A 144179-nucleotide genomic window follows, 5' to 3' on the forward strand; every position below is an offset into this window, starting at 1 on the left:
TGTGTACTACTGCAGTTTAGGCAATTATCAAAAATCTGTATCAATACACAGAAGGGGGGACCAGGAGCCAGTTGTAGTCCAGTGCCCGTGCTCCTAACGTAACATGTCTAATCAAAGGGGGGACACTGTTCCAGTAGAGGGGTGTAGCATGTCATTCACTCATTGTGAGGAGGAAGAGAAACGAGAACAAAGAAAAAAGGAAAAAAAGGGAAACAAAAAAGGAGGGGAGGTGTAGGTTCTCCTAGGTATTAGGACCCACTTGTGAGAGGGAAGAACAAGTCTTGCCACTTGTTGCCCTCACACACCCCAAAGGATGTCATGCTTCATCGTCGGGCGTTTTCTCCTCGTCGGGCCAGCGCTGCAATGCCCTACGGGTCCCTCGAAGGGTCATTTTGGCAGAGATCTTTTTTAGAGAACAGCCGTAAGATGCATGCAGCTGTGTGGGATGGGTCCTCTTGGAGGGTGATGTAGTGCATGCAACGTGAGTTAAAACTGCCTAAGGGTTACCAAAAGCAAGTTTAATGTGGCGGTACCCTTGACAGAGGTATCTGTAGGTTGAGAGTTACCACAATCGGCTCAATGTGCCCAGGTAACTAAAATATAAAAGAGGTCGACATGTTTCGCGTCTGTGTGGTCTCAAGGATCCATGGCGCTTCTTCAGGACCGAAACAAAGTAAAGTGAGGTGTTGTGCACGTGAAACTTGAAAGGGTAAATGCCCTCTGAGGGTGTTCGGGCGGGCCAGGGAATTGTGTACCCTACAGTCTGGCTACAAAACTAACTAGTTGTGACCGCTCCTGGACACCACCTCTAAATAAAAGGAGAGTTGCTCCATAGGCTAGAAGAGTAGGACGCCCGCACCTTACCAGGAATTTTCTTGGGTGCCGGCTCAATTGCACCTACCCTGTCCGTACGTCTACCTGCAGTGTTCTCGTTTCTCTTCCCCCTTTGATTAGACAATTATCAAAAATCGCCAGTCCAGCCCTTATGTAAAGAGTCACTGCCTTGTAATTACTTTCTGTGAGTAACTTTTTATCCCGAAACACTGCGAGTGCAGGGACTTGTAGTTTCCTCGTTTTCCCATCATACTGAAAGGGCATGATACAAATATCAGCATTCAAAGTACAACTGGCTTCAATAATAAAAAAAATTGACTTTCTGATCATGTGGGCTGCTTCTTCACTGCGCTACTGGAGTATGAGGAGCTCCAGGCAACACATGACCTTCCATTTCAAGTGCTTTGAAGCAGTTTCGAGATCTTTTTAGAGCCTCTCATGGCTCAAAATAGTGTTATTTCTGATGCGCATCTCTTTCCATTGACTTCATTACTTAGTTTTACTAGTGAGAAAGTGTCACTCTAAATGTCACACACTTGCCCATTGAGCATCACTCATAGGTATGAAAGAGACCATAGAAAGATTATTCATAAGCAATCTGAAAACTTGGAAGCAGTGTTAGTGGTATGCTTCATCATTAGCTTACTCACCCCACCCTGGTAAAATGATACTACGGGGAGGGTGGAGGGGGGTAGTTGGCGCGGGAGGCTATACCTCAGTATAAGGGATTTGTTTATAAAAGACACTGGATAAAAGTGGGATCCAGAAAAAAAACTAAATAAAAATACCTGGAGTTAAACCTCAAGAAGCCCCTTTAATAGCCGATACCTACGGTAAAGTTTAAAAATACAAGTGGACGATACCTTGGTCTAATGTCCAGTTCATCTGATTAAGGCCAACATGTTTCTGCCCACGCTAGTGCCAAAGAAATGGCATGGGGAATTTGTTAGTGCTGAAAGGATCCCTATCTCTCGAAGAAATAGTCAAGTCAGGAGCATTTTGCAGGGCTCAAAGGATGCCATCTATCAAGTTGTCAATCGTATACATACATGCTTTGGGAAAAAGGAATTCCTACCACCACATTAATGCAAGATGAAAAACCCTAACTTTGGGGTAATAGCTTAAAAACCTGGTTTGAGTGTGGTACCCCCTGCAGTTACAGATTCATCAAGGGGCATACACTATTTGGGAAACAGCAGTAACTTTACAACGCGGTCATTACAACGACTGCGTTGTTACCACGCATGCCATTACATCGCAAGTCGTATCAACGACATGCTCTAGGGGCGTGCAACACCAGGGAATGTGTTGGATTTAAAATCCAACACCTTCCCTGCTGTTGCACAAACTGAAGTAGGAAAAGTGATTTATTCTATTCCTAAATCCAGCGCGTCCCCTACAGCAAGTTGTTGATATAACTTGCGATGTAATGGCACATGTGGTAACAACGCAGCCGTTGTAATGACCGAGTTGTAACGACCACGCAGTAAAGGAATGCGTTGTAAACGCATGCGTTGCAACGTCACATATTCACTTTATTTCTGTATCACCAGCTGTCTTCATTTCAATTAATGGGGCGGTAGGAATTTCAATTTGTGAATGGTTATTGACATTGTGGTATTGGAAATATAATTTTATCCAAATAAAGTTCCCTAAAAGGTATTTGAGTTAGGGAGAGGATGTGGTCCGTCGGCTACGCTGCCGACTTTAGTCCTGGAAACCAGAGTTCGAGCCTCGAGGTCGCGTCCACATCCTGTGATTCTGGGCAAATCACTTAAGCCTGAATGTGTAATGTAAATACGGTGCTATGTAAAGCGCTCCAATACCTTCGGGTCGAGTTCGCGCTATATAAATATGCAACAAAGTAAAAGCACAGGCTGTTCCAGGATGGCTGCCATACCGACCAGCCCTCTTCTTCTTTGGTCGTGTTTAACTTGTAGACCTTTAACGCCTCATTTGTAGTATTCTTGCTTGTATTGGTGCTTTACCAATCCAACCAATCATGGATGGATCAGATTAATCTACTGAACAATAAACCCATCATTGTCGAGAGCGCAAAATCCCTTGGCGTCATACTCAACAAAAAACTCAATCTACTCTCCCACATCGACTCCATTGCAAAGTCTGCTCGATACCAACTGCGCCTTCTTTGGGGGATTCGTCGCTTCTTCCCAGAGCACGACCTTAAAACCCTGGTCCAATCGCTGGTTCTCTCCAGATTGGACTACTGCAATTCTCTTCTTACTGGCCTCCCCAAATCCCACCTGTCCCCCCTGAAGTCTGTTCTCCATTCAGCAGCTCGCTTCATATATGGGGCCAAAAGAAGCGACCACATCACACCCATTTTATCCACCCTCTGTTGGCTTCCCATAGAGGCAAGTTATATCTACAAGACTGCCTGTATCACCCACAAAGCCTTGCACTCATCCTCCCCTCGCTACCTGGCGGATAAACTGAAACTCTCTGGTGGCTCCAGATCATTACGGAATGCAGAAAATGTATTGCTTGAACCTCCCACTTTCAAGAAGGAAAGATCGATGGCCCAATCCTTTTCAGGCAACGTGGTGAGAATTTGGAACTCACTTCCGCCTCAGCTCCGGACCACCACCTCTTCCCAGGCCTCCAAAACTGACCTCAAATCTCTCCTCCTCCAAAGACACTTCCAAATTTAATTCACGCCCTATATTTTCTGAAGGAAGTCCTTCCATTATAGGAAATTCTGTTCTCCATGCCTATAGAAGTGCCTTCTCAGTGTGTTTTGTGTTTTGAGTGTCTGCCATATATTGCAGTATTATACTTTTACTTGTATTTTGATCGCTTTTGTAACTTGCACATATGTCACTTTCTCCTTTTGTAACGTATCGTATGCTACCTCTTGTATTTTGTTTGCTTTTGATACATGCACTATGGCCACCACTGCCTCATGTAACGTAACTTTTGTTTTAGTGTTCTGAGTGTCGGCCATTTATTGCAATTTTTTTTTTTCTTTTTACCTTTACGTGTACTTTGTATGCTCTTGTAACCTGCACACGGCACTTTTTCCGTTTGTAACGTATCGTTTGCTACCTCTTGTATTTTGTTTGCCCTTGATACTTGCCGCTGACCGCGGCCCCCGCAGGGGGCCACTCGGCGGTCGGCGCCTTAGTGGCCCCGGGGCCCCGGTCACCCCTCCCCACTCCCTCCTTCGGGGGGGGCGGGGGCAGGGATCCTGATTGTTGCCCCCCTTCGTGTCGGGGGCCGGAAGTGACGCGCAATGCGCGTCACTTCCGGGCCCAGGTGTGAGGGGAAGGCTATTTAGCCTTCCCCCACCCTCACTGGCGACCTCTTTGTCGCCCACCTCGCCTTGAACTCACCGCATCGGTCCGTCGTCCGCGCCGTCTTCGTGCGCCTCCGGCCCCCGCGGCACTGTTGTTTGTCGTCGCTCCCACGCTTCTTTCTGGTGAGTCTTGCAGCACCCACTCCGCCCCGGCCCTGTCCCTGGGCAGTACCAGGTCGACGGGGCCCTGTGGCAAGGATCGCCACGGGCAGAGGGGGCGCAAGATGGGTGCATGGGGGTTTGGAGAGGCGGGGTTGGGCTAATGAGCATGCGCAGTTGGGAATTCGCTCGGACCGTTGCGGAATTTGGGGAGTGCGGGCCACGCATTGCTGATGCCATTGAGCTGCGGCCCCGTCCCCTTGTGTCGATGGTCGTGCCCTGCAGCCTGCCTGCTCCCGGGCGTTGAAGAGCCTGGGGCGGGCCTCGGCCCGCGTCCTTTCGTTGAATCGGGGGAAACGGGGCGAGTAGTGCAGGGCTGCCCTCGCGAGGGCGGCGCCGCCCACCGGTGGGGGTTGGCGTCCAATGAGCTGCTGAGGCTCGCGATACTGACAACTGTATTGCCGGAAACGCAGGGGAAAGGGTTGTGGTCCGTCGGCTGCGCGGCCGCCTCTGGTGCAGTAATACAGAGGGGGCGAGACGCGAGGTCGCGTCCACATTCTGTGTCACTTAATCACTAATTCACTCAATTTCCCGTGCCTAATTATATGTACGTAAACATGAATTTAATTATGGTTCTATGTAGAGCGTTCGCTACGATGAGTTGGCCTAACGGCCAGGGCGCTCGACCTCGGACCTCGGGAACTAGGTTCGAGTCTCGGTAATGCCGCTGAACTTCCTGTGATTCGGGGCAAAACACTTAATCTCCCCGTGCCTTACAAAACGTGAATGTGGGTCCTCATGTAACGTAACGGGGGCTATATAAGGCGCTGTAATACTTAATTGGTTTCGGGTCAAGTTCGCGCTATATAAAACTCGGCAAATATTTTCAATGCCTTCGGGTCGAGCTCGCGCTATCTACAATATGCGTAAAGGCGTAACCTATACATGAACCGAGGCTCATGTCCTCAAGGACCGCTAGGAGCGGTGCCAGTTCACTGAGGCTCGGAGAATGGACGGGAGCGGTGGGAGCATCCCAGTCCCATGGTGTGTCCTCCTGTGCGGGACCCTAATCTCTAAAACGGTGTCTTTTTCACCAATATCAGCGTGAGAAAAGAGGTTGTGGCGTAACGGCCAGAGCTGCCGACATTGTAAATAGGAACCAGGTTCGAGCCTCGGCGTCGGCAAAACATCCCGTAATTCGGGGCAATTCACTTAATCTCCGCGTGCCCAACAAGAAACAAGCAACCTCGGAGCGGGGGACCAGGGTGCGAGAGTCGGTATTGTCTTTAATATTGAATGCGGAGACGATTCATAAAATATGCATAAAAGCATAATCTAGACATGAACCACGCCTCATGGCTTCAGGGTCCGAATCTGTTGTGTGTGTGTTTTCGCGGCTCGGGGCCGCTTTCGCATCGCGAGATAGGCCAGCCACTGATTCTACTAGGGCCTGTGTAATGTGACGCGCCTGGTTTGATCCCTGGTTCGGCAGACACCTTCATCCCCAGCGAACGGATATGGCCCAAGGGAGAGTGGGGAGCGGTGCCGGTTTCTGAGGCCGGGCGTATGGACGGGAGCGGTGGGAGCATCCCTGTCCCATGGTGTGTCCTCCTGTGCGGGACCTTGTCCGCCTGTCGTGGCATCTCCTCACCCCCGCCGCACTGACTCAGGGGGTGCGAGGTCTTAGAGCTTCGGAGCCGCGTCCGCATCGCGAGTCGATAGGCCACCCTGATTCCACTCGTAGGGAGCAAATGCGTCTGTCGGCTTTTACATCGGTGCTCGGGTACAGCGCTTTCAGACCTTCGCGATGTACAACTATAGTTGGGTTGTGATTTGAATAGCGAATGGCCCTTGGCCCTGACAACGATACAGGGTACTTAACCAGGGGCGAGCCGTGAGGTCGCGTCCACATTCTGTGATTCGGGGCAAATCACTTAATCACTCCGTGCCTCAATGTGTATGTAAATACGGTGCTACGGGATATATGCATAAAGAGCGAAACGTATACAAGGACCGAGGCTCAGGTCCTCAATCTCAATCTGGTTGGTGTTTCGAGTCTCGGGGCCGCATTCTGTGATTCGGGGCACATCACTTAATCTTAATCACCACATTAAATAGGGTAAGTGGCTACTGAGCCCCCCGTGCCGGGCGTAATACTAATACGGGCTCATGTAAACGCGCCCGAGGTCGGTTGCTTAATCTTTCTGTGCCCTGAAAGGGGTTTTAGAACTAACTTTCAGCCGTGCAAACACTTTCCTGCGACATAAAACAACATGTCACAGGATGCAAGGTGTTAGCGGCTTAAAAAGAATGACGCGCATAGTGCATAGCGACGGCAACCGGCCACTCGGCGGGGTGAAACATGTGACGGGGTGAATCGGTGTAGTTGGCCTACGGGCTCAGGCGGTCTTTATAGAATGGGGGGACCCGGTTGCAAGCCTCGGCAATGGCGCTGTACAACCCAGTGATCATGGGCAAATCACTTAATCTCCCTGTGCCGGATATAAAAGGAATGGTGTCCGCAACTGTGCTCCGCCTCGCTATGATACCCGATGTTCCTCCAAGCGCCTGAGCCCACCCCCACTCACTGCCTTATAAGATCTCATCTCACGTGGCGATAAAAGATGTAGTTAATAAATAGTGATTATTTGGCTTATATCCTTTGTAAAGACCTAACTAAAACGTCAAACCTGGTAGCTAGAGGGCGTAGTGTTCAAACACTAGTACCATCAAACATATAAGGCGCTGAAAGGGCTGTGCAAAGGGGGTGACCAAGGATTGCCTGCATAGAAGGTGACATCGCTGTAATCTTTCTTGTCAACTCGGAACCCAATACACTTTAAATCTGCATCTGCACATGCATAATATTCAACTTTTTATGATGTGATGGTTGGACGCTAAGATGTACATTTTTGGGTCGTGGGTGAAATCAACAGTCTCTACTTTGTGATTTAATGCAGACTGTTGACGAGTCAGCCTGCAAAGGGACTAGTAGAAGTAGTAGTTATAGTTTATTCGATCATTTTTGACCATTCCATAAAAGCAAATGAATCAGGGTGGTCCGCATGGGGGCCATGCCCATCCTTTTATGCCCATCTGCATTCGTGGTGCGCCCCATCCTTGGTGATTTCGGCCAGTATGACACCCCCTGCTCCGGAATGGGCGGTGTTAGTGCCCGGCGCTTTAGGGTTTTCGCGCACAGTACAGGTTTGAAGGAATTTCGGTATTCCACGCGGCTGGGGCGAGCGGGGGCAAGGGGTAGGCGTTGTAACCTGTGAGTTGGCTGTTGGTTTAGGGTAACCAGTCCGGCCCGCGGGGTTGCGTCCGCATCCGGCCATTACTATACCCCCCGCACCGCACTGGATAATCGGGTGCGGTGCTCGTGTTATCTGTTACACTCGTGTGGAAAGGACGCTACAAGTACCCCGTTACCACGATGTCCGGGCGCGGGGATCCTGTCCCCCGCGCCCGGTCGATTAACGTCCCGGTCACACAGGACACCCTCTCTTTCTCGTTCCCTGCAGGTACCGCCTCCTGGACTGGGTGAACCGGAAACACTCGCCAGTCATCCCGGACGCAGAAACTGGACGACCTCGATCGACCCGGAAGCACCCAACCCTGACCCCGGAAGGGACCCGCCAGACAACAACCCGGAAGGTAGAAAAGGCCCCGAGAACGATGGAGAGGCGTTCGGAGCAACCGACTCGTGGCAGGAGACAACGGAGAGCGACGAACCCCCGACTGAGAGCGGCATAGCCCGGCTGGTCCGAAGCAAGGAAGAGGACGTCTGGACGGAAGACTGGTGGCATCCTCAGGAGGAGGCTGGAGAGCGGCCGCAACTCGGATGAGAGTTGCGGCGGGGCACGTGAGTACACGTCACCTTTCTCCGTGGCCCTCTTGAAAATATAGAACTGTACATAGCATAGGAGACACGCGCACTAAGACACTGTATACGTACCCCCCTTTTCACGAGCACTGTATACATTCCGATCACTACCCAACACCTTGCACCTCTATCCCCTCCCCTCTCTTACTTACCTCTTCCCCCGCCCCTGTCCGTCCCGCCCTCACTACCCTCCTTCGTAAACCCTCACTCTCGGGTGTCGGTGGAAGTATTCTGACGGTGTCGCTCGGATTAAAAGCCCTTACGCTTCTCTCCCTTTTCAAGCCTCCGTGGAGCTCCAGTACCATTCCGAGGAGACCGTAGGAGAAAAAGGAGAAGCAAGAATCAACCTCGGCTCCACCACGCCGACCCGGGTCACCAGCCAAGTCAACCGTCCCTTCCTCCATTCTGACGTTGTATATCTGTTCCGCTGTTGATTAAAGCAGAGACATTGCTCACTATATTCGGCCTCCCTGCCTGTTATTCCGGTCCGCCCTACCCACAAGTCCACAACTCGATCACGTAATATTGTATTTTGAATTAAGCGCCCAGTGCCTGGATGTGTAACGTAAATAGGGCACTCATGTAAAGCGCTCCAATACCTTCAGGTCGATCTCGCGCTATATAAATATGCAACATGTAATTGCGGGCTGCCTATATAGGCAGATCCATGATACCAGTACATGCATGGCTCGCAAGATTTTGCTCCATATACTCGAGCACGTAGGAGACTAGCGTGGGTTCACGGCCCCAAAACACCAGCACTGCACGGCTGGGAGCTGCCTGGGTCCCCGCTGATCGCGGGAGGTGCAACACATGTGGCGCTCCCTGGTTAAGGTTATCGCCCCCCCCCTCCCGTCGGCTACGCTGCCGTTGAGGGTGGGGGGGCATGCAGTGGGCTGCGTGCGGCAGGCGCAATGGACCCGGCACGGGGATCGTTTAGTATGATACGAATCTTGTAAGCTCCCCGTGCTTGAATGTGGGGTGCTCAGGTAAGGCGCTCCAACACCTTCAGCTTGCGCTATATAATTATGCAACATGTATTGCTGGCTTCCTATAAGGCAGATAAATAATACAAGTGCATGCAATTTTCACATACGCGATTACTGGCATTAATAAACCCCCCCGCACCTCAATGGAGAATCTGGTGCGGGACTCGCGCGGTTCGGTCGGGGAGCGGGTAATATGGTATGAATGTCGTAAACACCCCCTGCCTGAAGAGGTAATATAAATACGGTGCTCATGTTAAAGTGCTCCAATGCCTTCCGGTCAAGTTCGCGCGATATAACTATTCATCATGTAATTGCAGGCTTCCTATAAGGCGGACACATGATACCAAGACATGCACTGTCCACATCACGCGATTACGGGTATTACTAATCCCCCCCGCTCCTCAAGGGTTAATCTGGTGCGGTGCTCGTGTGGCCGGGCACGGCGATCGTGTTATATGGTACGAATCCCCTATTCTCCCCGTGTCGGCTTGTGTAAGTACGGTGCTCATATACAGCGCTTCAATGCCTTTGGCGTCGAGTTTGCGCGACACAAATATGCAACATGTATGTGCTGGCTTCCTATAAGGCAGATACTTGATACAAGTGCAGGCATTGTTCACAAAATTTGCACCAATACCTTTCGGTCGAGCGCGCGCTAGATAAATAGGCAACATGTGGTGGCTGGCTTCCTATGATGCAGACACATGATACAGGTACATGTATTACTCACAAGAAGTTGCTCGTGCCCACATTCGCGCGCATTAGGCGATCCCGGGCATTACGACTCCTCCTGCACCGGAACGGGTTATTTGGTCGGTGCTTGTGTCCGGCGCTCTAATTATTTGGTGCGCAGTACGGTTTGAGCTAATCACTAATCGACCGTGCCCGAATAAGGTATGTAAATACGGGGCTCATGTTCTGCACTCCCAACACCTTCGGGCGGGTCACGCGGTGACTCTGGCCAGATAATTATTATCCACGTGCCTGATGATGTATGTATATACGGTGCTCATGAACGGCGCGCCATTACCTTCGGGTCGAGTTCGCGCGACATATAAGGGCTAATTACAGTAAGGGTCGCGCAGTCCGATCCTGACCACACGTGACCACGTGTCGCTCGTCTCCAACCTTTTGCTGAAAGGGGGCTTGGGTCGCTTGTCATTGTTGTTGTCTCGTTACCCACCCCCATTGCTTACGGCCTCGCCCTCCCAGGTGCATCAGTCCTTGGGCAGGGCGGACCAGTGTGGGGATAGTCCTAACGTAGAACTGTCATTGCATTGTTAGTAACAGTTAAACACGGGTCGCTGCTGACAGTCTAAAAGAGGTATGCTTAAGCCCGCAACTTGGCCCCGCCAACATGCTTATGTGGGCCGCCTTCAACGGTCACTGACATGGGGAACTCACACATATCTAACTGTAACCTAGACACCCGGGTGGGTGCCTAGTCGGGCAGGGCAACGCAACCGAGATAGGATGGTAGTTATTATCTAATGCTAAAGGAAGTCTGGATTGAGCCACTAGATGGGTTAGATATGGGTGCAGCTCAGCGCCCCAATCGCATTGAATTCGGGGACGCACTGACATAGCGGCAAAAGAATAAGTGGTCACCACATAGCGCATCACTAGGGCCTAAATCACGGCACAAGGTTACCGGCGTGATTGTCCAAGTGGTTGCGGGTGCGCCGCTCGCGAGCGGATTGCAACCCGTGGTTTACCTCTGTCTCAAATCGACCGATAGTTCATGGTTAAGCCGATTGGCCTGCAGAACACTGAGCTGGGCACCATAACCAAGAGTTAGGCCTGCAGGAGGAGTAGCTGAAGGAACCATATAGGAATAGGTCCAGATGTACTTTGGGGGGCATTCCCCTGCAACCAAAGACAGATTTCGGGTTGCTTCAATGAAGACCTTCCACCCGGCTGGTGGGTGGTATGGTTGTTATATAGCAAGTGTGCGGTCGTTCAAAGTTTGGTAAAGACCACGTAGAGCCCCAGGGCATCAGGGCATTATTGACCGTGCAGCACTCGCTACGCTCAGAATAGGGCCGGTATTTGCACCAAAGTTTCCGGTTGGTTCCCACAGACTTGTCTGCTCCCAAGGTTATCCTCTAGGGGTAGAACTTGAGACTAAGGGGGCATGGCCTGCTTCGGCGGCACAAATAAGCGATAGCTACGCCGGGATGGAGTTACCATGCAGGTCCTGCCACCACTGGGTTCCCCCCAGGTGATGGGATCAAGTTAGGTGGGACCGCCAAGTCTACGGTTCTTGGGAAACTCCCTGCAGCAGGGCATTTAGCAACAGATAAGGTATCAGCGTGTGAGTATCAGATATCTGCTTTCCAGCAGCACCGTGCCCTGGGAGCACACGCGTTGCCCTAACTCTGTGGCCCTCCCACAAGGGAGCCGGGTAGCAAAACAAGTGAATAGGCTCCTTAGGCGGGCCTCTGGCCTTCAGCTGGGTGTAATCACCATCAATTGGAGAGAGGCCCAGGTAAAAATGGGCTTTCCGTAATGCTTGGAGGACCATTGCGGTTGGTGGCACTCCCCACCGGAATCACTGGTCGCGTACGGCAGCTGCAGGAGACTGGTGCTGCTGTCCCAATATCTGGGGTGTCAGCGGGGCAAACACAAGGGGACATTATGACCGCGCGCAACGCTTAAGCCAAACAGATTCCCGTAGCTGGTATGCCTAAGGGATCATCACTGAGGGATCCGTAGTGGCATAATTCCTATAAGGTATAAGGGATGGTGGGCAGGGGCAAGAGTCGCCCCTTGCCCATGGTCACGCGCTGGCAGTGAGGTGCACTCCCGTGCCCCAGGTTAACTATCTGAGGGGACTGTACAAATGTTAAGTAACCCTTCTCGTCATAATAGTCAAAGCGGGCAGGCCCAGGATTGTGAATAGGTGTAACCTTCCCGCTGGGGGGCGAATAGTTATCGCACATCTTCACAGGCCCCTCTATTTCAACAGACCCTATCCGATTGGGATAGCGTCTAGGGATTGGGGACATAGATGGGGCCATCTACAATCCAGGAGCTATAGCTCACTGGTATGTCTTGGGCCTGTGGTTATAAGGGATCTCACAGGGTTTGAGTCCCGCGAGCACTGTCAAACTGTCTTGAGGTGGCAGAATGTCAAACCCTTCTGTCTGCAGGGATGGTTCCCTTCCAGCTAGTTGCAGGAAGCCCCTGATAGGAGAGGTGCTGGTAAGACTATAGCGGGTTGGTGGGGGGCCCTGGCTGCGACGGTTAGCCGCCTCCAGGGCTGTGGCGGAGTTACAGGGCGATCTGGAAGCAGGCCGGTACAAAGGGTACCTCTGCGCGGCACCACGTGGTGCCTGAGCCAAAACGAGGAGCCTCCAGAGAGGTCCCGGAAGCCGGTCGGCGCCCCGCTAGGCCTGCGGGCGGTTGTGGGCCTGAACAACCGGGGGCTTGCTATGCGACGCTCCGCCCCGCGAGGGGGGGTGTGAGTAGAATCTCAACGGCACGTGATCGAAAAAAGAATCACTTGGGGGGCAGCACTTGCGGGTCGTTCCCGTGCTGCCCGGCTCATCAGGCGGGGCAGGTGAAGTAGATGGCCGCCTGCCCTTGGATCGCCCGTAAGATAACCCACCTATTACATATCCTGGAATTATGTAATAAAACCTGCAGCATTTGTTACCCACTTACAACTGTTTCTTGTGTCTTCTTTGGGTAACCTAATTTGGGGGAGGGGGGAAAGCGGGGTGCACCTGGGGGTACTATGCCGCTGACCGCGGCCCCCGCAGGGGGCCACTCGGCGGTCGGCGCCTTAGTGGCCCCGGGGCCCCGGTCACCCCTCCCCACTCCCTCCTTCGGGGGGGGCGGGGGCAGGGATCCTGATTGTTGCCCCCCTTCGTGTCGGGGGCCGGAAGTGACGCGCAATGCGCGTCACTTCCGGGCCCAGGTGTGAGGGGAAGGCTATTTAGCCTTCCCCCACCCTCACTGGCGACCTCTTTGTCGCCCACCTCGCCTTTTTACCCTCCCTACCGCTTACCCGGCGTGGTGTGGTGGGGTGGGGTTTTTTGCTGAACGTTTTAATGTTTTCCTTTTCGTTGCAGGCGGAGTTACAGGGCGATCTGGAAGCAGGCCGGTACAAAGGGTACCTCTGCGCGGCACCACGTGGTGCCTGAGCCAAAACGAGGAGCCTCCAGAGAGGTCCCGGAAGCCGGTCGGCGCCCCGCTAGGCCTGCGGGCGGTTGTGGGCCTGAACAACCGGGGGCTTGCTATGCGACGCTCCGCCCCGCGAGGGGGGGTGTGAGTAGAATCTCAACGGCACGTGATCGAAAAAAGAATCACTTGGGGGGCAGCACTTGCGGGTCGTTCCCGTGCTGCCCGGCTCATCAGGCGGGGCAGGTGAAGTAGATGGCCGCCTGCCCTTGGATCGCCCGTAAGATAACCCACCTATTACATATCCTGGAATTATGTAATAAAACCTGCAGCATTTGTTACCCACTTACAACTGTTTCTTGTGTCTTCTTTGGGTAACCTAATTTGGGGGAGGGGGGAAAGCGGGGTGCCCCTGGGGGTACTATGCACAATTGTCACTATTGCCTCATGTAACGTACCATTTGATTTTGTAACATGCTCACGTGTATTTTTGCTCCGTATGTATCATTACTGCTGCTATTGTGAAGCGCTCTGACACCTTCAGGTAAAGTCCGCGCTATATAAAAACGCATTAAATAAATAAATAAATAAAACCCAGGGTGCAAGACAGTGACACTCTCTAGACCCCGAGTCACCCAGGGTGCTTTGTTGTGAGCTTTGACTCCGCCCCGAAGAGGCGGATTTTGTATCTTTCGATTCATATTATTGGCTGAATGGCTCAACGGTATGCCAATGTGTGCCACTCATTGGCGTTCCGTTCTAGAAGTAGCCAATGGAACGTGTGCCGTGGGATGAGCCGAGGTTCGTACGCTCGCCAGATCCGGATGGGGGACTATATTGCAGACTAGAACGCTGACTGTGTTCTGATTCCGATCACTGAACATGTCTGCCGAGAAGAGTGTCAAAACGGTAACTTGCACTGCCCCAGTCAACATCGCCGTTATTAAATACTGTGAGTACTCTGTAGATTGTTAATGTCAGAATTGCAGTGGCGAGATCGTCGACTTATGTAGGTTTGCCCTTTGGTACAACTGATGTGAATGCACGTGCAATACGTATGTCTGTTGTGAGTGTTACACTGCATTGACTATTCGTCTTGTGAGTATTCTGGTGTTCAGTAATACTTATACGAGTGATGTTTAGCTACGTTACTGTCCAGTACTCTCACATTATTAGTGTCGTGCACTTACGAATTCATTATGTAGGTGATATGAAAGCCTGTGTGTGTGTTAGAGGTGTGAGTATTGTCATTAACCACTTATGCGAGTACTGTTTATTGTTATTAGAAAATAATACTGTCACTGAGTATTAGTGCCGTGATTCACATTTAATGAACGAGTTCTATGGCAGAGGTTATCGCTGCTGTGGGAATTTCTGTCATTGAGCACTGTGTACTGTATGGCTTATAGTTACATGAGTAGTTGTCTTGTCATTGATCAGCTGTGGGGACACTGCCTTTCTGTTGTGCTGAGTAATCTGAGATTTAATTTTAGAATAGTAAACGCCTAACTATCTGCCATCCCGTGTTTCCCTTTTCCCGAGTGTGTGATCTTGTGCATGGTTTATGATGTCACAGAGTGGAATGCTCCTCCTCTGGTTTCCCCGTTGACTTTTGCCAGGGTACTAGACTGCGAGGCTGAGCAGGAAAGTTACTAGCCTCGTAGTGGGGCATATACATGTCTCTACATATATTTGAAGTAAAGAAACTGAAGCAGCCTGCTATCAGCGTGATGACCTGTACCACCTGGTAACCTGCATTTTAATAATTGCCTTTAAATGATTCCCATTAGTAGCAGTGTTATGAAAAGTGTTGTCATTGAGTACAGATGAGGTGTGTTTTCTGTCCTTGAGCGGTATTGATGTAGCTATCTTCTGTCTCTAACTTCTGGTGATACCTGTACTGTTGTTGGTCACTAGGGGAAGGGGGGCACGTGGCTGAGTTGTTGACCTTGAATAGGCTGATCTCCAGCACTTGACCAACAACTGCGTCCCTCTGGAGAAACCACTTTACCATTTTGAACCATGAATAGTACATTAATGTACTGTGTAAGTTATTATCCCGTTTATCACCATAACCACTATATGTAATCATATGTCGTTACTGGTAGAGATGGGTAATATATTTAATCAGTTACGCAACCGATCCTACACTGAGTATTGGAGGTTAGTGTGCTAATTTTGAGTATACGCTTGGATGGGTTAGGTGACAAAACAGTATAAGTCTGACTGTACATTGGCGAGACACTCTCAGCTGGTGCCAAATAACTCGTGTTTAGTGAGTGAGGGAAAAACCTTTAAATACAGAATAGTGAGACAGTATTATTAAATGAGACCTTTTTTTCTGCACCAACCCCCTTTGTGCCGCAGACAGACCCTGTACCAAGGTTGGGATACTCCAGAATATGTTTAAAAGGGCTGTCCTAGGCTTAACACAGAACAGACTAGGAGTAGGACTGCTAATGAGTAAACGATCTGTGCACTCGAAATCACATGTTTAAACGGTATGCCTGGATATGTAGCTGTATGTATAATGCTGTTTCTTTCTACAGCTTACATCATTCGATTGCTTGCTATCTCAAAAAGACTCCCCCGCCTCCCCCCCACTATACTCCTAAAACCCTGCATGAAAAATTGACCTTGATGTACTTCCACTTGATTCCTCTCCTTTCTTTCTTCAGTGACCCTCTTCTTACCGTCTATCCTCTGCATGCCGTCTATTTCTGAGTATAATCTCCTCTCAGTCTCATACATGCCATAAACTTTCTTATTATAATTCTGAAATTGGCTGAAATTTCATTTCATAGATCACAGCCTCTCCTCTTAAAAACCCTATCCCTGTAAACTAACAGTAACCAATCTCCACCAGCCTATCTGACCAACCATGCACCTGAAACCACATAGTCCCCGCTAATGATCACACCTAACTTGTAGTAATATAATTTATCACAAAGTAACTGGAGTAAATACTTGCCATTTTTTCGTAGGAGCACGTGACTAATCACAAACAATAGATTGACCAGTAAACTTGGGTTCCGTAGTAGTGTGCTACTCGCCGTAAAGCGTTTCAGTGTCTCGCCAGGGGTAAAAAGCGTTGTATAAATACAATTAGCATTAAGTAATGACGTAAGCATTTTTCCATGATTCTGCCATGGAGTGTAGTGTTTTGGTGATGTAGACCGTTGGTTGTCGGGTATTAGCGATGCAAGTATTATCATACTTTGAGTAAGGTTTATTAGCTTAGTCGTAATGCTGGGGTTCTTTCATAACTAATAGGACTGTGAATATTCGGCCTCTACATATTATTTCTGAGTGTTCTGTGACATTAAGCGCAGTTAATACATCAACCGTCAATGTTTTCACAAGGGATATATGTGCTAGGGGCTTTCCTTTCCCACATCTTGAGTTTACCACGGCCAAACCTTCAAACCCCTCTCAGATCCTTTCACTCTGCTGTTTGTGTAATAATAATGCATAGGTAATGTGTGGCAAAACAGAACTTATCAAATGTTATCCCAGCGTACAGGATACTATTGATCCCAGCGCTGATCACCAATGTAATAAATCGGGTTATTAGTTATGATGAATATGAGTTCTTCACAAGTAATAGGTCCACAGTGGTCTCCTTACTGGGAGCCAAGTAGCCCATTGTAGCACTTGACTCTCTCACGGTAGCGTAGCTCAGCAGTTCAAGGCCTACTCAGCGGAAGTGGTTTAGGTTAATAATCTTCATTTGCTGGCACCCAGCAATAATGTATTTGAAGAACGTTGGTTAGTAGGAAAGTGAGGCACATAGTCTAATCCCAGCTGTATGTTTTCTTATTTTGCTCATCCCTATTAATTGTGGTCAGAAAGTTCACTCGACACTAGTTACATTTAGGCCAGGTCGTTTTGCTTACTGGGCAGTCACCTCATAGGATACATCAGAGTGAATTGATCTAATGTGTAAGTAGTATTTATCCTTGTTGACCTCATGCTCGATCTTCTCTTTCAATTCGAATGGTGCTCTCCGTGAGGGGTCCGATTGAAGAGCAGCACTTCACTCAGTACAGCTTTATACCTCAAGTGAAGATAATCCCAGAAAAATGTCCCTTTTGATGTTGAACATAACCTGTGTTATGTCTTGCAGGGGGTAAAAGAGATGAAGAGCTGATTTTACCAATCAATTCATCACTCAGTGTAACACTGCACCAGGATCAGGTAGGTATCTGCCCGTGCACTTTGCAGTGTTAAAGCTCCTTTTTTTTTTTTTTTTTTGCTCGTGCACCCACATTCTAATACTGCATTCTTGTATGTTTTTAGGCATCATTCACTTATCTGATTTCTTATATTTGTTAGTAATTCCTTTGTATAAAAAACATGGCTAATCCTCGGACTGGATTTTGTTGGTATATCTAAGGGTAAACATAGCAGTGGATACTGTTACTGCATAGTTTTTATTTTATTTGCAGAGTTTTATATAGCGCTGGCTAGACCCGGAGGTATCGGAACACTTTACATGAGGATCAGCGAGTTACAGGTTAGAAAATTATATCAATTACAGGAGCCAAGAATAAACCTAGGAGAAAAACAGTGATTACACAATAACAAGAGAGATTAGCGCATAGCATAGCCAAGACACACGTCTAATGGGGAATGGAAGGTAGGGGGGAATGGTAAATAGGGTAAGGAACGCAGATGGTGTCAGGCAGACCGGCAAGGGGGAAAGTACTTCAGAGGGACAAAGCAGTCAAAGTGAGAGACCTACAAACCGGCTGGGGACCAACGATCCAAAACATCCGATGTATCGGTGAAAGTATACGATGAGAGGGGTGTGGGAGGCCTAAGGGAGGTGGGGGGGGGAGACTAGAGGAATAGGTCAGTCAGGTGAACAAGGAGTAGTCCAGCAGCAATGAGGATCGGCCGAAACCTCCAAGATAGAGGACCCATTGGAAAACTAAGGTAACAACCACATTGCCTTCAGAACAAACAATTGAAAGTTTCTATTGCATTAGAAGGGATCCTAATTGGCGTAGAATTTGAACAAGGTGGGAGGATGGACTTGGTGGTGGCCCGTAAGGTTTCATGCTGCCAAGTGAAATATCCAACGCGCTAGACACAGAAATCCTGATGAGGGGAATGGGGATGTGAGATGAGGTGAGCTCTTAAAAATATATTGGCTAGATGCAGTAACATGAGTTTGTTATAGTGTATGGCCTTACATTAAAAATGTGTCAAAGCTGTGGGGAAAAGAGTCAGAATGGGTGAGGTGGAGATATATAGCTAGAAAAAGGGAGGGTGTGTTCCTCCTGCATAGAGCAATAGGAGTGTCTATTTGGAGTATTGTCTAGTTCTGAATCTTAAAGGCCAATACATGTCGATACTAAGTAGATGGGCATTAAAAGTGGTCTATTAATGATAAGCTCCTAGGTAGTTTTTCATACTGAAGTACCTATAGTATGTGTGCATTGTAACCTACACTTTAAAAGATGAGAAAATAATTAAGAAAATAGACAAACGAGTGCACTCGCATGCAGCTGCAGTGTTGACTTACTGAATCACATCATCAGCTTGTCAGCCTTTTCTTCTAGCAGCCCTTCGTGCTTGGTTGAAAGTTTGAAATATAACTCATGGTCAGCATAAGGAGAGAATGTGGTTAGTTGTTCAAATTGTTTGCAGCATTTTCTTTATTCAATTGGGGTCAAGTGTTTTTCGGGGAGTGAACATATTTTCCTCTTCTAGTTGAAAACCACCACCACTGCTGCCATCAGCCGAGATTTTAAGGAGGACCGTATCTGGTTGAATGGTGCAGAGGACAACATTAACCACCCACGTTTGCAGTCCTGCTTGCGAGAGGGTGAGTAACGTTTGAAGGGAAGTTCCCCTTCCTGTAGTGTGTATAAAAACAATGCCCTTATTGTTAATGGAGTTACACCACGCCTGCAATATTCAGCTAACTGAAATGGAAATGTGGCCTTGTGACTGAGTTCTCAACTGTGGCACCTCATAACCCAAGTAGTCACCTGTGGCTGACATTAATTCAAGAATTCGATGCATCACTTTTTGTGCTGTCTAAACTGCAGTCATATCCCGGCTTGCGAGTTGCCCAAATTGAGTGACCATGGACAAAACCCATTATTTCCCTATGTTCCAGTTCCCTTATTTCCTAATAACTACCTGCTCTTCTCAACAATTAAGCATTAAATAGATAACCTCTGTGCTGTGCTATGCTGGCTTACTGAAGCCATTATAATATATTTTAGCAGATAGATCCTTGTTGAATGAGCCCTCAGAGCCCTATATGCAGGATGTGACCCCATGAAAGAAACAAAGGGGATAGTAAACTAGTCTGCACTAGAAAGTATTTGTATTCCATTTAACTCCTCCAATTGAAGAGGTCTTTATCAACATTGTCCTTTACATTGTTCCAGATCTATTCCACTGCAGCCAGAAACTATTTGGAAACCTTGAAAAGTTCAACCTTGTATCAAGCAGTATGTAGTATCCAGTGTGTCCCCATTCCCTGTATGTCTGAGCTAGTGTCCGTAATGCTGTGAGTGAAAGATGTAATAAAATGGAGGTGTGGAGTGGAAGCTAGGATTTGAGGATGAAGCTGTGACAGGACCTACTTGCCGTTGCTGTAACCAATGGGCCAAACGTGTAATCGTACTGCGTGGCTCCAGACTCTTTTATGAACACGCTGCCCTATAGCTAAAACATTTTGGTGTCATGCGAAGGAAGATAGCCCTGTGACCATGGAGGACTAGTTGTTCTCTATAGATGTGAAGTTGGGGAACTGTAGTACCCTCTTGTGTTGTGGCTGATATACTACAAGCTTCACTGGAGTGTGGTCTGGGCAGAGTCATCTTTTTGTACAAATAGGACAATTTGTTAGAAGTGTGGTGCAGGAGGCAGAGTATGTTTGTAATTGTTTTGTGGTGTGTTTTATTCAGTTGTATCTAATGAAGTTGGCCAATTTGAACTGTATTGTTTGATGTAGCTCTGTTGTGTTGTATGCAAGTAATTTTTCACCTGTTGACGTGCTCTGATGTTAATTGTGGTATAGCTGGACTGCTCTAGTGTTTGATCGTTGTTTTGTGTCTATTTTTCAGCATGCATCCACTGAAGCCTGCCATCATTGTATTCTCAAGACGCTCTGACTTTTTTTGGTTCAGTTTCCAGGGGGTGTGATACTTGGTGCAGATTACGTGCTTTCTTTGGCCTGGATCTTGGTCACGTTGATTTGACCAGCTAGTATGACTGGGTGTTAGGAGTGTTGCAGTGCTGTGCTACTCCTTCATGTGTGGGTGTGTCATGGAGGGTGGTGCCCTCCTAGGGTTATGTGTGTTTCTTGTGGAAGATGGAAAAAATTTGAGAATTGTCTGTTTCACCTGCGTAGTTCAGTGATGTGAGGTGGATGTCCAGGTACATTGTAAAAGAGTTGTTCATCAGAGCACTTCATGCAGACTGTACAACGTTCCCTCTGCTACTGGGAAAATCTGTTATTGATTGCTGCCCTTGCTGGAGTCCGCGTCAGCCAGTGGGAGAGACTACAAACCCCAGTATGCTCTGCCAGTAAGGAGGCGGGGTTAACTGCTTAGCACCAGTCTGACATGTGAAAAAGGCCGCTTGTCAAACGTGAGGTGTGACTGAACCAAGAGCAGGCCCTCCTTCCCCCATCATCGTCAGGAAGAGGCTGGGCTGGGCCATCCCTCTTGTCACCCCCGTCGGTTTCTTCATAGCTGCTCCTGGAAATCCTTCAGGGTAGTTAAGTTCTGTGGCATGCATGCATGGGGCTTTATGCTTTTCTTGCTCCCTCTTTACATTGTGCTGGTAGTCTTGTACTAAAAGGAGTGCCATTTGTGGGTCTTTCCCCTGACACTATTTTGCAATTGAAGAGGTGCTGTGCCTGTCTTTGTTGCTGATTTCCCCATATTATTATCCAAGTACTATGGTAAGCAGAAAGTTACCCCTGCGTCACCATCAACTCTAGTCCAGAAAGCCATGGACCGCTTTCTTTCCCGTGCCGTAGGCTTTTTCTCTAAGGAAATTGCATTAGCTGAACGCCAACTCTCACTCTCAGTTGACGCAGTTGCTCCATCTTTGTCACCCGCCCCACAAACCCTTAGTGATGGCTTGACTGGCGAACATGCTTGTCCTGGAGAGTGTTCAGTTACAGAAAGCAGTTCTAATGGAGGAGAGGGCTTTAACATTGTCGAATTGGAAACTAGCACTCCTGGCCCTGCCCTGGCAGCTAAGCAAAGGAGAAGAGCCCTGAAGCCTAAGAAGGGGTCCCAAAAAGCCAGATAATCTCCAACTCGCCTGGCAAGGCTTCAAACCCGAACCCACTGCTGCCTACAGTTTCAGATTGCTCACACCCACGAACACAAACCCCAAACACCTGATCATCCACAGGGACCCTCTCACAACTCAAGTTACTTTCTCCATCATGAACTCCGTGCACTCCGGTATACCCACGGACCCCTGCCCTTACCACATCTTCAACCTCGATAGCAAGATGATTGGCGACGAGCTCAAGAAAGTCCTGATCACCTCCAACAACATGGCCTTCTTCCCTGAGGACTGTAAACACGCTGAAGTGAGACCACCTCCTTAAGAAACCATCCTCCGACCCAGCAGAACGAAGGATTTCGAGCCAACCACAGCACAGAGACAGCCCTGATCGTAGCCACTGATGACATAAAAGCCCTCCTGGACCGTGGCGCAACAGCAGCCCTCATCCACCTGGACCTGTCGGCCGCCTTCGTCTCCCATCACATTTTGATCAACAGACTCCACCACATTGGAATCCAGGGAGATGCCCTCAAATGGATCGCCTCATACCTCATCGGGCGAACCCAGAGAATCAGCCTCCCACAATTCACATCGGAACCCAAGAAGATCATCTGCGGCGTCCCTTGAGGAACATCCCTGAGTCCCACCCTCTTCAACTCAAATGAGCAGAGATTTTCTGACTCTTCTGGCCCATCTTCCAGTTCCTGCGTCATGGGGGGTAAGTCATACGACGACTCTGCCCCAAGAGGGCAGACACCCAGTTCCTGTTAGAGTCGATACCTGTTAAGTTCCCCTTCTTTTGATTAATCTTCCTCCTGTCTCATGTCCATACATTGCCATACTGGCAAATGTGCCTAGACTGGTTCCAGGGATGATGGAATCTATGCTGAATTGAAAAATAAGGTGAGCCATCGACACAACATAAACGTGAGATCTAATTTAAACCTCCATGAGGAGATCCTCTTTGTGCGTAGAGTTGAGGGGGTGGGCCCCCTACCCAAGAACTTCGATGGAGACTGCATAATTGAAATTACCGCTGGCCTATGGTTGCTGGCAAAATTCTGGCTCAAGCTAGGGCTGGTGCAGTAAGGTCCAGCTCAATAAAGATCGTACTTTTTTGTTTTTTTCTACAAGCACCTGGCTCCTACGATCCCCGTGCAGGATGCTAAACATGCCCCATTCCATTCACTTCAATATGTGGACCAGTCTTTAATTGGGAATAGATTTATGATGTTATATGGACCAGAGGATACTGACTGACAGAGCGGAGGGGAGCACGATTGTGCTAGTGTCATGGGCTCCCCGATGTCTACGATAACAGGCAGCATGTCCTCTGGTTGCAAGATTATTCTCCACACACTGGAAACGTCGGCCAGTCTAGGCCTGCTCACCGGACATGAAAACTTGAACAGTGAGTCTCGCCACCAATCCTCCATATTAAGTCCAATGAAAGAGGAAAACCAGCCCCCTGTTTGTATTTCTCCCACCCTGCGGCCTCCAGTATGCAACAGATGATAAATCACCCTCAACACTTTAATGTAAAGTTTAGATTGTTATGCTGGAATATTGCTGGGTTGGCATCCATTGATGGATATACATGTTTCAATCTTCTAGCTTCCCATCATTCTCAGGATGGGCCGGCGGCAGGGGGGGAGCTGGCTGGCAACTTGGTTTATAACTCACACTAGAGTACGACTGGCTCAATCTCAGTGGGAGGAAAAATTAGAAGGGTGTAGGGGAACTGGTGGCTAAAGGAAAACCCGAGTGGGGAGATATCCCTCAGGACTAGAACCCTCACTCACCAGAAGGTGACATGCTTCATCAAATGGGTTCCCTCCTCACACAAAGGTGTGGGGTACGACTTCCCTGGGGGGGGAGCTGAGGTGTTTTCTCCAAGGATGAGCGTTGGTAGGGGGTGTGTAAGGGGCAGAGTGCATATAGTGGTGAAAGTGGTGATCTAAAAATGTCTGTCTGAGTCCACTGACATTTTATTGGGTGGTCACAGCAACATGGTTAAAAAGTGAGAAGGATAGGGCTTCAACAGATATACCCTCATACGCTAGGTCAACATGTTTCTGCCACCAGGCATTCGTCAGGACCTAAGTATCCAGTCACTCTGCAATGGTGAATAAAGTGAAAATGATAATGTGAATAATACAAGCCACTACTGGAGTTGCGTGGCCAGATGTTCAGTGTCCCTCTTCTTTTCAGAGGGTAACTAATGTGCAACACAGTCATGTGCACTCTCCATGCTCCGGACCATCTTGTGGTGTAAATCTCTAACTGTTCGGAAATGCCTTTCGGAGACGGCTGGCGACTTGGTTTAACATTGATTTTGGCTGCAAAATAATGAAGATACGGACAGAGGGAGAAAATATGCAGCCTTTGACTGGAGTTGGGGCTCCTCTTTTAGTATATTCCTGATTAACTTGCACAATAACGATTTTTCTCCCAGGGATAACCTGAATTTCCACACTCTTGTGGAAAAATTAGCAGTTAGGAATGTTTACCTTGGTGTACCATTTAATTTAATAATAGCAGGAGATTTTAATGCAAAATTGGGACTGTGCCTACTTCCACTTTCTCCCCAGATTAATCTGAGTTCAATTGAGAAGATAGTATGGATATCAGGGGACATGCGCTTTACACCTACCTGGTAACCTATGGTATAGAGAGAGACGCTACTAATCATGAGACATCTCTACCATCCCGACATTTATGAGAAGGAGGCTAGGCTCTTTAATTGAGTACATCTTTGTCACCAGTTGCATGCATTCTCTTGTCTTGGAAAAGGAAGTTTCACCCACTGTATATAACGATCATAACCCACTAAATGCTTTCCATCAATGTTCCTGCAAACAGGCCCAAGGGTAATTTCAGGTTTAAGCAGCCAATAGCTGCAGAAGATGCTGGGCAAAGATTAGTCTGGCATTCTGTAAATATGAAGTCCATAATGGGTAAAATTACAGAAGTGTGTTGGGTTGATTAACTCCTGTACATCAGAGGAATTTAGACCCAATTCAACACTGAGAAACTTTGCTGAACGAATCTCTTGTATAAGAGATATGCTCATGAAGCCCATTGGTAATAGTGAGAAATATAATAAGTCCTGGTATGATAAAGCTTGCAGAGTTACAAATAATAGACTTAGGAGGGAATTGCAGAAGTCGCCTAGGGTCAGGAAGCAATTAGAGTCTGTAGAAAGGATTACTTCTTGGCATTAAAGAAAAGAAAGGCTGACTTGAAGGACGAAAAGTGGTGAACTCTGGTATCAGCTTGTCAGGCCAAGGACCCTCAGGTTTTCTGTAAAGCAGTACCCTTTGGCCTTGCTCCAAGTTTGTTGCCCAACAAAAGTGAGTGGTCCTGATAGGTGAATGGACCATTTTAGTAGAATTTACTCTTCTAACACGCCTAGTTAATAGAGTGGAACGGGTGATTCTATATTTTTATTTTTTTATTTTCTTTTTTTTAGTTTTATATATTGCAAACTCGACCCAAAGATATCCAGTATCGGAGTGCTTTACATGATCACCAGTTTAGTTACTAATGGACACATTCATTTTTGTTAGGTGCGGTGAGATTAAGTGATTTGCCCAGAATCCCAGGATGTTGAGCGCGGCTGCCGAGCCTCAAACCCGGTTCCCCAGCTTCGAGGCAACCGCTCTAGACCTAAGGCTACATCCTCTCCCCAGTGTTACCTCTGAACATCAAATTCTCACCAGATGAGGTCCTCGAGGCTATTCTTAATAGACCTTCAGAAAAAGGCACCTTGACCTCATGGGATCCCTATGGACATCTTTCAAGAGAACCCAGGGTTCTGGTTACCCCCGCTCACTGATGTTATAAACTCTGCCTGTAAGGTTGGTGTCCCATCTTCCTGTCTCAAGTCTTATAATTGTGCCAGTGTTAAAAAAGGACAGTAAACATGATCCCAAATGTTATCGCCCAATTTCATTACTTGACTTTGGGACCAAGATAATTAGGAGATTCATATTGGAACCTTCACTTGTCTGGTCTAGAGAGAAGAACATTTTCTCTCCAGTTCAGTATGGTTTCAGAGAGGGCCTTGGCACGATGGAGCAATGTTTAAACCTTCACCCCCTTGTGTTCCAATTTAAGTTCGCTGAGAGTAGCTCGCTTCACTTAGCATTCATGGATTTTGTCCAGTGCCTTTGACTATGTGAATAGGTCCAAGCTCTGGGATATTTTAATCTCCCTACGACTTGAGGAGGACTTGGTGGCCCTCTCGCGATATCTTCACTGGGATTTATCTGTATCGGTTAGGAACAGTCACGGTGAAGAGTCTTCATCTTCTTTCCCAGTGAATCTGGGAGTTCAACAGGGGTGGCACCTAGTTTATGTTTGTTGTATAAAAACAACCTTGAAAGTGAGTTAGTGAATGTGGGGGCGGATGTTTCGCTGGTTAATAAAAAACCCTGCCCTTTGAATATGCATTCTCTTGTCTTGGAAAAGGAAGTTTCACCCACTGTATATAACGATCATAACCCACTAAATGCTTTCCATCAATGTTCCTGCAAACAGGCCCAAGGGTAATTTCAGGTTTAAGCAGCCAATAGCTGCAGAAGATGCTGGGCAAAGATTAGTCTGGCATTCTGTAAATATGAAGTCCATAATGGGTAAAATTACAGAAGTGTGTTGGGTTGATTAACTCCTGTACATCAGAGGAATTTAGACCCAATTCAACACTGAGAAACTTTGCTGAACGAATCTCTTGTATAAGAGATATGCTCATGAAGCCCATTGGTAATAGTGAGAAATATAATAAGTCCTGGTATGATAAAGCTTGCAGAGTTACAAATAATAGACTTAGGAGGGAATTGCAGAAGTCGCCTAGGGTCAGGAAGCAATTAGAGTCTGTAGAAAGGATTACTTCTTGGCATTAAAGAAAAGAAAGGCTGACTTGAAGGACGAAAAGTGGTGAACTCTGGTATCAGCTTGTCAGGCCAAGGACCCTCAGGTTTTCTGTAAAGCAGTACCCTTTGGCCTTGCTCCAAGTTTGTTGCCCAACAAAAGTGAGTGGTCCTGATAGGTGAATGGACCATTTTAGTAGAATTTACTCTTCTAACACGCCTAGTTAATAGAGTGGAACGGGTGATTCTATATTTTTATTTTTTTATTTTCTTTTTTTTAGTTTTATATATTGCAAACTCGACCCAAAGATATCCAGTATCGGAGTGCTTTACATGATCACCAGTTTAGTTACTAATGGACACATTCATTTTTGTTAGGTGCGGTGAGATTAAGTGATTTGCCCAGAATCCCAGGATGTTGAGCGCGGCTGCCGAGCCTCAAACCCGGTTCCCCAGCTTCGAGGCAACCGCTCTAGACCTAAGGCTACATCCTCTCCCCAGTGTTACCTCTGAACATCAAATTCTCACCAGATGAGGTCCTCGAGGCTATTCTTAATAGACCTTCAGAAAAAGGCACCTTGACCTCATGGGATCCCTATGGACATCTTTCAAGAGAACCCAGGGTTCTGGTTACCCCCGCTCACTGATGTTATAAACTCTGCCTGTAAGGTTGGTGTCCCATCTTCCTGTCTCAAGTCTTATAATTGTGCCAGTGTTAAAAAAGGACAGTAAACATGATCCCAAATGTTATCGCCCAATTTCATTACTTGACTTTGGGACCAAGATAATTAGGAGATTCATATTGGAACCTTCACTTGTCTGGTCTAGAGAGAAGAACATTTTCTCTCCAGTTCAGTATGGTTTCAGAGAGGGCCTTGGCACGATGGAGCAATGTTTAAACCTTCACCCCCTTGTGTTCCAATTTAAGTTCGCTGAGAGTAGCTCGCTTCACTTAGCATTCATGGATTTTGTCCAGTGCCTTTGACTATGTGAATAGGTCCAAGCTCTGGGATATTTTAATCTCCCTACGACTTGAGGAGGACTTGGTGGCCCTCTCGCGATATCTTCACTGGGATTTATCTGTATCGGTTAGGAACAGTCACGGTGAAGAGTCTTCATCTTCTTTCCCAGTGAATCTGGGAGTTCAACAGGGGTGGCACCTAGTTTATGTTTGTTGTATAAAAACAACCTTGAAAGTGAGTTAGTGAATGTGGGGGCGGATGTTTCGCTGGTTAATAAAAAACCCTGCCCTTTGAATATGCAGATGATATGGTGTTACTTGCAAGGACAGCCAATGGTTTAAAGACACCAATTTCCACTTTTGTTGTATTTATGAAAAAGTTAGATCTGGAAAAAAAAAATCAAAAACTTTTGTCATAGTTTGTGGCCCAAAAAAGGCGCTGTAGGGGGGCGTGGCCAAGATGGCGGGGTGAGCGGACGCTTCCTCCCGTAGCTCCTCCGGCCCGGCCGAGCTTGAGCCCTTTTCTTACGCTTTTCTCCCCCCGCTGAGGCTCAGCGTGTGAGAGGAGTGCGGCGGAGCACCTGGCGCGCACGTTGCTGTCGCTTTGGTTCGGATCGCCTCGGGGGAAGTCCCCCAAAAGTCCGATCGAGTTCGAGGAGCGACGGAGGGCCTGGGAGGCGGAGCGCATCGGAGTGCTGTCCGGGCGCCTCGGCTGGGCCTGGTGCTGAAAGCTGCGATCTGGAGGAAGTCTGGCCCGGCGCTCGACGGAGGGTGAAGGAGCTCTGCAGGCTGGGAACCGGCGGTGCGGAAGACTTAGGACGGGTGCTTTGGCACTCAGACTTGTGTCGGTGACACTTTGCACTGTGTGGGCCCCTGTCCCTTGGCCGAAGTACGGCGGACTCTCTGTTGGGGTCGGACCATCTGGGCCCTTGCGTGTGACAGACTGAAACCGGCGGTGGAACCTATCTGATTGCTGTGCGTTTAGGGGGCCCCGGTGGTGTCGCCGGGCCTGGTCGTTCTGCCCTGCCCCGCCCTGCCGCCATTTTGTCCCCGAGGGATCAGTGGTGTTGGCCTTCACCGGAGCCCTTGCTGGTGGGTGTATGTGACCGTCGCTGCTGCCGGGCTGACTCTCTGAGGGACGTGCTGATGAGGAGCCCCCCACTGTAGCTTCCATTGCTGTCTCGGATGGGCACCCGCGGCTGGCGGTGACCGGACTGGACCGCCATCTTGTCGCCTGTGACGCAGCGATTCAGCTTGCGGGGGGACCCCCACGTCGAGCGCTTGCCAGCGGCTGGGCATCCCTGGGGCGGCTGGACCTGTGCCCACCCGTCGACCGCAGTGTTTGCGATGACTGGAAGAGGCGGCTCGAAGAAGGGGGACCGCACCCTGCCGGACATGCTTGGCAGGGCCCAGCAACTGCGGGACAGAACACAGCCTTCGCCGGGGTCCTCCCGGGCCTCGGTGGATGTGACTGGGGGGGAGCCACCGGTCACGAGGGCCTTTATGGAAGAACTGTTTAGCTCCCTCAAAGAGGACTTCCAGACACTGAAGCGGGAAGTGGCCAGCGAGGTCCGGGAAGTGCGCAGGGAAGTGGAGGGCCTTGGCGAGCGCGTTGAAACGGTGGAGACGGAGGCCCAACGCCGGGATGAGGAGATAGTCCATCTTCAACAGGACGTTCTCCGCCTCCGGGAGCAGTGTGTTGAGCTCCAGGCCCACTCTGAGGACCTTGAGAACAGGTCACGGAGGAACAACATTCGAGTGCGTGGTGTGCCGTCCGCAGACGAGGGGTCCGATCTGGGGGGCTACCTGCGGGACCTGTTCCGAGAGATCCTGGGGGAAGCTGCGGACTTCCCTATTCGCATTGATAGGGCACATAGGGTTGGCCGGCAGCGCCAGTCATCGGCACCTCCACCGGATATTTTGGCTTTCCTGCCCGACTTCCCGCTGAAGGAGCGCATCATGACTGAGGCCCGCAGGAAACAGCCCCTGACTTTCCGGGAGCGGCCAGTGGCGCTTTATCAGGACCTCTCCGCCATCACGCTGCAGAAACGCAGGTCCTTCAGGATTGCCACTGACTTTTTGCGCGAACACGAGACGCCGTACTCTTGGGGACATCCCTTCCGCCTGATCTTCCGGTGGAATGGGGTGCTACATCAGCTACGCTCCTTGCAGGACATTTGTGGGGTCCTGGGGCTTACGGCGGCGGAGGAGGAAGGGGCTACACCGTTGTGGAGGCCCTCGGAGAGACGGAGCCGGCGGAGGTCGACGAGGCGACGATCGGCGGCCAGTGCAGGGCGTCCTGATTCCCCTACCATCAGGGCGGACATGGCCGACGCTTTGAGGGCGGCGGCCAGGGACTCGGCCGGCTCCACCGGCGTGGCCTTGACGGCCTAACACTCACTCCGGGGGGAGATGCCTCTAGCTTCTTTAAATGCTGGGTATGGGGCGGGGGGTTGGGGGGGAGCGGATGGAGGTGAGTGGCTGGACGTCCACTTCGTTTTTCTCTACGGACTTGCCCGTTTTGGGGCTTGACTGGGACAATGGGGTGTTTGAGTTTGCGTTTGGCTAGTTGCCGGGGTTGTGTTTTGGGTGGGTGTAGGGGTTGTTCTGGGGTTGGGGAGGTCCCGTCCGATGTCGTCCATGCACACACTTGGTCTGTTTTGGCTTGTCCCGCGCGGCTGCCCCGCGCGCCCCACCCGCTGATCCCCTGCCAATTGCACGGCGTTCCTGATCCCCGAGAGGAATGTCGGCCCTAAAGGTAGTGACCCTTAATGTTCAGGGTCTGAATAACCCTGTGAAGCGCAGAGCGATCTTATCGTTGCTGGAGGGGACGCAGGCGGACATTTGCCTCTTGCAGGAGACCCACTTATTGTCCCGGGATTGCCATAGGCTGCGCTCTGCTAAGTTCCCTACCCAGTTCTTCTCTTCGGCAGCGAACAAGACGGCGGGGGTAGCCATTCTTCTAGCGAGCTCCTTTAGGGGGGAGGTTTTGTATAAGTGTGCTGAACAGAAGGGGAGGCTTCTGGCGTATCGCATGCGCTTAGGAGGCATAGCGTTTACAGTCGGCTCCGTTTATAGCCCAAATGACCACCAAGAGCGTTTCCTGGACTCTGTGTTGGTGGATGTCACTGCTTCTCCCGACCGCCACGTCATTTTGGGGGGAGACCTTAATATTGTCTTCGATTCTGTGATGGACAGATCGGCGCAGCGCTCCCCGCAGACGGGGGAACTGTCCCAGGCTGTGAAGACCCGGATTGCGGAAATGGACTTACACGACCTCTGGCGCTCCATGCACCCCACTGATAGGGACTACTCTTACTTTTCACACGCACACCGAACCTACTTACGGCTGGACTATCTTCTGGTGAGTGGACCGATGCGCGCCGCCGCCACGGCGGCGGACATTGGGGTCCTGACCCTGTCTGACCATTCGCCGGCGTATTCAAGTGGCCGGCGGCCTCCCCCTCTAGGGGGGTGTGGCGCCTTCGGGATACCCTTTTACACAAAAAGTCTGTAGTGAAGCGCATTGGGGAGGTCATACAGGACTACCTAACTCACAATAGCAACACCGACACTTCACAGGCGACACAGTGGGCGGCATTGAAGGCAGTCCTCCGGGGGGAATTTATTTCCATTTCCTCAGCCGAAAATAGGGAGCGGCAACGGAAGAGGGACGAGCTGACCGTTCAGGTCCGGGAGCTTGAGCAGGTCCACCGCCGCACGGGGGCGCCAAGGGTGTGGAGGCAGTTGAAGGTTGCGAGGAAGCTCCTGTCGGCACTGGATCTTGATAGGGCGGAGTATGCCGCCTTGCGCTTGAAACATGCCTTCTACACTGGGGGGGACAAATGTGGCAAGCTCCTAGCACACTGGCTCCGGGTCACGCAGCAGCGTAGCGTCGTGAGGGAACTGGTGGGTACGGACGGGGTGGTCGTCTCCGGGGACGCAGAGGTAGCGGAATCTTTCCGCGGCTTCTACGAGGCGCTGTATGCTGAGGAGCCCTCCCCGCCGCGGGATGCCGAAGGCTATTTGGAGTCAGTGACCCTTCCGGTGCTGGATCCTGTTCAGGCGGACCACCTGGAGCGGGATATCCATGTTGAGGAAGTGATTTCCGCTATCGCGCGGCTGAAGCATGGTAAGGCCCCGGGCCCGGACGGGTACACGTCTCTGTTTTACAAGACTTTTTGCACGGCTGTGGCCCCTGTCCTTACTCGGCTATTTAATTCCTTCTCCGAACCGGGAGCCATCCCACCGGATCTCCTGAGGGCGACGGTCTCGGTAATCCCGAAGCCTGGGAAGGACCGGGCCTTCTGCGGTTCGTATCGACCCATCTCGCTTTTAAATGTCGACCTCAAGTTGTACACGGGGATTCTAGCGTCCAGGCTGGGTCCACACCTCCCCGGATTGGTGGAGGCGGACCAGGCTGGCTTTGTACCCGGCAGACAGACGGTTGACAATACCAAGCGGGTGACGCATGTTCTGGAGAAGGCCTCGCGGATCCCGGGGGAGCGGATGTTGCTGTCCGTTGATGCGGAGAAGGCCTTCGACAGAGTTCACTGGCCGTATCTCGAGCTGGTTCTCAAGAAATTGGGAATCGGTGATAAGTTCCGCACCATGGTATTCAACTGTTATAAGCATCCTTCAGCGTCGGTGCGGGTCAACGGGTGTAGCTCCGGTGGATTTGCTATCGAACGCGGCACGAGGCAGGGCTGCCCCCTCTCGCCGCTTCTGTTTGCCCTCTACATGGAGCCGTTTGCTCAGAGGATTCGCAACAACCCGGATGCTATTGGGGTCCAGATGGGCCAGTATGTCCACACGGTTAGTCTCTATGCGGACGATGTCCTGTTGACTTTGGACGACCCTAGGAGGTCGCTGCCTGCTTGCCTCCAGGAACTGGACGCCTTTGCACGTGTGGCCGGCTTCAAAATGAATATGAGCAAGTCGGTGGCGTTAGACGTGTCCCTGGCTGCGGACACTAGGAGGGACCTTCAGCGACTCTTCCCCATGCAGTGGTCCTCGTCCACGGTGCCATATCTGGGGATTTTGCTGGCGCCCACATTACCGGAGATGGTTACGGCTAATTATACCTCCCTCAGCAGGAAGATCAAGGAGGAGCTTGGCCGCTGGAGCAAGGGCCTACTGTCCTGGCTGGGGCGAATCGCGGCGGTTAAGATGACGGTGTTGCCCCAGATACTGTATCTTTTCCGGGCCCTACCTCTCCAGCCCCCGGTGGGCTGGATACGACAAATGCAGGCTGACATCTCCCGCTTTGTCTGGCAGGGCCGCAAGCCACGGATGAAGAGGGTCCTCTCCACGCTTGCTCCGGAGGCAGGGGGTCTCGGTATTCCGGACCTCCGTAAGTACTTTCAGGCGGCACAGCTGCGATATCTAGTGGAGTGGAGCAGGTGGTTGTCCGACAAACACTGGCTCTTTCAAGACCAGGCAGTGGCGGGCCGCACCTTACAAGAGGTTCCATTCTTGCGCCGCGCGCATCGCCCCCCTAACCTTTACGCCTCTTTTGTTACGCGGGTCCCCCTGAGGGTGTGGGATGCAGTCTGTGAGGCTCGGGGCCCGGACTTCTCCCCAGGGATGGAGCCGGGAGTTTTTTCCCATTGGGTGCAGGCGGGCTGCAGGGTGCTCTTCCAGATCTATGGACCGGAGGGCGTGATTCCTTTTCAGCAACTTCGACAGGAATTCGGCCTGACGGAGCTGGACAGATTGCGCTACATGCAGGTTCGGCATTGGGCCCTCCAGCCCCAGGTGCGGGGCACCGCTGCTCGTCCAATTACACCGTATGAGAGGTGGCTGGCTACCTGGACCTCCGACGCTAAGCTAATTACCGATCTGTACAAGTACCTACAACCCCCGCCGTTTCACTATTATAACCCGGGGAGGGAGCGCTGGCACAGAGAATTGGGTAGGACACTCAGCCACAAGGAATGGGACAAAATTGCGTATCGGGCGCGGCCCTCTGCATATCATACGGGCCTTACGGAGACCTTACGGAGACCTTTACTAAGGTGTCCACTTATTGGTACTACACCCCGGAGAGACTGTATGAAATGCATAGACACACTGACAAGGGGTGCTGGCGGGGCTGCGGGCAGGAGGGTACCCTCTCACACATTCTTTGGGATTGCCCCGTGCTGACCGCTTACTGGAAGGAAGTTTTGGACGAGGTGGATAAGCACTTTGAGATAGAGCTGCCGCGCTTTCCGGCGTATGTCTTGCTGGGCCTCCCCAATGACCTAATGTACCCACTGAAGTCCCGCAGGGGTAGGCAGATCGCGATTGCGCTGGGGTCTGCGGTCCAGAACATCCTTATCCACTGGCGCACCACCACTGTCCCCTCCATCACGGGTTGGTTGCATAGGCTTTGGCATGTGCTGGGAATGGAGAAGTTGTCGCTTACGGTGGCGGGGGAGATAGACCAATTTGAAGAGCTGTGGCAACCCTTTCTAGCGCTGCTGTCCACCGAATTCCGGGAGCTCACCTGTCCGAGGTATCTTAGGCTTCTCAGGCTGACGCCGCCGGTGATCCCGGCGGACTAGATCACATGTGAGACGGGGTCCTTGGGGGGGGGGGGAGGGGGGTGCGGGGCTTTTTGGGGCGGATAAATCTGGCGCGGGACCATAGGACGGGGGGGTTGGGGTATTGTTTTTTTTTTCCTTCTTTTCTTTCCTGGGGGGATGGGGATGGGGGGGGGGTGGATTGTGCTTCGTTGAGTTGATGCTGGCTCTCATTGCTCAGATTTGGGGTGTTGGATACGCACGCAGGGATCCCACAGAGTGCATTTCTTGCCTTTCATTTACTGTGCTTTTCCTCTGGACCACCGAGCTATCCTTCGCCAACCCTCTTGAGTTGCACCTTTTTCTTTTACTGTATTATATGTACCCTAACCTCCTATCCCCCTCCCCCATGGTTTGTTTTGTTTCAATAAAAACGTTTGAAACATAAAAAAGGCGCTGTATAAGTATTGGGGGAAGGGTAACTGAGAACGTGAACCAATTCCCATACCTTGGGTTACTGTTTGACAGTGCTTGCACCCGAGCACCTTGTGGTAGGAACAGGAAAAATCGTTTTCTGCAAGTGGTTGCCTCAGTTTTCTCTCTTGCCTCATCAACAGGGAAGAAGTTCATAGCCCCCATATTAGAGATTTGTAGGAGGAAGTGTCTCCCCATTCTGACTTATGGCTCGGGGGTATTGGGCTACAGGGATGTGGACACTATCCAAACTGAAGAAAATAGAGTCTTTTTGCGTGTACTGGGGGTCTCATGTTCCACATCTCATTTTACTGCTCACCAGGAAATGGGCTTGGAGTACATTGAAGATCTGATTAAACTCGCCCCCCTGTTTCTGTGGTGTTCGATCTGGCAGAACGAGGGAGCTGGTCTAAATCGGGCAATCATTTCTGACGGCCTTTCCTCCTCATATGGCTCTGGAATCCACTGGCTTAGATATATTAGGGAGGCAACGTGTTCTCTAGGCTGTCCACAGTTTTTCGAGAAACCATCAGCTATCTGCAAAAAGAACATGGGGTGAATTGGGGAATGTTTCTCGTCCCAGAGAAGGGCATTGAGGGAGGGTATGGAATGGATGAAAACCACTGTCTTTTGCAGACTATGCAGGGGACGGCTCCCTATCTGCACCTGGTCTCAGGCATTTACGAACGGATGTTGTTGACTCAGTTTAGGCTAGATTCTATTCGGTGGCTGCTATGCTTTCCCACAGGACAGTTCGCTCCCTCTGATATATGTATAGGCCTGTGTGACGAGACATCTTCCCATGCTTTGCTGCATCTTGTCTCATTTTGTAAATGTTATCTCCCACTCACTTATAAGGTTCTTGGTTCCTGTTAATGTTCCGGAAATGTTAAGTTCAGTAAATGTAAAGTGACACTGATTTTCTTGCAACAGTCAGACTGTCCCATTTTTTGCTACGCAGTAGGCTCCTTTTTAAAATGTGCACTGCAATTGCGTCACTCTATGACGATTTAATGATGTGGTTAAAAAAGTTTTTTAACCTTATGTTTTCAGATGTTATCATGTGTCTGTGTGTTTTTATTTATTATATCTGTTGTTGTGGTTTTAACTATTTATGGATGTATCTTTTATGATCTGTCTTTTACGAGATTGAATGAAGAAGTCTGATTGATTTAGTGTAGTTGGGAAGACAGGTGATGTTGGAGTCTTGGGTTTTGCGTTATGGTAATGCATGGTTAGGATTTCCGTTTTGGTTTTGTTTCTACCTTGAATTGGTTTTTACTTAGGGTTGATGGGGAAAGCCCTTGTCAAAGGAAGCCTGTGAGTTCTGTGCCCTTACCGTCATGTGACTGAGCACCTGTGACTGAATGTCCTGTGTGCATAAATGTTGTATGGGGTCATTGTGAGTGTGGAGACATGTGGTGGTAGGGCCTCATGTCTGAGGAGATCGCTAGAGGTGGACGTCGTCTACCTTTTTGCAATTGTAGTCATTACCTATTTGTTGTCTCGTTTTTAGGTCTCGGCCTGATGTTGGCAGTGCATGCGCTGCCTCGTCATACGAGACTTCTTGGAATCGATACGATTCCAGAAGCCTTGTCCCAGCTCCGCCTTAACTTTTGATTCGTGCGCGTTGTTTTGCGTCACGAATTATGCCAAAGGCAGTGCAATGATTCACTCCCTTATTGTTGCCACCCTGTCTCCTTTTATCTACGCCCTGTGGGATTGGATCTTTTACCCGCGGCGTTACACTAGAGCCTTTATTTACTGGGGAAGCACTATTTGTTTCCCCTTCCGACTGTCTCTCTGAGACACAGCTGCTTGTTTACAGCGACTGCCTGGCCAATCTGTTTTTCTGCCAGGGTGTGTTTGAGTGCGTGTGTGAGATAGAGAGCATGTTTGTTTTGGCGTCAATGTGTGTCTCTGGTCTGTGGTGTTCGTGTGAGAAGGGGCGCCTGTGTGTGTGTGTCAGTGTGTTCTCTCATTGAGTGTGTATGTGTGTGCTGGCGTCAATTTATGTGTCTCTGGTGTTCGTGTGAGAAGTGGCGCCTGTGTGTGTCAGTGTGTTCTCTCACTGAGTGTGTATGTGTGTGCTAGTGTGCTGGTGTGAGATGATGCCAGTGCGTGTGTGTGAGTTAGTGTCAATATCTGAGTTGTGATATCTGTGCGTGGGACAGTCACACATTGCGACCCCTGTGTCTCTTTGTCTGTAGCTGCGTGTTGCCGCCCGATGCCACAGGCCTCCTCTCTGCCATGTCAGTGCCACGGAAGATCTGAATTGGAAGGACTTGGACATTATTTAAATGCCAGGATTAACATGTCACACATGCCTTCATTTGGGCATAGTTTAAGTAAGGAATCAGTGGATTTACATGTACCGTATAGGACACAGCTGAGCCAGAGTAGGAGGTGTTAAATCAGCGCAGTTAAATAAAACCTCAGTACACACGAGAGATTGGCGTGCTCAAAAAGTCTTCTTTTATGACAAAAGTGCAGCGAGTTCCAACTTGGGATCTGACATGGCCCAGTGACTTGATTGCTCCGGTCGGACGTGGGTTTGACTATATTCCTCCCCTCACCTCACTTTTCCACATGGCGTGATCCTCTGCCGTTAACTCTACCTTTCTGGACCTCATTTCTGTCATCGATCTGAATCGGAAGGGCTTAGACATTATTTAAATGCCAGGATGATTGCCCTGATGATAAACTCCGGTTTAATTCTGCGATCAGGAGTTTGCGCAGGGATTTTAGTGCATAGCTGTGCGATGATGATCCCACTCCAGATGTTTTATCCTGGCAGATTTCAGCATGTCTAATCTGATGGGATTTAACAGGGGAAAAGGCCTTGAAAAAAATACAAAACAAATTGAATTTCGCACTTTAAACACCGATTCGGAGTGTGAAGACTCATTTCCAAATCAAAAACTTGGAATAGGAGGTATTAATCATACACAATGCATACCTCAGCCCGGGCAGTGTTTTTTTTACTGGGGAGGTAAATACGGTACGGCCCACTCTACTCTCTACTAATCACTCTCACTACTACTCACTCTGTACTACTCTCTACTACTCACTCTCTACTACTCACTCTCTACTACTCACTCTCTACTACTGTACTCATTCTCTTCTACTCTCTACTACTCACTCTCTCCTACTTTCTACTACTTACTCTTTACTCACTCTCTACTACTCACTCTCTACTACTCACTCTCTACTACTCACTCTGTACTACTCTCTACTACTCACTCTCTACTACTCACTCTCTACTCTCTACTACTCACTCTCTACTACTCTACTACTCACTCTCTACTAATCTCTACTACTCTAGTCTCTACTCACTCTCTACTACTCTACTCACTCTCTACTACTGACTCTCTACTCTCTACTACTCTACTCTCTCTACTACTCTCTACTACTTTCTTCTACTCGACTACTTTCTACTACTCACTCTCTACTACTCACTCTCTTCTACTCACTTTCTCCTACTCACTTTCTCCTACTCTCCTACTCATTCTCTACTGCTCTCTACTCACTCTCTACTACTCACTCTACTACGCTCTACAACTCTACTCATTCTCTACTACTCTCTACTACTCACTCTCTACTACTCTCTACTACTCATTCCCTGTATGTCTGACCTGGTGTCTTCAATGCTTAGAGTGAAAGACTTAATAGAAGCTTGGTGTGTGGTGTTGAGTGGAAGCTAGGGGATAGAGAGAGATGAAGTTCTAACCGTACCTACGTGCTATTGCTGTAACCCAAGGGCCTATCATGCAATAAAGAACTTTACTCCTACACAAGTGGCTCCAGACTCTTGTATGAAAACCCTGTCCACCAAGTACGACAGGGTGCTAAGACTGCAATGGCGTTATTTAGACTTGAATATCTATGTAAACGGTGAAGTATACTTTTGAGAATCCCCAAAAATGCAAAAGATCTACATATTCAGCTTAGTTACATGAATAACACTGTTCAAGACTAGACTTTGTGGTTGTGCTGCACATTGCGGGAGTACAAGTTATGTTTGTTCATTAACAACAGTGAAGCCGAAGAGGCTATGTAGTGTTGTTCTACAACACCAGTCACCATGTCCAATAATTCCTTACCCTGCAGCCTAGTACAAGCATGCGTCTTTTCCTTTTTTATGGAGGGGCCTGAGCCATTGGTCCACAGAAGTCCTTCTTCAGATAAATTGAGCGAGTTATCAAAGTTAGATTCCAACCTGTGAGACTGTTGGAGGGGCTCCCTGAGACGCTCCTGGCATGGTGAACCAAGTGCTTTATTGGTGCCTGCTACAGGCCAGCTGCAGCCCTCCTGGATAGGTAGAAATAGGAGTATACATTTTGTTTATTTTTTTTGAATCTGTGATAGTTTATTAGTTAAACCCTTGATTAGTTGGAAAAATGCTTCCTCTGCCACCTGCATTTATTCCTGATGAGTATCCTTAAGCAATATGACAGCAGAGAGGCCGAACATTTATTCAAGGCTGATCACATTATTCACATTCACATGAAGACACATTTTAAAAAGATGAGTTGATAGGAATGTAATTCACAAAGAGTAGGTCACAGCTCAACCGCTGACTGAAATACGCTTCCTTTAGGATGATATAAGAAGTTTAAACACCAGTTTTACATCCAAAGGAAAGAGATTTGTTGATAGTAAAGTTAGAACGGCGCCAGCAAGTGCGCTGAGGCTCAGGTTGTGCACATGAGTTCGTTGTTGCATTACATGGCTGCAAACTAACATAAAATGTTGTTGGTGTGGTGGAGTCCAAGAGTGTTTAGAGGGGACAAGAAATAAGGCTGGTCTCCCTTTTTGCCTTAGTGTAAATTGGCAGCTCACGCTGCTCCCCAGATCATCAAGCCAGTAGGGCCTTCCTTTTTACATCATCTCACAATGCTCTTCAACTTCTCACACTGTCAAATTTTTCTGGTTAGGGGTAGTTACGAGGGCATTGCATCTTTTTAGGGTGAGCAGAAGAAGTGGAAGAGAGAGCTATGCATACGGGGCTGAACAGACAAGGAGTCTTAGTGGTCTAATAGATAATTTGACCTTGGAACATGTAGACCTGTATTCTAATCTCATAATAGGCACTAGGCAAAACGTTATGGGATCCTGGGCAAATGACTTAATGTCTCTGAAATAGCAAGTGTATGTAACGTATGTATACGCTTCTTCTGTAGCGCAAAACTAATGTAATTGAGTAGTGCAAATAGGTAAAACCTCACTTGATTTGAAAAATCTACAATCATCTTCCAGCCCCTCCATTTATATACAGTACCTCATTACTCAAAGAGGAGGTTCATGTTGCATATAAGAACCTGTTAGAAATGGGGGTCTCTAGTTGGCAAGGGATTGCACCTTTGACCAAATAGGCACCCTTCTTCCTAGTCAGGATAAGGGAGTTAGTTACACTCCTAAAATAACCCCTGCTCACCCCCTTGGTAGCTTGGCACGAGCAGTCAGGCTTATCTTAGAGGCAGTGTGTAAAGCATTTGCACATAACCAACAGTAATACGGTGTAAGCACTACAAAAGGAAAACACACCAGTTTAGAAAAATAGCCAATATTTTTATATTCTTTAAGACAAGAGCAAATACGATAAAAATCCACAATACAGTACTTAAAAATCTACAGTTGTCAAAATACGCTTTAAAAACAGTTCCTTGATGTCGATAGCTCCGTCCGGGGCTATCACGGCATCATGAGCAAACAAATCCAAACAGTTCTGGCTGACCGCGGCGTCGCGGGCCAGCTACGGTGTCGGGAAGACCCGCAAACAGTACCTTTTAGAAATGCAGGGCGTCTGTGACCTCTCGTTGAGCTTCTGAAAACACGGCGTCCGCAGGCGTCGGTTCCGGAGGTTGGTGCAGGAGTCGTCGGGCCCTCGAAGTCACACACGTTGCGGGTCGATCTCCTCTCTGTTGGGGTCAGGAGCGCTGGCGGCGGCAGGCGTTGTGTGCTGCGGTGCAAAGTGCGGCGTGAGGTGCCCCCAGGTCGGGGTGTGAGCAGCGGCTTAGTGGCGGCCTCGGATGGCGTCGGTGAGACCAGGGTCGCGATGCGAGGGAAGGCGGTGCTCGTCACAGTGTTAGCAGGTCACGGTGCAAGCGGCGGCGTCGTTGCAGAAGCGCTGTCGGCTGACGAACTGGAGTCGATGGCGTCGGTAGGCCAATGCTACGGTGCGGGATGAGGGCGGTGCGTCGTGTAACTTTACGAGCGGTGCCCTCGAACCATAGTGCAAGCGGCGGCATCGATTTCGGCGTGGAGCGGTGTAGTCGGGGATACCAAGGCGTCGTCGTGAAGCGAGGCGGTGCGGAGTGCGGTGCCCACAGGTCGTGGTCCGAGCCACGGCTCAGTGGTGGCATCAGCCGGCGTCGTCGGTGAGAGCAGCGTTGCGGCGGTGCCCTCTGCGGTGCCAAGGTGTCGTCGCGAGGCGGTGCGGAGTGCGGTGCCCACAGGCTGCGGTGCGAGCAGCGGCTCGGTGGCGGCTTCATCAGGCATCATCGGTGAGACCAGGTGCGGCGTTGCAGCGGTGCCCTCTGCGGTGCCGTCAGGACACTGAGTCGGCAGCGGCGTCGTAGATGACGTCAAGTTGCTTTTCCTCTGTTGCAGCACAAAACACATAGTCCCCAGTGCTGTGGACAGAAGAGCTTGAAGTCTTTGCTGTTTCTGAGACTTCTTGAACAGGGGGCAAGCTCTACCTCAATCCCTTGGAGGGACTCACAAATTAGATTGCAGAAAGTTCAGTCCAGTCCTTTCACTGCCCAAGACAGAAGCAGCCACTGCAGGTCAGCCCAGCAAAGCACACAGCAAAGTGGTAGTTCCTCCTCACAGCTTCTCCAGCTCTTCTTCTTGGCAGTCTTCTTGATCCAGATGAGTTCTAAAGTTCAGGGGTCTGGGCCCCAATATTTATATCCCAAAATCCTTTGATCTCTTAGGCAGAGCGTGTCTGTGCCCAGCCAGAACCAGTTCTGCCTTCTCTGGTGTGATTTCCTGGCAGGAGGTGGGAACGGCATTGTCAGAGGCAGACCAGGCCCTTTGAGGTGCAAGGAAATATCCTCCCTCTTCCCCCATTGCAGCCCAGGTCTATTCAGCTCTTTCCTGACCCACCTAGACTATCTGGAGCCACTCCTGCTCCCCCAGCCTTCTGTCCTCCAAAACCCAGACAGGCAATCCACATTCCAGCAGAGGCACATAGGATGACTGAGCAAGAAAATGGCCACTTTCTATAAGTGGTATTGTCAAACATAGAATGTAAAAATCACCTTCACTAAAAGATGCATCTTTCGATGCTGAGTTCATGCATACTAAACTTTATTTTCCTACCTAATTCCCCGGGCCAGTTATGTTTATAAGATGTTATAAACAAACTTTCCATTCTGTCCTATGAGGAACAGGTAGCCTTGCACTAGTGAAAAACGAAATGGGCTGTAATTCACTATCCGGACATGCCACACACACCAGGGCATGTCCTTCCTTTCACATACACTGCACCCTGCCCACAGGGGTACCTTGGGCCTACCTTAGGGGTGCCTGATATGTAAGAAAAGGGAATGTTAGGGACTGGCCAGTGTGTGCACTGGCCAAGTCGACATGGCAGTTACAAACTGTGTGCAGACCCTGCAATGGCAGGTCTGAGGTACCTTTTTAGGGCTACTCACGTGAGTGGCACAATCAGTGCTGCAGGCCCACGGGTAGCATTTGATTCACTGGCCCTGGCACACGCAGTGCACTTTACTAAGGACTGACAAGCAAATCAAATATCCAATCATGGAAACACCAATCCACTTTACCACAGGAGCACTTGCACTTTTTCACTGATCAGCAGTGCGAAAAGTGCGCAGAAATGCTACGCCATCAAAAACAGAGTCAAAACCGGAGGTCAGAAAGCAAAAACTCAGGGGAAACCTGCCAAAAGATGCCAAGTCTAACAGAACCTTGAATATTAAAATACTTATAAAAGTAAAAAAGGCAGTGATTAGAAAATGGCAATGGCCTACTACTGTGTCAGGCAAATTGTGCGCCTACTAGGTGTGTGAAGAGAAGGTCTGCATTGCCCAGGGCAAACTCTGCCCTATGCAAGTTCCGAACATGGTTCCTCACTTTGTTAGGTGATGTGAAGGAGCATTCTGGACTCCAAGCACAACAAAGAAAACCATACTAAACGAGGACAACCTGCCCTTGTGTGATAGGATCAGGACAGTGACTCCTTCCTGCAGATAGCAGCCAGTACTGTGTTGACTAAAAAGACCCAGCAGGCAAATTAAGGAAAGAGTGATAGAATGGACTGAGACAGCCTAGTGGAAAATCCGGTAGACAACATCTGAGCAAAATTACAGACCGGTGACTCATGAAATACTAAGAAATACACCATGAGGGCGACCTGCAGCTAATAAGGGACCAAGAAGTAGAAGAGCGCAAAGGAAACATTTTGATGTACAGAGCACTGTTCAACTACCCGTAGGAAAGACTCACAAGTTAAGGGGGCTTCAGCACATGGTAGAAAGAAAAGGGACGGATCCATAGTAGAAAGATCCACTGGAGTTTCAAGGGCACTGGGAACTGTCAGGATAGATTTGTTGTCAGTTTGTCCCACGACAGGCAGGATAAAGGTAGTCACTCTTGTTGTTAAAAAAAAAAAAAGCATTACCTGCTGGTATTTGCAACCCTGCCTTTGTAATGGGAAAACGTACCTATAAGAACCAGCGTGCAAAGTTAAAACCTGGAAATGGATTTTAGCAACTCGGGCTTGACCTGGGCAGGATGAGAACACTGGGACACGTACCGTGACGTGAGGAGCCAGTCTGGGCAGCAGGTACACAAAGTAAGTTCTCGGGCTCTGGCTGGAACCTTCTTAAGTGCCTGGGAGCAGATTTACAAGCGCTGGACACCGGGTGCAGCACCAGTAAGAGGGGAGAGCGGGGCAGCAGTTTAGAGCAGTGGAAACCGTTAGTAAGAGCACTGGAGACAGAAACACACCTGAAAAGGCAGAGGGGCTTTGCAAGTTCAGTACAGCTTCAGGCTGTACCAGGAGAGCCACTGCTGACACCAAGCGTGTGACATTGGTAAGGGAAGCAGGGCCATCGAACAGCGTTCCAACCTTTCGACTTCTCTGGACCTCCACTAAATCCTTACTGGAAGGCTGGGACTCTCACCTAAGCATTTTCAATGGTTTGAACTGCAGAACAATACACAAAAAATACAGACCTCTAGCTTTCATCAGACGAATACAGAAATGAAATATTTTATTTAATTCACAAACAATTTAAATTTTTTTTTTTATAACCAATTTTATTGGCATTTTAAACAACAAAGTAAACATAGCACCACTTTGATATATCCGACATTTTAATACAGTTACAAGTGATTTCCCCTTTCTGTTCGTTTGAAGTGTGAGCCCACCCTTACATTTTTTAATTTTACTGTGAAAGGTGGAGATATCTAAATTTCATTGAAGCCGCTCATCGTCTATACTATATTTTGTTTGATGTGCTTGCAATGCTCCCAAGAATCAATCTGAGGGTGCTAATTACATTTTTAGCCTCCAACTAACATTTATTTCACATTTAGAGAACGTTTTAAAATATTCAATTTTGCTTTATTATATTTATACACTTTGTTAATATTATTAAATTTTCTAAGCAATCATGGACCCACAGGTGTCCCCGTACCATAGGTTAATAACCACTGTCATAGTACACACACATATATATATTTGTAAGTTTTTTTAAAAGCGTTACACGTTTTCTCAAAACACAGTACAAATGCATTCTGGGAACTGTATTCCATGTAAACCAGTACATAATTTCCATGTAAACCAGTACATAATTTCCATGTATCTGTAAGGTGTTCAGTAGCCTGCAGTTGTAAGAGGACAGTCCTGGTCTGTCAGTAGTATCACAAGTTTGGATTGTGACACTCTCAAGTGACATCAAAGAATGCTGCTAAGTTGATAGCTAAGCACTGACGCGTCACCTTACTCCAGGTACCTGTGCTTACGCTGTGTCTCGGACACAGCAGCCAGTGGTTTGCATCCCACTTGTAAAGGCACACTTCCCAAAGCTCCTGGTGCTCTGTTGCATCCCTGCCCATCCTTCTGTCATTGATGGTCCTACAAGTTCCCATCCTGTGCCATGTCCTTCTACAGAACAGCCCTTTCTAATTCCCATCCTTTGGTTTCCCATATAACATATTTTCTGACAACACGCATCTTTTCCTGTTCAGTGCTCTTCCCTTCCCTTACCCCAAGAGCACATCGCTCACAACCACTCCCCTCTGGATGGCGGTGAACTCCCTGATGATGTGAAGCGTGTTCAGACTTGCTACGTGAACTAGGTCACCTTCTGTGAATTGACGATTTGCATTTCAAGACTCCCTGAGCCAAGTAACTACTCCTACTTTGACGGCCTACATATGTCCTGCAATTCGACCTCGAGCAGCCAGGACTAGTGCAGCTGAGTACAACCGACATGCCCAAAAACACCACATCATTGGCAGGTATGGGCTAGACAAATGACTGCAACAAGGCATTTGATATACTGTGCCCAAAGTTTGACAAGGTCAGTTTAGTGAAATAAATAAATATAACAATAGACCGTTGCAGAACTGCAGTTTGGGAGAACACACTATTGTGTCACGGCTCCTGCTCATCACTGGATTTAGAATAGTATTTACCAATAACCCTTGCTGAGCTGATTTCGTCAATATAACTCAGTGTATTGAATATGAATGGTGCACTACGTAACACAGAAATTTTGTGTCAGTGAGTGCTCTATGGCAGTTTGAGCACAATACAGCGCGGGCTGTTGCGGAAAACGTGTTTATGTTCCCAAGGTGCTTCAAATAGGTCATTAATCAGTGACTCAGTTTTGTTTTTCCTCTGATATCTGAGAAGGTTTACCTTTTTGCACACATAGGAATTTCTTTCCTATGTCTGAGGTCAAAGAAACACTCAAAGGAGGATAAGTTGTCGATTCAATACATTTTTTTTATTGTAAATTCCACACAAGATGCAATGAAATCTGTTGATAAAAAAAAAGCTTGAACGAACAATAACCAAATTGAGAATAATTGGGTAGATAAAACAAAGTAATTGCTTCCATAAAATGTAACCGTGCAGGCGTGCTTTAATATTAGAAGTTCGTAACATTGCTGTGCTGTAATTTTGTCCTGTGCAAAAGAACAATTGATGGACAGAATGCAGAACAATGTCATACATTCACCCCAGTACAGAGATCTGGGCCCAAATACATCTTTTTTTGCTCACCATGCCATTCCAGTTTGGACCCAGCCATATGCAAATCAGTCTTGACCCTGTGCCCAATGGGAACAGTCCAGCCTGAACTGCCAGGCCAGGTCCTCCCTGGACTGGAAACAAGCATCCTAGGACCGGTTTCTGGCTTTCAGCCCTCATCAGCCAGGATAGCTTGACTCCAGTGGCATGGAGAGCACGTCTGGGCATACCCGTCCCACTTGGGGTGACAAATGCAAAAAGAAAAATTGATGAACAGAATGCAGAACAATGTCATACATTCACCCCAGTACAGAGATCGGGGCCTAAATCCATCTTTTTTTTGCTCACCATGCCGTTTCCAGTTTGGACTCAGCCATATGCAAATCAGTCTCGACCCTATGCCTCATGGGTACAGTCCAGCCCGAACTGCCAGGCCAGGTCCTCCCTGGACTGGAAGCAAGCATCCTAGCTCTGGCTTCGGGCTTTCAGCCCCCATCAGCTAGGATAGCTTGACTCCAGTGGCATGGAGAGCACGGGACCCATGTCTAGGCATACTCGTCCCACTCGGGGTGACAAATGCAAAAAGAATAATAGCTGAACAGAATGCAGAATAATGTCATACATTCACCCAAGTACAGAGATCTGGACCTAAATCCACAAAAGATGCAATGAAATATGTTGATGAAAAAAAGCTTGAACGCACAATAACCTAATTGGGTAGATAAAACAAAGTTATTGCTTCCAACCATGTAACAGTGCAGGCGTGTCTTTAATATTAGAAGTTTGTAACATTGGTGTGCTGTAATTTTGTCCAGGGCAGACAATAAATGCATCACATCCCGTAATGGGCAAAAAAAGAGTTTACTGTTGCTGTTTACAGGAGCCAGTAGGTTTGACCAATATTTATCTGCAGGCTGCCACTCCCTTTCTTAAAATGACGTACATATTTAGATTAGATCTAAAATAAAATTGCATTCCTTTGGTAGGAAGATAATTACATAACATCACCGCCCTTTTTATTTTAATACAATAATTATAATTCTGATCATGACTTTGTACTCTTGATGAATTTCTTTAGCCATCTTTTAAAGCGGTGTTCTTCAGTGAGTATCATAAGCATGGATGCTGTGTAATCTACACAATCAAGCTTTAGTGCCAAGCAATTGGGATCATTTTTACAGCTAAGTAAAACAATGAGTGATGCTCCAATAAAGTTCATTCCTTATTTATAATGTATTTAGTTGAATTAAGATCACTGGTTTTCAAATATTGCCATATCTGCATAATTTGCCAATAGCCATAATAACATTTCTGCCATATTCAATTCCAGCCGGAGGGCCTTTATCAAATAAATCGTCCTCATTATTAATTAATGGTTTCAAGAAGTGATTTCAACCTGCGATATGGTTTGATAGTGTTCCTGATCTAAATCCCGATTGTTCAGAAGGAGTGAAGCTGCAGAACGTTCAGCAGTTGTTTCAATTTATGTTTTGAATTCTTATTCCATTCAATTACATATTTTATTTGTAACTTTTAACTCTCCATTTAATTGTTGAAGCCTGATGGGTAGTGGAATGGACAAGCAGAAGGTTAGAACAATTGGATCATGATTGCTTACTACTTCTGATCTTACTTTATAAATAAGTCACCTTTTTGGGGGGGAATATGTTTATTGGCATTTTCTCAATTGCAATACAGAGACATTGTTCAGCAGCAAAACATATTGGCGTATTCAATTTGACGTTGGCATCATATTCAAATAGCAGTGGTGGACAATCAAATAACAGTGTTATGCACCGGCACATCATGTGAGCCCCTTCCCGTACTTCCACCCGTACACCAGGAGATCATTGTGAATCACAGCGCGAGAGTCCATAGTGTGTGAGCCATGGCTTCCATATTTTCCAGAACGTTTGTCCATGCTCTTTTTCAATTCAACCAGAGACGGACTCATCCTCATCACAGCCCCGCACGCCTTGGCCAGGTCTCGCTTCAACACCACTAATCCTAGCTGAAGTAGAGTCAACTTTGTTTTGGGGAGGTCAATTTCGGTAGATATTCCTAGCAGAACAAACCGAGGATTAAGCGGAATAGTCTCTCCCAGAATAAGTCACCTTTTTAACTCTGAAGTCACCATATCAGTAAGGCCATATGAAGCAAAACATAGTATCAGATTCTATTAGTCTGCAGCATTGTGTAGAATCTCTGAGCACATCACCCACTTCGCGACCTTTAATAATTTCCAGATTCAACGTCATCGCCTAGTCTATTAAGAACCTTCCCACCTCTCCAAATCAGTGTTGTATACTAACTGTGCACCAATCCTACTCTGAATTCAGTTGGTCACCATTACAACAATTTTTTTTTATCAACTAATACAACTAATCCACCCAAGCAAGCCGTATGGTTTATTTCTATTATATGATGTTAGCAGCAAAAGGAAAGTGACTCTGGACCCTTTCAACAAACCTATGTAGGCTAGCAATACTCCTGGATAGTAACTTTATCTCTGTTGGGCATTACACCTCTGCATGTGAGAGCTATTACTGTGGTGTAAAAAAACAGTAACCTCTTGCAAAACATCAAGATTGAGCTCAGTGTTGAACACAAGCCTTTTGCCACAGCTGGCAGATACCCGCCAGCAGGTAGCATCAGCTGTAATGGCTTGTAAGTGGGTGGTGTTACATCTGTGACTTACAGTAGTAAAGAATTGATCAATTCCATAGTTATGTATTTTTGACCACACTCTTGTAGAATTAGCACAGTTACTAGTACACTCCATAAGATTGCAGTGTTCCCATACGTGGTGAAAGGAAAGTTTAGTGGATACAGAAGTTAATGTATTAAGTCAGTAACTTCTTATTTACTACTCTGACATGAAATGAAATGACAATTGCTAATCATGTCAAAGTTAAAATAAACCAAAAGCTTTACAAATCTTATCCTGCGTGTTTTGCAACAGTCTCCTTCTGACTCAGAGGCCTGCAGCGAGATTGTATATGAATATGATTAAAGGGCACATTTGCGAGGATGAAACTCTAATATTGTCTCTGCACCACTTTTCATAATAGGGTATTGAGGGGTGTCTGTGGAGAGTCAGTTCCACAACCGGACAGACTGTGTAGCACAACATTTGTGATACCACAGGATGCAAATTGTTTATCTACACCATAGTAGCTGAATTGCAGTGACTATCAAATGTGTTACCTTGCTGTTTGAGGTAGTTTCTACTTTTCTAATCTGGTTATTTCTGCAGTTCGCCGCCTGGTGAGGAAGAGACGAGGCGGTGAAGAGGATGAAACCACGCCATGGTCCATGTCTCAGAAAGTTCACATTGCTTCCGTCAACAACTTCCCAACAGCTGCTGGGCTGGCCTCGTCTGCAGCTGGTTATGCCTGCCTTGGTGAGTGACAGCACTACCCTCTGTGGAGCTCTTTTGTAACAAACTTAGCCAAAAGTTGTATGATTTTCCACTTTGCTTATCAAGTCCTGGATTGGAGATTAGCTATGTTTTGCCAGTTAATGGCCTGCCACACCTGTTGGTATCAACATTCTTAAATTGTGTACTTGGTTTGTATAACGCATATTAAACCTCACATATGTATCCTTAGATGTCCGGCCCTGGCACAATTCAACTCAGTTGATAACCCAATTGCCTAACTATAACCTCCCTCTCCTACCTTTTCTTCTCTCATTTAATTCCTCTGGCACCTAGAAGCAAGTACATTTTATCTTGGGCACTTTATATGGAGAAAAACACAGTGCCAACATTTTGTCTTTCAGTAAGTTCAGTAGGATTGAGAGGCTCTCAACCATTATAAAATTTAGAAAATAGTGGCATCTGACGTGCAGGGTTGCTCTGCATCAAGGACTTTTAGTACTGTACCAAGCAAAGCACAAGTGTTATTGACTTTATTGACTTAGAAATGGAAACCGGTAAAGGTGTCTCCAAACAGTCAATTGCGAGGTACCAGCAGCTCACACACACATTCAGAGTAACTCACAGCCTTGCGTTCATTTTTCAGCACAGGGTCACATTTTCCTTTTAAAGTTAAGGGAGGTCTGTGTTTATTTCTCATTATTATCTTCAGGCTGCTGATAGCAGACCCAGATAATGAGCAGTGCTGAAGTCAGATTTATGACCCAGGGCACAGAGGTGAAGAACTGAGGTATTTAAATCTTACAAAAGTCTTAGTCAATTCAATATTGGAACAAAAGAAAAGAAATTATGCTTCTGAATGGTTTTAAAGCGGAGAAAATTAAAATGAAGATTTAATTTAATGATTAAGTTAACTGCAGGAAGTTAGAATCATTTTAACAAGCATTGGTATGGCAACACTATGGGTGAATCCAGCAAGTACTCCGATTCCTCCCTAAGCACTGTTGAACGAAAGGTATTGGGGTTGGGTGACTGATAACATCTACAGGAGTAGTGATTCTTCGTCACTTACAAGGCACTTTTTAGAAGTGAAGCCATCTCCAAAGCTGCAACCATACTGGGATATTATAACCAAGCCACATGATTGTAAGCTATAGTTCCAACTAAGAGTTTTCTCGTTACCAGTAAGGTTGTTCACAGCGAGATGGGATTTACTAGGTGACACCTCTTGTCCCATTTGCCATGCACAATCAGAGTCTCTGGCCCACCTGTTATTTGTCTGCCCAGCTTACATCGCCCCACGACGTATGTGGCTGTCCCCAATCTGCAGATCTCTGGGAACTAGAAGGAACGATGTTGCTCTTTGATTACTGCGCTCGGAACAATGGCACCTATTTTCATTGCCCTGGCAAATTCTTGGGATGGGCATGGACCATTAGATCTCAGGCAATTTCTGTAGGGTAGAGATCTGTAATTGCTTCAAGCTTTTTATTCACTCATATGAATTTCATACCCGTTTTCCATTTATTAACGCTAAGAGATCACATGGTAAGGGTCTGACATGATGTTGATGAATTTGTCTGTAAATGCGCAGTAAGTTCCACAAGGAATCTTAAATGTATTTTTTATGTATAGGCATTTTAAAGTCTGATGCTTTTTAACTGTTTTTATGGATTTTATAGTTTTAACGGAAAATTCCTTTTAACACTTTTTTGTTAAAGATGGGTCATGACTTTATTTTTTGTATCTCTGCTTTGATGACTAAATTGTCGAATAAAGCTAATGTGACTGACTGATGACTGATTATATTAACCCTTCGTTTTAATATTATCCCATTTCAAAGTGTTGAATTTACAAACAGCAGGCCTCTTGCTCCCAGTGGCCAGCAGACATCCCATATTTACAACTGAAAAATAATGGAATTTTTTTCGAATGGGAGAAATTTTAAGTGGATAAAAATATTTCTAGGAAACACGGAGTCAATGTTTTTCTCCACATTCAGTTACGCCAATTGCATCTTAATATTTTATGAATCATGTTTCTCCACTTTAAATTCCTCCTGTTTAAACAAATGACTGTATTTGTCTGTTGTAAATAGGGCACCATGTCTACAAGGCATTTACACACAGCAGGCATCTTCTCCCGGTGACTTGTAGATAGAGTGTCATATTTATAACTGAAAAATACAGTCATTTTTTGAAGTAGGAGAAATTTAAAGTGCGGAAATTGTTCCATATTATGAACACTTTTTTGCAGAACATTTTTCTGCACTTTAAATTTCTCCCATTAAAAAAAATGGCTGTATGTGTGCTTTATACATGTAACAGTGCCACATGTGGAGAAAGGCATGTCCTGTGCCACAAGTACATATGACATACTCTCATTCACCCATACACACACATCCCATTCACACACACACATGTTCATGCATCCCCAAAGACCACGCTCTCAAAGACACACATGGCAGCCCTGTCAGAGTGCCCCTAGTCAAAGTATTTTATTCAAACCATAGTCATTGACTCTATTGCCATTAGGCTTAATCAATTAAACTGGGCGTGGAGGTGTCTGGTAACATTGCGCGAGTGGCTTGACCTTCAGTAGCTCACAGTGATTTTCACTTTTCAGAAGTAGCTCTCACTACAGAAAATGAGACCCCCTAGCCTGGCCGCTGTAGCCAACCAGTTTTGTTACTATATGCAGAGCCTCCCGTCTGCTTAATTTCTGTATGTCAGTACTCTAATGCTCACTTCTCCTTGAATATTGAGGGCCGTCCACTCAAGATAGTTCTTCTCTTTTTAGCAAAACAATAACTGTGCTGTTTTAAAACTTGAGTTAAAAGAATAAAAAGTAATTCTCTCTAGTCCTGCTCGGGTCACAGCTAGGATGCTGTGTCGTGGTTGAAATACAGCAATCGTTAACAAAATCATGCTACGTTGTGCATTGTCATAGGTTCAGCTGTGATTGTACTTTTACAACTTGTCTTAAGGAGTTGTCCTCATAACAACAAATAGATATTATTCTCAACTCCACTCAAGTGAGCCTTGAAGGGAGACTATAGTACCGTCTGTATTATCAAGATACCAAAGATGTTTTGTCTGTCTGTCCCTTATGTTTCACCTTTTCAATGTGACCCTCCCTCACAGAAAAATCTGTTTTCCACAAAGTTTTAAGTGATACAACAGGATTAAGAAACGTTTTATAAATGCAACGAGGTGGAGATGGTGAACTACATTATGTTGATCCCTGCCTCTTCGTTTTCTGTCCCAGTATATACGCTCGCCAAACTCTATGGTGTGGAGGGCGAGCTGTCGGAGATTGCCCGCCAGGGATCGGGGAGCGCATGCAGGAGCATGTACGGTGGCTTTGTGCAGTGGGTCATGGGACAAAGAACAGATGGAAAGGATAGCCTGGCGAAGCAGGTGGAAAATGAGATGCACTGGCCGGATCTTCGAATCCTCATCCTTGTGGTGAGTGCAATGCTTATTCCATTCCTTTCTTGTCTTTGTCAGTACTTAGGCCTCCAGGACCTTTCATTCAAGCTTCTCTTGTAAAACTTGACATGCACTTGGTACAGCGCCCACATAATATTAAAACTTGAAACACATGGGTCGCTTGTTGCTTCAAAAGCCTTTTGCTTAGGTGTGTATATTAAAGCTATATCATCATCATTATCGTCACCAACCACCATCAGATCACTTTTTTCCTATAGCGCCTCCAGTAAACTGCACTCTGTCCACCGCCTAGCTCAGTGGTGTCCAGCGTATGTCCAAGAGCGCCGGAGCCAATGTTGATTTTCAGGATATCCACATGAGATCAGATAGATTTACATAAAATTAATCTAAATGCTTCGTTCAGCTCAGCTGCTCTCAAGCTACTCAAAACTCCAGTGGGTAGTTTCACAATCTAGACCAGCCTAAATCTGACCAATATTTTACCCATGGTCAAGACCCCAAAGTCACAGAGAAATCTTTACTGAGTGCTATTGCTGGCCTTATGCAATAACCCTTATTTATCAATCTGAGTAATTATGCAGGCAACCATATGTTACGCTTCACATACTTCAATCCAGAAAGTGTTTGAGTTGATGGTTTTTTTTCCCCTCTTATTTACATATAGATATTTGGGTATTTTCCTTTCAAGCATTTCATAGAAATATTCAATTAAAAATATTATAAAGAATACAACCGCAATCCATTGCACTCATGGAAAAAGATATTGCAAACGAAGGACTTCATGTAATCTGTAAAACAGAAGCATTACAGTTAATAAATACTTCCACTTCCACAACCATGCATAAACCTTATTTCCCCGGCACATCCTTTCTGCTCACTAGTGAAACAGTGCCCGACTCCTAAGCCTCTCCATGCCACCTGCAGATGCAGTCTCTCTGCCCTCCTAGCTGACATTAGGCCTCTAAGAAGGAGTGATCACCTTTAGTACTAGATTATTTACTGGTGCCAATGGTCACTGAGTGCTGCTATTGCTGGTTCTGCAGTCTTCAATGCCATTAGGTACTCTGTACTGGTAGATAGCTTTCAGACCGCTTGAAACTGAAGAAAGGCTTTTGACTTTTCTGACATGGGATTTTAATCCATCGCTAAATCGCAGAGACAGTTCTTAACTAGTGGAGATGTAAAAGAATGCTCTTTCCTCACTCATTAAATGTTTATCTTGAACCTCTGTAGAATAAATGTGTTTATTTACCCAGGTAACCTGTTTAGGCAATCCTCTTATACTGCAGAGAAGTCCAATTTCTCTGCATGTTTGTTATACAGATAGGCAGCAAAATTCTAAAAAAAATTATTTCTAAAGTATAGCTACCGTTTGTTGGAGACTGTCAATCCAAGCAATGCAGTTCAGGAACCTGCGAGCAATCATGGATACAGCTCTACCCTTTGAACCCCAGATAGGACTTTATATGTGACTTGGTACATGGGTGCCTATCAAGCATGGAGGAGAATAGAGGTATACTGGTGTCAGTACCTAGATGTTAAGGGCTTCTTGCAGGAAGGACGTGTACAGGTAGAGGTGTATTCGTGAAGTGGGCTTAGTGGTTAATTAGATGTTTTCTACAAAGAGAGACTTCGGAGTAGTCTTCCCTGGAACACAGGCTGCTTGGGTAGAGGATGAGATGCAGGTGCTGCTGGGTGTTTGTGTTCCACAGCTTGAGGAACACATCCAGTTTTCTGGAGATGAGTGCCTATTCTCTTGAGTCGAGTAATAACACTGCAAGAAGATGGTCTCCTGTGGGATCCAGGCAGAGCATCGAGCAGGTAAGCTGCTGCACTATTGTTGGTGACTTTGAATCTCCCCTGGACGGCTGGAGCTACAAGGGTTTACCCGTAATTAGTTGGTTGAAAGGAGTTCATGGACCATTTTTCCTCTTTTCTCCATTTTGACTTATCGCCAGCAAAACATATTCTAAATTTCAATTCTTAAACCAACTGTCCCACCTTTTCATCAATTAACTTTATTGATTTTTATGATTTTTATCACAACAACGTGCACGACCAAGGCTGCTTCTGAAGGTGAGCGAGTAACGACTTATTTGCAACATAGGAATGAAAATTTGACAACTGAAAACAGGTCAAGCAGCACATTAATCAAGCGGCAACTAATGTGGTTTGGTGAAGCATAAACCAAGCCCACAAATATGTATGTATGTATGTATGTATTAATGTGGTATTAGCATAGTGCATATCTGGCCAAATGGCAGTGTCAGAGTCCACAAATAATGGTAGCTGGGTTCAGGGAGCATAAGCGAACTGTTACTACATCGTCATGTAGCATTCCTTAAAGACGTGTGTCTTCATTTTTTCCTAAATTAGAGCAGGGTTGGCGTGGTCCTAATAGATACAGGGATCTTTCTCCACATCCTTTGTGACAGATTGGAGTATGCTTGCTGCCTTGTTTTGTTTCTTTTTCTGCACTTCATTGTCTGCAGTCTGATGGTATCTTGCCAGCAGGGGGGCTGATAGCCACCAGAGATGTTGGGCTTGTCAGCCAGATAGACAGGGGTGCTGCACTGGGCTGATGTGTCCTATTTCTTCAAGCAAAGAGATGTGCTGCGGAGTGTAGGATGCCAATAAGCGGATCAAAGATGGAGTCTGAGAGGCCGTTTAGCAGGGTGTTGCCATCATCTGGATGCAACAGCATGAAAGCTCGAGTCGTAGTTCTGAAGTTGCTTTCCTGGTGGAACGGTTTTGCGTTTATTATTATTTTTTTATTTAGAGAAAGCTGGTACTAGGCTATCTTTGTATTCTTGGCAGCGTGTTCCTTGAGGGTGAAGTCGATCCAGGGTGAATGCAAGTGATTTGGCACTGGGTGAAATTTGGGGGTTCAAAGGCATTCATGTTGTTGAAATAGTTGGACTAGTTCTTGCTTGTTCTTGCCAAATACCAGAATTCTGTCTTGGTGGCCAAGGAGCAAGTTACTGATGCTAAAAAAGGCAGATCATGATTTCGATCATGTGTGAACAGAAACAACATTAAATGTAAAAAATATTTTTGCCAAATCTATCAAATTGGTACTCGAGAGGTATGTGGCATGCTGATCTCGAGTTCTGTGATCATGGGATCCCATAGTTACCCTGTAGTTTGCTCAGAGCTTCTTCTTTCTGAACGTAGTCATCTTTCCAGCAGCCCAACATCTTTTCACAATTCCAAAATCATCCCACTTCAATCTTCCATTTAGGGAACAATGATAAACTACCTCCATTTACCTGCATGGTAGATATAAACTTTATGCATGATTTTAGTATGCTTTTGTTATATTAACAACTTTCAAATGAATCCACAGTGCTTCATACAGGGAAAAATACAACCCTCAAAATTAATGTAAAGAAGGGTCAGGCAGTGCAGCGCTCACGCTCTTTTATAAGTTTCATGCAGGCATTTGGGCTTAAACACATATAACGTATTTGCAAGCTCAACATCCGTTCGTGCATATCCTCCATGTTTTACATTTCCTTTCTGTCCGCTCGGGCGCCTCTTGATTATTTTGCCCATTATTCTTGAATTCATTTCTCCAGCAACATGATTTTCAGAGATTTTATTATAAATTGAAAGCTAAATAAATTCATCACACATAGTCTAAAACCTATGTACCAAAAATTCTATACCCAGACTGAACGAGTGGGTTGAATAATAAAGCAAAACAGTGGTCCCTAAAGGGGAACGTGCATAACTCTACATCCTTGGAGCAAGTAATTTTGCCCATCAAGCGATTGGTTCCATTTCTCAATCCGTCAATTTTAATTTCTTAACAAATAGAAAAAAATAATTGCAATTTTAAATTTAGATCAATTTATAAGTAGGAAAGAGATTCCAAATGACGCAACAACACAGCGCAAGTAAAAATAAGTGAATGTAAAGTGCGTTGGTGATATACAATCTATGCCCATACAATAGTAACTGGTCCAGGATGCATAAGTACTTTGTACACACTCCAACACAGAGTGAAATGCTCGAGAATCAAAATAAAAATATTATTGTGTCAAGTCAACGTTTTGACCCTAAGAATATCATTTAGACAGTGCAATCTTCAGGTCATAGGTTTGGGAAGCACCTGCCAATTGTGTAGGATGGATGTTGAGATGCATGGGATGCTTCAAAGAAAAACGGATCCATCGGCCGGGGAGTGGCTGAGATTAACGCCCAATCTATGTTGTGTGGTCCTCAATTAAAGCATGTATGCCACTAAGTGATTCTTGTTTGGAGCAGTGTTGTGTGCGGTGAATGGACCTCCGTGATAGGTGTCTTCAACAAGAGAATTGAACTCTGGCAACCTGTGCTAAACAGTTGCCTCTAGGCGCTGTGCTGCAAAGTCCTTGACTGTGGAACTTCCACAATGATTGCTAGGCTGCAAGTTGATCGTTTCAAGTGAATCAACAGCACACCAGGCTGCACGTCTGGTTTCATGTGCGATGATAGTGGGTTGCGGCTGCTTGTGTTAAGTGTAGAAGAGGTACTTACAGCAATTTGCACTGCTTTAGAAAGAGGTCAAACCTTGTTTAGATTTGATTAGTCTTCCCTGTAATGGCACACGAAAGCCCAAAAAGTGATGCAATACTGACCAGGGAAGTTTTCAGCAGTTACAAAACACTGACTTAATCATTACCGTGATCTCTTTTTGTCTACCTCTGGGATCCTCCCTTAAGCAGGAACATAGCTCGGTGTGGGTCCTGAGCTCTCTGTGTCTTATGATTCAAGCTGCAACTGATGAGCTCCAGTTGATATGTGTCTGGAGTTGCATGTGTTACTGTCCAGAAAAGCGTTCCTTTAGTCATTTGAGTTCCACAGTTTTGATTGGGCAGAACCAAAATTGGGTTGAGGCCGATTTGATCCATTCAGTAATGTACCAGTGTGTTGCAAAATAATGGAAAGATGCCCACAGAAATTCTTTGCAGTTGAGAGGTACTTGTTCAACCATGAACATACATCACTTCTTTTTTATCTTTGACTTAAACAGCGTTTGTTATGCTGTGGTGTACTGCTGGTGCTAGTTTGCATTGGGTATAAAACAAAGGGCTGTACTTCAAGAGCAGTGGTGTGCCCTGCAAGGAACGGTACTTGCATAATGCTTGTGTTGTTTACTTTCCAGGTGAGCGCAGAGCGGAAGCATATTGGTAGCACAGCGGGCATGCAGACTAGTGTGGAAACCAGCCCTCTGTTGAAGGTAACAAACCATGTTCACTGTGTTCTCATAGCTGCTCACTGTTGCTACTTTGCCACATCTCTTGGAGTGAAGAAACCAAATTGTTAGTCTTGAACAACTTTCTATCCCTCAGTCTGTCAGTCTTAGGCATGAGTTATCTTTCCAAACTTTCCACATCTTCCCTTTGGCGATGACCTCATTATTTTATACAGGGTTGCTCAGTCACTGTGGCCTTTGCCGGTATGTGTCCTCTCCAAGTGGAGACAACTTTAGAACTGAATGTAATTGAAGTATTGTTCCCTTATTTTATTTTAGCACCGTGCTGAGTGTGTGGTGCCAACACGAATGGAAGAGATGACGGAAGCCATCAGGCAGCGAGACTTTGAAAGGTTTGGTCAGCTGACGATGAAGGATAGTAACCAGTTTCATGCCACCTGTTTGGACACGTTTCCACCCATTTTCTACCTCAACAATATCTCCAAGCGAATCATCAACTTGGTTCATCGGTATAATGACTACTATGGCCAAACCAAGGTAAAATATGTCTGGTGAACTACTAGAAAACTGTGCCTTGAGTCTTTCCATTATATCAATTCCTTAGTCCAAAACTCTATGAATATATGTTTCTAGATGTTGCAATGTTAATTGGACTGTTAGACATGTGATATATGCATTACATATGAGCAAGCTAATCTACACCATGTGCATGATGAAACCAAGGAAATAATTTGAAGATACAAAGTGGGGAAATTACTATTTTCTGTCCTGCATGCACTGTGGACATACCAAATCAGTCTTTTTCGCAAGCAAAGTAATCTATGCCACACACACTCTCACTTGCTTTTTTCTCACTTTCTCTGTTTCTATCTTTCTCTTGCTTGCTCTCTCTTCTCATCTAACTTTTTCCTTCTGTTCCTAATTCTTTCTTAAAAATCACATCTGTTTTGCAAGCTTTTGGGACCAACCTAGGTCAATTCTTTTTGCCAAGGGAATCACTTTCTTATGACTTGTGGGAAAACTAAGTTAGTATATTTCATGAACCTTCTGGGACAAACTATACTGCTTTATTCAACATCTGTCCTTGTACAACACTGGCAAACTATTGTAGGGTACCTTTTGTTTGTTAACCAATGTAAAAGTTGTTCCACTGATGCATTGCTTAAATGAAGATAACATTTCCTGTACGTTGTAACACAGAGTGGTTAACTCCACACGTGCATTGGGTTCAGAAAGTTGTTCTTTTCTTTTAAGATTTGGAATTTGAAGCCCATATGTTCACGATATAACAGTGGCTGTATTTTGGCAAAATATAGGAATTGTTCATAAAGGCATGCAAGTGTAAAATTATTCTAGGGTAAATGCAAGTACCCACTCTTTATCATCTCTCCGAGAACCCTATCAGGATTTTATGTGCAGTTCACTTTTGTTTTGCAGGTGGCATACACATTTGACGCAGGTCCCAATGCTGTGATTTTCACTCTAGAACCAGTAATGAACGAGTTTGTGGAGGTGGTTAAGCGCTGCTTTCCTCCCGAGTCCAATGGAGGCCCGTAAGTACCAACTCATTTAGCAGACTTCCAATATTTGCTCTGCAGCTAGTCCAGAAAATTAATTTAGACAGCATTACTCTCTGTATTTATTCTCTGTAATTTCTTTTTGAATGTTTAAGGCATGAAAGGTACTCCACAGAGTTGGATGTGAGTGCGACATGTGTCCCCTCTTGATGGGTGGGGAGATTTTGGGGCTGGGAACTAAAAAGATTTAGGGCATAATTTAGAATTTGGTGTATGGGATACTCCATCACAAATGTGACGGATATCCTGTTCCCCATACTACAAGTGCGTTATCTTCAATACCACTTATAGTGCAGCGGACGGGATATCGGTCATATTTGTGACTGAGTATCCCAAAAACTAAATCATGCTCCCTTATTTCTGTAACTTTTGTTCTACTCCAGAATGCACTTAGAAGGGTTCTTCTCTTGCAGTTTAAAATGCAGTAGACTAAATACAGTCGCCTGAAGCAGACCCCATTCTTATGTGCAGCCTTCAAAGCTGAACATGTCAATGACATTTCTTGTCTCCCTACTGAATAATATCTCTATATCTTTACCTATGACTTTGGTTTATTAAATATACACTGGAATCAGCAAAACCCAGCATATTTCAGCATCAGCCTTCATCATGGGTTGGAGGTATCAATTTCCCAACGTGACTTAGAGGTGAAGGAAGTGTCATAAAAACAAACAAAGGGTAACCTGGTGTTTCCAACTATGTGTAACATAGCGGCCATCTTATGACATGCAGTTACAATACGAGAGGCATAGTAAATTCATAATATCAGCCACAAAATTACAAAATATAATCCAACATAACATCTGTATTAGAGATATTATATCATGTAATGCAATATTTCTGGTGTTCCAACTAGTAAATATCTCAATGTCAATTGCACCAGTTTTATAAAAATCAATAGATTCTAGAACCTGTTACTCATTTATTCTACAGTTCTAAGTGTGGGAGCAAAGAGCTAACTCTTCAAAACAAGAAACACTATTACCCTCATAATATCATAGTACGGCCCTAGAGGGAAAATACATTACATCATGTTTGTAGTTATAGTTATCTTACGTAACTATAGCTCATGCTATTAAGTAACTATGACTCGTGCCCTTGCCATGCTCTGCTTGTACCCTCACATATTACATCACTCCTGGCATGTTCAGTGACTGCATTGATAACATCCCTAACGATGTATGAAATTACATCATTGATAACATTGTGGATGGCAAAGGTTATAGCTACTCGAGAATGCCTGAATTTCAGTGGTTTTGTTAGTTTAAAGCTGTGTACTATAACTATAACTGTAACTATAATGTCCCTTTAACCGTAGTCTTTTTTCAGCGAATATATAATCCTGTAAACTAAATCTATACTATGTGAAAAACAGTACCCTTCAAAACAAGGACGTGGAGTTGGCTTACTATCAACTTGCACTGAGCAGACTGGGTGGTACAAAGCACAGAGTACAACCAATTGTAAAAAAAATATGCTCTGTTCTGTTCTGTTCTTGAAACTTAGGGAAGACTTTACCAATGAATAGCATTTCCCTCTGTGTTTCCTGCCCCATCTCCCTTTTTTCCATCTACCTTCTGCTGTAGTCATTTCTCTCCTTTAACTCTTCTGTTCACTTGTCCTGCATTCTTCTATCTTCTTTCCCTTTTCTGGTCTAGTGTCCATATTTCCATATCTTTTTGATTTTTCTCACTCACACTGTTTACCAATTTTGAGATTCATGCTGGTGTTTGGAGCCCCTTGTATTCCTGTGTAGAAGAGGTATGGTCTAATAATTTGGGCTGAACTACTCCTTTAGGAAAAGGTCACACTTTGTTTAGATATTATTCGCCTTCCCCTGTAATGGTACACGCAAGCTACAACAATGATGGAATATTGACCAACAAAACATTGACTTATGCATTTCCATAACTACTTTTTGTTTAAAACTTTTTGTTTACCGCTGTGACTCCCCATAAGTAGGAAGGTAGCCAAACTGGGCCCTAAGCTCTCTGTTCTGAAGATCGAATCTCAAACTGAAGAGGCCTGGAGTTCCATGTGTTCTTGTCTACAATAAAACGTGTGTTAGCAATTGGAAGTAGAATGTTTTGGTTGGACAGTGTACAAACTGGTTGGAGATTGTTTAGATCCATTCAGTAAAGCATCAAGAAGCTACAATATGACGGATAGCTGCTCAAAGAAATTCTCAGCAGTAAAGAGGTACTTGCTCAAACATTAGAATGCATCAGTTTTTTATTTTTTTAGATTTAAAAAGCATTTACTGATAGTACTGTGCTGCTGGTGCCTGTTTAAGTTGGTATAAAACTAATGGCAGTGGTTCAAGAGCACTGGAGTGCCCTACACGAGCTCTTCCTGCTTGTCTTTTCCTTCTACAAACTCATTACCACAGGGGCAGCTGTCTCCTCCTTTGCACCATTTGCACATTGGATACAGGGCATCACTTTTTTTAAGTGATATGTCTATAATTCTTCCTCCTATGAGACCTCCCACCATCCCAGTTATTTAAATTAGTTTTCATTAAGTTTGAGGCTTTTTAGTATTGTGACTACTATATAAGACTGTATATAAAGTTTTCTCCAGACCAGCGGTGAGATACCTCCATTTAAGGCATTTTCCACTTTGTGTAGTTTAAATTGCCATCATCCGTTATGAGATGAAGAAAAACATTTGTTTTGATTTCATAATTATGTACATCCATTTGGACAGTATGTGTTCCTTTTCCTTAGCAATGTATGGTTATGGTTATGACTCAACTGATGTATCAAACAGGGGACGGTTCAAAATTGGTATCAATCATAAGACACAGGAAAGGGACAAGGGAGACCAAAGCAAGGTGAGAAGGTTCTTATTTGCATATAGAGGCACAAATTTACAATTTAATTGCGGTAACCATAACAACCAATTGTGCACTGGAAGTGTTGCAGTGAGTAAACGGCGCAGTGACAGAAGTGATTGTGAAAACAACGTGGGGCGGCTCAGAAATTATGTACAGTGGGGGTCAACATAAAGTATTTACAATACACGGGTACAATTTCATTGTTTGTGAAGAGACCCTTTGATTGCCGCAAATGGCGTTGTGGAGTCGACGGCGTTTCAACCTGTATAACTAAAGGTCATCATCAGGACGATGGTTACATAGTTCTTGAAATGTGTGCTCATACATAGGCATAAGTAGGATGACAAAAATTATGTTGCCTTGTTAGTTATTTCCACCACTGTCCCCTTTGCACAGAATTAATTCCAACCCTGAACGCTGTGCCCCCCTGGTGACCCTTCCAAGACGAACAGAGCACACCCCTCGGATTCTCGCCCTTGACAGTGATTTCGGGTATAGACCACCCAGCCAGCGCTCACTTCCAATTCTTTGTTTCTTCTTCTCTGGGCCTTTCTTCCATTGATAAATCCCCTCTTTCTCCCCTACTCTATAGAGCACATTTCAAGAACTATGTAACCATCGTCCTATGGATGACCTTCAGTTATACAGGTTGAAACGCCGTCGACTCCACAACGCCATTTGCGGCAATCAAAGGGTCTCTTCACAAACAATGAAATTGTACCTGTGTATTGTAAATACTTTTGTTTGACCCCCACTGTACATAATTTCCGAGCCGCCCTACGTTGTTTTCACAATCACTTGTGTCACTGCGCCATTTACTCACTGCAACGCTTCCAGTGCACAATTGGTTGTTATGGTTACTGCAATTTAATTGTAAATGTGTGCCTCTATATGCAAATAACAACCTTCTCACCTTGCTTTGGTCTCCCTTGCCCCTTTCCTGTCTCTTATGATTGATACCAATTTTGAACAGTCCCCTGTTTGATACACCAGTTGAGTCATTGTTCTATAGTTGTATCACTTTCCTACAGAACAGCAACATTATAAGAGAATTACCTCATAGTCCCTGAATTCTCTCAAATGCAGACAAGTCAGTTCAGGCAAACCTTCGCTTTGTACTCTTTTGTTTCTCCTTTGGAAAGATAGATGCACTCTAAATGCCTGATGGCCTTCTCTCCACTGTAGTGTGCAGGACTGCCCAAGTCATTCTGATGTTCTCACTCCTCAACGGCACTAGAGATCCCCAATTTCTCTTTTCTCAGGAACGTTTGCAGTTTTTTAAAAATAGATTGAGAGGTTGCCAGCCTCCAAGAGACCACCCTTCCCTCTTCCTTGCTCCCTCCCTTTCTTAGTCTCTACTTTTTGTGTTCCCTATCCTTTCTTCCACTGTGGTATCCTTTCCTCCCACCTTGCTATCCTTTCTCTGTCACACGGATTTCAGTCCTTCCTCCTTTATCCATTCTTTACTTCTTAAATACTTATTTATTCCTCACCTTTTTTTCTCTTTTTTTCCCTCCTGCCTTCGTTGCTTCTCTGATCACTTAATCTCTCCTCTTCTTCTTCCCGACCTCATTCCCCTCACCTGTCCCTCCTCCCTGCAATTTCTTCTTCCCTTTGTCCTCCTTTGAATCCTCTCAAAATTCTTTCCTCTTTCAGTGCTTTTCCACTCTTCTTCCCCTCTGTTTTCCACTTGTTCTATTTCCCACCTTTTCCCCTTATTTCACCCCTCTAACCCTGCTCTGTCAGTAGTTGTTTGCAGCAAGTATTTTACTAGGAAGCACCCACAGTTTTTAGGTCTCACCTGAGACAGCGTGTGCTCTGTCACTTTTGAGACATTTTGTTTACATGCAGGGGGCTCGAAGCCCACCCATTGCTTACCATTCATTGACTTCATTGCCAATCTTATTTGCTAGCTCCTATTTGGTAGGCACATGTTGGCTTCACTTCTGATAGTATGTTTCTCCTGGCACTGGCACATGGACCAAGTGCTGTTTCCTTTTTTAGGAGTGTCCTTCTGTCCACTTTCTGTCTCAGCCTATTTTTTTCTTCTACCCACAACACTTCATAAGAGTGTATCTGTTATCTCATTTCCAGTGCTCATTCCCTTTTACTATTCATCCTCTCCCGTTCTAATTTTTAGTACAGCATAACAACACTAAGCAGGCTGCAGGTTGTTAGCGGGAAGCCATAATTTCTTTTTAAATCTATGTTAAAGCTTTCATTATTAAGTAATCACTTATTTAGTTTGTAACAAAGTGCTCTTTGGTACGTGTTTCATGATTTATAGGATGTCTTGGGCATAACTAAAAAGTTTTGTGCAAAAAATTGGGTGTGGTCTAAATTGGTTTGTGTTTGCATAAATATTGGTTAGATAGAACATTTAAGCGTGAAAATAACATTTAAATTGGAAATAGTTCTAGCTTATTGTGAAGCCTATCAATAACAGGTAAATAATTCAGATCAGGGATCTGGTCGACTTCGACCGAGATCTGAATACCTAAATATAATGCCTGTGTACTAATAGGTACCAGGGATGTTGGCTTAGCCGATGTTTGCAGGATTTGCGTTTTTTCAATGTTTAGCTTATAGCCCGAAATTGAGCCAAATTGATCTGCTAAAGTCTGCAATGCTGGAAAGGAACTAGTAATATTATCAGTTAATACCACTATGTCGTCGGCATATTCCAATGCCTTATATTCAATACCATGGGCTATAATTGGAGAGATATTTTGAGATTTTTCTATCAAGGAGAGGAAGGGATCAATAAATAAAGCAAAAAGAAGAGGGGAACAGGGGCAGCCTTGTCTGGTTCCCCTGGTAATAGAAAAATAGCTTGATTCATTCCCTGAAATACGAATTTTAGCAATTGGAGATATATACAGAGATTGTAAAGCCAAAATAAATTCGGGCGTTATACCCTTCCAATGCAAAACGGCCCATAAATATCCCCAGGAGACCCTGTCGAACGCCTTCTCGGCGTCCAACAGGATCACCCCGAGGGAAGAATTTGTCACCTGGGCCCAATCTAAAAGGGCAATGACCCGCCTAATATGATCGGTCGTATCCCTGCCGGGGATGAACCCGTGCTGACGAGTGGAAACTAAGGGAGAAATTATTTGCGCAAATCGAAACGCCAGGATCCTTGAGTAAATTTTACTATCGGTGTTTATTAATGCTATGGGCCGATATGATGCAGGATTTAATTCATCCTTACCCTTCTTTTTGAATAGTACTATTGTCGACTGCCGCCAGGAGTCGGGGATTACCCCCGTCTGGGCAAGTTGAAAGACTTCCAACATCGGCTGCTTAAATAGATGTGAGAAAGTCTTATAAAATTCAAGATGAATGAGGTCGGGTCCCGCTGCTTTACCAGTCGAAAGGGATTTTATAGCAGCCACAATTTCTTCCCAGCTGATAAGTTCAGCAAGTATTGAATTGAATAAGCTAGAACGGCTGAATCATCTTCATCTTTCTTTATTTGGGCGTTGTAACGTCCTTAAAATGTTAGTCCTCCCAAAATTTTTATATTTGTTCAGATCTATTCCGTTATTAATCCCGAACTCTACTTTAACAAAAGCACAAAGGATCTGTCAAAGGTTTTTATGGTCATACCGTAAGCCAAGACGTGCCAATAAATGGACCTGCCTTCCGCAGGAACGTGGGGGCTGGTCAGTCCCGAATTTAGTTTATTATTATTGGGCAGCAATGATCCAGCAATTTGCTTTTCCATTATTAGAGGAGACTGCGGAGTTATCGCCACATCTGGCGCCATCAACATATTCAATTGCATTAGGTGATGCCACAAAAGGTATATTAACACGCATCCTTGAGCCAAGCTACTTCAAAAAAACGAGATTCAAGGTTATATGGGCCTTATTTATGATTTGGCAAAAAGTTTGTCGTCTCTTCTCCATTCCTAAGCTCAATTATTATACACCATTGAATGCCTCTGGATTACTTCCAGTGATATTTCAAGAGGGTGTAGTATCTATTTGGGCTCTTCAAGGCCTGAGAGATATCGGGGACCTTGCTGACTCCGGCCTGATGGCCTCTTTTTCGTTTTTGAAACATAAATTTCAATTACAGTCTAATCATTTTTTTAAATATCTACAAATCAGAAGTTTTCTTGATAAAAAATTCTTATCGAATCTAACTCTTTTTGACAAAATTTTGATATTTGAATTAGTCAAAAGGAAAGCAAAAATTGGTACACTATACCAAATTCTCTTGTCTCAACTCCCAGATGACTTACTCGATTATAACAATAAATGGGCGATTAAATTCGGAGTACCTTCCATTGATCTAAAACTTCCATTGAAGCTGGCCAGGACAGTTTTGGTCTCTGGTACACTCCGTACTCAAAGTTACATGGCCATGTTTAATCTTTATTATACTCCTGCAAAACTTGTCAGATGGGGGACTGCTATCGGGGGCAAAAGTTCATCATGTGCAAGATGTAAACTTCCAGCTGCCGATTCTCTTCATATGTTTTATGATTGTCCTGAGTTGTCGCGTTTTATCAATCAAATTGAAACATTTCTTACACAGATTACTCAGTCCCCAATTAAAATTTCTGCAGAAATGGTAATCACTGGTTATCAATATTCTATGATTTCTGAGAGATCAAGACATATACATTCCTTTCTGTTTATTGCAATGGCAATTTTTAGACTCTGTATTACTTCCCTTTGGATAAATCCCGAGCCCCCTACTTTCTCTCATTGGCAGGCTAGGATATTGGCATGGTCTAAATTAGAAATTGCTGTACAAAAGTTTAAAGGAAAGAGACGACGTCTAATTGCTGCTAAGAACTGGGCCCCTTTTCAAGATTGGTTAGCAAATTAATAACTTATCTCTGTTTATCTATTGTCTCATTGTTTATACTCCTATACGATTCTGTTTTCAATCTTTTTTCTATAATGTATCCTTGTTTTGTAAATCCTCATGGAATTTGTTTGTATGAATATGTTTATTGTTAATCCCTCCCCCACCCCCACGGGGGTATGTAACTTAAAAAAACTAAATAAAAATAATTTAAAAAAATAAATAAATTGGAAATAGTTTTTTTGCTTGTTTGACCGCTCCTGTTGCACTTCCTCCCTCAGTTTAATGTGTACATTGTGACAAAGATTACCATACAAATTTATACTACACAATGACAGGCCATACCATACCATACAATGTCAAGCCAAACTATACTATATAATGGCATAGTATGCTATACAATGACAGGCAATACCATATTATATAAACAGATACCATAACATACTATACAGGGACAGGTCATACCATACTACATGACAGAGCATACAAAACGTACTATAAAATAGGCAATACTATACCTTACCGCTGCTAATGGGTTTCGCCATTTATTCCACCAGGATGTTTCGCTTTTGATCACCCTGTTTTTGGATCTTTACTGTGGGGCAGTCTCAGTACCTGAGTTGCATTCACTGGGGAAGTCTTGGTAATTGGACTGAGCGTGTGTTTACTACCAGTGCCTGCCTTTCAAGAAAATGCCACTGTTGCAAGACTGTCTGCTTCCATAGGGAAATATTAGACTACATTGTTTCATTTAATAAACACAATTTCCTTTTGGTATCAGCTAGAAAATGTATTTAAAATCCAATTCAATGGTACAATCAATTTTTGTCTAACTATTGAGCAAGAGGCACTATGGAAGCCTTTCTGTAAGAATTCGACTGTCACCTAGAAGCTGGGTGGCTCCCCTATAGAGAGGTGTGAATTGCTCCAAGGACAGGGGAAAATGGCCTTTGGTGTGGGGAGGTGTTGTCCTTCCCTTGACAGGGTAGCCTGGAGGCTGTGCTCAGTAACTTGATTAACTTCAAAAGGGCCTTCCCTGTTACAGGCAGATGTCGCCAACGCCCGGGCCTGTCTCATCTTTTGATTCTTTAGTCAGGCTGGCTCCAATCCCAGAGGGAGTGGCCATACCATAGCATACCAAACAATAGCAGGCCATCCCATACCATACAGTGACAGACTGTACCATACAATTAAGGACCATACCATTCAAAGATAGGCCATACCATACCATATAATGATAGTTCATACCATGACATACTAGACAATGACAGGCCATACTATCCCTTACCATAACATACCATACTACACAATGACAGGCCATATAGTTCCATACTATACTGTGCTTTACAATGACAGGCCATATTATACTATACAATGACAGACCATAGCATACCATGCTATATAATGAAGAGGGCATACAGTTCCAAACCATACTATACAAAAACAGGCCATACAATACCATGCTATACTATACAATAAGAGGCTGTGCCATACTGCCTATAAAAATACAAGCCATACCATACATTAATGGGCCATAACAACAATACAGTCACAAGCCATACCATACAATGACAGTCCATACCATACCATAACATACTAGATGATGACCGGCATACTGTACCTTACCATACTTTACCTTACCATACTTTACCACACAATGACAGACCATACCATACAATGACAGGCCATATAGTTCCCTACCATACTGTAATTTACAATGACAGGACATACCATACTGTACAATGACAGGCTATACTATACTATTTTACACAATGAAAGGCATAGCATACCACACTATACAATGACAGGCCATTGCATACCATACCATACTATACAATGATGAGGGCATACAGTACCATACCATACCATACTATACAATAACAGGCCATGCAATACCATGTAATACTATACAATACCAAGCCATACTGTATCATACCAAGTATACAATTATAAGCCGTATCATACTATAAAATGACAGGGCATACCATACCAACTATACAATTACAAGGCATTTTTGACAGATAACCTGCACCCGCCAAACTAAACGCACCTCGCTCTTTATTGCTTCTACTGGTACCAGGTGCACTTGCACTTTTCATATTTTCGTAACTGTCCCTAATCCTGTGCTGTAAAAAAAAGTGTTCTATGATTAATAAAGTCTCTATTTGAAGAATGCATACCTAGGATCTTGACTAGTTGTAGATCTGACGTCTCCTCCACCCCCAGACACTCAGGCACTGAAACAGGGTATTTACCTGTGAAAATAGCTTGCACCTAGTGTTTCTCTGCCAGAGAGAGTGTATCAAGTACTCCAGAATGACGGGAGGTCTCGTACCTTGAGCATTAAGATCACCCAGGCCAGGATTTGAGTGCTCTAATATGTCATGGCCTCAAAAGATACAGTGATGTCCCAGCACCACGGTCTTGGTGCATAGTCAAATTTGAAACTAATGCTGGTGGTGTAACTCCACAAACTATTGCAAGGTTTGGGAACTACTCTTTGAGATGAGAGAGCAAAGTTTTCTAAAACAAAGAATGCACTAGAGTTCTCTGGTTCCCCACTTTGGTTATGCGCTGACTGAAGATACTTTTCTCCAGGTTCTTGAAAGGCTTGCCGGTCAGCCCCACTGTCCTCTCAGACGATCTGCGATCTGCTGTTGAAACTGAGCCGACGCCGAGGGGAATTCAGTACATCATCATCACCAAGGTATGTCTACACCAAGGATAAACATGCTGGTAGTGGCAGTGTGCAAATGAGGCAGAATACTAAAAAAAGGGGCACAAAACAGACCAGGGACAAATAAAGTGACCAGGACCCAGCTTCCAGAAGGAAGTCCTGGTAAGCTGGTCTGGGGGTGTTTAGTACTAATTCACACACGGTATGCCATATATAGGTATGCTCTCTTTACATGTGTTATTTTCATCCTTTTGTTTTGTTTAGCCCAGTGACACCGTATGTTGCATCTGGATTACATGGAGGTTCAGTTAAGGTACATTGAGCGGGAAAATGACTAGGAAGATGAGTGGGAGAAAGTATTGGGGTAATTATGTCCCAATCAGGGAGACACTAAAAGTTCAGGAGACATTATTGTCTTTGTATTTTTATTACTAGCTTTTGGAACTTAAAATGCTGCATACAAAGCTATGAAAGTATCTGTTTTGGCCTTGGTGTTTTGGTTTGAGGATTCCTTTTCCATCCACCACTGCTTTGTGAGCAACAGGGAAGCCTATGATGGGAAGTTCAACATTTGTCAAAGACCTCATGTGGTCCCTGACAGGCCAAACCTCTGATACGCCTGTTTACTAGCAGGCAAGAGACACCATATTTTTTCAAAAATTGTAATATCACGCTTCCTCCTCCATGACAAATTAAAAAGAAAAGCCACAAAGCACAATGAAAACCAAAAAGCAGAAGTGGTTGGTGTGAAATTTCCCCAAAGTCAGGGGTGATATGATTTCGAAAAGCACAAGGCGGGAGTAGCAGTTTCATGTGGGACGTGTGGTACGAGGAGGACACAGACAGGAAATTCAGCTCAGAGAGAGAGCTTGCACAGGAAAGATTTTACACCGAGTATTGTTGAGTACAAATAACTGTATTTCCCCTCAGTCCTCGTTTTCTCTCCACCCCCTCTAACCATGAAGATGGCTATTTTCCACTACTTCTCAGTACATACTGACATCTCCTTTTATTTTACGTGGATCTCGCCTTACATATTGCTAGTGTTATAAAACGGGGTTTGCCCCCCTGTCTCATCTCTTGATGGTCTATCACCTTTTCATTGTATTTTTTGCCTGTAATGAAATATTAATATGCAGAACACTGTGGCCTTGTCAGCACTATGTCAAATCTCACGAATAAATAAATAAATCATTGTAAAGGAATCTTCTTCAACACCTTTGAATGAAGTGACCAGCCAATATGTAATGTAACTACAGGTAAATATGTTAATTTTTTTCTGTAACCTATAAATAGGGAACCCCATAAAAATTATTTAAAAAGTCACAACATATTAGGGATATTGCCTAACTCCACATGTTTTTCATACTTAAATAAGAGAAATAACAACTGTTGCTATTAATTTATTGGAACTCACTTTACCAGTCTTTGAAGGATGAAAGGTAGATTTGGTCCTGCAGGGATTCAAACTCAATGGACTTCGAGTCACACTAGATATCAGTGGCGAACATTGAATTCACTGAACTATTATGACAATATTTTAACATATGTGACTATTAACGAGGAAGAAAAGCCACTATTGTCATCAGAAGCAAAAAAAAGCAGTTTGGACTTATTCTGGAACAATAGAACATGTTCACACGTGACCACAAACCAACTGGGCCACTGTAAGTAACAAATGAAGCAATGGTGAGGCAAGGATGCCAAGACCTTTATAGACGAAGGGTTGTTTTCCCGTGACAAGAGCATGCTTATTGATATTTAAGGTTAGACCTTAAACATTGAGGCCAATATAAATGTGAGGACTTTATGACTAGTTGCCTTCCTTAGGTGTAATCTTAGCACTACGGGCTGCCAATGAAGCGTGTTTAGTCATATGAGGGCACCTGCCGGCTCCCACCACCAGTCCCATGTTGGAATGTACAGATTGGCTTTAAAAGGAGCAGAGCCTTGAGGGACTCCAGCCACCGCCTACCATGGATAGGCCCCTTCAACAGATTCAGAATCCATGGCAGGGCTGCACCATTTGATTCTCCTCAGCCGATCTAACTGGAATTGAGTAGAAGAAGAGATGTACCATATGTGGCCTTTGCAGACTAAGCTTAGAGCTCAGAACAAAAGCAAATGGTGTTGTGTAGTTTCTACAAATCTATATAGGATCTGCGTGTTTAGGCAACATAAACTGTGGGATTGGTGTCCAGACTGATTCCAGGCATCCACAAAGGATATGTTAATCTGTAGACCAGCTGACTCACAGTGCAACTATGAGCCCCTCTTACCAAGGAGCGAATAGTTTCTGGCAACTATAGAACTTGACAACCCTGACCCCTCAGGGATCGTGGAAACAGTACAGTACTTTTTGCTCCGTCACTCATGCTTCCTTTGTCTCAGAGAGAAACACAGAATAAACGGTGGGGACGTTTTCAATAAATATTTATTGCACCAGCGTCATTCTAGTATAAAATAGGTGTGCCTCAACAACCATGAAACAGAAACAGATATATATATATGATTGAGCCCTAGTAGAGTAAAGAAAAACTAGAATTCTACCCTAGTGCTAAAACAATGAAGATATGCAGGCATATAGATACTTAACAATAAAATGTGTACTCCAACGATGCAAACCCCATCTAGATGTACTGAAATGTACGTAGCATGTATGTATGTAGGTGTATAGCCAAGAATCCCCTTAGGATAGAGCCAACCCCATTACCTGATGTGGGAGAGCGAAGGACCGCGTCTTGGTCTTGAGATGGACACCCTGCAAGGGATGTCAGACCACTGCGTGCTGGAGTGTCAGCGTGCAGAGACCTCAGCAGCTCGCGTCAGTGTGGAAATTTTTCTTTTCTGGTTTACTCAGTGAAGATGTAGTGCTTATATACTCGAAAGGTACCCTCAGGGGTTCTACCTAAAAATTTACTGAGGGCATGTCGGGCAAGGATGACGATAGAGGTGACCCTTATACAGAGTTATTATGCAGAAGATGGTAATCCTGCAGTGATACTGAGGATCCTCATGCATAATACATGAGGCTAGTTTTCAGAGAGCACGACAGTCGTGTAGCACCTAGCTCAGTAGAAGGTCAGTGCCAAACCCCTTATGTAGAACAGTGGTAGGACAGATGTAGGTAAAAGGTCATGCATCTACCTAGGCCTACATTGCGGTACATTGGGGTTCATAACAATGGATGAGCTAGATGAGCATTCTGAAGGACAGTACATTCTAAAAGGGGCTTCATAGCCAAAGCTGCACAGAAATGGTATAGACCTGAGGGCTGAACAATAAGAAATCGATTTTCTGGTGTTTGAACTTTAGGGGTTGTTAAACTCTCAAGTCCTCAATGATCTAAAAGAGCCAGACAACAGCCTCCCTACGCCTATACAGTTGTAAGGAGTGAAGTGCCATTGACCAATTCCAGACCTAAATAAAACTATTTAAAGTAAAACAAATTTGAGCTCATCTTGTGGGCTACTTCAGTGTATAACCTGTAATTGCTTCAGTGCAGTAGATCATCTGTCTTGAACAGCTGAAAGGTAACCCTCACGTGGGGCACTCAGAGAGGGGGGCGTATGAAGTCGTTGACACCTTTTGTATTAATGAGAATTCTTGTTTCTCGTCACTTTGTAAACATTCCATTATAATGTTTGTGTTTTCTTTCCTCTTGCAGCCAGGTCCCGGCCCGCAGCAGTCTGAAGACCCAAGCATTCACCTCTTAGGACCAGACGGAGAGCCCAAGTCCAGTGCCTAAATCTTGCTTTCACAACCGAAGCATTCTGGCGATGGTATCCTCCCTTGGCTTGTCCTCCGTAGTGTTCCTCCCAGCTCTAAGTCACCTTTTTAACCAGTACCCTCTGCACAACAGGAGTTTGAGCTGCTACCTATCACAGGAAACACTTTACAGCAGAGGAAGGTCTTCATGCAGATTTCACTTGAATTCTCTGGGACAGTATTCAGTGTGGATTCAACCCATCACTCTAATACTGAACGTTTACACAGTGCTCAGCGCACACTGCACTCTCTCTTTTCTGGTAGTTGAACAAGGACCGCTGTTGTCAACCAATTCAGTGATCTTCATTTTACCAACTTTAGAAGGTTGAAAGGCATTAAGTGCTGTGGCCAGACTGTATCCTATGATCTGTAGTTTTGATTTCTACATTGGTAAAGAAGTCACTGAGTGATTATCTGCAGTCTCTGCCTGTTTACTGTGCTTGACACAAGCTTCCAGGAAGTAAGGCTGGCACTTACAGTAAGATTCAATCGTCACATGTTAAAAAGAACAGCAAACATGGACTTTAACATTAGTCAGTTGCTTAAGAGAAATGTATATCCATTGGTGTGTAAGGATCTGTGCTAATTGGAAAAAATATCACAGCAGGGCCACCTCCAAGCAGCAAAACACCCTTCACTGCTTGTTTGAAGTGCATTAACCATCTTCAGAAAGTTCGATTATGCCCACTTGGCTATGGAAATGTCAATGTATTTGTTGTATCATCACAGAGCTCAGGAAACATCCCAAGGTTTTGCAGTTAAAGTTTTTGATTCCAAAAGTTGAATCGGAAAAAGTGCCAACATCCATATGAAAGCTTATTACCATTTTTGTTTTACAGCCTGCGCTTCCCTTTAGCTTTGGGTGAATCACGAAATCTCAACGAAAGGTTTTCCTTTTTTCTTAGGTCTTCAGTTATGATGTATCGCTGGCACCACTGTGGTGTGTTCAGTGTTATTTGTCTGAGGATGTGTCTGGAAGCGGGGCCTGCTGTTTTAGTAGAGTGAGCTACCAGCTTCACTAAAACCTTCCAAAAATATAAGGCTTGTGTAGCTGTAGATAAACGTGCTGTGCATACTCATGCCATCTAGTGTTATGCTCGGACATGTGCATGTTGTTTTTCTTCAAAGAAGTTTTCAGAGTCACAAGGTATTGTGACTCCTCCCCTTAGTGGTAATGCTCATGGGTATCGACTCCATTGTTTGATTGTTTTTTCTTCGTCATCGGGTCAGACGTGTTCCTTCGAGCTCCAGTTTGACGGTGTGTGGTGTTTCGCAGGGCACGTTCGGTACCATCTTACTTGTCAGACGAATTAACACTATATTTTAGCGTATGTTCCTAGCTTCATGTTTCTTTTGCTCTGGGTCTGCGGTTGATCAACTTCGACTCCCTCTGTGAGGCCTCTAACCTTTGTGGCCTTCATTCGCCCCTCGACACCAGATAATGCACATGTAATGGAAAGAACTCCATTGCGCTACTGCCCGATGTTTCGGGCGAAGTACCTGAGAACAGACCTCCATCAGGTGCACAACCTCTGTCTGTCCCTGACCACCAGGAGGCCTCCTGTTCCATGTGTCTCACCTTTAGAAACAAGAAAACTTTACTGTACCATCTGGATCATTGCATCCCTTTCAGCCTCTGCCACACTACAATTCGGAGGATACTCTGGAACTGTTCGGAGAACAGGAGACTGAAGGGGAACTGCAACCAGAGGCTTCCAGCGCAGAGGCTCAAGAGTTGGATGGAAGAGGACTCGGGTTCCGATGTCGAAGCGGTCGAGCCTCCACCTGCACAGCGTCGGCTGACAAAAAAAGCCACAGTGAGTACTATCATCCCACCTCCCACCCCTTGACACAATCTGTAAGCCGAGCACCGCCTTTGTGAGGGTGGAGCATTGAGCTCACCTCACAGGCCACCCATAAGGCCTCCGGTCCACCACTGCCACAAGGTCATGGTCGGCACTGAGAATCCGAGTCAGACCGAACACACGCACACAAACCGGCCCATGATATCTGCAAAGAGCCATTCAAGGCAAGAGCCATCACGCCTCCGGTAGACAAAAAGTTTAAGGCTTTACCCTCAGACACTCTTTACATCAGGGGACAACTGCCACTTGACTCATGCAGATGTTTATCGTTTCTATCCTTCTTTCATATTTTCGCATGGTCGTCTTGTCTGTATCTCTGCTCAGTTTACATCCTCACCCTCTGGGTGTGAAAAAAAACTATCTAACAATGGAGCTGATGCCAAGGCACATTAACAATAATGGGTGGAGTCACTCTACCTCGCAATTCCAAAGACTTCTTCGAAGTTCTTCAAACTTGCACATGTCCGAGACCAACACTAGATGGAAGGAGTATGCACAGTATGTGAATCTGCAGCACTACATGCCACAAGCAAATGCTTACCGGATAAGTAACATTCTCCCCCTCCCATTCCATGTGACCATCCACTTTGAAGATTTAACAATCACAGTGATTCCTTTGGATTAACTTACAAGTACAATAAGATCTTTGGTGTCACTTAATGAGAATACCACAGATCATAAATGCATAGAAAAGCATAATGATTAGTGTAGAATCAAAATAATTGACCTCAGACACAGCTACATGATTGAATAAATTAGATTTATATGGCCATTCTTGAAACTTAGCATGCTAAATTTGAAAGGTGCAACTTGAAAGTGTATCAGCTCATGTGAATTGGACAAGTGAGGAAATATGAAAACTGATGACACTAGAAACCAATAGGAAACCATTTTGGCTATCATCAAAATCAATTAAAGTAGGGTGGAATTTTGATATATATTTCTACTCATGGCTTAGGATAATTATTGTTGTGTTCTAAAGCAATCTAAACTCATCTGTTCATATTAGACACCAACTAATTTTAGCTATTCCATTTTCCAAGAAACTTTCAATGTATTATTGACATATTGTACTAGGTATTTCTGTTCCCACCTAGTTTGTACAATTCACACATCTGAATCATTATTCCTCAAGTGTGTTATTCATTCACTCGCTAGTAATGTTTCTAATACTAATTTAAAGCTGTTCAACTAATTAGCGCTGCTGGTAACCTACATTTCACCAGTGGTCAAAACATGTCCACCTTTGAGCTCCAGTTGGTATTTTGTGTAAATTAAATAAGGATCTCTTGTCTGGCAGCGTAAGAAATTAGTTTTTTCTCATCTCTGATTTGCCTGCTTCTTTCAGGTGATTGAGGTTAATGTGATCATACCCGCCTGTAATCAAAGATCAGGTTCTTGATTCTATTTGAAGCTGCCCTCATCGTTTCCTGCGACAGGGAGCTTGGCATGGTTGTAAGAGGAACCGGGCTTGCCTTGCTGATTTACCACACTGTGGGCAGAAACCTGTTTCTATCTCGCAATGTTTTTCTTACTGAGCATCAACTCCACGTCCGTCTTCTTTGCCACAGTAATTAACACATGAGCTTTAGGCTCCCACAGAAACTCCAAGCAAAATAAAGTTAGCTTACTAGCCTCCCATCCCTCCAATATGGCCCCCACCTTCATCCAGCAATAGGGTAAAAAGAGGCACCACACAATCCAACGACCTGTTTTATAATTTCTGCACTACTGAGTGCTGTTTCCAGTTTTTACGGTAGGTGGGATCGAGGTCCTGCTCTAGCAGACTCATGGTGCCCCCAGGTGTCTAGGTGTGCTAAGCATACTGGGGCGACCTCTCTGTTTTTATTTTGGTGGGTTGCACACTCCCTGTGTCCTGCTTTAGCGGACTGCCTGGTGGCGCGGTTTTGGCATACTCTGCGGCCGCCTAATGTGCAATACGTAACGCGCACTAGGCTGGTTTTGTCCTGCCTGAGAGGGCTTGCCATGGTGCGTGGTCTTGTTCTTGGGTATTTCGCCGTTGACCAGACCTCCCTGTCTTTTCCCAAGTTCATTTTATTTTAAATTGATGTGCTCACCTTATTTCATTCTCCTGGGGTTTCCTCCACCAGAGGGGTCAGATCCCGTCTTTTTTTTCTTCTGATTCCTGTCGGAGGCGTGGGGGCGTGGCTTATTGCGGGCACCGGTTCCCGTTCGCGGTGGCCCTGGAAGTATTCTTTTGTTGGTTGGGTGGCGTGCACGCTTAGGACATTCTGGCAGCCTCCACGGTGCATTATGGTTGTGTTTCCCTGGCAACCACAGCGTTTTTGTTTTTAACGTCGTGTGTTTGTAGGCTCAGCGGTTGTTTCTTCCTGTGAGTACTATGGTTGTGTAGTGTGCGCTGCTATGGAGTCTGGTTGTAAGGCACTGTGGAAATCACATAATGTGGAAAAAGTTGAGCCTTCGGAACCTCTGCCTTCATTGTCAGTTATTCAGCAGATGATCCAGGCTGCTGTGGCTGCTGCCTTTCAGAAGAAGGAGGCTGTTCCTCCTTCTAAAAAGTAGAGGATGGATCCTGGTATCTCCCATGACTTTGACGGGTAGGAGGATGTGGAACTTAAGGGGCGTTACGTATAGGGTTCGGACTTAAAGGACGTCCTGCAGCACATTTCCTCCAATCTGTTGTTTCCTGAGTCCGGGGTGGCTGAGGAGGACACGGATTTCAAAAGAAAGAATCAGAATCATTACCTATTCACTCTTCGGTACCTAAGGTTTTGGAGAATGAATGGAAGGATGTTGATAAACATGGGTTTCCCTGGTTTCTGGCTAGACCTTATCCCTTGCAGGACTTTGCGGATAAGTTTTCTGCTTCTGTTAAGGTAAGTTCCTTGATGGCTGGAATGGCGTCCCAGGGCGCTATTATTTTGGAGCATGCTTCTCCGGCTGACCCTGTGGATAAGAAGGTGGATGCAGCTGTGAAACGTCTTTTTGCTGCTTCTAATTTTGCTGTTAGGACTGCAGCCTATTCCTCTTATACTATTAAGTCTTTAATGAAAGACTTCCAATCTTTGGCGGAATTGATGGACCAGGGCGAGGATATTTCTCCAACTCTAGCTCTGATGGAGCAACAGGTTTGGCTTTCTGACATTTCTTTTGATTCCTTAGGGGTGTCTGCCTCTACGGCTGGCTCTTCAGTCGCGGCTCGCCTCCAGATGTGGTTGCGTTCGTGGAGGGCGGATGCAGTTCAGAAGAGTTTGTTGATGAAGATTCCATTTTCAGGGGTAAAACTCTTTAGTCCTCTTTTGGAAGATATGGTTAAGAAGTCTGCGGAGGGTCGCAAGCTTCTGGCTCTGGATTAGTCGGCCCGTCCCTGGTTCTTTGGTGCCCGAATGGCCTTTGGGCCGGATCGGCAAAGGAGGGCTCGCCAGCCCTTTCGTGGAAGGGGGCGAGGGCGTGGTGCTCATTCCACTGACGAGTCCAGATTCCCTACATCTTCTGCCACCTCCTCAAAACCCTGACTATATGGCTGTAACCGGGGTGCAGGTGGAGGGTTGATGGTCCCTCTTTGTGAACAATCGGTGGTGTTCCATTTCGGATCAGTGGATCCTTTAGGTGGTGTCGGAGGGGTTTTGCATTGGTTTTACAGTGAAGCCCCCTCCAATTTTTGGATCACGCCTTGTCCCCAGGATGGGTTGAGAAAGGAGACTCTCCTGGTAGGTGTTCTGAGTCTTGTGGAAAAGGGTGTTGTGGTTCCAGTGTCCCCAGAACAGGTGGAGCTCGGGGTTTATTCCTTTCTTTTTCTGGTCGAGAAACATACCGGAGACCTCAGGCCTGAGTTGGAACTGAAATGGCTGAATTGGTTCATCCCTCCTGTCAAATTCAAGATGGTGTCACTACAACTGATTCTTTCATTGATCAATCAGGGGGATTTTCTTGCTTCCTTCGACCTGCAGGATGCTTAACTCCATGTCCTGGTCCATATGGTGTCCGCGAGGTTTCTACGCTTCTGTGTGTTGGGCAGTCATTATCAGTTCAAGAAATTGCCTTTTGGTCTTTGTTCCTCTCCCCAGGTTTTTACTAAAGTCCTGGCTCTTCTGATTGGCTATTGCATGGGCAGGGCATTAAGATTTTTCATTACCTGGATGATCTTTTGATTCCTGCCTCTTCTTTCCCTAAGGCGAAGTGTCATGTCCAGGAGGTTTGCCAAGTGCTGGGAGCCCATGGATTTCTGGTAAATCTGTGGAAATCTTGCCTTGTTCCGACTCAGGATCTCACATACATTAGGGCTCGATTCATGACTGTGGGGGATGGGTTTTCTTCCTCGGGTCCGAAAATTGGCACTGATGTCGGAGATTTGTGCCTTGTTGTCCATGCCCTGTCCTCCTGTGAGACATTAGTAAAGGGTACAGGGCCTGATGTCTGCTTCCTTGATGGTGGCTCTTTGGGCCCGCCTGCGTGTGTACCCTTTTGTGAACCATATTTTGCCCCACTGGCTCCCTTGTGGTCTGGAGTTCCGTCAAGGGGTGCCGGTGACTGCCCAGGCCAGGGAGGATTTGGGGTGGTGGTTGGACGAGGCAAACTTCTCCAGGGGTAGTCCGTTTCTGGTCATTCCTTCTCAAGTGGTGACGACAGATGCTAGTATGTTGAGCTGGGGTGCTACCCTGGGGGAGTCTTCGATCCAGGGCAAGTGGTCCAGGGCCCTGATGTCTTGTTCTTCAAATTACAGGGAGCTGAAGGTGGTTCACTTGTGTCTCTGCCTTTGCAGCTCTTCTGAGGGGTCACCATGTGCAGGTCAGGACGGACAACCAGGTTGTCATGCGTACTTGAATCATCAGGGGTTGCAGGGTGCGGTCCCTCAGTTGTCTTAGCCGGCATCCCTTTCTGCCATTTATCTACCGGGCAAGGAGAATGTGGTGGTGGACTGTTTGAGCAGGGTTTTTTCCTACATGGGTTCGCAGTCTCTGACCCCGGAGGCATTCCTGATGTTGCAGGGGAGGTTTGGGTCTCTGACGATGGTCTTGTTTGCCTCTCTGGACAATGCCAAGGTCTGTTATTACTGCATGATTATGCCTTGCCTGGGGGCTTGGAAGGTGGATGCAGTGTCATTCCCATGGCACCAGGGTCTGTTGTATGCGGTTCCCCTGATTTCGGCAGTTCTGCAGAAAATCAGGAGGGACGGGGCTTTGGTGCTTCTGGTGGTCCCGGGTTGTCAACGCCGCCCGTAGTTTCCTCTGTTGTTGAAGTTGGCGGTGCGTCCGGGTTGGACATTTCCGTTTCATCCGTATCCTTTGATGGGTTCTCTGGTTCCCTTCCCAGTGTTCCAGTCCATGAGTCTTCAGGCTTGGCTCTTGAACGGCAGTCTCTGATCCAGAGTGGTTGTTCCCAGGTGGTCGCTGGCCTCATTCAGCAGTTCAGGCGGCTTTCAACTTTGAGAGCTTATGCTAAATATTGGGATAATTTATCTGGTTGGTGTCTGTGCCAGGGGTGGTCTGTTGATGTGGTGGATCCGGCTTGTGTTCTAGATTTTTTGAAGGGTTTTGATCTGAGATTGGCCCTTTCTACTCTTCAGGCCCAATGGGCGACTATTCGGGCGTTCCGGGGTTCCATTTATGTTGATATTGAGCCTCTGGTGGCTCACCTGTTGAGATTACTGGCCTAAACCTAAACCAATGTTGTCTCCCCCCTCCGTGGGATCCTCCATTTGTATTGAGGGCATTACAAGGGGTTCCCTTTGAGCCCCTGGAGTCTGTAGACATGAAGTTTTTGACCTTGACGGTGGTCTTTTTGGTGGTGATTGCCTCTGCCAGACGTGTTGGTGAATTGGGGTCTATCTTGAGATTTGCCCCATTTTTGGCAATTTTTGGAGGATGGTGTGGTGTTGAGAATGCACCCTACTTTTGTGCCTAATGTGGCTACTTTCTTTCATGGGGCTGCGGAGGTGGCTCTTCCTGTTTTCTTTCCATATCCCCTGTCTTAGGCGGAGTCTCTGTTACATCTTTTGGATGTGAAATGTGCTTTGTTGGTTTCCTTGTCCTGCACTTCTTCTTGCTGTAAAGTAGACAATCTGTTTGTCACTTTCGGTTTGGCTAGACATGGCTTAAATTGCTACCTTTCTACTCTTCGTAGTTGGCTTAAGGAGGTGATCCTGTTGGCTTATGGTGTCCAAGCCGGGGTACTCACTCATCCGGTTCAGGGGCGGTCTACTCGTTCTGTGACTGTTTCTTGGGCCACTTTCAAGGGGGTGTCCGTGGAGGATATTTGCAGGGCAACCACGTGATCTTCTCCTCATACCGTTATGATGCATTACTGGCTTGAGGTTGGGGGTGGTGCTTCAGTTGCTTTTGCCACTTCTGGTCTAGTTGATTCTTGAATTTTTGTTTGAGCCCCTTGTGTGGTCAGTAAAACTGTTGTTGCTGACTTCTGTGTATGAACTGTCTCCTGTTTCACATGAAGCTGATGTTGCTTTGGTATCTGCTCATGTGTAAATTACTGTGGCGAGGAAGACGGACAAGGAGGTAATACCCTGGTTACTTACCGGTAATCTTCATTACTCCGAGTCCTAGTCTTCCTCACCACAGTATAGTTTCCCTTCCCGACCAGCCCTTAGTGGGGAGCTTCATGTTCTATGACTTTGTTTACAGGTCATTGGGGTGTATGGTGCCTCCTTTTATCCTATTGGTGGATGAAGGTGGGGACCATGTTGGAGGGATGGGAGACTAATAGGCTAACTTTATTTTGCTTGGAGTTTCTATAGGAGCCTAAAGCTCGTGTTAATTACTGTGGTGAGGAAGACTAGGACTTGGAGTAATGAAGATTACCGGTAAGTAGCCGGGGCATTACCTATGTATGCAAATCTTCAATTTCCTACCTATGTTTTCACCAATTTTCTCTTGTTAAAAATGCAGTTTGAGACACAAATGCTTCCTGTCTCATTATTTCCGGCTGACACTCGAGGAGCGCTTAGAGGTATATTCTAGCTATGCTGTAAGCAGCGATCCACATTTGTCATTAAAGCATAAATATGCAAGCGTGTATTTACGAAAAGTTCTAGCCACAGACCAGGGAGTGTTGGTTGAAGTCTACAGTTTACTCACCTGGGATCAGAGGCTTGGTTGGCACTGCCAGAAGGTGGAACACTTTGCTAAAATGATCCACTCATCGCACAGGGTGTGGGTGGTTGCAGGGACACTTTCGATATTTAAAGTCATCAGCTCTGACACAAGCGTGATTTCAGACCATTCCCTAATTTAGCTGAGTCTCAATAAAGTGCCAATTTGCAGCGAAAAGTGCTTTTGAAACACTCTGATCCTGGATTGGTGAAGTGGTAAGGTGAGGGTGTGACAGATTATCTGTGTCCTGCTCACACTTGCTGTAAACCTGTCTAGTCATAGACTGGAACGTTCGGTCTTTTGTATCTTGGTATATTGTCATTCTCTGTACAGTTGTAAATTATTAAACAGAATACCATTTAGATCTTTTCTCTTGTCTATACTGGTTTTTGTAGGGGATATTGGATGATTCATCTGTCCTGCCAGTGTTTCTGCAGACAAAGCTATGTTGGCTTCATCATTTTTTTTATTCACGTCACTCGCCCTCTCAAAATGGGAGCTACACCTTCTTGGTGTATAAATCAGGTAGAAATACTTTAAAGTAACATGACACTGAAGCTACCGGTATGCATACTGCATGTGAGACCGTGTGTAAGTGCACATGGAGCAAGCCAGGATAAAAGGAAAAAAATGACACATTTGAAATCACAAAACTAATAAACTACACACATGACTGTGAAAAGCAGAGTTTGCCAGGGAGTTTGAACTAAAAGTATCAACTCAAACTCTGGCCCACCCTTCATTAGTATTAAGTAGTCATTTGTTAGAGGGGTGTGTCCTTCACAAACACTTGTTAATTTCTCAATGTTGTATCTATCCTGCATCCCACTTGCTTACATTTCAGTTATTCTTTATGTCACAGATACATTGCTGTTCATCGCCATTGCACCAGTCTTCCACCCTATTTGTCTATCCTTCACTATTACTCTTATCTTTCACTGGGACCATCTAACCTTCTGGTACTACTGCTTGCAATCTCCAGACTCGGTCATCGCAAGGGAAACATCGTTTTTGGAAGCAAGGTACAAAGAGATCATTAGCATTACCAAATCCCTGCCTCCTAAGAGCCAGTTCTTTCACTTCTTCATCAGATAATTTAATATTGCCCCACTGTTTACTGTGTCTGATATGTTGTCAGTGTTTACAATTGTACTTCTGCTGTTTTCCTATCTCTGGGAAGGGTGTCTCCGGTTTCTTCCCAGTTATCACTCTGCCTAGGACTACTGGAGTTCAGAAATCTCACGCATGTCAGGATAATTTCTCTGAAGTTGACTGACCTAGTTATGCCTCTGCTGCCCTGAACCCATGGGCACTCCAGCCCTGAGTGAATGGTGGCTGATTACTTGTCCTTATGTTTATGGATTTATAAAGCGCATGGCTGCCCAAAGGCTTCCCAGCGCTGAGGAGAAGGTGCTGTGAGGGAAAAAGGGAGTTATCTGGACTGGGAACCAAGAGTGAAAAAGATCTTCTTCCTCATCTAGATCTCTTTATTCTTCTCGTCTTCATGAGTAGATCTGAGGAGGATCTCAGAGATCCAAGAGGAACATATGTCGAACATATGGTGTGACCAGAGGTCTCAGTAGGGCAGGACCCTTGCTGTTCATGGCTTTGTGGGCTATACATAAGGATTTAAATTTGATCCTGGATTGGATCGGTACCAGTGCAGTATTTCCAGTGAGGTTTTCACTAAATCTTATCTGGGAATGCCACGGAGTATCCTGGCTGCCGCGTTTTGAACCACCTGGAGCCTGTTCACTACATATTTGGGGGAGCCCATATAGAGGGAGTTGCCGTAGTCCAGCCGGGACACCACCAAGGCCTGAACCACGGTTCTCCGGGTCTGTTCAGGAAGAAGAGTTAAAATCTTCCGAATCATGCGGAGTATCCCAAAACAGGTGGCTGCCAGTTTTTTGGCTTGTATTTCCATAGAGAGACTGTGGTCTAGCCACATTCCTAGGTTTTTTTATGGAATTGGTAGGAATAGGGGGACTGCCTAGTTCTGGTGGCCAGCTAATGATTTCTCGGGGCACAGAATTGTTTCCCAGAAACATCAGTTCTGTTTTGTCTCTATTAAATTTTAGGCTGCACCTGGTCATCCATTCCACTACTTTTTTCATGCAGGGGCCCATTTGGTTGTGATTACACCGAGGGCCCTACGTCACCGATAATACCAGTTGGGTATCATCTGCGTATGATACAATGGATAGACCAAATTTCTGCACTATATTTGCCAAAGGTTGCATGTATAGGTTGAATAATGTGGGACTCGGCGGATCCCCGTCGGACTCCACATGGTACCTGTAGGACTTCTGAAAAGTGCTCGCCTTCCATTATCTGGAAGGATGTATCTTCTAAGAATTAGGACAGCCTGTTTAGGGCACTGTTTCTGATGCCTGCCTACTTCAGCCTGAGGATCATGGTGTTATGATCAACAGTGTCAAAAGCCGCACTAAGATCAAGTAATAGGATTGCGGCTACAACCCCCTGATCAAGGATTCCCTTGAGTTTCTCCGTGACCACCAGCAGGGCTGACTCTGTGCTGTGTTGTGGTCTGAAGCCCATTTGGGTGTGGTGCAACACCTCATTTTCTTCCAGAAACTGTAACAAGGTATGGTTGACATGCTTTCCCACTATTTTTCCTAACAGGGGTAATAGTGAGATTGGTCTGTAGTTCCCCGGGTCTGAAGGGTCTAAGTGAGGTTTCTTTAGTAGTGGTCGAACTATGGCGTGTTTTTCAATTTTTTGGAACTATCGCTTGTGTGAGAGATAGCTAGAGCAGTTCAGGTGTAATGTCAGTGTTGTAGTACCACCCTGCAGTAGAATGTGTGGGGGGACCGGGTCTTGGGGGCAGCCTGATTTAATACTCTGCAAGATCATGGTTGTGGATTCTCAACTTAACACTGGGAAATTATCTAAAATTGGCCCTGTAGCCATTCCCAGAGGGTCATAGATTTCTGGTGGGGCATCTGTGATGTCCATATCAGTGCTCCCTTGCATGGAGTTATAGAGCTTTTCCACCTTGTTTTTAAAAAAGGTCGCAAGCTTGTCGTATCTCTCTTTTGAGAATGGTTGAGAGGAAATCTCCTGTTTGGTGGAGGTTAGAGATCGAACGCCCTTAAAAAGTTCCCAAGAAGAGTTGAGGGCTGAGTTGATTTGTTTCATCGAAGTGCTCGGCTTGGGCTTGTTTGATTTCATTGTGGTAGTGTCTAACGGCCTTCTCATATTGATTTTTGATAGCAGAATCATATGTTTTCCTCCAGTTTTATTCAATTTTTTACATGTTTTTTTTCAGTGAGGCTAGGTGTGGGTTGAACCATGCAGAATTTTTTCTTGGGGTGGTTGGTTCTTGCCCTGTCTTTCTGAATACACTGTCCTGCCACTAGGTTGAACCAATCACACCCTATCATGTTGCCTCCTCAAGATTTCCTGTCCAGCTCGGGTTCTGGGTTGCCAAGGCGCTAACCATACCATCTGGTATGATTCTTGGCCACTATCTACCTGCCTTAATGGAGTTGTGGACTGTGTACAGAGTTTGGGTTTCGGCTAGGGTGAGAGGAATAAAAGAAAAAGTGGTCTGACCACGGAACTGGCATAGGAGTCCCTACCTTTATTTTAGGTTCATTGGGAAAATTGCATCTTTTTCATGAGTTCCAGATCTCACGAGCTGTCTAAGTTGCTTGTGTGAATCTATTGGTGGACGCGTTACCATGTTTATCTAGGTGTAGTTTAAAGTCACCTAATACGGTCATGGATCCTTTACTGGCAGTGGTAGTTGCTATGAGGTCAGGGAAAGTCTCTAGAAAAGTGTTGCAGGAACCAGGAGGCCTGTAAACAAGCGTGCTAGAGAAGGTACAGGCTGGAGATAATTTGTTACTGAATTGTATTATATCACAGTTGATTATGGTCAGGGGTGAGCTCATACAGCTGTAATTATCTTTATAGATGATGGCTACCCCCCCCTCCTATTTTTCCCCACACTAACGTGTCTTCTAATCGCATATCCTGGTGAAAGAGCTAGGACTAGGCCAGGTGTGGAGCAGCCTTTCAACCAGGTCTCTGTTATGAAGAGTATGTCTAGACCCTCCTCCTTGATTAGAAGCCTAATCTCGATCTTGTGTCTATGGAGAGATCTGCTGTTTATTAGCCCCATTTTCCACTGTGCATTCTCTGCTAGCCTAGGAGATTGTGTGTTTTTGTCTGTAGTACCCTTACTTACAGTGGCCTTGCATTGGCAGCAGATGGTCTTCTTGCCAATTAAGTTATCTGCCGTAAAGATGTGAGCTCAGTGAGGAGCAACTTTTGGCCTCATCAGTGATAGCTCTTTCGCATTGTATTTTATGTGCCTGGAAGGTCCTGGAGTAAAATGCGCAGGGTTCCTGGCCCCTGGCCCCGTCGTTCATGTCTCAGGGAAGTAGGAGTTCTTTGCAAAAAGCTTAAGGAAACCCCAGTGCTCCTCTTTCGTCACAAGCCCCCTTGACTTGTAGACACTTTGCCTGCAGTTTCTCTTCACTGTATGGGAAGAGATATGCAAGCCACAAACTAACCCATGGCACTTCCACCTGGGATAACGCAGAGATGCATTTTGCCTACCTATGATATTGGCTCTCATAAAGTGACCTGTGTCACATGACAATCACTGGAGGGTGTTCACAAGTGCCCATTTGACCGAATCCTATTGGCTCCCTGGCTTCGAGGGGACCAGAGACTGGTGTTCCTCACAGCCCTCTGGTCTCCACAAACCCTATGCTTACAAGTGGTGGCCCAAGTGCCAAACAGGCCCAGGTTCTTTATGGCTTGTCCAAAGGACTTGCAACCTCCCCTCACCCCGAGTTGTAAGGACCTAAAATCAGACCAGTTTGCGAGCTGAACCAGGCCTGGTCACTACCTACACTGGTACTGGCATAAGCATAAACCTGGCCTAGGACGTCACGTTTGCTCCGGTTCTGGAATTCTCAAGTTTTAGAAACTAAATGGCCCTTTTGGCACATCCAAGATTGGTCCATTGCGTTGGTTTCAGCAGGGAGATTCTGCAGAGAGGTGACCTCCTTAAGTATTTGACTAACCCTGCACCACCCTGGTGTACCCTTGTCAGAGGTACAATCTTTAATCTGATGTTGCTTATGGATCTAGTTAAGCTAATGATACTGATAGGTGGTGCCGCTAAGAACCAATATAACCTACGTACTTGGTAATTTTTCAGGATTGGCCACTTCTTTTCCCATAACAAATGCAGATTTGTTTCAAAGCTGTTTGTGATTTGCACTCCCGGCCTTGATCTAATTATCATTATTTTCAATGTATCATTTCATATGTCTTCGTATCCAATATCACCTATTGGGGTGAATCTTTATATTTGTAAATTATTTTGAGCAACTTTGTCATTTGTGTCTTCCATGAAGAAGTCCTTAGTTGCAAATTCTGTGTAGGGCTGAAACGTGTTATTTAGCATTATTGTATATACTAAGCATGTGTGAGAGAATGGTGTATCTCTGCACTTGCTACAACATTGTATTTTACCACCACAACTTCAGCACTATGCACCCTTTCAAAATACTGCACTGCCTCTCGCTCTGAGACGGCCAAAAGTACAACACCTGGCACAAAGTGTGTGTGCGCACTCATTTGTACACTTACTCACAAAAGCAGACAAGTACAAAAACTGCTTACTCTTGTGTTTTAGGCAGGTAATTCCCCACCTCACTGAGGAAAATAAAAATCTATGAGGCCTATGTGTCCCCATGTGCCCCCCCCGAACGCTTATGTGCACATACATGTAACCTATGTATTTCCCCTCCATGGCCTTTCTATCATGATGCTTATGCTATAACGTGGCCTGTCATCATCCAGTCTCCCATGAGAGAAACGACAAATCTGTATTGAGGCCTACACGTTTTTCATCATGTTTTCCTGCATTTTCATGAAGCTCATGTTTATGGCTCAGCCAGAGCCAAAAAGAGGTTTTCATGCCTCAGAACGCTCTGAAAGCTACAGCTACGTATCCTTGGCCTTGCACACTTGGGCCTCAGCCAAAGGGGCCCTGTCACAAGGTGTCGAGACAGTATTGAGCACGGTTATCTGCTTACTCTTACTGAAACCACATTCTTGCCTGGTGAAGGAGGAATGAACGCGCCCATCTGCAAGGAGGGAGCCCAGCCCTACTGTCTCTCTTTGTGAGATTGCAAAGCTCACGTCAGTAAAAAGCCCATAGCCCCCATGTAAGGCTTCTGCAGTAAATGAAGTAAATGAAGAAATAGATGCCACATCGGCTCTTGGTGATGAGCAACCTATGTCACAAATCAGTCCCTGCTCCAGACATCGGATATCAGATAATACAAGATGTGCTGGTCGTCTTGACACTGAAGGCCTCACTAACTGAAGGCCTCACTTCCAGACTTGTTCGGTTGCATAGCAACCCTCCCCACATCAGTTACACGTCATGCTCGAGTTGAGCACAAGTAAGGCAAAGTTCCAGTACAATTCCAGCAGATCACGCAACCCCCTCCAGGTATCCACCCACACATGACAAATTACCCATTATCATCAAGTGGACGCCCACATGGACGCCCACCTTCACGCCTACTTACACGCCCACATGCTCTTATCTCATTCTCTCTTGCTCTTTTGCTTACGTACAATTGAGAAATGTATATATACTGTACTCTGTGAATAATGTTTTGAGAATATTGAGAATACTTTTGAGCCCCTTTCCAGATCCAATTTTGGTGATGGAAATATTCTCCCTTTGACTCGAGTTATTGGAATAAAGCCCTTTTAGAACCTGATACCACAGACTCAGCCTCTTGCTTTATGCATGATCCTATTGATATTCTGAAAAATTCTGAGAGCGTAATATTTTATTTACCACATAATGGCGCCCGAACAGTTTAATCTCTTTCCCCACACGCCGGAGATGAAGGTCCAGTTTTGCCCCCTTCCATAGCCGTGACGGACTTCAAGCGCGCACGTCGCGGGTCTTCCCGCCAACTCCCTCAGGCCAACGAAGGGGACAGACTGCGACCAGGCATCCATACGAGGCGGTGAGGAACGCAGATTGTCCTACCCAGAGCCCACCTGCGAGAGAGCTGTGTCCGAGGTATACAGAGGCCCACCAGATTCCGAAGTTCCGAAGTTCCGCGTCGAGTCCAGTCCGGTCCAGTCCAGTCCAGTTCAGTTCCGAGGCCTTCCGTTCCGAGCTACCCGGTGAGTACCATTGCCGGGGAGGCGTTCTGACGTGCACATAGGTTGTGCCGGTCAAGACGGGTTTGGGTACACAAATCCGGTCTGCACTGTTTCAGCAGTGTATCTGTACTGTTTAGCAGTATATCTAGTATGTCTAGTATATAATTCAGAATCACCTAGTTAGTGTTCCCAATGGCCATCATTGTTGTTCGTTAAATGTTAAATGTTAAATGTTTTAAATACGTTCTACATATTGTGGTGTGAATGACTGTTCATTATTGTGTTTATTGTATTAAGTGTGTTCAAGTAATAAGGTCTAAAAATGCCGCTCTTTTCGAAATTAAGACAGATCAAAACTAGAAAAGGGGTACTCGAAGAAGCTGTTCCCATTTCACCTAGGGACACTCCAGGGTACTTTATGTATCATAAGCATGGCGTAGATGCCGTATTATTTCTTGATTTATGGGTGGACTACACCAAGGATTTACCAGAAAGTCAGAGGTGGCCCGCAGTTGGGACATGGGATGCAGATTGCATCATGAGAGTAGAAGAAGAATTATGGAAAAAGATAGCCAGACAGTAACAGAAAGATGCCATTGAATTATGGCGTAAAGAATATCATAGACGCACAGAGTAAGCGCTCAGAAAAGAAGAGAAAAGTAGGGAGGATTCAGACAAAGCCCGAGAAAACGTGTTAGTTGAGGAAGGTATCCGAGTAAAAGCAGAACAAGTAGATAGACAACGAAACACTCTTATGAAAGAGAAAATGTAGACCAGCTTGGAAGGATGCCATTGAGTTTTGGCGCAAGGAGTCACATAGGAGGTCAGAGTAAGTGTTTCACGAAGCAGAGAGAAGTAGACTGGAGTCTGGAAAAGCCAAAGGAAAGATGTTACAGGAGGAATTGGAGCAGGTAAAATGAGCGCAAGCTGACAGAGAAAGAAATACTGACGTTGCTGGTATTTATCCCATCCTTTCAGAGGACCTAGCAAGAGTGGCCCCAGTAGAAGGTCCAGTTAGAGTGCCACCGCAAGTACCACGATACATATAATAATGATATAGTAGCCCAAAGGTTCTTGAGCCTCCCACCAAACGAACAGCGCATAGCTGGTGTTTTCATGGTCCAACATTTGATTACGTTGTCAGATGAAAATTGAGAGGGGTGTAGCTGGAGAAGGAGCAACACCTGTGATTTGATGACACCCCTAATGTACAAAGTGTTAATGAAAAATAATTAGTGAAAAGTTTAGCTTGAGAAAAATTGTGGGTATTTCGAATTTGCAAAATTGTTCCAGAATCCAGGTTTGTGTTCTTGGTGGTCCAGTGAGCCAATGTGCTGGGTCAAGACGGTAAGATTATGACCCACTGAGAGCAAATTGTATATAAAAATAATTTTTCAATTGGGCGAATTATTGCAGTTTTTCTGGAATTGAGTAGTCTTTTTGTCTTTGACAGCTTCAGAGTGAGGAGAAGGTGGGGGCTGTGTAGAGCAGTATGTGATACAGAAATCGGAGACAGATTCTGACCTTGTAGCCAGTGTAGGTGGGGGCCGGTGAGAGGAGCAGAACAGAGGCACTGCTTAGAAAGCTTCTCTGACATCGCATCTGTGTAATGCCTGCAGCCGGAACAACAAAAAAGTTGGCTGGCAGCCCAGGCTCAGGCCGCGCTGAGGGGCTATTTTTAGCTTCTCTGATAAGACAGGGCAGCTGAGAAATGTAAGTCGAGAAAGATTCCCTTGGTCTATTCTGTGCTAAACAAGTGCCCCGGGGAAATGTCTATGGAGAGGATTTGTTTTATTTTGTAGCAATTGTTATATTGCTTCTGGCCAGAAAGTAAAATGTTGCTCTTGCTTGGAATTTTAAGGGCTATATGCCTATATAAAAACGATTTTCAAATTCAGACATTTTTTTATTGTGGCCACAAGCTGCCACCAGTTGCATTGGATAAATGATCCAGTGGTTAAAAGTCTGTGAGGAGAGATGAGAGGTGCGTCTTCGTCTGGGACATTAGGGTACATTGTGTTGACGAAGATGCATAGCTCATTTTTATAAAAGAAAACAAACAGGTTCGTGTGTTCTTCGTTTTTGATTATTATTGCTGATTCTGTTTTTATAAAAGAAAACAAACAGGTTCGTGTGTTCTTCGTTTTTGATTATTGTTGCTGATCCTGTGTGTCAGACTTGACACGGTCATCATTGGGATGACCCACTGCCAGATGGGGTTGTATAGGGCAGGTAAATAAGTTATTGATTATAAGCCTGACAAATTAAGCAGGCCAGAATGTTCGCATCTGAGCTGTAGGTACTATAATTGCGCATCACTGCTCATATATGTTAGTGTAATTGTCTATGCTTTCTGTGCTTGGTATACTGATGGCTTGGCATATGTATTTTATATATGTTTTGTTTTTGTGTTGTATTGACCAGTCTGTTTAGCGTTTAATACAATGTTCTCCTGTGCAAGTACTGAGATGGTCGTGACGACGGCAATCTATGCACAGCGCTTGGCTGGAACTTGTTCACAATTACTAAAATTCACAGACATGATATTACCATTATCATGCTGTCAAAATAGCAGACAACACGTTATCAGTGTATGTCTAATTGGTGTTGGAGATGAATGAAACAAAAGAAAAAGGCTATGCAAGACTAAAATATTTTTCACATAACTGCCTTTCTCTTATAGACAGGCAGCCTCGGTCATATGTTTCCAGATTGGACATTGAGGAACCATTATGATCTGTGCACTCGCATCTTAACTCTTGAAAGGCCTGTTTTAAATAAGGACTGCCACCACAGAGTGACAAATGAGGCTCGGTATTTAGGGTAATGAGAAAATATCTGGCAGGATTTCCTTTTTTAAAGTTTGCTTTAGTAAGCTCATTCTTGTAAGTGGTGGCCCCAAAAGTTGACTTGTTTTTAAATTAGGCTGTTTATTGTATAGGTGGAAATTATTGCAGAATTACTGATTTTTTTTTAGCAGATGAATTATTAATTATCAACATTAACAACTGTTCTTAAAACTTGGTTTTCCGAATATTTAGGTAATTTAGCATTCCTATTAGGGCCTACTAGCATTAATATTGACTTCAGGTTGGTGTAGGTTCATGTAATAGGGACATTTGCATATGAGATGCCATTTGGCCAGCTTATGAGCTAACACAATGAGGTTTGTACATTAATTTGAAGGATTTCTCGCCGTTTCAAATACGCTGTGTATCTCCTATACTTTTGCTTACGCCCAGTAGCTACACACAGGGATTAATAGTGTTGACAAGACACAGGGTTTGATAGTGTTTGACAGCAGTGAAATCTGTTTCAGATTTCCTCCTGTCAAAAAGGGGGGGAAGGAGGAGAATATTGGCTTTCTGCTGGCCCCTGAGGAGGTTCGCTTCCCGCTAGCCCCTTAAGAAATTAAACCCCCTTAGAAATTAAGTCGAGGAAATAGGTATGGTGCTTTCCCCTTTTTCTCATGTTTTATTGTGATCTTTCAGGGGAATTAGTCCAAGCCCCTAATACAGCTTCTACTAAAGTCCTCTCTTGGACACAAGAACACACTGTGGCATTTGAAGAATTAAAGAGAGCTTTATGTCAAGCACCAGTTTTAGCAAACCCTGATTACAACAAATCGTTTATGTTTTTTGTGACAGAGCGGGATGGAACAGCACTATCTGTCCTAACACAAGATCATGCAGGAAAACACGAGCCCTGTGCTTATTTTTCTAGTACATTAGACCCAGTAGCACAGGCTTTGCCTGCGTGCCTAAAATCAGTTGCAGCAACGGCCTTAGCCATAAGACAAAGTGACTTGATAGTGCTGGGCCACCCTCTGACAGTACAAGTACCACACGCAGTAGAGGTTCTCTTGAACCGGACACAAACACAACACCTGACTGTAGCTAGACTGACAGGCTATGAGCCAACGTTATTTCAACCACACATAGAGATCAGACGATGCAACATACTGAATCCTGCTACCCTTTTGCCCTCCAGTACAGAAAGCGTTTCACCACACGACTGTGTTGAAGTAATACATACCGTGACTAAACCAAGACAAGACTTGACAGACGTTGCACTCCCAGACCCCGACCTAACACTATAAGTTGACGGCTCATGCATGAGGACAGGGGCGGGAGAATTAGTGGCAGCATATGCAGTGACTACTGATACTGTAATAATAGAGACTAAAAGAATAGACATATTGTCAACACAAGCAGCAGAGCTCATCGCCCTGACACAAGCGTGCATAAGAGCTAAGAGAGCTGAGAGTAAACATTTACACCGATTCTCTGGCGAGAAAGAGGTTTCTTGACCTCTCATGGGGCCAAGATACAGCATGGCCCCCATATTCAAGCCCTACTGGAAGCAATACATTTACCAACAGCCATAGCTATCCTAAAATGTAAAGCACATACTAGAGCCACAGATACCATTTCCCAAGGCAATGATCTGACAGACCGAACAGCTAAACAGACAGCTCAGACCCCACTAGACATGACAAAGTTACAGGTTCAATAAGTGTCCAAAGCCATGACAGTTAGGGATCCTTCCAAGGATGTACAAGACATACAGACACATGCTACTATGGACGAATTAAAGAAATGGTCGGAACAAGGAGGGGTACTGACTGATCAGGGTTGGATGAATAAGGGCAAATCCACATGGTTTCTTCCTGATTCGATGGTACAAGTGATTATAAATACCGCACATAGTCCTGCACACTTAGGAGAGAAAGCAATGATAGATAGCTTACAGAATATATGGTTCAACAAGCAGCTGCGTGCAGCAGCGAAACAAAAGGTCAGAACATGTATGATCTGTTGCCAATTCAATCCAGGTAAAGGCATTCCGATGGAACAAGGTGGATTCCATCCACCTGACCACCCTTTTGAAGTGCTCCAAATGGATTATATCCAAATAAACAGATGTAGAGGTTACAAATATGTCCTGGTACTAATGAAGCAGGTGTCCCTTCTGTTAGGGTATACCTGGAAATTCCATTGTGTGCGACATCCTGAAGCAGCAGGCCTTGTAGAAAGACATAATCAGACATTAAAAATTTGCGCAGACAAAGGTGTAGATTGGATGGTAGCCCTGCCGGTTGCCCTCTTTTACATGCGAATGGTAGCTCATTCTAGAACAGGCTTATCTCCCTATGAAGTGGTCTTTGGTAGACCACCAAATATGTGGGCACTCCAATGCCTAAAAGATTACTGATGCTGACAGATTACCTGGCTTCCTTGATGTCTGCACTACTCTCTTGTTGTTCGCAGGTTGCTGCCGCCTTCCCTGACAACACCCAGGTCAAAGAATACTCCATCGCTCCTGGATGGAAGGCGCCAAAGTCAGTGCTCTGGACCACGGGGACGGCCGTTAAAGTCAAAGTGCACCTTCACCACTCTTTTACAAAGGAAAAAGACTTTGAACTTGGATTTTGGATTTTGAACACCATTTTCTAGAGGAGACTCCCCAGAAGTTTCCACAAAGCTAAACTTTGATCTAAGAAGTCAGAACCCGTTTGATCAATTAAGTCCACTAGGTGGTGAAGCGGTTGAACATGTATTCTGGCTTGCATAAGATCTTGGACAATAACATTGATAAAAGAGCAAGATAAAAAGCATATACTGTAAAATATTACGTGGTAGATGTATAGTTACTGTAATTTTTCTATCTCTTCTGTGCATCACGATAATATGTATCAGCTTAATACTACATGCTATTTTTTCTCCTATTGCCTCACTCTTATACTCCTCCACTAATGATACCATAAAGCACACATTTAGTGATCTGCCATCCCATGAGCTATCATATCGACTTGCCCTACGCAACAATACCTTTATTCAGATGCTGCACCATTCACATCAGACTAGCAATGCTACAGACTGCTGGGTCTGTGGCCAACTTCCCCCGTATCAAAAGATGAAGGGAGTGTTGCCTCTTTTCCCATAATGGTTCTTGCGGAGCATGGTTTGCCTTAATGACATCCATCAACGGTGATGCCAAAGAATGTCAAGACAAGGAGTGTAGGGGCGAGTGGGTATGGGGTAACTTGAATAAAGTCATGAACAAAGCATGTTTCCCAGATGAAGAGGGACTTCCCCAAATGAAAGGTACAGATCTAGAAAATGAAGAGTATCTGCAAGGAAATGCGACCCTCGATTTCATAGTGTTGAACGTAAAGCCCCAACACATGTTAGGTCCGCCTTCAATTACAGTCCTGCCAGTAAAAGGGAACTTGTGTGTCAGAAAAGAAGGCTCAGTACATTTGGGGCACAGTGAGTGTGATACTATAATAGTATTCAAAGACAAAGGAAAGTCCTATTTCAGAGCATCACGACACACCTACTTTATTTGTGGCCAGACAGCCTATGTGCAACTGCCCTTAGACTGGGGTGGGACGTACTACATATCATTTCTTTCATACCTAATAAAGGCACCATATGTATACAAAGCAATAACAAGGCTCCACAAGATTGCCCAAAACATACATCAAGACCCAGGCACGTGGACATGGTCCGGTTGGCTCTGGGGATTAATATCGGCTTGGGGATGGAAAGTGTTGACCGTCTGTGGGTTGATACTATTAATGATATTCAGTTGTTGCCTATGTCTGCAGTGTGGCCCGGCCATTTGTGGCCTGTGTGCTACTGCATGTGTTCCACATCCCTATTTACAAAGCATTGAAAATGGAAAAATAATGCTGCAAGAACAGATCGACTGTCTCATGAACATAGACGTTACATAGGGGGTTCACTAAGGTACAAGGAGGGAATGAGGAAAATAAAAATCTATGAGGCCTATGTGTCCCCATGTGCCCCCCCCGAACGCTTATGTGCACATACATGTAACCTATGTATTTCCCCTCCATGGCCTTTCTATCATGATGCTTATGCTATAACGTGGCCTGTCATCATCCAGTCTCCCATGAGAGAAACGACAAATCTGTATTGAGGCCTACACGTTTTTCATCATGTTTTCCTGCATTTTCATGAAGCTCATGTTTATGGCTCAGCCAGAGCCAAAAAGAGGTTTTCATGCCTCAGAACGCTCTGAAAGCTACAGCTACGTATCCTTGGCCTTGCACACTTGGGCCTCAGCCAAAGGGGCCCTGTCACAAGGTGTCGAGACAGTATTGAGCACGGTTATCTGCTTACTCTTACTGAAACCACATTCTTGCCTGGTGAAGGAGGAATGAACGCGCCCATCTGCAAGGAGGGAGCCCAGCCCTACTGTCTCTCTTTGTGAGATTGCAAAGCTCACGTCAGTAAAAAGCCCATAGCCCCCATGTAAGGCTTCTGCAGTAAATGAAGTAAATGAAGAAATAGATGCCACATCGGCTCTTGGTGATGAGCAACCTATGTCACAAATCAGTCCCTGCTCCAGACATCGGATATCAGATAATACAAGATGTGCTGGTCGTCTTGACACTGAAGGCCTCACTAACTGAAGGCCTCACTTCCAGACTTGTTCGGTTGCATAGCAACCCTCCCCACGTCAGTTACACGTCATGCTCGAGTTGAGCACAAGTAAGGCAAAGTTCCAGTACAATTCCAGCAGATCACGCAACCCCCTCCAGGTATCCACCCACACATGACAAATTACCCATTATCATCAAGTGGACGCCCACATGGACGCCCACCTTCACGCCTACTTACTCTTACGCCACATGCTCTTATCTCATTCTCTCTTGCTCTTTTGCTTACGTACAATTGAGAAATGTATATATACTGTACTCTGTGAATAATGTTTTGAGAATATTGAGAATACTTTTGAGCCCCTTTCCAGATCCAATTTTGGTGATGGAAATATTCTCCCTTTGACTCGAGTTATTGGAATAAAGCCCTTTTAGAACCTGATACCACAGACTCAGCCTCTTGCTTTATGCATGATCCTATTGATATTCTGAAAAATTCTGAGAGCGTAATATTTTATTTACCACATCACCATGCACACTGAGCACTTTTGTGTCCACAATGAGACTTTTTTTTTTTTTGAAACTTTTTTTATTGGCATTTGTTAGTACAGTTGTTACATATCAGTATTTGACCGCATTAACATGAAGAATGTGTGTCCAGTCAGGTGATATCAATCTTGACATTTACGATTACTTCGGCTTCAGTTATATGCAGTATGTAGTGTAACAGGTGTTTGCCAAATCAAGAACAAACCGGGGGGGAAAATCAAACTAGGGGTTGTCATGGACTATCAGATGGAACAGCCGGACCATGTCACACGTGGTTCGTCAGGTAACTGGTGGAGCAGCACAGTGGTAGCCCCTTGCCGAGAGTATGGTTATGCAGTCGGACATGTGGCATAGGTGAATGAAACGGGGCGGCGGGGGTAGGAACCCAGCCATTCCCGGGGAGGTGTGAAGCGTCAGGGGGGAGTGCCATCTGTATGGGCTTGTATCGCGTGTGGCTGTGTAGCATTAGGGGTGGTCGCATTCGCGCTCAGGTCATCTTGGGGCTGGGACTGTTTAAGTTGATGTAGCAGAAGCGCCCACTCCAAGGATATCGGGGTTTTACTTATGTCCTTCGCTTCTTCCTCCCGCAGGGCATCCTCCTCAGCTGCGGCCCACTTGAGCACCGCCCCCCTCCATGCCGCTATCGGGAGGCCCGTAGGGGAACGCCAATGCATAGCTATGCAACGTTTAGCCAGGAGGTGCGCCAAGGAGACGAATCGTATGGGCACTTTGTGACGTTTCCTCCGGCCCATTATTCCCAGCGAGCAGCACTCCCATGTGTCTAGATGGGGTAGCCCGGTAAGGTCTCGGAGGGTCACGTGGATAGCTGACAAATAGGTCTGGATATCCGGGCAGGCCGGGAACATATGGAGGAAATCCGCGCCTTGCGCCTGACAGCGGGGACAAAGGAAAATTGTAGCGGGATAAAAACGCTGTAGGCGTGCTGGGGTCAAGTAGGCCCTATGTATAATGTAAAATTGTATATTTTTGAAACGGGCACTCCTAGACACTTTTTTGGGAAATGCGAGTGCCCTTTGCCATTCATTATCATGAAACGCCCGTCCCACCTCCTCCCCCCAAAGGGTCCGAAGGGGTTCGAGTGATGGAGGTGTCAACTCCCGGATTGATTTGTACAGCCATGTGGTGAGGGGGCGGCCCCGTCCCATTCGCAGGATCGTGTGGAGGACTGGGTGTGTGGGGGGCTCCCCTAGTGTGAGATCATAGTATGGTCGGTAGTGGCTGAGGAGCTGACGATGCTGCAGAAACTGCCCTGGGGGAGATCATAGTCATCAATGAGTTGCTGGAATGGCCGAAGTTGTCCCTCTTCGAATAGTATTTCTGCTTCGGTGACATCCCTAGATGTCCACTCCCGGAGCATGGCAGGAGTAAAGAATTGGGTGTTTTTGGGCCAGCGGAAGCAGCGGTGAATACGGGGGTCTGACTGGTGTTAGGCGGTGTATGCGCTGGACACACTTCCGGGCCACCTCCACCTGGAGGGGGTAGGTCCCCGCTGGGCGGAATCCCGGCACGAGCAATCTGCATAGTTCCGGCGTCGTTACTCGGCCTGCGGCCGTGTATGTTTCGGACGTGTGCCTGTCAGCTGTCCAATAGGAGAGCCATTGAAGCTGAGCCGCTAGGAAATAGGCCTCGAATGAAGGGGCTCCAAGGCCCCCCTGCATCGTGGGTAGTTTCAATTTTGCTAGTGCGATTCTGTGCCGTCCCTTACCCCATATCAGGGAGCCAAGGAGGGTGTCCAAATCTTTGAAGAAAGAGCGAGGCGGGATCACTGGAAGATTAGTAAAATAATAGAGTAATCGTGGCACCAGGACCATTTTCGCGAGGGCCACCCGGCCAATCGGGGCCAGCGGAAGATTCCGCCAAAACCCGATGGTGGATCGTGTAGAGGCGAGTGCCCTACGATGGTTACCCTCGAAGATGTCAGTGGGTGAATGATATAAGCGAATCCCCAGATAGCGGGGGGCCTCTGCAGTCCAGCTGAGTTTCTAATCACCAATCCAGACCTCCTGAGGGTTAGAGTTCGGGTGTAGGGGGTACACCACAGATTTATCCCAGTTCACCCTCAAGCCTGAGGCATCGGCGAATTCGGTCAAGGCGATCCCAAGTGGAGTGAGATCCGCTGCGATGTCCCGTATATAGAGGAGAAGGTCGTCGGCATATAGTGAGACACAGTGCGTGGTGTTTGCAAGTGGTATGCCCCAGTTCTGTCCCTCCCTTCGGAGACAGATAGCTAGAGGTTCTACAGCCAGCGCGAACAACAGGGGCGAGAGGGGGCAGCCCTGTCGTGTACCCCTGTGTATCATGAACTCCGAAGAGACACGGCGTCCAATGCGGATTCGGGAAGTGAGTTTAGTGTATAGAAGGCGGGTATAAGCTTTGAGCTTGGGACCAAGGCCAGCCCGTCGGAGAACCGGGAACAGGTACTGCCATGTTAGGGTGTCGAAAGCCTTCTCGAGGTCCAAGATCAGGCACGCCACTCTGGGGAAGCGGTCACCAATCTGATCCTGGATGTGAAAAAGACGGCGTATGTTCTGGGAGGTATTCCTACCTGGGACAAATCCGCACTGGTCCGCGTGTACCAGCGGACTCACAATTTGGGAGTATCTCTCTGCCAGTATTTTCCCGTTGGCCGTAAGGAGCGTTATAGGTCGATAAGAGGCTAACAGTTGTGGGCCATGGTTGGGCTTCGGGAAAGTAACGATCACCGATTCTCTCATGGATCTGGGTAATTCGCCGATTTGCAATGCTGTATCCAGTACCGTCAATAGACGGGGGGGGTCAGCTGAGAAGCAAAGGTAGCATAGTACTCCAGCGGGAACCCGTCCAAGCCTGGGGCTTTGTTACGGGCCAAGGTACGTATCGCATGTGTGATCTCAGAAGTATGTATCGTCGTATCTAGTACAGTCTTCTCTGCGTCAGATATCTACGGGAGAAGGAGGGGGTCTAGGAAGCGATCAATTGTCCCTTGACTCCATGCCCGAGGGCCACTATAGGCCTCTGAGTAATATTGACGGAATTCCTGGAGAATCTCGTCCTGGGATTGTACCAAAGTGCCACGTTGAATAATTATTGACGTGATGGTCCGCATCTCCGTGTCTTGTTTAGCTAACCACGCTAACAGTGAGCCCGTCTTGTCGCGGTCTTTGTGCATACGGGTCGCATATGCCCGGAAGTTGTACCGCCGTAGTTCCGCGCATGCTCCCTGGTACTCTGATTTAGCATGAGCTAGCTGTGTTGCCACTGCCACCGATTGATCAGTGATTTTTGTGGCGTTAGCAAGCCGTTTTTCGGCTTTATCAAGGGCCTGTTCCAGGGTGCGTTTCACCCCGGCTCGCTGTTGAATGCAGTCTCCCCTGGCCACCACCTTAAAGCTATCCCATTCGACCAGGATTGAGGATGCAGTCCCCGTATTATGGGTAAAGTATTCTCGGATACTACACCCCTGTTCATGCGTGAAGACCGGGTCCGTCAGGCAATCGCGTGATAGGCACCATGTGGGGACGGGGGGATGTGGGGGTCTCCATTGAAGACTTAGCAAATGCGCATCATGATCGGATACGACTACCTAGGTAATCTGTGTGACGGACCTGTGGGAGCACTGCTGCTGTGCATAGGAACCGATCTAGCCTGACTCGGAGATTGTGGGGAACGGAGTAGAAGGAGTACATACGTGTTTGAGGGTGGTGTAGTCTCCATGCATCTGTAAGTGACCAGTGTGCTACCCATGCCTTAAATCTATCGGTTTGTCTGTGGGTAGGGGAGTGCGGAAGTGGGGGATAGGAGCGGTCTAATCCTGGATCCAAGATACAATTGTAGTCCCCTCCGAGTATCCAAGGTACATGTGTGAATTGGGCTAGGATTTTCGTGAGTCTGTCCCAGAATTTGTCTTGGTCAACATTCGGGGCGTATATGCTTCCCAGTAGGACGGCTTGCCCATCCAAGAGTCCCTCCAACAGGACAAACCTGCCCTCCCCGTCCACCACCTGCCTAAGCTCCCGGAACGGAGTACCCGGGCGAACCCAGATCAGCGCTCCACGGGCAAATGATGAGTAGGTTGTAGCGCATATAAGGCCCCGCCACTTCGCGTTTATCCACCCTACTTCCGCTACATTAAGATGGGTTTCCTGTAAGAAGAGAATGGATGCTGTCTGGCGCTTCGCGTAGGCATAGATCGCATAGCGTTTGCGTGGGGTGTGAAGACCGCGTGCATTTAGCGTGAGTATGTTAACGTTGTGTCCACAATTAGACTTAACACACAAATACCATTTGTGCATCATCTTCAGCATTTTTTCACCTTCTAGGACAGCTGGATAGTGCTAATTGTTGTTCTGTCCTGCAGTATCGACGTTTACCTCTGACACATTATAATACATAACAGAACTGCTAGGGCATATCAAGGGGGCCCAAAAGACGGAAGTAGAACCCCTCCAAGAGCTTCCACGGCTCATAAAACCCCTACAAGGAAAAAGAAGCAGACCTTTCTCCTCTCAGTGGGCCTTTGGCATCCCAGGCCAGCAAATGAAACATTTTCTCCCACCATTCTGATGAGCCACCATTACCTAGGACAGTAGTGAGAGCTACTTCTGATCAGTGAAAATCCTTGTGAGCTACTGAAGGCTAAACAACTCGAGCATTGTTTCCAGACACCCCCACGCCCAGCTTCATTGACTTTAAGCCTAATGTCCATAGAACCAGATACTATGGTTGAACAAAATACTTTGTCTACGGGCACTATCACAAGGCTGCCATGTTGGTCAGTGAGAGCGCGGTCTTTGGCGATCTATGAACATGTGTAGAGTATGAATGGGATATATGTGTATGAGTGACTGAGAGCCTGTGTCGTATGTACTTGTTGCACAGGATATACCTTTTGCCATATGTGGCACCGCTACATGTATAACACAAACCTACAACCATTTTTTTGAGGGAGAAAAATTTATAGTGCAGAAAAATGTTCTAGAATTGTTTTTTAAATATGGAGGGAAAGAATTGCACTATAAATTTCTCCCAACTAAAATAAATGACTTTATTTTCAAAGAAAATGTTGCACTTTAAATGTCTCCCGTCTAAAAAAATTACTGTATTTTTTTCAGTTCTATGTATGGCACAGTGTCTACTAGCCACTGGGGACAAGAGGCCTGCTGTTTGTAAATGCGACACTTTCAAATGGGAGAAAATTAAAATGAAGAGTTAACTTAATCATTAAGGTAACTTCTCGTTTGAATTTTCTCCAATTTAAAAGCATGCTCCAATATTGAGTTGACAAGGACTTTTATTTAAGTGTTAAATACCTCAGTGCTTCAGTTCTTCGCCTCTGTGACCCAGCCCCAGCCTCGGTCATAAATCTGGCAAAGCACTTCTCATTATTCGACTGGTTGGAGACACAGGGTCTTGGACCTCTCATACTTATCACTGGGAGATCATGGTTATAGAAGCCAAACTACTCTTCTTGCTTCAGCCCCACTCAGTCTCAGAAGAGGCTTTGGGCTGGATCTAGAAACCTCTGGTCATGAAAGCAACCTCCAGATCATGGAGACCTGGGAGCTTTACTGTTGTCTCTTTGCACTGAACAGCTCTTTTAACTCTTCCTTCTGAACAAGCTCTTGAAAATGGTGTCCTAAGGACACACACCCTCTGCTGTAAATTGTAAAGTTGTCCAAGACCCCTGCTTAAAGGACTTCTATTACTGAAGAAGTATTGGATAGACAGTTGGGGCTGATGTTTCTACAGTCCTAGAGGTAGCGGGTCCTCCATCAGAAACTGTCCGTACTCTTTAGACTGTTCTGTGAGTACGACCTGATGTGCTCTCAGCACGCTGCATAATCATTGTTCCTTAACCCTGTTTCTTGCTGAGAAAACTCGAATTCTATCAGGCTGTCGACTATAATCCAGAATTAGAGCTTCAGCCAACTCTGTTTGATGTGCCTTAACGTCCTGAAACTCCTTCATTGTTAGTCCTTTGAGGTCAGCGTCCTGTGGGTCACATCTGTCTCCTCAGTGAATGGCTGGGGCGGCATCGGTTTTCTTCAGTGTCAACAGGTGGTTTAAGGTAGACACCTCCCTACATGTCAACCTGCTGTGGTTAAAGGCGGTCTTTCTTGTATGAATGTTCTCCCACTGTTTTCCATGGAGAACAGAATTATCATGCTCTATGTCAACGAGCAGGGAGCTGTGCGCTCCCATTAATAGCTTCATCTGACCCTCCGTGTGGGACTGAGCTCTTGACCAGGGCATGTGACTGTCCTTGATCTGGCTGATGCTAGTCCACAGTCACAAGACTTCAAAAGAAGATGGCTGCTTGCATTTCAAGAGCGGGAGCTTCACAAGTTTCATATATTGTATTTTCCATTTGTTGAGCACATTTACACTCCTGGCAATATAGGATTTCTAATGATGAACTGGTTACCACGGGCAGATAGTTTTTGTAAGTCTCATACATATCTCAGATGTCTCACTGCATTAGCAAGTGGAGAGGCAGCTTGTTACAAGGCAGGGTGTCTGCACTGAGGACAGTCTTTCCCCAAGATGGACACCGATGAAGGAGAAGAAAATAGAGGTATTGCATGAAAAGAAGTGAGCCTGCAAAATAGAATGTTCAAATAAAGAAAGACAAAAAATATGTCCAGCCTTGATTGGCAGGAGTGGAGATATTTAAAAGGTTGACCTTACTCACGTAAGACATTCCGACAGCAATAAACTATAACTACATAGTTGACCGATGGTCTTGATGTGGGGGAAAAAAGACAATCATAATTAATCCTACTCTGTGTTCAGCTTCCTCAGCATTTGCCTCTTCACTCCTTCTAAGAATCTAACAATCTTCAATGGAAGATTTGTAGAGGAAGGCCTCTGGGTTCAAGTCCATCCCTTTCTCCTCCACAATGTTTTCCTATTCCTCCCCGTCCCCGTTTTCTTTCCTTTGGCCGTGCCTTTGGGCAAGAGTAAGGACTGATGGTCAGGGGTGTTACGTTTGTATGACACTAAGATCGCAAGAATTTCTTACAGACAGTCCTAATACCCATCAAGTGTATACACTCTACATATCTCGACCCAGGGCAGTGCCTGAAACCAACATGGGAAGTAACAAAAACTGGCTGAGGCATAGAGGGTTATACAGTCTCTGCAGCATGGCCCATGAACATGGAATTTTGGTCTGTGAACTTTTTTTCACTGTAATAGTTGAGGAACCCTGTGACTGGGCTGTTTGGCACAAGGCAGCCATTTTGCTGTCTCCTACAGAGTTGCTACACAGTTTCAATGTCATCGACCAATAACTGTCTGTCTGTAGGTATCTATCGCTCTGACACATCATAAAATGGGAGGGGGGGGGTAAATATTATCCTGCAAGGGAGTAGTCAGACAAATTATATAACCCCCACTTTGAACTATATCTCTAGTGGCACTGAGTAAGTGAGGCACGTGAGGTCAGCAGTCTCTCATAAGTGTTGCAAATGGTACGCTTTACACTGTCATTCTTAATGAGTTCTGCCATTCTTCCTTTCTTTTTGTCCTCCATCATTCCTTCTTGTCATCTACTCACCCTTTCTCTCTATCCATCCTTACTTTTTTCTACCCATCCATTCTCTTTGATAAATCAATCCTTCTCTTCATTCATCCTTCTCCATCCCTATTTCTTTCACCCACTCAATCTCGAGCCTTCTCTCTATGAATTCTCCCATCTTTCCATCCATCTCTCCTTGTCAATCGTCCTACCTTCTATCCTTCTTCTCATCGCTCCCTCCTTTCCCATCATCTCTCGCTTTTTTTGCTATTGTTGCCTTCCCTACTCCAGAGCTCCATGCTATTGTCTTGCAGTGGTTTCTACAAGCTTTTATTTGGGGACGAGCATCACTGATCAAAGTCAAAGGAGCAATAAATAACGCTTTTAAGGTTTCATGCTACAAACACTTCCCAGTAGCACACACCCCTACTGAAGCTGCCCCTGCTTCCCTGGACGCTGCCTGCAGTTTGCATCTGTCTTCAGTTGGCCGTGGATGATTGCCTGCAGCACAGAATTTTTGATGAGTCTGAAGAAACCTCAAAATAGTACAGATTTATTGTACCAATTTTGGTTGTGGCAGTATTCTTCACACCACAAGACTTTGAAATTTCGATGTTTGAGTACTATTTCCATATCTGACCTGAGCTTTGACGGCTTCTTATATGTGCGGAACTGGTAAGTGCCTTTCTTATTGCCGATGTTCTAGACCACTTCACAAGATGCTCTACCTTTGCAGTTGTATGTGCTATCCACAATGTCTCTAGACCTCTTGGCCTAATGAAGACCCCGGCATTTATTAGAGAAAGTGGGTCGAAACATCACCTAATTTAAGTGTTTGGATTCTGTACACAAGTCACTCATAGGACCAAACACAGGTATGCCCTTAATCCAACCAATTGCTATACAGCCATTGTACAGCTAAACTGCTTTCAATTTGTCATTCTTTCCTGTATCATGGTTTCTCCAGATTTAAGCACTTTCCCACCACCTAATTCACTTCTGTACCACTTGTAACCAGTGCTTTAAATGAAAAAAAATAAGTGCAGGTACTCACAAAAAAAAAGTAGTGGATTGGGGACAGAGTTTGGGGCGGGGCAAGGGGTCAGGGCTATGTTTTGCAATAAATGGCACACTAACGAATCAGTACTAGTGTTGCAGTTTTTTTTTAAAAAGCATGAATGCATTGATGTAATCTAGAGGGCCGGGATTTTGTTTCATGCAAATCCCTCTTATTTAAATGTTGATGGGTGAAGATTTGGGCCCGATTAAAACAATGGGCATACTAACAAGCTGTGTCCCTGAACAATGTGGCCCACGTTTGCGCCAATCAGGTTTATTTGTCACCTTCAGACCCCCTCTGAAAGGGACCTTGCAGCGATACCCGACCTTTCACTCCAGAGATGCACACGCAGCTCTGTGTTCTACTGTAGGCAAGCTGCTCTGCTGGCGCTTTTGAACCAGCGCAGCCCAGGCTTCAGCTTGGTTTGAAAGGCGCTTTAACCCATTGTAGGCCGTGCAGAAAGACCTGCCAAGGATGGAGCGCAGCATCAACCGCATCAAAACTGGGCCGTTATAAGTATAAAGGCGGTCGTTCTACCACAAGTGTGGTGCTTAAATAAACCTCTTGCACCCAGTGATTGTGCCCAATTAACTTTTATTACGTTTATTATCGGGAGCGCCGGAGCGGTGATTTACTCGCGCTGAGATCCGCGCGCTTATGGCCAAACATGGCCGCCGCCGGACTTCCGTTCATGTCACACCTAGTGTGCGTGAACGACTAGACCGCTACACCACATCTCCCCCCTTTTAACAACAACCCAAAGAAACTTTACAGTCTTACTTGCTGTCCATAACGAAATCTCCAAACCTCCTGGGCAGATTGACTCTTCTGCCACTACGTGTCCGACTATTGAGACCACCCGTACTCGGAGTGGACTCATGGTGTCCCAACTCGGGTGTTTCCCCACCGTCATGCCTCCTGTTTCCATACCACTTTCCAGATCTATTCTCTCTTGGGTGCTGAACGCTTGTTCTCTCATCTCCTCTCTCTCCCTTGGCGATGTTCTCGGTGGTGGACTACTCCCCTCCTCCTTGGGACATTCTGGGTTTCCTCCTTTCCTCTGTAAGATGTTAGCTGTCTCTTCTATGGTGTTACTCAAACCTGCTGAATTACACCTCGCCATTCTATCTTGAGACCATATTTTCCCATCGCTGAGGAGCGCTGACCTAGAATATGGTTCCATCACTTGCAAAGGGGGTGTGAATTTACTATCTCCTTTCTTTTTCTGTGTAGGCAGCTTGATTCTCACCCATTCGCCCTTCTCTAGTGTGATCTCTTTGGTGTTGTGTTTGGCATCATAGTGCTCTGTGTACACTGTCTGGGCTCTCTCCAAGTTTCTGCGCACCACTGCTGGAGACCAGTGGCTTTGCACCATGAGGTGTTTCCACGCCATATTATCCTTTGTGAATGGTTCTCTTCCTCTCAGGTTTCTGAATGGACTGTACCCAGTAGTGGTAGGTGTTATCTGATGTGCCAACATCAGTCGTTTCAGTTCCTTCTCCCAGTTCTTTCCTTGGCTGATCGCCGCCTGGACCGATCCCATGATCACCCGGTTAAATCTCTCCGCTAATCCATTCCCTGCCGGGTGGTATATTGGCGTATGGCACGTCATAATGCCATTCCTTTCCATGAAGGTTTCCCATTTAGTTGACGTAAATTGCGGGCCATTGTCACTCAAAATCCCTTTGGGGATCCCTTCTCTTATAAAGATGTCTGTTAAGAAGGCCAGTACTGTCTCGGTTTCGGTGTTCTCAGACACGTCTATCTCCGGCCCCTTGGAGTATCGATCCATGACCACCGTGATATATTTCTGAGTGCCTTGTGTGTCTTGTATGGGTCCCAGGATGTCTATGGAAATCTCTTCCCATGGGTTTTCCGGACATTCGTATCTCCCTAGGAGCGGGCGTAATAATTTCTGAGTCTTGTCCGCATTGCTGCATTGTTCGCACGCCCTTACATATCTCTCTATCATCACATCCATCCCCGGCCACCAGTAGTCTTCTTTAGCTCTCCATTTAGTTTTCACGATCCCCAAGTGTCCTTCGTGTGTGATGGCTACGATGTGATTTCTCAGGGAGTAAGGCGGGATGACTTTGATGCCCCTTAGCAAGAACCATGGTTTGTCCCCTATTGATAGTTCTTCTCGGATTTCCCAATACTGTTTCAATTCTTCCTCCAACAATCTCTTGTCCGGCCATCCATTCGTCACATATGCTTTTACTGCACTTAGTTTCACGTCCTTGTCGTATTAGTTCTCCCATTCCTTGGCACTTATGGCTTTTTCTGGGTCCCCTGTGAGGGCAACCGCATACTCTTCCCATCCTCCTTCGTCTTGGTCCTCCGCGCATTCTTTGGATGCAGCCCTACTCAAAAAATCTGCTACCTTGTTCTTGTGTCCAGGTAAGTACTCCACGTCATACACATAATCGAGTAGCCTCAGTGTCATTTTGGCTATCCGTGGAGTAGCATGCTCGTGCCCGCTTGATGTGAGGACTTTCACCAAGGGTTTGTGGTCTGTATGCAGAAGGAATTTTCCTCCCCACAGGAACTGCCGGAATCTCTCCATTGCCCACACTGCCGCTAGCATCTCCTTCTCGATGACCCTAAATTTTTGTTCATTGGGGGCCAATGCTCTGGAGGCGAAGCTGATCGTAGTGATTCCTCCTTCTGTGGATTGTTGCGTGAGCACTGCCCCTAATCCTCGATCGCTAGCGTCTGTGGTTAGAATGGTCTGCGCCTCTGGGTTGAACCCATATATGGGCACTGCCTCACTGATGTTGCGTTTCATGTCCTCGAACTCCTGTTGTTCCCTTTCCGTCCATCGGAATGTAGATTTGTCTTTCAGTAGTACTCGCATGTGATGGGTCTTAGATGCAAAGTGTGGCACGAATTTACTATAAAACTCTGCCATCCCCAGGAAAGTCCTGATGTCTTCCCTGTTCTTGGGTGTGGGAGCATCTCTGATCGCCGTGTCATTGGACGCTTTCGGTTTGATGCCCTGTTGACTCATCTCGTACCCCAAATACGTGACTTTGTTCACTCCGAACTTGCATTTGTCCCATTGAGCGGTGAGTCCATTTTGCATCAAAATGGTTAGTACCTCTTTTAACTTCATGTTGTGGTCTGCTCTGGATGTCCCCATCACCAATATGTCGTCCTGGAAATATTGGATGCCTTCCTTCTTGTGGAACAACCTGTGCATCAGTTTTTGAAAAACCGCAGCCGCGGAGGCCAATCCAAAGGGCATCCTTAAGAATTTGTAGCATCCGAATGGTGTGATAAATGATGTAAGGTGGTTGCAGGATCGATGCAAGGCAATCTGGTGGTACGCTGATGTCAGGTCAATGGTGGAGAACCATTTTGCTCCCTGGGTTTTGGCTAGCATTTCGTTGATCCTGGGAAGAGGGAACTTGTCTACCACGATGTTTTTGTTAAGTTCTCTTAGGTCGACACACAGTCTCACCTTCCTATTTGGTCTCTGTGCTATGACGAAGGGCGCCAGCCATTCCGCGTTGTCGATTGCCTCTATCACTCCATTATCTTCCAGTCTCTGCAACTCTTCCTGTACTGCTGTCCTGGTCCGGAACGGGATGTTACGTGCTTTGTGGGACACCGGTTGTGCCCCCTCTCTCAGATGAATTCTATGCGTGAACTTTGCCATGCGTCCTATGGATTCTCTGAAGACTTCCGGAAACTCTGCCTTCCATCGTTGTGCTGCATATTCTGGTCCCTCTTCTGTCATGAGGACTTGCGTGTGTCCCCCCGGATTTAACTTCATTCCCAGGGCTCCTTGATCTTTCCAGCCTAGAACCGACGGTCCCTTTTCGGCCACATATAATTTTCCTTCGCACGTTCTGCCTTTGAACTCGAATGACAACGGGCAAAATCCAACCATGGGGATAGGTTCTCCAGTGAATGTCACTGGGTGGATGTCCGTGGGCCTTAGATGATAATTTGTCCTTGTCACGAACTCCTTCTCCCATATCTTTCTCTGGATAATCGTGTAGGGCAGAGGTCTTCAAACTTTTGGATGCCGAGACCCCCCTGTCAACATTTTGAGGCGTAAGGACCCCCTCTTGACAAAAATGTCTAAACCTGTTGACTAAATTGCGTGGGATGAAAATGTAAATAAGGTTATGTGATGCCGCGTATTTTGGGATAGCATTGCTTCATTATTTTGATATTTGTTACACACAGTAACGCTGAGGAAAGATTTCACCCAATCAGTACCCATTTATAACCAAAATACAGCAATTATCATCAGAAAGATTTCAAGTCAACATTTGTGAAGGGCCTTCCACTCTGCAGCAATACGTGCTGCCACATTAGAAGCTCACCTGGCCCTGACCGGAAGAAGCAGGGGTCCCTTAAAACCCTGGCGGTTTTGTGTAGAGTTAAGCCTTTTACCCATGCAGCTTTCCTCTCACCCCCTCCCTTCCATCCCTCTCTCCTCTCCTAACCCCGGATCCCTCTCTCACTTTGCAGGTCATTTTCTTTCACCCCTTTTTACAACTTCTGAACTCTCCCCATTCAACCTCTCACTTCACCTTTAATCACCTCTTGCCATTCTGTCCTTTCACTGTCCTCATCTCTAACAGTCTCTCACATTTATCTCATGGCCTCTCTGGCCCTGTCACCTCCCGTGCCCCTCAGCACTTCTCATTCACCTCGTCTCTTCATTCAAATTTTTGTCTATTTGTATCTTACACCTCTCCAGTCCCCCCATTCCTCTTTCACATCTCCCCTTTGTTCTAACAGAAGCCCTCACCTTTGGATCACACTCACTTCTTGCGTGTCCACACTTCTCTTCGGCAATTCACATTTCTCCTCATCCCTGACCTCTTCAATCAAATTCTCTCACTCCCTTGCTGTCCTCTCTCATTTTGGGTGCGGATGCAAGTTCAGAATGGGATGAATGAATGTATGATTACTGATGGGCTTGTTTGAGTGAGTTGCATATTGAGTAGTGAGGGGGACAGGTGAGTGAAGTGTCACATGAGTGCAGGATGAGTAGTGTACTCGTGTGACTGCAGGTTGAGGTATAGTGTGAGCAGGACAAGTGCATTTTGAGAGCAGAGTGATCACTGTGAGTGCAGGGTGAGCGGGTGAATGGTGCAAGTGCATGGTGATCAGTGTGAGTGCATTGTGATCACTGAGTGCAAGGTGAGCGGGTGAATGGTGCAAGTGCATGGTGATCACTGTGAGTGCATTGGGATCACTGTGAGTGCAAGGTGAGCGGGTGAATGGTGCAAGTGCATGGTGATCAGTGTGAGTGCATTGTGATCGCTGTGAGTGCAGGGTGAGCGGGTGAATGGTGCAAGTGCATGGTGATCAGTGTGAGTGCATTGTGATAACTGAGTGCAAGGTGAGCGGGTGAATGGTGCAAGTGCATGGTGATCAGTGTGAGTGCATTGGGATCACTGTGAGTGCAAGGTGAGCGGGTGAATGGTGCAAGTGCATGGTGATCAGTGTGAGTGCATTGTGATCGCTGTGAGTGCAAGGTGAGCGGGTGAATGGTGCAAGTGCATGGTGATCAGTGTGAGTGCATTGTGATCACTGTGAGTGCAGGGTGAGCGTGACAATGAAGGGCGAGAATGAGGAATGAGTTGTCTGAATGCAGGGTGCATTCCCAGACCCATGAAGTAACTCAGCATGTTATTGACGGGGCGTAGACTTTAAGATCTAAGTTAAACTATTGCGGCATTAATCGGGGATCGAGGGTGAAGGAAATAAATAATGTGCTGATCCTGCAACAAACTTCCAGTCCTATGGTTAGGGTTGCCAGCAGATTATTTTGATGGCCCAGTCGGTACAAAAAAAAGCAGTCACCTAAAGCGGTATTTTCAGCGCTTATCTGTGCATACTTCCCAGGGCCAGCTTTAGTGCTGGTGGTGCCCTGTGCGACAATGTTTGTTGGTGCCCCCCCAATGACCACCCCCACCACGGATTCTCTCACTAGCACCCTTTAACAGTGACCAAGTCTCCATAACCACACTCTCTCAGATGCATTGAATTAGTTATATAGTGCCACTCATACCAGTGTAGGGTGTCCGAGCACTTTGCATTACACACACATTACACAGAGACAATCAATCATAAGTGTGTAAATCAGTGTATAGGAAATGTTACATAAGCCAAAGGACTAAAAGTATAGGAGTTACATGTCATCCATACTGGTAGGCAGTATAGTTCAAGAGTGCTTGGTGTGGAGAAGCACAAACTCAGAGTCGAAAAAGAAACAGCATAGTTGGGAGTTTCCTTTAATAATAAGAATTGATTTCTAGCCAAATTAACCCTTTTTGCAACATTAATCAATGGTCTAATAATGTATTCTTTGCAGTGTGTATGCAGTTCTAGGATGAAAGTTAATAGCTCACTATTCTCTATTAGGACTTTAAGTTATAAATTGCAAGTAACAAAAGGATGTCTCTTTTGAAAGCAGTAACCTGCTGATCTCTTCACATCATACGCACTCTGTAATCTACTTGGTATACGTTCTTTGCAGCAGGCATATTAACCCTCTGCACTAACATCACCCAAGTCAAAACCTCAACTATACAAAATTCTGATCTCTCTCCAGGAAGATAATTAATCACACAAGTTATCTTGACATTTATGTGAGGCCTGGTAATTGCCAGGAAAGAAACGCAGGTGCTTCAAAAGCACAATAAACTTTCACACACGGCGCCCCCAGGAAGCCAACTTTGTGTTCCTTTCCATGAAATGCATTCTCACACTACGGCAGTGAATGGAAAATCCAAATGTAAGGAATAGGCACAGTGGGGACCCAGGGGGTACTGGAACCAGCAAAAAAACCTAAGCCTCTGTAACCAGTTTACAAAGGCATGTTAAATGGTCTTTAAAGACCTGTGAAAAAACACGGGGGTGCCGGAGATAGGAATCCAGACACTGCCCAGCTGAGCCCCCAGCAGCTCAAGTTTCACTGCAGCAGCCCGGGCTGAGAAACAGGACGGGGGAAGGGGGGGGGGGAAGCTGAAGCCCTTGGGCCTGGGCAGAAGTGTGACTGGGAAGGCGCGACCCCCTTTGCATCACTCCACGGCCCCCCTGGGGGTCGCGCCCCACAGTTTGAAGACCCCTGGTGTAGGGTGACCCCGAATCAGCTACCATGGTCACTTGTACTCCTCCGATCGTCATCTCACACTTTGGCTTCTTGTCAGTGGTGCCTTCTATGCCTAGAACCTGCTCTTCCACTATCAGGATTCCATCTTCATCTTCCTCGTCCTCTTCTTCGTTCTCCTTGTGCCCCTCTTGTGCCACATACTTTCCTTCGCTTCTAGGGGTCTTCCTCCTGCACACTTTCTCGTAATGCCCTAACAGTCCGCAGTATGAGCATTTGGCACCGAATGCAGGACAACCCTTGTCGTTGGCAGCGTGAGTGTTGCTGCCGCATCTATAGCATGTGTTCCTACTCCAATCCCGTTGTCCTTGTGGTCTTGGGGTTCTTGTATTGTACTTTTTGTAGTTCCTTGCCCCCTGATGCCCTGGTGGTTGTTTAGGGTCACTTGTCTTCCTGTCCACTACCTTGCACACTGCTTGCCCTTGACTGCTCTCGTGCTTGGCTGCTTCCGCGCACCTCTTGGACAATTCCGCCTTTTTTTACTAATGCCACTACTTCCTTCAAAGGTGCATCGCCATTGACCCACAGCTTCTCTTGTATGGAGGAATTCACTGTGTGCATGATGATTTAATCTCTTATCAATTCTTCCTGTAACGTTCCAAATTTGCACGTTATGGCTAATTTTTGTAACGCCGCTACATATTCATCCACCGATTCCCCTTTTTCCTGCTTCCTGTGGTAGAAGTTATACCTATCTATCGCTGTGCATACCACCGGGCGATAGTGGTCGTCAAGGTCTTCTAATGTGTGCTGGAAGACATCTACATCCATAGCTGCTCTTTCCTTTTTCACCAGGTTTTGGTACACTCTTTGTCCCGCCGGGCCCAAATGATGGAGGAGGATTTTCTTCTGCCGGGCGCTCGTGAACTCTGCTTCTCCCTCTTCTTCTAGCGCCGAGAGGTAGTTCAGGAAGTACTGTTTCCAGTCCTCCCACGGCATTTCGGGTTCTCCCCTTTTGCCAAGAATGGCACCGGGTTCATCAACGAGAATGTCTGCGCACACATATTCTCCCCGTTCGTGGCCCGTCTCCTTGTATTGGTAGGGCTGTCTGTGAGTGCCGCCCCCTGGGCGTCCCTTGGACGCACGTCGTCCTCCTGGCTGGAATCCCCTCTCTCCGCCTGGCAGTCGTTTGGCTGCGCCAGGGTACAGGACGCCCCTGCCGGGGTTAAATGGCTGGTGAGCTCTCCTTCCTCTTGGGCGCCTCGCAGAAGTCGGCCGGGGACCGTCGCCAGCAAGGATGCCGGCTCCTGGAGGATCGGACAGTGACGTCCCTAGCCTGCGCAGGTGGGGTGCAACGCCGGTGCTGTGGCGCGCTCACCGCTGCTCTGCCGCGCTCCCGGTGACTTGCTCTGTAGATGGGCACTCCTGGGCTCGTGGCCTCTGAAGGGACTCTGGGTGAGGTGCAGGGCGTTTCTTCACCACCTCGTCGCCATTATAAAGGCGGTCGTTCTACCGCAAGTGTGGTGCTTAAATAAACCTCATGCACCCAGTGATTGTGCCCAATTAATTTTTATTACGTTTATTATCGGGAGCGCAGGAGCGGTGATTTACTCGCGCCGAGATCCGCGCGCTAATGGCCAAACATGTCCGCCGCCGGACTTCCGTTCACGTCACACCTAGTGTGCGCGAACGACTAGACCGCTACACCACAATAAGTACCAGTACTCTCCTTTCCCGAGGAAAGGTCCCGGTACTCAAGGGGAGAAAATATAAAAGTGCCGGTACTCCGCACCGGTGAGTTGCCAGCCCATTTAAAGCACTGCTTGTAACCGAATCCTTGTTGTAATAATAATACAGTCACATGCATTTATATATTTTCTTTCTTCCTCTTTCACGGGTAAATACATTTGTTTGGAATGACCATGATGATTTTAATGGCACACATTTGGGATACAGACTGGTAGAGAGGCTGGTATCTGCAGAAGATATTGAAAATGTTTAAAAAGTGACTCCTTAGGAACCCTCTTGCTTTAACACTGGTGTGCCAATGTTCCATGGAGGACATGGAAGCCCATTTTATGTAGTCTTGGCTCGGGCACCACAGGTTCGAGTCTTGTTCATTCTGCACTCAGTGTATGAATCGAAACTGTTAAGTGCTCCAAAAGTGCAATTAGCTGGGAGGACAGCGATTCACACTCTGTCTGCGGGGTGTCATTATTTTGAGTTTGTCGGTAGTCCATCACAAACATGCCAGAGTAGTACCATGCCTATAAAACTGTTGGTGTGCCTGCAAACCATCATGTTTACACTGTGTAGTCTGAATGCCTCAAACCGCCCGCCCTTCTTAGGTTGGACTTTCTGGCATACTTTTTTGTTCCTGTTTTCGTTTTAATTTTTTCCTATTCAGGACCACCAAGTTTTCTTGGTGGACTTGAACAGAAAAAAGTGAAAATTACCCCCACACGGTGGGAGAAAATTCCCAAAGTGTGAGTGCTGTGGCAGGGCCCCTCGGAGGTAGAGAGGTCTTCCAGGCAGGCGGACTTCTCTGAATATGGCAGGTGGTCATTTGCCAGGGTGACGGACACTATGACCTCTGTCACCCTCGATGTTGGCAGGCCGCCCTCCAAATTCTAAATGGGCCGAATGCCATAATTTCCTCCATTCTTATTGTTAAATGGTTGATTTTCATCACTGTTCAATCAATTCTGCAAAAACACTTGCGCTGTCTCTGACATTTCTTTTACACAACCGCCAAAGACTGTTCATTCCAAAAATGTGGGTTTGTTTCCTAAATTTTGGGTCTACATTTTGTAAGAGTGACTGTGAACAATTGGGATAGCTTGCAAAATTACAGGGTGGGGGGGGTGCGAGGGCATACTTGCCTCTTCTGCTGCAAAGAAAATTGTGGATTGCGCCTCTTTTGGCCATAGCAAAGCGCACAACTTTTAAGAAGCATCCTGGCCTACGATCTTTATACATTATGACCACCTGATTAACAACTAAGGCTGCAGAGTAGCGAGCTACCTTCTGTAAAGCGCTTCAAGGCCTAGACAGTAAGTGCTATAAAAAAGAAAATACCCAAAACATGTATGCCATTGTCCTCCAACTGCCCTTGGGCTTGAGCCCTTCCTCCACAGTGCAGGCCAAGGACCTCATTTATGAGGAGTTTGAATAGGCAGCGCCGTAAGTCTTCTTGCTGTGCTGCCCTACGCCAATGTGAAGGGGCAGGAATGCACAGTATTTATGAACGACGGTCCATCCCTGTTCTTTCCCATTGTGCTGGCACACAATTGCTCCCTAGTGCCAACGAAGGGTGCCTCCGTTGCAGGCAGGTTTGTTTTTGTGCAGGAAGGGCACCTTGCTGCCCAAAAACAATCCCGAGTGGTGTTTTCCTCTTTCTATGTGTGCTGCAAAATGCAGCACACATGGAAAGAGGAACAAGCATTGGCATAGCCAATAGGTCTCGCCTTTAGGACCTTCTAAGTGTTTAGCCATGCAACAGTTGCATAACTAAACACTTATAAGGTCCCAAAAGTGAGACCTATTGGCTATGCCAATGCTTGTTTTAACTGCTGCAATCTATTGAAGCCTCACGGAAAACATCAAAGCGGCCATGCGGCCGAGAAAGTGAAAGTAATTGCGGTAAAGCGCGACGCGCGCTCCCGCACACATGCACTGTAGGTCTAGGCTGGCCTGGTAGCACTTTTTGGAGCCCTCACAAAATGTCTTGCCAGACCAGCGCATGCGCTGGGTCAGGCGAGACCTAAAAAACGAGGAGAAATAAAAAATATTTCTCCTCGTTACGCCTGCTCTGGGGAGGTGTAATATTTTGACGCTGCCCCAGGTTGACGTGATTAAGTAAATCTTCGGCAGCAACAAAATTCATGGGTGCTGCCTGGGAAAACCACTGCAACGCCCTTGGAACGCCTCCTTAACGCAGAGTAAGGCAAGGCAGGGACTCGCGCTGCTGTGGCTTACTCAGTATCTAAGAGGCCACTCGAAGCCACGCAGAGTGTCTTTGCTTTGCCTCATAGATATGATTGAGAGGCTGATATGACACTCATGCGGCACAAGCCTTTCCTAACAAGGCCCCCTAAGTGCTCCCACGACAGCATCAGCGGCCGGAGGCTGAACTGTGCCACAATCACCAAGAGGAAGTCCTTGTCTTACACCACGAGATTAACCAACTTCCTCTACCCCCTGGAGCTCGTTGCGCAGCACGGAGGCACCGTGTATCCTAAGAACAAGGAAATGCAACCACAAAATGGCGGCTGGAAGAGGTGCCCAGACCTGGAGTTATCTGCATGCACACCACCGCAGGCCCGGCAGGCTGGAACTGCACCCAATGACACCTGACAACCAAAACGCCTGTTCCTGACGCTTTCCATTTCTTCTCCTTTTAATTCTACATCCACCTTAAGCCGCCGAGGTTTGTTAAACTGCATCATCGTGTCCAAAGCGCTGTGAAGCTGCATTATCACATGTTGAGCAATACAAGCGTATTAAATAACTAAATTATGTGATACTAATAAGACCCTATCTATAAATGATGCAATCGGGCCCCCCAGATAGCGCCTTAGAGCTCCCAAGAGGTCAAGCAAGCACTATATTAGTGAAACAATACTTCTACCTGCGGTAATCGTTTAGGAGACCCTGCTTAAACTCTGCCCCATCTACCAAAGCGCACAAGCAGGTCAACTGTGAACACTCTTTGGTCCTCCACTGGTCGCCGCGTTACATTTTTGGGATTGCTTCTTTCTGTTTTTCATGTGTTTTTATAGCGCTAACTCAACTGAACAAACATGCCGCCCTTCGAACGTTTCTATGCAGGCTCCATCTAGGCGTTTGCATCTAGTCGCAAGGATTCCCAGCGGAACCCTGCCTCGTGAATATTGATGAGGCACGATGTTCGTGAATGCTTAAGACCGGAATGTTTGCTCTGTGCAACGAGCACAGCAGTGGTGCGCGTGCGTGACGGATGCTGTGCAAACAGCAACTGCAGGGCACCCTTTCCAATGTCGTGTCTCGCCTCGAATCTCATAGCTGTGAAGGGCGCTGCCAATAGTGTAATAATTAAGCCATATTTCCCTATCCATTAGGATGAAGCAACAAGCCTTGGACGGACTGTCGCGGTCAGCACAGCGCGGTCCTCAAACACTTCCGCCTTTGCACTTGCAATGCCATACTAATGGCAGAGCAAAATCTTACTAACAAGAATAAAAATAGTCCATTCAAACAATGCACTTTCGCTATATTTGGGACCAAGAACTGACCGCCGGAAGTCCTCACCTAGAAACCTATGAATTTGGTTCGCTCGAGCTAGGCCATTCAGTCCGACGTAAGGATGACGCAAGCCTCTCCAAAGGCATCAGATGGCACGCGGCGGGGCTACTGCTATTTCTACATTTGATTGCTGTAATGGATATTTAGTCAGGGGCGCTTCAAGTAACTAAGTAATGCAGCTACAGTGGGCAGAAAATACTAAAGGCTTAGAGGCAGCCTGAAGGAAAGGGAAGACGGACCCAGTGCATTGGGCCTGGTTCCCAAACTGAACTATGTAGTACGTTTTACTCAGTGCTTGAAATAGAAAAATAGAAGTGCAGGTACTCTGTTCCAGAGTACCTGCTTGTTTCTGAGAAGTGCCAGTACTCTCCAATTAAAAGTATTACGTCACTCTTGAGAAGTGCCGGTACTCTCCCTCTCGAAATAAAAAAGTGCCGGTATCCCGTACCAGACAGTACTGGCCCATTTAAAGCACTGGTTTTTACTACAAAGAACTATTCACAAACTATGTGTGGAGTTTACTCCTCTTCAACTATCTATAGGTATGTGTGTGGACCTTCGCCACGATTGCACAGTCACCCCACACATAAGTACACATTTTTTTGTAAATGTGGGTGGGCCTGGAGGGAGTGGGCTACACTTACTGCAGAAGGAGATGGGATAGGAGAAGTAGGAGGGGTTTAGGGAGGGGCATCACCCCCCCACACAAGAGTAAGTCAATTGCTATATTCCCGGGGTGGAAACATATAATTTAACCATTTGTAGTAAATTTACACTATTGGAACACTGAAAAGTAGTAAACTTACTCCAAAGTGTAAGTTACCTTTGTGAATCAGGCCCAAAAACCTTTCTTTCTACAGAGCCTGTGCTTCAAGTAGCAGACTGCACTGGTGAACAACCAAATTGACTCTTATTTTTATTATTTATTTATTTATTTACGAAGTGCTTGTTTGCTGGTAAGCATCTTGTTGTTGTACCTGGAATAGAAGGGCAAAAAGACTACCTTAACACCGGTAGAAAAAACATCAATCAATCAGGATTTATAAAGCGCAGCTAATCACCCGATAGGATACCCAGGCGCTTGCAGTCCCCGGTGGCTTATTCAAACAGCCAGGTCTTGAGGGCCATTTGGAATTCCAGAAGTGAGGTGATGGTCCGGAGGTGCGCGGGGAGGCTGTTCCTGGTCTCTCCAGTGATGTTATGCAGCCCTCTAAAAGCACGAAGATTTCCTATGCCATGGATGGAAAGATGGAGAGTATTTTGCAATTTGTTTCTCAGATGTTGCAACGAGTAGGAGTATTGAAAGACCATTTTTAGGTCTCGGCTAGCGATGGCTGCGCTTGCGCAGTCTCGCTCGCGAGACATAATGACTTGGGTGAAGAGGGGCTTGAACCCGCCCCTCTTCTTCCCTGTTCTCCATTGGCTGGCCTAGTAAATGCTGGCCAGCCATTGGAGAAGAGGTCCCGTCACTCTAATCCTGCCCCGTCCTTTTCGGATCGGGGGGGCGTGTTTTTTGCGAGAAGTCTCAGGGAGGAGACAACAGCAAAACACGTCCCCCAATCCGAAAAGGACACTCCCTTTCTCTGAGGCATTTTCTGCTGTGCCTCGGAGAAAGGCGGTGGTGTCCCGGCGTTGCTCCCTCACCTGATCTCCTTCGTACTCCCACGCTGGCTCCTGCGTGGTGTCTCCGGTCTTGCTGTTTAGGCCCAGCTCGCCCGGCAGCCTATTGCCTTCCTCCGCCATCCTTACCGGAAGTAGATCTCGCCCGCCACCGGCTCCTAAGTAAATGCTTGTATTCTAGAGCATTCTGTCCCAGAGGACAGTCACTGCATGCCCATCCCAGGAGTAGCGGGGGAGGTTGGCGGTGAAGAGGACAGTGGAAGCGAGCTGGAGACCAAGCAGGTATCCGAGTTAAGAGCAGGAAGCAGTGTGAGCCTGGCCGCCCCTCTCCGCTTTCACTTCTACGTTTCTAAGCACCAGTAAACAGTAATCACCAGCTCAGCGCCTTTTGAACTCTGGAAGGAAGGCTGTCTTCGAGGCACTATTGAGAATGACCCTACAGCCTGTTCCACGCAGCTCTTTCGCTGCAGTGAGACACCACAGAGTCTGGGACGGGACAGCAGAGAGCACACGCATGAGGGCAGCAAAGCGTTGTAACCTGAGGCGCTATACTCTGCCAGGCACCGCCCTTACGGAAGCCACGAGCAGCGCATTCCTGACACGGGTGAGTTCACCACAGCTCGGCTTGTGAAGCGCTGCATGATTACAGCACGCCTGAGGCCATAGAGCGCAAAGAGAGGCCCGGGGCTCGGAAACACGATGACTGCATATAGAATACGATTGTGCGGCCGTTTACACTGGCAGTAGTGCACATATAAAAACAAACACCGTCTTCTATCACAGCAGAGCCCAGCCGTGTCGCACAGGCGCAACTGCAGGGCCAACTCACTCTTTCAGCCTTCCGAAGTCAACAAATGAATGGCTGCAGTAATTTTGTATCAGCAACAAGACACAGCTCGGTCTGTGCCAGGCGTTATATGAGGGGTGACTGTAACCGTGGGCACCAAGACACCACAGCCTGGAAGGTCTGTGTGTGGCAAGCACCAAATAGTACACCAGCCTCGCAAGGCACTATTGGGTGGCACGCACCTGGACAGGGGCTGATGAACAGACATATGGCGCTTTAATGTGGACATGCCAACCAGGCCCCACACTTCAGCGAGGGTCTGAGAAAACACCACGCACACCTCAATGCGGTCTGTGGGTGAATACGTCACCCACTATAGCAAGACCTCAAGGGACACTGGAGGAGTCCACAGTGGGGATAATATTTATTTAGGCCATTTTATATAGCGCAGACTTTACCAAACGGTGTCAGAGCGCTTCACAATAGAAGCGAGTACGTTACATGAGGAGAGTTACAAACTTACATGTTACAGATACAAACAGGATACTAAACAAGTAAAATAAAATAAAAGGTGGCAATCACAACAACAACAAAAACATTAGGATTAGATTAGTACAGGCATAGAAATATGCTATTATAAATGGGAGGGTGGGGGCTACCCCAAAATCCAGGTCAGTGGCAGCTCTGGGCGTTAACCGCCCACACCTCTGGCTCTCTGGTGGAGCCTGTAATAAGGGTTTACGTTTATCGCATTTTTCGCTGTCTTAATGTTTTGTTTACATGCCGCACGCCTGCCACCGGAAGGGGGTGCTGGCACTGGAAGGAGGGATCTTTATCCGCCCTGAGGGCAGACACCGAGGGGCCCTCACAGCTGGCACCCTCACTGCTGGAACACACATTCCAACATGTAGCAGGCAGCAGCTACAACAAGCATTTACAATGCAACGGTCTCGGCATTGTTAAAGTTAGAGCTATTGGCATTGCTCATGACAATGCCGTTTCTTTAAATGTTTTAAAAACAAATACATAAACAAAAATAATGTCATGAGCAATGCCAATAGCTCTAACTTTACCAATGCCGAGACCATTGCATAGTAAATGCTTGTTTGTTATACCTCCATACTGGGCGTGAGGGCACCCATCTTAGTTTTCTTTTTTAGGCATGACATACTGCACACTAGTAAGAAAACAGGCAAACTGTATGTTCCATCGAACGCTGACATGTTGACACTGACCAACATTTCTACTACTCTTCACTGGCGTGTTCTTGAGGGCCTGACCCGCTGCGTGCCCTTGAATAGTCATTCTGCATACAGAACTGAAGGCGCATGGACCCCTTTGTAGGGCATCTACTTTTTTGTATTAGATCACCACTTCCAGTATCTGCAGTTTTCCTGCTCTTCAAATCTCTGGCTGTTCCGCTCTCAGGTCCAGAACTCATCCTTGTTCTAGGCGAACAGACTTTCAGCCTGACTGCAAAGCCCACGTCTAGGATGTTAACCAACGAGATCCTAGTTGCTTTACTGTTTGCATGCTAACGGAGTCACCATTTTATGCCCTGGTGCATCCTCCTGGCGGTGTGGTCAGTCTCTAAGGTGAAAATGCATTTTTAAGTCTGGCCATCAGCTAGTCCTGATTGTTGGACGTTATTGTCCATTCCTACCTTTAACTTGCACCGTTTTCAATATTTTCTTGAAAAACCTTACCAAATATTGTCTTCCTCTTTTCTCCTACGCCTTTGCTTTTCCGCAGTAGTCGTGCTCTCCTGTGAGCCTTTCTATGGTTTGTATGCAGGCCCAGGGACTCAGCGCCCAATTATGTGCATAGATAGTATTGAGGACAATTTGGGCCACAGGAACACCAGAGAACAGCTAGCCTCTACTACCTCTGAATCATGAGGTGTGCCCTAAAAATATAGAACTTCTGTGTTTTGAGTTGAAACATTCGGAGTGGAAGAGGTACTGAAAGAGACCTGGAAGTTGAGATGCCCTTTGGCTTCCATAAGACGTATATGGAAGAAATTTAAAGAAATATTACACATGACCAACCCTGAGATCCCACCTCCTTGACTGCACAGTCAGTACGCCTCGGGGACTGAGTACCTGCACTTTTTTTATTTGAAAGGACGAGTTCCACCACTTTTCGGCATGGGTGCAACACTTCTAATGGGAGAGGATGTCATGTGTTCACATCAAGACCCTAGCATTTAATGTATCTGTGTATCCATATGGAAACATGCGGGTTGCTGGTCCTCACGCTGATGAGAAAGTTGACTCCCTACCCCACCCTCCTGTTTATTGTTGCAGTGCCAAAGACTATGCATAGCACATAGAAAAGGGGACAAGAATGCCCTGGGAAATAAAAAGTGTGGCAACAACTAGTTGCACATTCACATTCTGCTTTCATATATAGAGCATCACTGCTTCTGGGTGGACTTCACTGGCCATATTACACGGCTGAACACGTACATGTCCAATCCTGTGTTGCTCCATGTCCTTCCCGAACTGGAGCTTACCCTACGGTTGGCTGTACAGCAGTTGCTCCTCCTCTGTTGCTGATTGGTCTCCTTTTACCATTCACTCGTTAATTTTCTGTGTCTCCAGGGGTTGGGCTTCCATAGCTCCTGGATGGGCTCCATGTAGTATTCTCTGATTGCTTAACCATGCTTCCAGGGCTTGGACGTCTGTTGCTCCTGGGTGGACTATCTGGTTGCCTATTTGTGCCTCCAGGTGCTGGGCTTCTGTCACCCTTGTGTGGACTACAATAGTATTTGCTTTTTGCTTAACCGTGCCTCCTGTTCTGTAAAAGTCTTCTGCTGGAATGCATATAGTATTCTCTGGTTGCTTGATCTTGCCTTCAAGAGTTAGGTTTATGTTGCTCTTGGGTGGATTGCATTCACTTTGTGCTTAACTGTACCTCCAGGGCTTGGACGTCTCCTGCTCCGAGTGGACGGTATGTAGTCTCTGGTTGGTTCACCATGCCTCCAGGGCATGTGCTCCTGGAGGGCTTCATGTAGTATTCTCTGGTTGCCTAACCGTAACTACAGTGCCTGGGCTTCCTTCACCCCTGGGCGGTCCCATGGTACTTCTTCCTGAAGACGTAACCGTTCTCAAGGGTGGGGCTTCTGTCCCTTCTCAGGAGTCTTCTACTGTGTATCACTTGTGGACCCTTCTGACCTACAACAATGGTGGCTACTGTGTTATGATACATAGTACCCTACTGATGGTAAGCGTCCACTTGTGCCACAGCGTCAGTTCTCATACCTTCCTACTGAAGCACAGCAATAAATCTACACCATGTTTAGAACACATCTCCTAACCCCAGGCCTCAGCCAACATCTCCAAATTAGGCCAAACTACAACCCAACCCTTTTCCCTCCTGGTGCTCTAAACTCAACTATGCTCAAGGTCAAAGGGTGTCTGCGTTGCTATTGCCCTTGCTGTAACTATTCTGTATGAGTAATGGAAGCTTGCACTGCTGTTGCCCTAACTGGTCAGTGGATGTGAGGGACATGTGCACTGCTGCTGCATGTGTGTGTTTTAGGGAACCTTGGTAAAATACGTTCAATATTTAGAAAATTCTAAATGCTTGGGTTTGTCAGTGCTTGTTTTTTATTATAATTTTTTACATTAACTTTCTATCAAATTTTATGATTAATCCAGTTTTTGTGATTGGTTTGAGTTATTTGACTGATGCCTTTTTCACGACTATCAATTAAAGCTCACTCTTGGAAATTTGTGTAGAATCCTGTTTTATAGATCCTGGTTCAGTCTCAAGACTTAACTTGCTCTGCAGATGCTTCTTTGCACTGTGTTTCATCTCTATCAAGATGGCCCTTGCTCGGCGATCTCTCCTAGGTCCCCTTGAATGTCAGATCACTCTTTATAATGCATATGGTGCCAGGGCCACTGGTAAGAGGAGATGGACCTTTCTCCAGTTCATGAAGCTGGATTGTGAAGCGGTACAAAAGGGGTGGTGATGGACGGAGCATCAGAACCAATAAAACACTCACACCCAGTCAACAGATCTGGGTTTGATCCATCACCGTTCTTTAGCCCACTCTGCCACCCCAGTTCAGACATGGCCATATGCAAATCAGTCTGACCCTGTGCCTCATGGGAACAGTCCAGCCCGAACTGCCAAGCCATGCCTTCCCTGGACCGGAAACAAGCTTCCTAGGACCGGTTTCTGGCATTTCAGCCATCTTCAGCCAGGCTTTTGGATTGTGAAGCTGCATGACATTCCTTCCTGGGCCCACCTCGGGCAGCAGTATTTGGTGGTTCAGGAAGGTTGTATATATACAAATGCTAGAAACATGCCCACTTCTGCAGGCTCCGGGAACCACCGACAAACACTGGGAGAAAAGATACACATGAAAACTCTAGTTCCATTCTTCAGGTTTTCATCTAATGACATTTTTCACAGCTACAGTGCCAGTCAGTCAAAATAATCTTTTTTTTTTTTTTTTTTTAAATCTTTATTGTACATAAAAACCTCAATACAAACATGGGCCTACAACCACCAGGGCCGGCCCCTAATCTTATACATGTTCAATGACATCAAGGCAGCGACAGGCCCCTTGGGGCTCAGCCGAATTGACAAAATACTGAATGCACCTCAGAGATTATCAGGATACATAAGTTTTATAAATATAAACAACAAAAAATAAAATAGAACAAAAAACAAGGCGGAAACCATCGAAAAAAGGGTGTCTAACCACAGCCGGGGGACCACACGATACACAATCCATCCTCAGGTGGTCAATGAAGATGATCAGGGGGGGAGGGGGGGGGCAACGGGAAAGCCAGAACTATTCAAAGGTAAAGTGTAACAGTCCGGGAACCGCAGGATCAGGGGGACAAAGCAGCATCAGCTGTGTCCACGAGGGGGGGCGTGCAGATATTCCTGCGGTACGAGTTCCACTGACCCCAGATTCTACCCCACGCCCCCGGCTTACCCCGAGCCACATACACAGTCTTCTCTCTGCACATGCACCAATCCATGTTCTCCTTCCATACTGACACGGTGGGAGGCCGCCGGGAACCCCAAAGCTGTGCGATGTCCCTCTTAGCAATCATGTTCCCAAGGGCCGCCCACCGAGTCTGAGCCGCATTATAATCATTAGGCTCCCACACATTCAGCAAACATCGGCGAACCTCAGGAAACAGAGCTACCCCAGTGACACGTTCCATGACAGCATGCACCCGGCGCCAATACTCCGCCACCCCACGACACTCCCAGAGAACATGGAGAAAAGTGGCGCTGAGCCCACAGCCATGCTTACAGAGCCCGTCTTCAGAAAAACCCATCAAAACCAAACGAGGGCCCGTCACATAGACACGGTGGAGAATTTTAAGCTGGACAAGACGGAGACGCGCGGGTATGGCCACCTCCTTAGGGGAGGACAGCGCAGACTGCCAGTCCTCATCGTCCAGTTCCACACCATCCCGGATCCACGCCTCCCGAAGACGCACGAGGAGATCCGCCCGATTGTTTATCAGTTTTTTATAGATAAGGGAAATAGTACTGTCGGGCAAGTGACCGTCGAGTATACGGTCCTCGAGTGGCGAAGACACAGGGACTGCAGTCTCAGCCCCGAAGACCGAGAGCAAGGCGTGCCGAACCTGAGCGTACCGAAAGAACTCCCTCTCACTCAACTCGTACTCACTCTGCAGCGCCGCGAAGGATTTAACCGCACCCTTCACCCAGAGGTCACCCACTCTGCTAATGCCAATCGTGTCCCAGTGCTCAAAACCTTTCGTCGTCCAGAGGCTTCCCAATCTTTCAGACGCAAACAAAGGGGTTGCACACGTCAGACGATCATTCCAGCCCATGGCCACATACGCATCCTTCCACAAGCGTACCGCAATCTTAGTGGGACCGGTGAGGTCCCTACCAGCCGATCAAGAGTAAAGTGCTCTGTTAAAGTTGCCGCCAGGCAACAAAAATCTATCCATTTCGAAAGCCGGACTCGGACCAGGTGCGTACGTTGCATGGTTAATAGCAGACAGCTGGGAAGCCCAATAGTACCTCCTGATGTCCGGGAGTGCGATGCCCCCGTCATACCAGGGGAGAGTCAGTTTTGCAAGAGCGATACGTGCACGACCGTCCCAAACAAGTCTCCTCTGTAAGCTCTCCACTTCCCGGAAATAGGCCGCCGGAATAATATCAAAGGAGTTCTGAAGTGCGTAAAGGAATCAGGGAAGAGACATAATTTTAAAAAGTGCCGCACGACCGAGGGGAGACAAGGGCAGCTTACGCCAACGAGCCACGTCTATCCTCAATCTCCGAAGTGGAGAGAGGAGGTTATGCTCGTAGCGGACAGCCGGGTCCAACGAGACGTACACCCCCAGGTACGTAAAGCCGGAGTGAGACGCCTGAATGGGAAAATGAGAAGGCAAGAGAGGAAGGCCACCGGAGATAGCATAGACACAAGATTTAGACCAGTGAATGATCAAACCAGAGTTCTTGCCGAAGGAAGTAAGGATGTCAAAGAGCACATTGAGTGACTCACGTGGTGAGGTGAGGTACAAAAGAATGTCGTCCGCGTACAACGAAACACGATCCTCGAAGCCAGGGGCCCACTGGATCCCTCTTATCGGCGGTGCCCAACGAAGCCAAGCAGCGAGCGGTTCCAAGGCCAGAGCGAAGAGCAGGGGAGACAACGGACACCCCTGCCTAGTGCCCCTCCCAAGGGCGAAAGGCTGGGAAACCCGCCCATTTACAACAACCTGTGCCAACGGAGCAGCGTATAAGAGTTTAACCCAACGAATAAATCCCACCCCGAAGCCAAACTTTGCCAGAGTGGCCCAAAGATACGGCCATTCTATCGTATCAAAGGCCATCGTGGCGTCCAAGGAAACCAAGATGGCCGGCTCTGAAAGATATTCCGCCCTAGCAAGTACGCCATGTAAGCGCCGCAAGTTAAGAGCCGTATTCCGGTGCGGGATAAAACCGGATTGATCCGGATGCACCAGATCACAAATGACAGTAAGCAGGCGATTAGCAAGAACCTTGGCAAGGATTTTCGGCTCGGCGTTCAATAGAGAAATAGGCCTATACGAGGCGCAACGGTCCCGAGGCTTACCGTCCTTGGGAATCACGACTATAGTGGCCAGACGTTGGTCATCAGGGAGAAAACCAAGTTCAAGCGACTCCGAAAACATACGACGGAGAAATGGCGCAATCTTATCCGGGCGCAATTTATAGAGTTCAATCGGGAGTCCGTTAGGGCCCATAGCCTTGCCTGAGCGAAGGGAACGAATCGCGGTAGCAATCTCGTCGACCGATAATGGGGCATCTATCTGCTCACGCTCATCCACCGACAAGCAGGGCAAAGCAATATCCTTCAACAAGTGACGAGAGTCAGCCTCATCTCTATCAGACACCGGGGAGTACACCGCACGGAAGTAGTCAGCAAAACACTCCACAATCTCACCAGGGTCAGTCACACACACTCCATCCGAAGTCTGAAGCACGGGGACCACTCGATTCACTCTCTCCTTCCTGTCAAGCCAAGCAATCAATTTACCCGCCTTATCCCCAGCATCATACAATCTACCCTGCTGTTCCCTATACATTGTCCGAGCAGCATCCAGTCAAAATAATCTTTAATCGGTTAATAAAAACTATAAAAGATACAAACACACAATAAAAACTCTTTATGGCATATAAAAATAGCAGCAAAAAAATAAACGGCCTCAAAGACAGGTTTGATCTTAACATAGCCAAAACACATTAATGGTTAAAAATACAATGTTTAAGATAACACCATAAAAATGACCATGTGAGCATATAAAAAAAGCCAATTACCCTCTTCTTTATCTGACCCTAACAGCTGTCCTTAAAAAAACTGGCAACATTAAAACAATCAAATTCATTATTTAACATTTGTGAATAAAATAAATAAAAGCAGACCTGGCCCGAGTAAACTGCTTCCCTTTGAGTAGAGGACGAATACATTGTCTACGAGGGACATAATAAAAGTCACAAAATAGCAGCAGCTACAGTGTTTCTCAAGGGAAGGCTACTGCGACATTCCTCCTATCAAAGGTGACCTGAGCAGACCATGGTGAAAAAGGCAGTATGCCCAAAATGGCAGGGGTGCTACTGTGCGATACGTGAGATGTGAACTGCAAGTCCATCTTGTGCTATGTTCCCCTTATTGTTTTTATTCTGAGCACCCCAGTTCAGACCCAGCTATATGCAAATCAGTCTTGACCCTGTTCCTCATGGGAACAGTCCAGTCTGAACTGCCAAGCAAGGTCTTCCCTGGACCAGAAACAAGCATCCTGGGAACGGTTTCGGTTTGGCATGGTTCAAACTGGAATGGCGTGGTAAGCAAAATAACAATGGATTAAACCCAGATCTGTGACTGTGGGTGAATGTTTGACAATGTTCAACATTCCGTCCATCATCTTTTTGTGTTGCATTTTTACCATTAGTGGGAAGGGCATGCCCAGGCATGGATCCCATGCTCGATACGCCACCAGTTTCAAGCTAGTCTGGCTGATGAGGGGTAATGCCCCGAAACCGGTCCCGGGATGCTTGTTTTCCAGTCCAGGGAGCACCTGGCCTGGCAGTGCAGGCTGGACTGTTCCCATGGGGAACAGAGTCAAGTCTGATTTGCATATGGCTGGGTCCAAACTGGAATTGCGTGGTGAGCAAAATAATGATGGATTAAACCCGGATCTGTGACTGGGGGTGAATGTTTGACAATATTCAACATTCCGTCCATCATCTTTTTGTGTTGTATATTCATTCAGACATGCAACAGACACTGCAAGCAACTCGAACACAAGCTTCACACACAGACCATGTACCATGGAGGCAGTAACCGCACAAGCTTCCTTCCCACACCCTCAGCAGGTACAGTACAGACAGCATGAGTAAGATACACCCAAAGCACACAGCCAGCAGCACTGTAAACTACCATCTCGTACACAAAACAGAGCATTGCAGGAGAGAGCAAGCTCCAAACACACATAAAAGCAATCACCTGCTGGTGCTGTTTGCGAAATAATGTTACCAACCTAATACAGTTTGCAACACCTTCTTGGAATTAGCAGTCATCCTGTCTCAGTGTAAGCAAGCCAATGTGATTCCCTTCCTGGAAAAAGCTTAATTGAACCCTTTAGTTCTCTCCAACTGCAGGCCCATCTATCTTTTATCGGCAGTCACCAAAATATTGGGAAAACTGACCAATTCCCAATTATCATACAGGGTTCCGGCCAAGACACAGTATAGAATCGGTACTGCTTGGAGTTTCCGGTACTGCTTAAAGTTTCCAAAGTGCTCAAATCACCTCTGGACCATGGACAGAGCACCACCCCAAATCTGTTAGATTCTTCAGCAGCGTTCAACACTATATCCCACCTGGCAATTTCCAATCCAGCAATACAAATATAAGGTTTGGGGTTCTGCAGGAGTCCTCTCTAAGCACCATACTATTTAATGTTCATATGGCCCCACTTGCCCCGATTAGCAGATTCTTTGCCATTCAGGTCATCTCATACATGGACGACACCCAACTTATCCTGTCTATGGGTAAAAATACCCACGCCTCCTAAGAGATTTTCAAAAACTGCCTACTGCAGTTGGTTGATTGGATAAACAAGATCAGTCCCAATGTAATGCAGGAAAGACTGAAATCCTGCTGTTCGGTTCAGTTCAAGATGACTGGCCCAATAAATGGTAGCCTAGGGAGCTTGGCAACCTCCCCTCCCCTCCCCCCAAACAGAATCACGCTGTAAACAATCTCGGGGTAAAATTTATAGGGGACTTTCTTTTTTACCCTCAGATTGTCTCAGTGACAGGTATGTGTTTCTCCCTACTCAAGCCGTTAAGGAAAAAATTTGAGTTTTTCCTGCTTGAGTCGAAGAGGACTCTAGTCCATGCCCCCATCACCTCCAAAATCTAATATGTTAATGTTCTCTATTGTGGCGTTCACAATACCTTACTAGCAGATTGCAGATCGTTCAAAATGCGGTGGTGCGGCTAGTTTTGAACAAATATTTGAGAATATCGGTGTCTGCACATTTGAAACCACTCCACTGGCTGCCCATACAAATGGATCCTCTTTAAGGTGCTGGTGATGGGCCATAGAGCTTTTTAGGACACAGGGCAAAAATACCTGAGTGAAAGGCTTATCTAGTACTGTCTTGCAAGGACACTAACATCCTCAGACGGCCAGCTTCTGAAAATCTCCAGAATTAGTCTAGCAAAATCTAATGCTCCTTCATCTTTTTTTGGCCTCTAAGGCTTGGAATCATCTACCATTAGATGGAAACAAACAGCATGCAGCAAAGGTCTTTGGTAGACCCGTGTGGGTCAAGTTCTAGTGCTGACCACAATTCAAATTTAGAACTGGACAGAACATTTATGACACCTTATTTCCCAAAACTCTCTACCTTCTACCGCACCGTTCTACCAGAGTACCAAAAACATGCTTTTGGGATCACAGGGTATGGAATCCCATGATTCTAAAGCAGGATGCAAAAAGTCACCCATACTTACGGGTGCAAAAAGTCACCCGTGCATTTAACAAGAAAAGATGTGAACAAAGAAACCTTAGGTAAGAGGTGTGGAGGAGGTAGCCCGCGTTTCAACGCCCCGGCCATGTGCAGGCTTCCATTGCACGCGCCTTTAGAGGGACTGTCTCAGCAGGGCTAGGTATTAATCATGAGCGGCATCCATCATACAGCTGTTACCATACTGAGGGTACACAAGTTGCTGTTCCGCCCTGATTGAGAAAGAGGGTATTAATCATGAGCGGCATCCATCATACAGCTGTTGCCATACTGAGGGTACACAAGTTGCTGTTCCGCCCTGATTGAGAAAGAGGGTATTTTATCTCATTGACACTATTTCACGTGCACTTCACTTATTTGAATTATGAATTTTTATGGTCCTGAAGAAGCGCTAATGACCCTGGTTGGGCGAGATAAGCGCGAAACATGTCGACCTATGACCTATGACACCCAGGCATAGTGAACCTTTGGGGCAATGTTTTTATTGAGCGATTTTCGGACTGCGAAGGGTACAACAGTTACATTGCCTCTGCATGTTGACCCTTTTACTCGTTATCTATCTTGCACGCACATTCTCTTTTTACCCTCATTGAACCCACTCCCCACACACCCTCATGCACCATCCGGCAGTCCTATAAAAGATCTCCGACAAAGCGACCCTTCGGGGGACCCGTAGGGAATTGCAGCGCCGGCCCTACGAGGAGCAACTGCCCGATGATGAAGCATGACACCTCTTGGGGTGTGTGAGGGCATCAGAGGAGAAAAAGTTTTTTTTCCCTCACTTGTGGGTACCTCTTACCTAAGGTTTCTTTGTTCACATCTTTTCTTGTTAAATGCACGGGTGACTTTTTGCACCCGTAAGTATGGGTGACTTTTTGCATCCTGCTTTAGGAACAGTGTCCTTCGTTGGTTTAAAATGTATGCATCAGGAGCATGGACACTGGACCTTTAATAGCTCCTAGGTCCCCCCCCTCTTTTTTGTTTTACATATGGAATCCCATGATCCCACAAAACTTTGATGATTTTGTGCGGGACTGAGAGAGGTGCAGTCAGCATCCTTTTTCACGCCTAACACGTAATCTCACCCCAACAGAGATCAGATGTTGTTTTCCACCTTTGGGAGGGCTACATTTGAATAAACAGGAATTTAAAATGAGCCCTTTCCCTGTCCACAAATCTACAAAATCTGAGTACATTCTTTCCTTCCTGTACGCTCTTGGCCCCGTGTTCTATGTGTGTATTAGTAAGTATCTTCTTACAGTCTTATCTTCCCCCACTGCCTATGGTCAATCAATCAATCAATCAGGGTTTCTAAAGCGCAGCTACTCACCCGGAACGGGTCTCAGAGGCTAGTTGGAGGAGGGCAGGGGGAGTACTGCAGTGTCCGGAGGAACACTGGATTCCATCGAAGAGCCAGGTCTTGAGGTCCTTTAGGAACTTGGGGTGTGATGAAGTATGTCGGAGGAAGAGAGGGAGGGAGTTCCCTGCCTTGGCCATGAGGAGGGAGAAGGAGCGCCCTCTTGATCTGCTTTTCATGATCCGAGGTACCGTTGCGAGGGAGAGCTGGGCTGAGTGGAGAGAGCGCTGGGGAGCGTGGATCACGAGGCGGTGGTTCAGGTTGGTGGGTCCGGTATTGTGGAGGGCCTTGGGTGAGAAGCTTGAAGGTGATTTTCCTCTCAACGGGGTGCCAGTGTAGGGACCGTACGTGTTGGCTGATGTGGCAGTGGCGCGGTAGATTGAGGACTAGTCTGGTGGCGGCATTCTGTAGATTCTGGAGTTTGCGGATGAGGTTTTTGTTGAACCCGGTGTATAGTACGTTGCCGTAGTCCAGTCTGCTGTTGGTGAGGGCATGTGTGACAGTTTTCCCGTGTTCGTGGGGGATCCACTTGAAGGTCTTGCGGAGAAGGCGAAGGGTGTGTTAGCAAGAGGAAGTGATGGTGTTGACCTGGTCGTCCATTTTGAGTTCGGAATCCAGGATGATTCAGAGGTTGCATGCATGGTCTGTGGGGGCGGGGGGTCTCCGAGGGCAGGGGCCCTCCAGGTGTCGTTCCAGGCGTCGGGCTGAGGGCCCATGATGAGTATCTCGGTTTTGTCTGTGTTGAGTTGAAGGCAGCTGTTCTTCATCCATCTGGCGACCACTTCCATTCTGTCATGAAAGTTGCGTTTGGTGATGTTGGGTTCGATGAATAGGGAGAGGATGAGTTGGATGTCGTCTGCGTACGAGGAGATGTTAAGTCCGTGTGCTCTGACGATGGATGCGAGCGGGGCCACGTAGCTGTTGAACAGGGTCGGGCTGATGGAGGATCCTTGTGGGACTCCGCAGGTGGTTGGAGTCGGTTCTGAGAGGAATGGAGGGAGTCTGACTTGTGGTGTTCTGCAGGAGAGGAAGGAGAAGATCCAGTCGAGGGCCTTGTTTTGAATTCCCGCGTTGCGGAGTCTGTGGGCTAGGGTGCAGTGAGAGGCAGTGTCAAAGGCAGCGGAGAGGTCAAGAAGGATGAGGGTCACGGTCTCTCCTCTCCTCTGTTGCTGCAAGGAGTGTGGTTTTGGTGCTGTGGTTCCTCCTGAAGCCTGATTGGGAGGAGTCGAGGATGTTGTTTACTTCGATGAGGGTGGCGAGTTTGCTGTTGACGGCCTTTTCCATGACTTTGGCCGGATAAGGGATTAGGGAGATCAGTCAGAAATTCTTGAGGTCGCTGGGGTCCACTGAAGGTTTTTTCAGGAGAGGGTTCATCTTGGCGTGTTTCTAGTCGTCAGGGAAGGAGGCGGTCTCGAAAGAGCGGTTGATGATACGTTGAAGTTCGGGGCGATGATGTCTGTGGCTTTTCGGTAGATATGGTGTGGGCCGGGGTCCGTGGGGGCCCCAGAGTGGGTGCTCTTCATTATCCTCGGAGTGTCGTCGATGCTGAGGGCGGTCCAGCTGTCAAGTGTCAGCTGCGTGCTGCTGGGAGCAGTGGGAGGGGGTTCTTCATTGGGGTTGTTGTTATTGTTAATTGGGATTTCTAAAGCGCACAATCACTGACAGGTCTCTAAGCGCTATAAGAGAGATCCTAACCTCGGCACATCTGCAGGAGTGTGCATCGAAAACTTGGCTTAGGTTGTGCCCCAGGCTTCAATAAAAAGGATTGTTTTTAGTTTCATCCTGAATGGGAGGAGGACGGGTTCCTTACGAAGACTTGTAGGTAGCTTGTTCCAGAGTTGAGAGATCATTGTGGAACAGGCTCTACAACCCTTTGGAGGAAGTACAAAAACGGGGACAAGCCAGCAGGCCGGCATCCGAAGACAGAGGGACCGCCCTGGCACATTGTTTACCAGCCGGTCCTTAATGTATTTTGGGCCTGACCATGGATGGCTGTGTGGGCTATGCATAGACCCTTGAACCTGGTTCTCTGCTTGACCGGAAGCCAGTGCAGCTGCTGCAGTAGAGGGGTGACGTGAGCCCACCTTGGGAGCCTGAAAATCAGTCTGGCAGCATCATTCATGATTACCTGGAGTTTCGTTAGCAGCTTCTTCGGGGGGCCAATATGCAGGGAATTTCCATAGTCTAATCGTGACATGATCATTGCCGACACTGCCATTCGGAGTGCTGTGAATGAAAGAAGGGGGCGAGTCTCCGTAACTGTCTTAGCAGGCCCACGCATGTTCCCACCACGAAAAATACCTGGTGAGACATGGAGAACTTGGCATCGATTTTTATGCCTAGGCTGTTTACGACTTGGGCTGGATTTGGAGTAGTGCCAAGCTCTTGTGGCCAGAAGAGGTCACTCCAAGGGCTGATATCCGTGGTAATGGCCAGTACCTCAGTTTTATCGGGGTTGATTTTGAGGGAGTTGGCTGTCATCCAGTTGACTGTGTACTTCAGAATATTCTGCATCCCTGCATGTGCCGTGGGCGAGTTGTCAATCTGGATGATGATTTGGGTATCATCCGCATTATTGAAAACTTGGCACTCCATGCGAGTCAGTGCGGCCACCAGAGGCTGAAGATAGGCATAGAAAAGAAGGGAAGACAACGCCGAACCCTGGGGGACGCCGCATGTTAGCTTGCGGGTATCAGCCAGTTGGATCCTTTGGGATCGGTCTGACAGGAAGGACGAAAGCCATTAGAATGCCGGCCCCTGGATGCCCAACTCCGAGATCCGTGACAAAAGTTGGACGTGATTGACCGTGTCGAATGCCGCGGACAGGTCTAGCAGGACCAGGGCGCATGCTAGCATTTCCAGTTCTGTACTGTGGTGGGCCCTGAAATGTGCCTGTTTCATTTGGAGAAGCTGATTTTCCTCTATGTGCTGTGATAAGGTTTTCAGCACATGCTGTTCCAGCACCTTTGCCAGAAAAGGAAGCTGGGAGATTGGCCTAAAGTTTTTAAGGTTCTTTGTATCCGCCCCTGTTTTTTTCAGCAGGGGAATGACTATAGCTTCCTTGAAGTTGGTTGGGACATGGCCAATTTCAAGTGACCGATTTAGCAAGTTGTGGACCTCGCTCTCTACCCCAGGGAGTGCCATTCGAAACTCCCTAGGGGGACAGGGGTCCGCTGGTGACCCCGATTTGACACAGCCCATTAGGGGGCTCAGGGTGTCATGGTTGAGCTTTGGGAAGACGGTGAGGGGCTTGCCATAGGCGAGCAGTGTGGGGTCTGCCACCGGGGGACAGTGGACGACGGGAGTGTGGTGAATGTCCATCAAGAGGTCATTCACTTTGGTAAGAAAGTAGGACTGAAACTTGTTGCAGTCTTCAGGGCAGACAGGGGGTTTCGGTTCTTGTGACTGCCTCAGTTGTAGATGGTCTTGAGTTTGTGATGGAAGAAAGTGCTGAGTATGTCGCAGAGGCCCTGGGAGGGAGTGATGTCTGTGGACTCGCTGTTGGGTTGGGCGAACTCTTTGATAATGCCGAAGAGTTTCTTGCTGTTGTGAGCATTGGGGGAGATTCTGTCCTGCAGTGCTTTCTTCCTGGAGAGTCTGATAAGCTTGTGGTGGACTGTGGTAGCTGTTTTGAAGTTGTTGGGGTTTTGGAGTTCCTCCACAGTTTTTCGAGTCTTCTGCAGGTGCGTCTGGTGTCTTGGAATTCAGTGGAAAACCAGCTTGCTTTCTTGGTGTGGGGCTTGGAGGCTTTCTTGAGGGGGGCAGGGTGTTGGCGCGGTCGGTGATCCAGTTGTGTGGAGTGCGGTCGGCGGTGGTGGGGTCATAGTCGTTTGTGGTGGTGGGAGCGGAGCTGACGAGGGTAGCGGAGAGCTGGTTGTCTGAGATCTTGTTCCAATTCCTGGGTTGGAGCTGATGCGGGCATCTGCGGGGGATGTTGGATTTGAAGATGAAGTGGAGACAGCGGTGGTCCTAGCATGGGAGATCTGAGGTGTGGCTGAAGGTGATGGAGTTCCCAGCTGTGAAAACGGGATCGAGGATGTGCCCAGCTGAGTGCGTAGGTTCGGGTATGATCTGCTTGAGTCAGATGGTGTGAAGGTTGTCCAGGAGGGAGGCGGAGTTGGGATCCTTGAGGTTGTCGAGGTGGAAGTTGAAGTCTCCTAGCAGCATGAAATTGGTGGGGGTGATGGCATGTGGTGTGATGATGTTGGTGATGGAGTCGGAGAAAGGAGCGGGGGGTTCCAGGGGTCTGTAGATGAGGGTGCCTCGGAGGGTGGAGGACGGGTTGGTCTGCATCTTGAAATGGAGGTGTTCCATCAGGTCTGAGGGACCGTTGGTATAGGTGCTCAGTTGGAGATTGGCCTTATGGGCGATGGCGATGCCTCTTCCGGGGCATTGGGGCGATCCTTTCGGGTGAACTTGTATCCTTCTGGGATGGCGATCGCAATGTCTAGGCCAGAGGCTGCATTCGCGCAGCGGCTGCCATTAAATAGGGAGAAGGGAGGGAGAGGCAGGCAGGCAGAGATGCGAGGCAGAGCGGACGCCGGCCTCAAGCCGGGGTCGGCGCGGAGCAGGAGGTAGAGGCACTTCAGGGGGTGCTACATGCCTGGGAGAGCAGTATCCTGGCCGAGGTCAGGGGACTTGCTTGCCTGGGTGCGCAGCGTCTGCCATTAAATAGGGAGGAAGGGGGATGCAGCTGGGAGGCGGAGGAGGTGCCGCGGGGGCAGCAGCGGCAGCGAATAAAGCGGGAAAAGACTGGTGGAGAAAATGGGCAGGGGGCACCAAACAAGGGCACAGGCACAAGGTTAGGGCAGAACAAGAAACTAAAAAAGAAATACAGCGGAGGAGAAACAAAATCAGGCAGGCAGAGGTGCGAGGCAGAGTGGGCGCCGTCCTCGAACCGGCGTTGGTGCGGAGCAGGAGGTAGAGGCACCTCAGGTGGAGCTGCGTGCCTAGGAGAGCAATATCCTGGCCGAGGTCATGATATGGTATGGTAAGCGTTTGATTGTGCTGTAACAGGCACACCATGACATGTAAACCTTGTGCTATGTAAACCACTTCCCAGATGAATGCAGTTACCTCCTCAAGCTTTCACGTCCTCTAAATGCTCTGTAAGATCTCCAGCTGGATCTGACCCGGCACCAAAAAAACAGTAACACAGGCTCTCATCAGCAGCTGACTGGACTACGGCAATGCACTCTATGTCGGAATCACAAACCAACTACTGACTCGACTCCAGACCATCCAAAACACAGCAGCAAGGCTCATACTGCATCTGGCAAAACGTTCAAGCATAACCCCCTCCCCCCCCCCCCCCCCCCCACCAGCCCAGAGACCTTGCCTGGCTTTCAATCAGAGATGCCATTTCAAACTACTCATCCACGCGTTCAAGGCCCTCCACAAAATAGGACCAGCCTACATCAACCACCGACTGACCATCCACTAGCCCATCAGACAAGTATGCTCAGCCCATCTAGCCCTTGCACACAAACCAAGCATCCGTCAAGCCCGAGGAGGGGGCCGTTCCTTCTCCCACCTCGCTGCCCATTCCTGGAATGACCTTCCCTTCCACCTCCGGACTCCACTACCCTCGCATATTTGAGCAGAGCACTCAAGACCTGGCTGTTCGATGGACCTGCCCATCCCCAGTGCCTGGATACCCCCCGGGGTGATAAGCCGCACTTTACAAATCCGAATTGAATTGAATACCTTACAGACCTAGGTTTGTGCTATGTAAATGACCCTAATGAAACAAATAAAAACAACACTGGACAGGACATATGCAGTCTCTAGCCTTGTAATATTTAATCATATACTAATGATAATGGTAAATTACTCTCTGAAAAAGTATCTATTAGCAATGTAGCTATCTAGTCAGTGACTGCTGGTCTGGCAACAAGAGTTATTAGAGTCTCTTTCATGATCGCGTTAAGCAACTTGTTTCAACACAACAGCCACACTAGGTCTTCCGGTTTCCGACTTCATTGAAAAACACACCCCACTATAAGAGAGTTTTGTGGCTTCCATGTGAAGGTTGCCATCTTTCTTCCATGCCACTCACCCATGAGCCTGTGACGATGCAGGGGTGTTCACCAGACAAACAGGCTAGCTCAATGAAAGGGAATATTGTGGTACAAGCAAAAAAAGTTCATTCAGCAGAAAAAGGAGGGTTGGCCTACGTTTCCGATTACACTTAACTGGCGAGATCTCAAATGTTTTTTAAATTATCATTCTTAAGGTCACACTTGGAGTATTGTGTCCATCTCTGAACATCTCAAATGGAATGTGGTGACCAATTCTCTGTGTCTCACATGGGACTAGCAAAGACAATGTGTACTGGTCCAAAGAAAAGACAATAGCTGGCAAAGCCAATGGTTGTTTCCTTAAAAAATTGCTTGTCTGCTCATGTGGAACAGCAACATCAAAAACATAAAATAATGCTGTAAAAAGTATAAGAGCCCATGTGTCACCATTCAAGCTCGCATATACATAGTGACGCAGGATGGCAGATGCTAATCTTGAAGCAGTAATTGTAAAAAAATATGCGAGCATCAATGTGACAAAAGCAGCCCTCAAAAAGAAAACAAAATTAATTTAATTTTAAAGGTGTTGGTAAGGGGCGGGTGAGAAATAGGGGAGGAGATGAGCTAGAGCTACATGGGTGAGAACTCGAAGGGGAAAGCAGCGCATGAGAGAGAAAGCAGGAAAACACATACCCTTCCATGGAGAGAGGACAGAAAGAGAACAAGCATTTACAATGCAATAGGTCTTGCAATGACATTGTTTTGAGCTGGTGGCATTGTGTAAATGTTATTGTTTTTTTCCCTTCGTGAAGCATTAATCAAATGTTGTAAAGCAAAATGGCAATAGCTCACTTTGCAGAAATTTTGAAATCTATTGCATTGCATTTGTAATAGTGTGAGTTTTGTATTGTAAATGGGACTGGCTTTTATTAAAAAAAATGTAATCACATTAATCTAATGCATTAAAAATGTTAATACCCATGCATTTTGGAATAAGGACTCTGAGTGGATCTTACATATACCCATGTATTGTTACTATGATTGCAGTTACAGGTGTGAGATCACTATCACTGCATATATAGGTGTGAGATCAGTATTCCTGCATATATATGTTCGGGGGAGCAGTGGGCCTTGGGAGGGAGGAGGTGCCGTTGCCCAGGGGGAGAAGGTGGGAGAGATGTGTGGGGAAGCCGGTGGGGTGTGCTGCTGGGGCCGGTGGTACTGGGGGCACGGCACACAGGGAGGGGGGGGGGGGGCAGCGTGGATCACAGTGCCAGCGGATGGGTGGGGGGCTTGTCGTCTTGCACAGGCACAAGGGAGGGTTGTCGGTCTGCTGCCCTCGAGGTGATTGCTGGTTTGGCTCCAACCCGCACGCATAGGGAGAGGATTTAGGGAGCGGCTGGTGTCCTTGTGCAGCAGTTCGAGGCCCAGTCTTCATGCCCTCTGCCTTTCATCCTTCTGGAGTCAGTAAGAGTGGTTGCAGTTCCTTGTCAACCGCGGTGCCTACGGGTGCTCGGGAGACACGGGTGGGGGGTGAAGCACTGTCTGGGGAGGGATGAAGGGGTGTTATTGCGGTGAGAAGTGCAGGGAGGGCCAAGGGTTGTTTCTGCGCCGACGGTCACCTTCCAAAGTAGCAGGGCATGGAACGAGGTGGGGGAAGCTGGGACAGTTGGGCAGAGAGTAGATGCAGTTCCGCTGAGCGTATGGTGTTCGGTGAGGGGTTGGGTGCGGTGGTGTGTGGTATTGCGGTCTAGTTCTCGGCGCACTACGTGCGACGTCACTGGACTTTCGGCGGCGGCCATCTTGGACTCGCATTAGCGCGCCGATTCAAAGGGGATCGGAGCTCCGTGCCGGCGCTCCTGCTAGCTAATGTAATCTCGCAATAAATACCCCTTCCAGCACCAGCACCACATCTGCATCCTTCTGTGGGGGGTACCATCTAAGAGAAAGGGGCAACATTACAATGGCGACGAGGAGGTGAAACGGCCCAGCGCTGCCTCCAGGGAGAGTGCCACGGGGTGAGCACGCTGTCTACACCCACGGTCACCACCCCATGCTGGCAGGAGCGCGGCAGTGTCACGGAGAGTGGCGGAGGACACGCATCAGGACGGGAGGACCCCGACAGAGCCTGGTTCAGAGCAGCAGCAGCCCGGCGGTAAGAGACAGCGCCAGGGAGAGGCACACGGCCAAGCAACTCCACGCATCGTGGCGGGGGTCACAGGAAGACGCGCGGGAAGCGGAAAATCCGACCAAGACGACGACCCAAGCGAGGGGAGCTCCAGCGGCGCCAGTGCGTCGAGAGGTTCGAGCCCACGTACGCGGCGGACGGAGGCCGGGAGCAAGATGAGTACCACATCGACCGGATTGCCGAACCCAGTACCCTTCCTAACGAAGGCGGGGGTTCCGGAGATGCCGTGGGAGGACTGGAAGCGGTATTTCTTGAACTACCTGTTCGCTTTAGAGGAAGAAGGCGGCGGAGAGTTCTCGAGCACGCGCAGGAAGAGGATACTCTTACACCACCTGGGGCCGGCAGGTCAGAGAGTGTACGACGATCTGGTGAAGGTAGTGCGGACCGCAGGAGACGACGACGTGTTTCAGCACGCGATCGACGATATGGATGCACATTACCGCCCGACTGTGTGTGTAGCCGTCGACAGGTACAATTTCTACCACAGAGCGCAGCATAAAGGGGAAACGATCGACCAGTATGTGGCGGCGTTACAGAAGCTGGCTCTAACGTGCAAATTTGGGACCTTCCAGGAAGAGTTGATCAGGGACCAAATAGTAATGCATGCGGCGAACACGTCTATCCAAGACAAGCTGTGGGCCAATGGCGACGAACCCCTTAAGACAGTGGTGGCCATGGTAAAGAAAGCCGAATTGTCCAAGAGGTGTGCAGAGGTGGTGAAGAAAGAACGTCTCCCGGAACAAGCGGTGTGCAGGGTAGAGGAACGGAAGAGCCGCGAGGGCCAAGCGGCGGCAGAACAACACAACACGCGACCATACAGGAAGTCCGCAAACAAGGGCGCGAAACAGCAAGTACAGGGACAGGGGAACACCAACACGTGCTACAGATGCGGCAGCAATAGACACGCCGCCAACGACAAAGGGTGCCCAGCGTTCCGGGCCAAATGCACGTACTGCGGCCTGATGGGCCATTACGAAAGGGTATGCCGTAGGAAAGCGCCGAGGCAGCAAGTGAAGTACGTGGCACAGGAGACGGGCAAGGAGGAAGAAGCGGAAAGCCAGGAGGACGAAGAAGAGATCCTGATGATAGAGGATCAGATACTGGGGATTGACGGGGCGGTCGACAAGAAACCCAGATGCGACATGAACATCGGGGGAGTGAGAGTCACAATGGTCGCAGACTCGGGTTCCCCCTACACGATCATACGAAGGAAGATATGGGAGGAGGACTTCGATCCGGTTACAACACACCAACTGCGTCCCACAGACATCCATCCTGTGACATTCACCGGGGAACCTATACCGATGATCGGGTATTGTCCCCTAACCTTCGAGTTCAAGGGCAGAACGTGCGAAGGGAAACTATACGTGGCAGAAAAAGGGCCATCAGTATTGGGATGGAGGGACCAAGGAAAGCTTGGGATAAAATTGAACCCGGGAGGTCGAGTCCAAGTGCTCATGATGGAGGAAGACCCAAGAGCGGGGGCAAGACAGTGGAAGGAGGAGTTCCCAGAAGTCTTCAGAGAAGATATAGGGAAGTTAACCAAATTCACGCACCGAATAAACCTGAAGGAAGAAGCCCGACCGGTGTCACACAAAGCACGGAACATTCCGTTCCGCACCAGAGAGGCAGTACAAGAGGAACTACGGAGGTTGGAGGACAACGGGATTATTGAAGCCATCGACAATGCGGAATGGTTGGCCCCCTTAGTGGTGGCACAGAAGCCGAACGGGAAGGTGAGATTGTGTGTGGACCTCAGGGAGCTCAACAAAAACATCGTAGTGGACAAGTTCCCTCTTCCCCGCATCAACGAGATGCTGGCCAAGACCAAGGGCGCCAAGTTGTTCTCCACGGTAGATTTAACGTCCGCATACCACCAGATTGCACTCCACAAATCGTGCAACCATCTCACATCGTTCATAACACCGTTTGGGTGCTACAAATTCTTACGGATGCCGTTCGGGCTGGCCTCTGCTGCAGCAGTGTTCCAAAAATTGATGTACCGCCTGTTCAACAAGATGGAAGGAATCCAGTACTTCCAAGACGACATCTTGGTGACGGGAGCCTCCAGGGAAGAACATGACAGGAAGCTAGCGGACGTACTGGCAGTACTCAAGCATAATGGCCTCACAGCCCAGTGGGACAAGTGCAGGTTCGGAATGGAGAGTGTCACGTACCTGGGGCATGAAATCAGCCAGGAGGGCATTAAAACCAAAGCGTCAAACGTAGCGGATATCAGGAACGCACCCACACCGTCGAACAAGGAGGAAGTACGGACGTTCTTAGGGATGGCTGAATTCTACAGCAAGTTCGTATCCCACTTCGCGTCAAAGACACACCACCTGAGGTCGATCCTGAAGGACAAGACGGCGTTTGCATGGAAGGAAGAACAACAGCAGGAATTTGAGAGGATGAAGGAAGAAATATGCGGGGCGGTACCCATCCAAGGATTCGACCCAATGGCTCCCACGATCCTAACCACAGACGCGAGCGATCAAGGTTTAGGCGCGGTACTAACTCAACAGTCCACACAAGGAGCGGCGGCCACGATCAGCTTCGCATCCCGCACGTTGGCAGACAATGAACGCAAATTCAGTGTGATAGAAGAAGAGATGCTGGCCGTGGTGTGGGCGGTGGAGAGGTTCCGACAGTTCCTGTGGGGAGGAAGATTCCTTTTGCGTACAGATCACAAACCCTTGGTAAAAGTCCTCACGTCCAACGGCCATGAGCACGCAACACCGAGGATCGCCAAAATGACGCTACGACTCCTTGACTACGTGTACGACGTGGAGTACATACCCGGTACTAGGAACAGAGTAGCAGACTACCTAAGCAGGGCAGCAGCGAAGGAATCTGCAGAGACACAGGACACAGAAAAGTGGGCAGAGTACGCAGTGGCGTTCATGGGTGATCACGAGAAAGCCATCAGCAGGCAAGAGTGGGAAGAAGAGCATGAGGCGGACGAGAAAGTGAAGGCAGTCAAAACGTATGTGACGCAAGGGTGGCCGGAGAAGAGGCTACTCGGAGAAGAACTCAAACAGTACTGGGAAATCAGAGAAGAACTGTCGTTAGGAGACGACCCATGTTTCCTCTTCCGGGGTAACAAGGTAGTGCCTCCGGTGGAGTTGAGACCTAGAGTGGTGGCCTTGGCCCACGAGGGGCATTTGGGAATCGTGAAAACGAAGGGAAGAGTGAAGGAGGACTACTGGTGGCCAGGGTTGGACCTCGCGGTGGAACGACACGTCAGGGCGTGCGAACAGTGCAGCAATGCAGACAAGACCCAAAGGATGCTGCGTCCACCACTGGGATGTTTTGAGTGTCCGGAAAACCCGTGGGAAGAAATCTCAATAGACGTCCTAGGCCCCATA

The 144179-nt window shown here is 46.9% G+C and overlaps 1 protein-coding gene across 1 annotated transcript; it reads left to right on the top strand.

Moving 5' to 3' along the window:
• Positions 1–14046: 14046 nt before the first annotated feature.
• MVD (mevalonate diphosphate decarboxylase) lies at positions 14047–76437 on the top strand. Its single transcript, XM_085639593.1, has 10 exons — positions 14047–14201; positions 17376–17446; positions 18968–19082; positions 48822–48968; positions 52212–52411; positions 57546–57620; positions 57915–58133; positions 59034–59149; positions 69432–69540; positions 73178–76437. The coding sequence occupies exons 1-10, from the start codon at positions 14132–14134 to the stop codon at positions 73256–73258; spliced, it is 1203 nt and encodes a 400-aa protein (XP_085495719.1). The 5' UTR covers positions 14047–14131; the 3' UTR covers positions 73259–76437.
• The last annotated feature ends 67742 nt before the right edge of the window (positions 76438–144179 follow it).

This window comes from Triturus cristatus, chromosome 12, assembly GCF_964204655.1.
Source record: "Triturus cristatus chromosome 12, aTriCri1.1, whole genome shotgun sequence".
Taxonomy (NCBI): domain Eukaryota; kingdom Metazoa; phylum Chordata; class Amphibia; order Caudata; family Salamandridae; genus Triturus; species Triturus cristatus.

Coding starts and splice junctions, on each gene's coding strand:
- MVD (XM_085639593.1), top strand. CDS start 14,132: ATGTCTGCCGAGAAGAGTGTCAAAACGGTAACTTGCACTGCCCCAGTC. Junction 19,083..48,821: donor GCAGTCCTGCTTGCGAGAGG/GTGAGTAACGTT, acceptor TTATTTCTGCAG/TTCGCCGCCTGGTGAGGAAG. Junction 69,541..73,177: donor AGTACATCATCATCACCAAG/GTATGTCTACAC, acceptor TTCCTCTTGCAG/CCAGGTCCCGGCCCGCAGCA.